The sequence below is a fragment of the Mytilus californianus genome, unplaced genomic scaffold (assembly GCF_021869535.1).
Source record: "Mytilus californianus isolate M0D057914Y unplaced genomic scaffold, xbMytCali1.0.p SCAF_13, whole genome shotgun sequence".
Lineage (NCBI taxonomy): Eukaryota > Metazoa > Mollusca > Bivalvia > Mytilida > Mytilidae > Mytilus > Mytilus californianus.
In genome coordinates this window covers 21007178-21151356 of record NW_026262615.1, presented here as the reverse complement: position 1 = coordinate 21151356, position 144179 = coordinate 21007178, and the positions used below count along the sequence as shown (strand labels likewise).

At 31.8% G+C, this 144179-nt stretch overlaps 1 protein-coding gene across 1 annotated transcript; it reads right to left on the bottom strand.

The window, feature by feature from the left end:
* Positions 1 to 70383: 70383 nt before the first annotated feature.
* Positions 70384 to 129380, bottom strand: LOC127723897 (solute carrier organic anion transporter family member 3A1-like). The gene is made up of 6 exons (XM_052230613.1): positions 129263 to 129380; positions 124490 to 124652; positions 123576 to 123714; positions 72974 to 73131; positions 72441 to 72505; positions 70384 to 71049 (listed from the first exon to the last, which is right to left on the bottom strand). The coding sequence occupies exons 1-6, from the start codon at positions 129378 to 129380 to the stop codon at positions 70691 to 70693; spliced, it is 1002 nt and encodes a 333-aa protein (XP_052086573.1). The 3' UTR covers positions 70384 to 70690.
* Between the last annotated feature and the right edge of the window lie 14799 nt (positions 129381 to 144179).

Sequence of the window (144179 nt, the reverse complement as noted above, 5' to 3'; positions counted from 1 at the left end):
GATCGACGCCCCCCCCTCTATCCCCAAAACCAGAACCATTCAAGGGTCCCTTATCCCTGTCGAACCACACTTTGTAAATAGTAAAACACACTTTCACTTTTAAATGGCCTTAACCTATGTCGGTTTAATTCAAATATGAAAGTCTTATGGTTGTCTTGGACAAAAAAACATATTTCCTCGAAATCGTTTTGATAATTCTGACGACGTCAAAACATAGAACAGTGCAGACCTTGTTCATTCTGTTGAAAAGGATACAGATTTGAGAACTTGATATGATCCTTACTAATATACAATATTAATTAAATTTTGGTAGTTTTATTTAATAATGGTTGTACCTTTCAGTAAAACCAAGTCCAAATAGTGCGTTGACACCAGTTAGCACTAGTTTATCGGAATTCAGTGCCTTACATTTAGGATACGTATCCACGAACGTACCGCTACAATCAATAGTTGAAAGCACCACCGTCTTAACAAAGGGAAGAGTAGCAATGTCGAACACTGAAAATTTAGTAATGGCAACATGTGTAACATCAGGATTATTATCTGACCATACAAGCAAACACTTAGTTAGTGCATCGATTAAAAGCAGTTCAATTTCACCTCCTAAAGCTAATACTATCGATATGATAACGACAGTGCATAGCTCATTTGTCACCAATCAGAACAGAATAGAATTCATGGGAAATAATATTATGCATAATACAACAACCATGAATTCAAATAATTCCAAAATTATCCAGTCTAGTACAGGTATATATGTAATTGTTATGTTCAAGGCATGTCAAGGTTATGTTCAACTACCACTTTACAGTGTCATAAAGTAATTCCAAATATTGACATGAATTTTGCTATTATGTTTACTGCTGTTAGTATCGTGTTCACACTTTGTTCTGACATAATGCTTGCAATTTCGAAATAATTACATTTTAGCATGATTAATGTTCATGCAAATATTTCTGCCTTATATAACAACTAAATACAGATAATGTTTGATTATTATTCTCGTTTAACCCACTTTTCACGGAGCCCTGAGCATTTATTTCCTTTACAATTTGCACTTGTCCGTGCGTGCTTTCAAATGGTCTCTGAATTTTAGTTTTCATTTCGTGATAGAAGAAGAACATTGATGAGTTAGATTTTTGATCCAGTTAAGTGTATATGCACAATTCATTTCATACATGCAGTAATAAAAAGTAAAATAACAAAAATACCGAACTCCAAGGAAAATTCAAAGCGGAAAGTCCCGTATGAAAAGGCAAAATAATACACCCTCTGTTTCATTCCTTTATCCGAATCGTAAACATATGCATGGTTGTCCGTTTTAAAGCTGGTATATTTATTTTCAAACATAATGTTACCTTTCTTTTTGATACGGCTTCTCGGACTTAAAATGTTTTAGAAATTCAGCTCTTTGCAAATATTTAATAACTCCATAGCTTATACATTTGATGGTATAGTCCTTTTACTCTCTGAAAGAGAAAGAGAAGAACAGATTAATCTCAGTTGGTGATAAAAAATGACATTGCATAGTAATATTTCTCATAAATATCATGATTATGTTCCTCATTTTGATGCACATTAGAACAGTTGAAGCTACAAGTTTACTTGAAGATCCTTTACATTGTATTGAAAAAAACAAAAAAACACAATGACGTTGATATAAAGTTACTATAGCATGCGTAGGACAATTTCTACGAGAAAGCTAATGACCTTATTTATACTTAAACAAATATTTGACAGACTGCAAACAATAGCTAAGTCTTGATAGCAGATATTTGTTCTGATTAATTCCTTTATTGTTGCACATAAAGAGTAAAGTTTTCCCGCTGGGTTATATTGTAATCATGTTGAATTATTTGGTCCATACTATTTTCTCCTTGTTTGTCATTTATAAAGCATTCTATTATGTTATGATGCATACTTAGCGATGATTGTGATTTTCGGTTTTGTTTTGTTTGACGAACTGCAGAAAACGAAACATCGTAAAACAAACACACACAGTCCATGACTTAAATAAATCATAATTGAAGGTTCTAGACGAGTAAAAAGCACGAATCACACTCTTTCTGCACTTAAATTGGGTTTATATCGTAAAACAAGAAATGTAGTCAATCATTTCAATTTTGAAATGTCATCTTTGAAAAATTTATTAAAATAAAATTACCTGTTTATAATTACTAACATGAACAAAGCATTATAATTTGCTCTGTTAAAAAAAAAAACAACAGATGATAACCAATTGAGTAGGTTGTCACACTAGATGATTAAACTCTTAAATAAGGTTGAAAATAGCTGTTGCATCATTTGGTAGATGGTAAAATAAAATAGTTTTTTAAACTTTAATACAACAGACGTCCAAAAATAGGGTTAAACACTTTGGCCAGATTTGAACGATAGCACATTTAATATGTTTAAGTTTGTTTAGAAAATCTTGATTATAGGCAGATGAAGATATGACCTGATCATCAATTTTAGTAAGTCAGTCATGACCTAATTGCTTATTTAGATGAATATGTTTTTCATAATAGTATATTAGTGTAATGAAATATTCGCTTGTGTTTAACGATTGCACTACTATTCAATTAATTTCTAATCTGATCGTACATTCAGTGTTTTACTTACCAAAAATATATTCTATGTACAATGACCATAATAATTCCTATTTTTTATTTACCAGATTTACATATCGAAAATTAAAATCCAAAACACCATACAAACGTTCAAATCCAAACGAACCCCCAAAACACAATTCGTATGTAAAAACTGGACAACAATTCAGAGCATAGGGAGGTTTATTCCATTAATCAAAATGATTTTTTGGATTTTATAACAGCAAATTTCAATAGACCAATATTCATGATAGTAACGAAGCACTGGCTACCAGTCTGTTGATACAGTCGGAGACTAAATCTTAACCAAATAGTATCGACCAAATGATAGTTGACAGTAACTGTACCACTCTTACTACAACAAATGCATTTTTTTATAATTGATTGTGTTCAGTGATTCTCTAGGTCAAAATCTTATAACACCCAAAATCAAATACGAACGTTGAAGGACTGATCAATTAAAAAAAGGAACAAACGTATAGACAAACCCAGACCGCGTTAAATTTACAAATTGTTGCATTAATGATATACATTTACTACACTTGTTTGATAGCACAAAACAATAGTAATTTAGTTGATATATGAATAATTGACAAATTTAAGTTGTACCTGAAAAAAACATCAGTAAACAACTGTTTTGGTTTGTCCATTGTCCAACACTTTAGAATTTATTATACTTGATAGTTCTGACTTTTCCTTTTGTTTTCTAAATTTCGTTACACAGGCTTAATTGTTGGTATATCAGTTTCCACTCTTGCTGTTCTGATCATTGCCTCATTCGGAATCTGTCGATTGAGGTATGTTTTATTTTATCACATTGACCTTGGTTTGAATGTATTTATTTCATGAATATAGAAGGAATAAATTCGCGTTCTTTGCATAAATTTTTTATTCACTTTTAAGGAACAGAATAGTCTCGGATATATAGTAACAGTTTATGTAAAAGCGATATTAGACATAATCATATATACTAGTCAACAAAATAAACGATACAAGGCAATGTATTTTCCATATATAATGAAATTGGAAACACTGTACCAAGGTAAAAATTTGCTCAATTGGTCTAATATTTACAGAGTGTTAATTTCTTTTCAAAACCATTGATTTAAGGCAAATACGCGATTTATCTTGTTATTTAAAAAATCGTATTTTCACCCAAAAATTCAAAAATCGATATTAGAACTTAAAACTTTAAACTTAAACATGGTCTGCTTAAAAGTTTAAATGCCTTTGCAGATATTTGAATACTAAATTCTCATCTTCGAAATTAAGTGCCGACTTTTGTCATCATTTTCCTTAAAATAAATTTGACACCTGTGTTCAATAACACGGTATTTTCTCACTTTCCAATTTGGTCAGATTCTTTTATTCATATGCATCTGCTTTGCAAATGAATTTTTTTCATTGGATAATTTAATAGTTTTTCCTATTTATTATATTTTATGATAAATTGGAGTTCAAACTTGTGTATCGTTGCTTTTGTTGACTAGTATATAATCAGTCAGAGGCATTACTTAAACTAGTAACTTTTTAAATTACCTATACAAGTAATTTGAAAACGAGGCTATTTTAAATATTACTAATATAAGTAACTGCTGTAAATATTATTTTTATGAGTGTCCATTCATACAGATATTACTAACTTTAACAAATTTTCAAAGACATCTGATTATTTTTCCCATGAAATATAACAACTAATCCTCCTGAAACACTAATTACCTTTCTGAACAACTTATCTTTCATATCGACGCTTCTGGGTCTAAGATGGGTCTCTTGGAACTCTTAAATCATCATTTTCCTTGAAAATCTTGAGGTAGATAGATATAAATAGATAGCAACTTGTGATTTTATTAAGACTTGAAGCTATTTATAATTTGTAACTCAAAACAATTACATATGTTCCTTTAATAGTTGTAATCACTTCTTCTTTCAAAGATGTTTAATAACTTAAACAAGTAATACTTTTTAAAGTTACATTGTATATTTATACTCCTCTCAAATTTACTGAATTCTTAATTTTATGTGAAATTTTATAAAAACTTCATTTAGTTCATACTTCTATTGAAATTTGAAATAACTCTATTGAGTAATTTAATATGTTTTAAAAACAAAACAATTACCTATATAAGTAATTTAAAAAAACAACGTGGATAAGTAACGCCTCTAACTGTTAATTAACATCTTTTTCTCAATTTCTTATCACTGTCTTTCTATATGTAATCAACCAAAAGTTCTGGAACATTTTGAAATGAGACAAACAGAAACAATGATATGTAGACATCAGTTCGTTGTATGAATATTCCTGCCTTATATTATACTATCCAGAAACGCTGGAGGAATTTTATTTCAATTTGCAGGCTGTGAGATCAGACAATTTCTTTTCCGACTAATATTTTCATTTTTAATTTATTTTTTATACTGATTATTGGATGTACATGTAATTGTCAAAAGAACTGTGTTTGGAAGTTTTTGATAAATAGCAATTTCGTAATGTTTCTTTTTCTTTTGTTGAAATATTTTTTAGACATCAAGGTCCATTTAAAAAAAAGGCAGAAGATTACACTATTCCAATTCCGAAAACAACAGATCCGAACTATCATGACATTGATCTTGGTCTGGAGAAAGAAACACACTTTATTGACAATGATTCAAAACATCATTTTCTTGAAACCAAGGGCGATGATATACAGTTTAAACCGACAGATAATACCCCAAATGGTAAGACGAATATACCTAACAACGCATATGCTGTTGTGGTACAGACCAGGATACGAGATGCTATTAAAACAGAAAAGAACCAGGACAAGGACGAAAATACATTTTCCGGATCACACGAGAGTGATTACAATATACTGAATCAACCGAGAAGATTCAGTGGTAATGAATCAAGCAATATATATGATACTTCCGCAGGAAATATTGATGTCAACGACCAAACTATAATACGACAACACAAGTGTGTGTAAAGGAAAGGGCAACTGAATCTGACTAAGACCATTTGTAAAAACAATCAAAAATGGCTTGGGAATATATTTTGTAATGTACGTCAATGTAAATAAAACATTAAAAAAAAGAAGAAGATATATTTAGAAAATAACGACTATAAACAGTCATGTAAAATGGGTTTTTTTTTGCCTTGCAGTTTGTAAAAAATGTTATTCTCCTATTTCACTTTTGAACATGTTTATGCATCAACTTAAAATCAATTTCATCTTGCAGCAAAGGACTTACTATACGAGGCAAATGTGGTCTTTACCTACTACCTCACGTATTATTTGACAAAGAGTTACGTGGGGAGTAATGCTAACTTGAGTGTTATGAAGTTGTATTATTGAAGAATGTCACACATCTCCTTTGAGTACATTTTGTTTTGGCGATCGAAAATGTTGGCACATTCTTTTTTTTCGCGTGCGGTACATCGACTCTCTGTTTAATTATTGCTACGATGGCTTGTACACATTATATGCCGACAAACAGAAATATTGAAAATACGCTTCCTTTAAAACGGTATCTACATTTTCACATTTTGAGTCCAAATGATCATTAGATTTTTTTGAAGCATATTTTTAAAGTTTTTCTTTTCAAACAAAATAGGTTATTTATAGTTAAAATGTGGAATGCACAGAAATCTGTATCAGAAAAAAATAATATATGGTGAATACTTCAATAAGACAGCAACTGAACGGCACATTAACCAAAAGACATCCATATGTCTACATAGTTTTACCGTCTTCGACAATAGACAGATTTATGTGTCATCTCTAAGTCGTGCCGAGTCTTAAATTATAAGTGAATAAATCATACAGAAACAATAATAAAACTATCGTTAACAACAGATTAACAAAGTTTCTATTAGAGAATATGAAAATTAACTGTGTCAATTCCCACAAATTATGATTTTATTAAGTTACTACTGTATATATGCATGTTATAGTAAAACCAAGTTCTTAAAATTATGATGAAACATCTATCATAGAACCGTTTCAACCCAATTTCATGAGGGTCTAGATGCGGGTCCTTCATTTCCGTAAATCTAGTTATTAGGTCATTTTTTTCTATTCTTTTTATTTTTTGCCTATTTTTGTCTATTCTTTATATTTACGCACCTCCTATTCTCTCTTTTTTATTATTTTGCCATATTTTTCTCCAATTTTTTTTTTTGGTTCATTTAGCACATTATTTTCTATCGTGTAAACCCAATCCGGACCCTCTTCTATGCGTATACAACATGTACCTAATGTACGAATACGCCAAAAAAAAATAATATTTACCCGAAACGGGACTACGGATAAAAAGCAGTGTACCAATGCCTTTTTAGCACGGGGAGTTCGCAATATTCTAAGGTTCCAGTCACTGGTTGCAGGACAAATAAAGAATAATTTCCTTATTTATACGCTGATTAAAAACATTAACAAAATTGGCTTGGCGGGACTGCCTGGCAAACTCAGCTTACCATACTGATTGTTACCGTATGGTATACATAGTATTTATACTTTTATTTATTTTTTATTTTCCAAATGCCCATACTATTGGCATTTCTTCGTCGAATTGATAAATGCCTTTGAAATATTATGACAAACATATCATCAAGATCACAACAGGTTAATATATAAGCAGAAAACAAGTTAAATGCAAAAATAATATAACCACATAGTATATAACTATTCAAAATGAATGTTTTAATGTTTATCTTCACGAGTTTGTACACCTCATTGCGTCTGTTATTTCTAAAAGCAATCTGAAAACGGAATAAACTTAACATGATGAAGACATTTAAATATTGGTATAATTCCCCATGTTTATTTGTTAGTCGAGGTGCATATTGTTAAATTAACAATTAATTTTGCATGTCATTTAGTCATCAAATATTTTTACAATATGCTAATTTCTGAACTAGAACATGTAGAATAAATATGCCAAAAAGATCATGGTGAAAACAGTTCACCACATTTCTTATCATGTATCAATTATAAGATGCATATAATTTATGCGCTCTTTTGATTTTAAACGTACACATGTATATTTACGATTGTCTGAATTCACTCTCAATATGCTAATTTCTGAACTAGAATAAATATGCCAAAAAGATCATGGTGAAAACAGTTAACCACATTTCTTATCATGTATTAATTATAAGATTCATATATGCGCTCTTTTGATTTTAAATTTACACATGGATATTTACGATTGTCTGAATTCACTCTCATGTTTTATTTTTATACGTCGATGAATTTTATTTATTTATTTATTTTTTATTTTTTAAATGTGTTAATCATATTTTTGTTGTTTATTAGTTTCTTTATTTGGATTTGTATGTTTATACGTATGTTGTTTTTTGTTTTTTTTTATGCGGAGGACAATATATATTCAGAGGCCTAGGAGCCGGCGAAGGGAGGAAATTGTCGCTCCAACTTTCTAAAGTGGAAAGAGGAAACCTCACCCCATCTCCACACTCATTGACATTTTTTGTTTTATCGAAAATAAGAATATAGTTATGAAAGAGGACATAAACTATTTTTTAGACTATTAGACCATAGTAAAAAAGAAAAGGTTTTACTTTTTGCTTGTCCCTTTTGTGTGTTCAAATGCTCCATTATTTTTCAGGAATGGAGCATTATTTTCTATTGTTTATTTTCATTCATCCGGACGTTTTTCCCTTTTGATATTTTCATAGACACTTTCATGAAAAGTGTATATCAATGGAAATACTTCTGAAGGAAGTTACGTGATATTGGATATATGAAACTTACTTATACGGCTGATACTGGATTTTTAGGAGGGATCGTCCGGATGGTGTAATGATAACGTAGTAATACAATGAACACCAAGTCTCTAATCATTAACATTTTGTTTTTTAATTTTCGAGTCGTTATTCTATATCATAAAATATATAATCGTATTAACTCAATTTTATCAACATTATCCGCATTATTTTCCGCGGCTAAATTTCTTTCACAGATAGTATCCAACCTGGTAAAACAAATATTATTCCTTGCGTGCCATTTCTCTTCTTTGCATCTACAAAATATTAACTGTGTTAACTCAGATGTTTTTGTTTTGGTAATATTGAACACATTAACATTATTCATTTATTAAAATTAGAGAAAAAATATATCTTGTTAAAGGGGCATAAGCTACGAAATATAAATGTTTTTGTTCAATTATAAATGAAAGTGAAATAGTGAAATAATAATTCGCTTTTAGCATCCAGTTTGGTTCAATGTTGTCAAAATAAGCTAAGAAACATCGCTGATGAATTATTCACTTGAAAGTGAATACTTCTTTATCATTGAATTCGTATTTATGTGACCCTCAATTTAACCCCTTAGCTAGAGATGGGTTACGCATAAACTAGGCGTATTCAGCTAATAAAAGGAAAACAATGTCAACATTGAAAGTAAAACAAGGATAAAAGATTTGGTTGACTGGTTCGATCCACAAAAAATCATTCTTATACAGGTAAAAATGATGATTAACATATTTTTTTTAACATATATATAAAACCAAACAGATCTAGAAAAACCAAATTGCACGTGTTTGCTATCTATTTAAATATATATATGTATATATAAAAGAGGGGCGAAAGATACAAAAGGGACATTCAAACTCATAAGTCGAAAATAAACTAACAACGCATGGCTAAAAAAGAAAAAGACAAACAGACAAACAATAGTACACAAAACACAACATAGACAACTAAAGACTGAGCAACACGAACCCCATCAAAAACTGGGGGTGATATCAGGTGCTCAGGAAGGGTAAGCAGATCCTGTTCTACATGTGGCACCCGTCGTGTTGCTCATGTTAGTACAAACCCGGTAATTAGTCTCATTCGGTAGGTCATATTCTGGAAAAGGGGACGGGATTGTAGTTACGACTTTAGGAACATATCCGCTATCATCTGTGAAACGGATATTCCGTAACTAGTGGTGGCGTCTGTAAAATTTACGAAGGAATGATTTCAACTTCACCACTTGGAACACTTGGTTTAATAACTTCCTTGAGAGCAGCAACCCTCTATCAAGGAGATCATGATAGGAAAGACAAGCCCTGGAGTATCGTATCAACTGGGAGATATATACTCCGTATGCCGGCGCTGCTTGAATGTTGCTACATAAAAATGGAAAGTTCACAATTGGGAAGATGAAATCATCTCTTTTGTCATTAATTTTTGTTTTCAACCGACCCTCATTGTCAATTTCTAGATGTAAGTCAAGATATGTGGCAGACTTAACTGTATCTGTTGTATCCTTTATCTCAAATTCGGTGGGTAGATGTGTTCAACATAGTCACCAAATTTGAATTATTTAGCGAGAGAACACCATCTATGTAGCGGAAAGTAAAGTTAAAGGATACTGCTAACTTCTTTTCTTTCTTCCTAAGAAGTTCCTTTATGAAGTCAGCCTCATATGAATAAAAGAACAAGTCGGCAAGAAGAGGGGCACAGTCGGTTTCCATGGGAATGCCGATTGTTTTTGGAAAAACACGTCCTCCAAACGTAACACATATGTTGTCAATCAAGAAATCAAGCATCTTGATAATGTCAGTTTCAGAGAATTTTTTGTTAGAATCAGAGTGATTTTTACAAAGTAGGATGTATCCTTCCCTGAGACCAGATACTTGTATCTACGTTGGCCATTCTTTTTTATAAAACAAAGCAGGACCAACTCTTTCAATTTGTCTTTTAGTTTGGAATGGGGAATACTTGTGTAAAGTGTAGAAAAGTCAAATGTTTTAATCCTATTGCAAGATGAAAGACTCTTAGATTGTATGTACTCTAAAAGATTTTTTTAGTATCCACATATGATTCACGCCATCTCTTGAATAGGTAGTTTCACAATAACTTTGAAGCTCGGCGTTGATTGCTGATAAAATCGATGTCAATAATTTAGAAAGAGGTTTCGTCGAGCACTTGGAAGACGTCGCAATATACCGTTGTTTGTAAGGACACTTATGTAGTTTAGGTATCCAATACAGTGATGGAAGATCCAGTTCTTCATCTTTGGTTGAAATTCCAAAGGAACATAGAACAGACCTATGATTATCCAGGATTTCCTCTTTAGTAATTGTCGTGGAGGTATATGTTGAGTTTGCAAGTGAATTGTCAATACCTAATTCATTTATCAAGCGGTTTATGTAATATTATTTACACACAAAAACTATGTTGTTTGGGACTTTATATATATGTTTATATCGGGTAATATGACCGTCGGCAGTCTTCAAAGGTCAACTCTATGGTTATGCAGATGGCGTCTAGACTAAAATACAAACGAAATGCTGATACATATTATCCAGTACATGCATCGTAAGTTGTTCATTTTAGACTTTTTTATAATTTGGATATATGCTTTAGTATGATATAAATCAAGTATGAGAATTTGAATTAAATCGATGAACATGAATTTGACAGATAATGCCCCTAAAAGATTTGCTTTAAACCGTTTAAGATATCATCTCCTTGAAATTTAAAATGCTGCATTTTGATTTTGTACAGATAAAACGTTTGTTGCATTTCAATATATACATAAACATACTTTAAAAATAGAAGCGTTAATCGGTGAGTGTAAATGATACAACAATATTAATACTTTTTATCGTTACATGAAAGTTTCTACAATAATATTGTGGTTAGAATGAATAGTTCACGAAACTGAAATGGTAAAAACGGGATATTCGGTATAATTTAAATGTTCGATGTTATAATTTGAATATAGTACTAAAGGATAGACTTTTAAGAAGTGTTGATAAAATTCTAATAATGCTTCTGTTAAATTAAGTGCGTTTTAAATTCAATTTTCGACAGAAATGCGTAATATAATCGTATTCATTCACTGCTTTTGTTATATGTTCAGTGACAAACACAACAGTTATATTGGCAATGGACATGACGAAGTTAATATTGAAATGTTTATATGAAATTTAAAAAAAAATGTTAACCTGACATAAAGAAGAACAAAATATTTGTGTTTTTAGAGTTATTTTTGTCGTCATTTTGCTGTCCTTGGACGTATACTCTACATCTCATGTGTTCATAGTTAGGAAGGTATTTACAATTGGTCCCTGCATGCTGATTGTAAAGTAAATTTATTTTGCAAAAAGGTGTCATACATTTTGTTTATTTGAGCCTAAGCTCACATCGATTCACATAGAAAAAGGCAGAATTTTGATATCATTATGTTAATGACACATTTGTACGATTGATAATGAGCTGCATCAACATTTATTTGATAAACTTGAAAGTCTTCGATTTCTCAGTCAAGTGTGGTAAATAAACGTCTTCTATCATTGCTGAGTTGTTCTTATCAAATGTCGTATGAAAATAGATTGTCGACATGACCTAGAAAAGTCGTATAAACTATCGTCGGATGTTTGAACGTCAACATGAGACTTCACGTGTATAAAGGCATTGTACTTTGTGATTCAATTGTATTAACATAAAATATTTGTTTCTTTAAATTCCTTATTTTCTAAAAATGTCTTGATGTAACTATTGTTTCCATTAGTATCCCCTTCATCTACGATGAAACTTTGTTTTTCAGGCAAGTCGTTTTTACGTTCACGTCTAGTTTCTCCAGTACTCCAATCCGTTTTCTTTCGTGCAATTAAGTAAGCCACGATGTCTATTATTAGAACAATACATCTCAGTATGAGGCTGAAACCATAAGTAGCATATCGGAAGTTCACATTGTTGTACAACGCGCATGATCCCTTTACTCCACACCGTGAGCTCCATATTTTGCAACACATGTCAATTATTTCCCCAAAGATAATAGGTCCTAAGAACCAACCTAAAATATTAATAAATTTGTTCAACAAATTCATTTAAAAAATATATATATAGAAAAACCACGATTATTTTTACAAAAGAAACTAAGTACACATTAAATAAACAATTTAAATGATATTTTAAATGGTACAGGCATTTTCTGAAAAAAACGGTGGGCTAAACCTGGTTTTATAGCTAGCTAAGCCTCCCACGTGTATGACAGTTGTTTATAGCAAATATTAGATGGCTGGATATTGTGTTGTATCTAAGATGTTTATGGCGTTACGAAAATAGTCTTTAAGACATTTTTAACTTTTACCGTTAACATTTGTGTGTGCATGTTGCTTAACTCTGTTTTCAATGAACAGAATGCTGAAGCTTACTATTTCTAGTTGGGTAAAACATGAACTAGTACTTATTAGTTTTAATGAATCTTACTGGTTTTTAGGCAATCTGAAGTTATTTGTTTGATTTGTAATCAAAGTGAAATTGACGAAGATCTGTTGTTTACGTTTATTCGTGTATAGGTTGACCGGCAATTTGCTTCACGGTACCTCAATTTTAGTCGAGACATTACTTTCAAAAATATAAATGTTGGTCTATTTCAAGGCCTAACGTTACGTTTAAGATTTATTACACGAGAAATGCATTTTAACTAAAAAAAGAGTGTTCCCTTTTTCGAAACATTATACATTTTGTGTTGCCTAAATGTAGTACATGTTTTCACCTTTTGAAGATATTTGCTATTATAGCAATTCACAAATTTATCAAGCTAAATTCATGTTTGCTATGGAAAACATTGGCTGTCATTGAGAAAAATTACAAAATTAGAGATACCCAAGAGATACACACTGTCAACAAGGTACAACAAAAATACCGAACTCCAATGCAAATTCTAAAAGGAAAAGTCCATAAAAACTGAGTCAAACGAAATCAATCAGCTGAACCAATGGGAAATATAGTCTCAATATTATCTAAAAGTGTGATTCAGTCATTGATTAGAGAGATGGAGACACAACCAGATAGTTAACGGACATGACCAATCGCATACTCTCGGGCCGGGTGTTTTATCGACTTTATACATTGAAAGGTATGCGAGAATTTTCGAACAGCTTTTTAACAAAAAAATCCTCACTTATTACCTAATAAAGTTGTAATAAATGCTGAGAAAGCTATAGCTATTCCTTTCTGATTTTCTGCAACTGATCTAAAACAAGAAATAGAATATATCAAATTTGTTATTATATAGTTGTATGGTTACCTACATTAAAAAAAAATATAGATAAACGAAATACAACAGCAGTATTACATTTTCAAGGGGAAAACTGCAACCACAGAATGATTTTCAACATTGAATTCTTGCCAGTATTGTTCATTTGTGTATTTTGTGTTTTACAATTTTTTTCTTTTGCTACCCTTATTCGAAAATGCTTTCGAAATCGATATGGTCAAAGTCATTGAGCCTCTACTTAATCTAGGTTTTGATATGTTAAATGAACCGTTTTTTATAATTTTAAAAATGTATCTTTCATGAATAAAGACAAATTAATAAGATATTCAAAACTATTATTAACAACAACAGTATTAATAATAATGATAATAATAATAATGATGATGATGATGATGATGATGATGATGATCTTACCTCAACATGAATATCAAACTTGGCATAATAACCAATGATTCGACCAAACTAAACACACAGGTAACAACAAGATAGGGAACCAACATTTGACAGTCAGATGAACATAAACCAGGTTTACCTGTCGCTGTTGGACCGATACATGTACAATTCGTAAATCCCTTTTAAGAAGAAATATGAATTATTTATATTGCAACTCTGCTATTTTGTGCAGTCAAAATGGATTAATCATTATAAACTTTGGCTCTATACAGTCACTGGCCGTTCAGACCAGTTAGAATCTCGACGGAAGAGTAATGATTTAGACTTGAGCAAAGAATCTATCCTACCTCATTTTTATCTTTCCGTATGTTACGTTTTTGCTTTACATTGTATAATAATAACCTTGATATTCATTTTTAAAAGTTACACGTCGATCCTACTTATTAAATCAATTAATTGTTTTTCTTTATCGGTCTGTATTGAAAGCTCAATTTATTTACAAAATACAGTTAACAATCGTATATTTATGCAGCAAAAAAACGGGCATTCTATATATTGTTTGGGTATTTGGGTGTCGTTAGACATAAATCATGTTGTGAGGTCAACGTCAACATTTTTTGTTATAAATTTATCAAGAATATTGAAGGAGATCATTATATTTAGGACAGCTACGCTATAGTAGACCAACATTAACCGTAGCTTTTTGGATTATGATATTGATAAATTTGATGCTTGCTGTTGTGGTAAAAAGTATTTGATTGTATTTTTTTATTATATTGTTACCAAAGCAAACACTTTCCTTCATTATGTTTTCTTCCATTTGGTCATAGTGTCTTTTTCATTAAATAATTTGTTTTAATTGCATCCTTGTTATCCCCTCTTAGGTCTTGCTTATTCAATAAAACATATACCTGTATTGTAGATATACTTGAACAGCCGGCATGACAAGGTGAAAAGTAGTTATTGTTATCCGAACCGCAAACAGGAAAATAGTCCTCAGAATTGCAGTTGCAATTACTTGTACAGATATCAGATGAATTGCTTAAATTTCTGAAATTGAAAAAGAGATATAAAAGCATTAATATAATTGCTTGTTGGCTGGTTACACTAGACGTCAACATTGAAAACAGACTGGTCGAAGATGACCTAGCTTGTAAATTACTGGTTCTGTATGGTTGTTTTTAAGTTTACATGGATTCAATTGGATAATCTTTGATTAAGTGCATGAATATAATCTATAGATTTTCTACGCTAGACAATAGTATTCCAAGAATGTCCCGCGTCAAACAAAATCAATACACAAATCTCGAGTTGTTTTTATGAGTGATTTATACTGGTTGATATGACTGGTTATAGTGACGTAATAACATAAGCATTGTACCATAGGAACTTTACGGGAAAGTTCACGAATTCGAAAGTCGTCTATTGCGAAATCGCACCATATGATTGACGTTTATCTGCAAATATTTCCAAACGGCTTTTTAAATATATACTTATCATAAAAGACTAACTTATAAATTATTAAGTGTTTCCTGTTTTTACGTCAATTGTTAAAAACATATCCACTGCCGCAGTGGTTATTTTGGTTGCTTTTATACACTTAGCTCGCAGTCATTTTCTTTGTTTCGTTTCAAGGCGAAGTTTTAAAAACACAATTCGAACTAGATAGTTATATTCATGCTCTTGAAGGATGACTATGGTTTTATCCATGCAGTATGAGACATAAAAAAGAACCTATTAAGATCAAAGAATAACCATGTGAATAGAAATTCCAAATGAAAGAAAGCAAACCTGTTATATCCAATTATTTCTGGAGTCGGACAACCCAGAAATATTTGTACCAAGTAGTGTACAATGGTGAATAATGACAGAATGACGATTAATCCGCCGCATCCTACTGGTGAAATCCTCTTTTTAGACGTAATATACCCACCAACAAAAGTTCCAACAGATACTGCAAAGATACGAGTTACACCTGAAATGAACACAGACTCTACAGTTTTTTTGGTCATAATAAAGTCAGAAAGTAGCCATGCTTAGATAATTTATAATTTTGTAGAATACCTTTTCAACACTGTTACTTGTTTTATTTATTTTGATTTCGATTTTGTCATTTTGGGGAATGGTGGCAGATCATTTATATCCTCTATTTAATATGTTCCTTTCTACGCATAGCTATTGTTGCATACCGTACGCTAACTACAAGTTCTTTTATTGTAATTCTTATTACAAAAACTTCGAAAAATATACAAATAATCAACATTGTACATTCTTCACTGTCATTTTTAGTAGACGAGAGTTTTTTTTTCTAAATTTACAGCTCGTATAAACAATTGAAGTAAATATATTTTATCTTTGCCCTTCATTTAGCGTTTCGAGATGCGTACTCACAAGCATTATATACATTCGAAGTCTATGCTTGAAATCTGTTCGTTTTAGTTTTCTATTAAGTGGTGTTACGTCAAAGACATTTCTTTTCATAATATACTTCATGTTAAAACGCTTGGTTTTTTTTTTGGGGGGGGGGGGGGGGGGGAAGGGGGGTTTATTTAAGGAAACATTAAATTCTTTGAGAATGCTACATTCTTGTATTAAAAAATAAAATACTGGCAAATACAAATCCATCTTTCAGATTATTTAGTTTATAATTTCAATTAGAAGCTGTCTCTCATCAGATTGAAGTGAATCATAATACATGCCTAGGAGATTTGAGTTTACTCTTTTTGGTTCAATTTTGCATATACAAGTTTTGAGACAATTTTCATACAATCACATAACCTTCAAACATAGTTTTATAATGATGTTGTAGAAGAATACATTGCTAATTAGTAGATTTTACGATATGACCTGTTGTTCATGTGTAGTTTAAAAGTTTGAATAATATTCATACCTAGTACTAAACTAGACTTCCAAGCAGGCAAAGTGAACTGAGTCTCAATGTATTTTGGTCCAAATGCAACACTGCCACTTACTAGAATAAGGATCAAACATCGACCCACTATGATAAGTACATACAGTTTGTTGCGAAACAGTCCATATATGTTTTTAACAAATTCTGAAATAAGACAAATTAAAATAAACAAATTGAAAACTGAAAAAGGTGCGTCAATGCTTTATGCTGTGTTCTTATTCTTCATAATAATGCCAATAGCTCTGTTTACAAATCAGAGTGAATGTAAACCAATGTTGACAACTGAAAAAGGTGTAAGAAGATCGTACGTTGACCTAAAAGTTGCTTTAAATTCGCATCATTTAAAGTGTGGTGGATATTTACTCATTGGCAATTATACCATATCTTCTTATTTTTTATCAACAAATTGAAATTTGAGAAAAATGCATACGTTCATACGTTATGTTGTGTTATAATAATTCATATTGATGCACAAAGCTTTGCATTATAATTCCAAAGAGAATGAAAAACCTAATTAATCTTGTTTAATATACTGAAACACAACATCTACTTGTTGTAAATAAGTATTCTAAGTTTAACTGCATACTGCGTCAAACAACGTCATTTACAAGAACAACACATAATGTTTATATGACATTATTTCTTTCAGCCTTATTCATGTTAGTGGAGATTGGCGGCATCAATTAAATTTATTGTTCCAACATACGCTGTTGTTTTAAATCTGCAGTATACTCTTTGGAATTTAATCTTCTTCAAGAATAACGAATGTGTACGGCTGATTGTGTCGGTTCTTGCGCAAATATATTTAGTTTTTTTGTTTTTTTTTTAATCATATTTTCTATGAGTTTGAAATAACGGTTCATATTTCCTCTTTTCATACCTTCTATGATTCTTGTTTTTCCTTTTTTCTTCAATACTTTCGTATCCACCTTAGTTGTTTTCGCTTGGAATCTTTTTGGGAAAAACATGACGGGAAGTCCAGCTAAAATACTTCCTACTCCGAATGTTAAGAATCCAATCCACCAGGCACCAATCCATCTTGGATCTCGTGGCGAAATATTCACATCTACAATTATGTACGAAAACCATAAGTTCTAAAATATTATATACTTTATTGTTTTTTAATTGTTTAGTTATAGAATATTTATTACAGTTTACCGTTCACTTAGAAAAACGTTTGGGTTGAGCATGCCTTGTAAAGGTTAATCGAATATAGTGTTGTTTTTTTGCCACATATTGAGCAACAAATAGCAAAATTTGTAGAAGGAACGGTGCAAAGGAATACATCAATATACTGACTTGACAAGTAACGTCTCATTCATCCGTTTTACAATTGCTTCTGAAAAATCATTTCTATATGAGGGTCTGGATTTGGGGACGGGTAGTCCTTGCTTCTTCACCTCTTTATTTTTTAGTTTTCTATGCAATTTCAAGTTTTCTGTATTCTCTATCGATTTTGTCATTTTTTCTATTAATCTCTTTTTGTTAGCTTTTTGTCTATTTTTTGTCTATTCTTTACTTTTTTCTGACCCATTCTACTGTTGTGTAAGCTCATTCCTATCAATTCTGTAAAACACATTCACGCCAGTAAAGTTGGTTTTCGTTAATGTTATTGCATATGACTTGTGTTTCGTCATGTAGAAAATGTCAAGTTGTAATGACAACGAAAGTTAGAAATACGTTTCTCAGTTAGCTTTATAAATGCAGTGTTGATTTTTCGAATTAAGCACAATATAAATGATATCACGTGCTCTCCATTAAAACTTGGCATTCACAGGAACTAAAACAATACAAAAGGAAAGTTTGAAGAGATAATTTTATTTTTTTACTTTTTTTTTATAATAAAATGTGTCCTTTTTGTAGTTTACATGAAGTAGTCACACTTTTTAATAAAGCACAGAAACGAAAAGTGTTTCTACATTTGAAAATGCATGTACCAAGTCAGGAACATGACAGTTGTGGTCCATTCGTTTAATTCGTTTTATCATTTGATTTTGCCATTTGATTAGGGACATTTCGTTTTGAATTTTCCTCGGAGTTCAGTATTTTTGTGATTTTACTTTTTTCAGTAAACACTTTAACAGACCTTATTATCGTCCAATTCTATTATAATGAATTACGATAAATATTAACGAGAAAATTCTTGAGAACTTACGTTTGTAATGCGATACACTTTCTATACAATAGACTTTTAATTCAATGCAATATTCCACAATATTTTGAAAGCAGATAGACAAATACCTTTCACGTAACAACTTGAATCCTCAGTTCTTACTTGACTCATACTTCGATGACTTCTGTTATAAGGCTTTCATAAAAAAATAAAATATTACGTCTAGAAAAAAAAAATTACCTTCTAAAGTTACATAGATTTTGCTGAACAGACCACCGAGTCCAAAACCAAGTGCAGGTCCGAATATAGCTACTGCCGTTACACTACCTGTTACAATAAATTGTCACCAGATGTTTCCAAAAAGAAACATATACAAATGCATAAATATAATAAATTTAACTATCACGTCGAACTTGCTTATTTGTTGTTCTTGCATTAAATTGAAACACTATATCTTTAATCGGACGGAAGAACAAACCTATTTTATTTCTTCTCATGATCGATTCCTTCCGATAATTTCTTTGTTCATTCCAAGGAATTTAGACAGCAGATATTTTAACTCTTAAACTCTTAATTTGTCACTTCAATTACATATACTAAGTCTGGCAGTTAACGGCCGATTTCATTTATGTTAGGAGTCACACCATACACAGATTGACTATGTCAGTTTGTGTTATATGATATGTTAAACTGTTTTAAAATTCACTATTTAAAGACATTATTCTATGTGTCAAAGGTTACAAATTTTTCTTCAAAAGTCAATCACTGTAATCGATGATTATCGATTACCAGGTTCTATGATTTATGACACCGTTTGACCTTTTTTTTTATGCTTGATTCTTTCAACATATATTTACTAAAAGAAAATGAATTGGCTTTGAACTAGCTATCAGTAACTGCAAGTACTCTTAGATCGGCACTTTGCGTTTTTTTGTTTTTATGTAAGTTGCTTTTGTGCTTCTTACCGATCCGATGATTCAAACCATTTCCAACTAATTTTTAAAATTTGTTATTACGTTTAGCCGTAATATCACTGTCTCGGGTTGGGATGAGTGTTGATCGCTCACAAACATGTTTAACCCCGCCACATTCCTTTCTAGTCTCAAGTTCGAAGCCTGTAATTTAGTGGTTGCCGTTAGTTGCTGTTTGTTTGTTGTCATATTTGTTGGTAGTTGTCATATTTGTTTTTTGTTTATTGTGTTTTAAATCCGGGTGCTTGTTTTTTCGTTTGACTTGTTTCACATATTGTGATGCCTTTTATGCAATATATGACTATAAATATATACGGTGTTTGCTTTGCTCATTATTGAAAGCCGTACGGTGACCTATAGATGTTTAAATTCGCTTCATTTTGGACACAGTCGGATAATTGCCTTATTGGCACTCTTACCTTTAGGCAAAGGAGATTGTCTTGTGTATACATTTTTTAAATGTATATCAGACTGTTAAAATGACTATCCAATTGGTTTTTATATTACTAATTTGTAAATTTCTTATAATTCAAATAGTTTTATACTATATGGAATAACTCACCGACATAAACAGCGGTTTGAGTTTTTTTAACATTGTTGTCAATATACGTGGTAATAAAAGCTTGTCTTGGAGACTTGCCTATTCCTTGAAGTATCATTCCAATGGCAATAATTGCCATGGCAACAGGAGTGAAGTCGTTTGCGATACCTACCGACGTACGGATGTCTGAATTTGAACTACAGTTCATATTATAATTTGATTTGGCGAAAGTTGATGACGCTTCACATAGCTGTCCTGACATCATCTTTGATAAAAAATCATCACTTCGACTAACATTCGAAGTTTTCGGCAAAAATGATTTTGAATACACTGGTGAAACAAAATATGGTATTGCACAAATTATTCCGGCAGCACCGAACAATAATGTTGAAAAGGATAGAACACGCGGAGCATGCACTTTTTCTGCGAAGAAGCTGATAAATAGAGTTACTGTCAAGTAACCAATATCATTACAACTCATCAGTAAGCCACTTTGGGTACTCGTGAATCCAAACTGTTTTTCAATCGTTGTAATTTGTGACGCTAAATATACGGATATCGTCGATGTCATTAATGCTGCTATTGAAAAAAACACAGTAAAGATTTTCATAGTCGCACAACATTGTAAACAATCCGGTTTAAACAGACCAATGCCACACTGTATCTCTGAACGCATGACTGATTATAAGCTGTGTGTCTTAATGTTTTGGAATATGGATCCTGAAATACAAAATTACAAGTCAGTTACAAAAATTTTCTTAAATTTCAATCATGTATATGCCTTTTATTACTTCACATAAAAGAGTCAACATTAAACTTTTTACTGCTTCACGTGAAAACAAAATCTAAATATACGCTATTTTGCGTCTCCGCGTAAAACGTTGGTATGAATGCTATTTTGCTGCCTCGCAAAAATAAATCCGATCGATATTAATGCTACTTTACTGTTTCACACAAAACATATTGCTACTTAACCATTTGATGTAAAGGAAAATAAACCATTCCATATGCTACTAAACGAAATATTTAGAAATGTGTTTAACCAATTAAATCAAAGTTTAATTCGATAATTTCGTTTTTTCAGGTCAATCAGCTGATATCTTTATATCACATTCGTTGCTTAAAAGTAGCTACTTTTGCCAAATGCAAAGATTTTTCTTTTAATCGACTGTCATGACTGTGGAAAGGTAATTAACTGCGGATGAACACTTAATTGTTCGTTGTTTAATCTACGGTAGAATGCATTTAATAGATTCTCAGGGTGGTAACATCTAGTGGCATACTGAAAAGTAGAAGACAATCGTAAAAATTAGAAGGGGGATGTATTTCGCTTATTTAATTTATTACGGAGATAACAGTCAAGGGCATGAATAATGTAAAAACAAAACATCTCAAACCAATTTTGTCTTCGAAATTACAAAATTTGTCTAGCGATACCACTTTGTAGTTAAGATATGCAATGCATTCTCAGGACGAAAGATGCGTCATGTCTAGTCGCAATTTCTTTCACGTGGTCAATGATTATGTGTTGATTTTTAATCAAGGTTATAATTGGTAAACTCCGCACAACAACAAAAAAGAAAGAAAACAACTAAAGTTAATTAGCAGCCAAAGTTTTCGATTAGCAATCTATGAATGGAATCTCTTTTGTCGATTATACGCTACGGATTCGTATTAAATATTGAAAATGTAAACAGAGGACGTAGTTTAGTTTACATCAGAATCACCAGAAAATCGACTTTAATGCTCATTCTAGTAAAAAAAAAACAACAGTAGAGTGACGAAAATGTTGGAAAAATAAATGGGAAAGAAGCATCTCCCCTATGAATGTACCAACCTGTTAGAAGTACGATTTGGATCAATGTTAGAGTGCTTGTTATTTATTGAGTCTGCAGTATGTTCTGAATTCTGAAATACATTGCCATAGAGCATCACTTTTATCATTACATTAATTGTAAGTATAAAAAAAAATTCATTCACTTACACATAAACACTTGACTTTTCTCGTTTGAACTGAACTTTTATAGCTTACTACTAGCATACGGTATGGTTTTGCTTTTTATTTAAAACCAGTTCAGTGACTTATAACTGCTTACATCTACTTAAGTTGGTCAATTGGATAGTTGTATCATTGGCAATCATACTACATATCCCATTTCCATAGTAAAATACCATTCTGAATATTATACTGCTCATAAATAAATTCCTAAAGAACAACTATGAATCTTTACAAAACTTTGTTTTCCAAGCATGCATAAAAATACAAAAGTTCTAACTAAAACCAGTATTAAAATGAACGTACATTAAACTCATGGTACTATTCACATGTTAAATTGACTGACCTTGTCTAATCATAAACTTTAAAACCAAATCATATTTTGTTTCACTAGACGGAACTAAACGTGCCTGTATAAAACAAGATAAGGCGAGTACTTTTGTACTATGACAGAAAATTTTGTGACTTAACAATATCATGAAAACTATTATACATCTCATTATGCTTTAAATTGATTCTATACTAAGCAGTGATTTTTATAATAGTATGAAAATGTACTTGACAAGTGAATTACTGTTTTCTTTTATAATAAATGCTAAATAAAATCATTATGAACTTTTGAACACACTTGTGCACGTACACGTGCACTTAAATTCTTATTGAACAAATATTGATTTCGGCCGCAAAGCATTTTGCAATTTCTACAAATACAGAAAATTTATATGTGCAGGAAAGTTATATTACAGATGCAATATTTACCTTGTTTTATGTTGAAGTACAAGGTATTATCTGAAAATGTACACATGCTATCTTACCTGTAAGGATCAAGGTTTTCTTTATTTATTTACATAATATAGTATATTATCTATAATACGAGTGACTGTCTACCCAAAACAATCCTATTGACATCTTACTTGGGGTCGTCAATCTTAACGAGGGTCGTAATGGGGAATCTTTATGACGGATAACGGTAACAAATCTTGCCAAATGACGTTAACGATAAGTTTTGGTCTATGGCGATAACATTTACATTTTCTTTATGACGATAAAAAAATCGACTGATTTTGACGAATCACGTTAATTTCTTTCTAAAAATAACGATAACGGATGATTATTTGAGACCTCTAACGAATCGCAATAAGGATATTTTAAAGTACTGGAATATTTAAATATATTGTATATCAGGTATTTGGTTGCCATTGATGACATTTTATAATATAATTCACAATTTGTCCTACGCGTAATCATTTCGCCATCAAACAATTTAAAAATCTATTACGACCATTTTATTTTTTTTTCAATTTTTTCATTTAACAAGAGATAAGTGAACACAGAGGGGAATCCATGTATGATTTAGTTTCTTTTATTTTGATCATATAATGAAAATTACTTATTTAATGACTAATCCCTAAAAGATTCAATACCAGTAAAATTCCACGTGGCTATTTTTTAGTAAGAGTATGATTCAATTAAAAGGAGCAGTATATGCACTTTCTGTATAGTCTTGCTATGAAAAGTATGTTGCCAAGTCCGGACGTGACATCATGTTTTGAAATCGAGCAATTCCTGAATTGTTCAAAGACAAGTTATTACTTGTTTGACCACAGACTACATGTACATACGACATTTTCATCCTCACGAGCAAATGTTTTTCCTTTGTATGGTTGCAATTTGAGCTTTGACGTATTGTTCATTTTATAGGCGAACCCGTTTATAAGAAGGGTTTAATATTCACAACTAGACTTAACCCGTCACACTCGAATACATGTATCCGTTTACGGGAAACAGTCATAACATATAACCAATCATACATTCGAATTATAAGACATTACTATATAGAGAGTAAAATATTGAGAAAAAATTATGCGATGAAATAAAGCATTTTTGAATTAAACACTATTTTGGAGTTAATTGATTTGCAAAATGTGTAAGCTGGATCAATTTACTGAAAAAAAGAATAAAATCCGCGGAATTTTCTGTTAAATTATGCATAAAATAAGATTTACATGTAATGTATACAGCAATGTGACACCAACCAACCAAAATACGTCTAGATGTCATCATACAGTCTTTGCAATAAACAGATGTTTATAAAAAATACTTTTTGTTTTAATTTATTAACGATCTAACCATAAAGAAAGGGTGTGAAACATTATTGAAATTATGTGTGTAAAATCAAACTTTCAGAATAAAGTCTTACTTCCTCAGCCAACGTGGACTTTTAATTAAGGGTTTCGTCTGTTTAGGCCCCTTTCGGTCATATATCTTCAAACACACTTATATATATATTATTGGTTGTGACTGTTCCTGATGAAGTTATATTCAAACAAGCGATTCAGACACATCAGATGGTTGAATTGTTATTTTTATGTTAAGGACAAAATGAAAAAAAGTAAACGCAATTCGCGAAGTATCGTTGTTTGCCAAACGTCTAACAGATATGTCCTGCTTTAACTATCATGCTATCATTTTATTGAGTGTTGTTTTCTTAACGCTCAGTGGCAAATATTTCATGAATGTTCAGGACGATTTTAAAAGTATTTCTTTCGAGTGTTTTTAAAGTGAGGTTTTCCTTAAAACATATCGATAAAGGTCAAGGTCATCGTTGCCTTGATCTCTGTTTGTATGAAGCTAGATAAGAAAAGCCCGTTGATCGTGTTGTCAACTCGTCCATTGAAAGCTATAAGAGAGAAGTTGCTAACTCTTTTCAGAATCCTAATATAATTTTCTCATATTCGTAGTGTTTGTGCAAGATATATTGAGTATCTAGCAAAATGGTTAAACATTGCAAGAAGAATAACGGTAAACTCGATCCATAGTAAAATGCTTGCAAGCTCGAAATACAACTGAAAGGCGAATAGAGACTCCTTCAAATTATAAAAAAAAATATTACAGTCTTTAAACAAATATATGAGAAAAGTTGGAGGAGCAGAAATAAACGTCGAAATTTGGGTAAAATTATAAATAAACTACATCTGATTCGAAGCAATTATTGAACAAAGAATGCAAAATACAACATAGTTTCATAAAATACAAATAAACTGCCCATTGATGAGTATACACCTTAAATCAATTCTGTTACATTAACAATTTGTAATCTTCCAACTATCACAAGTTTTATTTGCAAATTTCGTTTTCTTTCATGTTTTAAGCGATTGAATCGACCAGTCAATATGATACAAACATATAACTGCAGTCACTCAAGAAGATACGTATGCTGTACTCGGAGATGATATCGTATGATTTTATTTTTTTAGTCTGTCAGCTCCGCTCAGCCCACGAAAATATGATAACATCAGTCCTGTATGAAGTACATCGGTATTTGCGTGATATTTATGCCCCCGTCATGGATGAAGGAGGCATTAAGGTTTACCCTTGTCCATCTGTACGTACGTTCAGAAATTGTACGTTTGCTTGTTTCTACCAAACACAGATGAAGAATGCATTTAGGTTGCGTTATCCTCATCGTTCTTGAGTGATGTACCTTTATAAATGGAAAAATTGTGTTTAATTTGCTGTTTCCGCACTCTAACGTTGGTTTGCCTCAACCAAATGTGATGAAACTTATACACAATGTTTATTAACACCAAACACAGATCAAGTTCAAAGTTGGGTGGCGTCACATGCATGGTTCCTGAGAAGTGTAACCTCATGAATAAAAAAAGCTCTGTTTGCCGTATATTCCTTAGCGTCCCAAGGACGCATTTGTCTGTTATCTTTTAAACACTTTGTCTTAATATTTCAAGTTCATTCAAAATCATATAATTGTAATTAGTTCTTTCATGTGGTATTATTCATATAATTATTTTGCAAACATGTTTTGGTCCCGACGTTTTCGTATTATTTCAGAATGGTACCGGTTTTATAGGATTAAGTGTTTTGTTGAAATTATTTTTATTGTACGTTCTTTTTTCATTTCTAAAATTTCCGAGTTTGAAAATTAAAAGCTACATTAACTTAAATTCCTGCCACAAGTTCATTTGTCTGTCCAAAGTCAGGAAGTTTGTCAAAGGTTGTCTTTAATCATAACTGTACACTTTGTTCTTATGGAGATGACATGTGTCGATGGCAGATTTAGAAAGTTTATAGTTTGTAGATAATGTAGTTATAACATTTCAGATTTAGTGATTTAAGAGCTTGACTTAATGTTATTATACTAAGTCAATTGCTGTTGGTATAAGCCATTTGTTGTCATTTTAATTTAGTTTGATTGTTTGTGTCGTTTTGTTGCTGTCTCACGGAGGAAATCATAAATTTTCTTATTTACTTTAAAGTCAGTGTTATATGTAAAAAAAATAATCTTTTTTTCTTAAAAATAAATAAATAAAAGACCTAGATGGAGGGCGCGAATTGAAAGAAAAATCAAATAAAATGAATAACAGTGAAATATTACCTAAACCTAAACATTAATTATTTGACTTTCATGTAGTTGTAAACTACATTGTTTTGTTGATTATTGACATATTTTGATTTTGTTGTATTCCGAGATTACAAACACTGAACTATTGATTTGGATTAAAATGGTATTATCCAACAGGTGATAAACGCATTTCGTGTTAAAAATTTGCAAAACAATCCATAGTTTCCCGAGAGGGCATTTAAGATAAAACCCAGTGAGAGATTTCACTCGAAACAGATATTGATTAATATATATAGAATAATACCCATTTTGTTAAACAAGGAAGTGTTCTTTTTGGAAAAAAATGGCGTGGAATTGTTGCCTGCCTCTTTTTGTAATTTTTCTTATATCACAGTCACATAGTAAGTATTTAATATTTATACTTATGTATCAAATCGAAAATATAAAATTGCAGTATTGTAGACTATGGTCTGGGGTGAACTCTAAAATAAATGAAATTCTAATTCATTTTTAGTTGCAACTTTAAATTTTAGCTAAACAATATCTTACCCCTCTTATGCTCAGAACTATTATTATTGTGGCGAGAATAGGAATATTTGATTTTTTTAATACGCTGTTCTTTCTTATTTAAATCGATCGGTATATAGAATTTGTAACATGAATGGTAATTTTTCCTTTGATCTTCGGGTGAATTAACTTCGGTTATTTTTAGAGGAGTGCGTTAACTGAATGTTTTGTTTTAGTTTTTGCACTCTCCAGTCCCGCCGTGTGGAAAGAATGGGAGGAACTTGGACCAATGCTCTAACTTCCATCTCAAAAGTTGTTGTTATTTCACTGTCTTGCTCCGCCTCCTTGGCCTAGTAATCTATGAAATCAATGACCATAAAATGTCCTAATAAATGTAAACAAAATGCATACACAACATTATATCAAAAACAAAAAGAGAAAAAAAAGGGGGGGGGGGGGGGTTGAGGGGCATACCCTAACACTAGTCAAACTTGTAAACCTTGCCCTAAATTAAAAATGGTTCCCTGAAACAAATGAATGCTGGAGAAAAGCTACAAAAAGGAATAACATGGTCTATCAACAAAGGGCCTTATTGATAGATTGGTGGAGACTTGTTTTTATCGTGACAATATAAATTTTCCAAAAACAATTGTCACTGGAATTTAAGTCGAAATGAAAGAATAAAACAAAATGTAATAGAAATATGACTATACATTTTTCTACTGTTATTTTGGTTGGATACCTGTTTTTAACGTGTCGGAATTAATGAAAAAAATTATGTCACTGGATGTTTAGGAATTTTCTTTATTTAAGGCCTATCTCCGTGAATTGATCATGCTTCAAATATTTGTTCCTGGATCTTACACGCATTCAACATGCAACCATTGCAATCAATTAACCGATCTCTTCCCAGTACTTGTGAATGGAAGAATACATTCATAACTTCATAATTGGTATTATAAAATGTTTCCTTCTTATCACAACAACAAAACTCCTTTGAAACTACATGTCATTTTCGAGTTGGAGTGCAGATAAACATCATATAAAATTTTGCATCACCCCCCCCCCCCCCTCTCCCTTCTTTCAAGAGTTCTTGGGGAGAAAAAATATTCTATAACACGTAAATGGCAATCGAGCCCCTGAATCCCACGGCAACAATTCATTTGAATGTACCTGTATCTGACACACAAATCCAATTGACATCTGCTGCATGTGTTAATTTTCTGGAAATCAGATATAGTATCACGCCACTATTTGATTGACATATTGAAAAGTACATTAAAGCTTTGTTGGTCAGCATTTAACCTTTGATGTCTGTCATAGCCCATTTATGTTACAAATCATACATAGCCACGCCTTACTCATTAGTGTATTTAATCCACTCAAAGCTACACTTTTCGTGAATTAAATACGTTAATTCGTAAAAGGCGTGCTATATATACAACGTGGCGCGGTGTTCTGTTTAATTCCCTTTAATTAATTTTTTGTCTTTTTTTTTTCTTAATATGAAGGAAACTTCATGTTGGAAAATTGCGACTTAAACATTTTTTTTCAATCAACAATCACACAATAGAAAGTATATGTTAAATGTACTGAATGTTATCTAGTTCTACATATAATAGAAAAAAAAAGATATGGGGTATTCCTCAATGACACAAAATCAGTACATGCACAGCAAAAAAAAAACACAAAAAGCAAAGGAACATCGCTTTCATTGCTGTTCTTCATCTCAAAGTCACAGTGAGGCCTTCAACATTTCGACATTTTTTGTCCCCTCAACTTTCTTTGAGATGAAATGCAGACAATTCGAAAGTACAACTTATCAATAGTTATAGAACATTGTAACAAAAACAACTAAAAAAAATGGGAGAAGCGGAACCAGTGATTCGATATCCAATTTTTGTTTATTAAGAATTCTTTATATTTCTCCATTCTGTTTAAAATTAAATATAAAATAATCCCGGAACTACAAAATGCCTCAAAAATTGAAGAGAATAAGGTAAATATTATAACAAATAAAAATAAAAATTATTACTTAAAAGAGAACTATCAAATGCATAAACAATCCGAAATTTGTTGAATGATACCTGTTTAGGATTTGTTTACAGTCTTTATCTAAAGTGTTTAATCGTAAATCAAATGTTCAAGGGAAAAATACATGCATTACATAAATGCAGACGTAACCACTTTGTTAAATACCGAAAATAAAAAACAAAAGGGACTTTTCGTATTCCTGATATAATCAATGATCGGTAACAAAACAATGCATTATATAACACACAGTGATCGTTAAATGATTCCGCATAGGATTTTCCAAAAAGTCTTTTAGATAACTGATTAAATAAGGAAATGCACATTTCAATTAAAAATATGGCATTGCTAAACTATTTAATTATTTCCAATTTATTATTTACGAACAGTAGGTATTTGTAATAAATATCTAAATAAACTATTGCATTATTATAGATTTTCAGTGTAAGTTATAACTGTACTATTCGAGTAACTTTCATTATATATATGGAATCGGGGACGATTTAGAGCAAGAAGTCTATTGTTAACGACTGCACGTTGCTCGCTAGATGTCTTTTGGTTATTGTTAGGTTGATGTCTGATTAAGGTAATCCCAGCATCTCCTATTATTTTTTTTTAACATAAGGAAATAATGCACGAATGTTTTTTAATCGAATTACCAGTTATTGTTTCCGTATGTGCTATTATTCTTCTGTTAATATTTAAAAAGTCAGTGTATAAAGAGCAAGGGCCATCAATCCCTGTGTTGATCTTAACTTAAGCCGATCACAATGATCATGCCCAAGAATTAAATAAGTATCAAGATTTACTAAACATTAGCAGGCAAAATGTAGCAATACGTCATGTACGTGGAATATGCAAATTTCACTTCATGTGGGGAAATTTCAAAGTAGATTGATTTGCAGATTATCATGCAACTATAAACACCAGTTATCAAAAACAAACCCCATTATGATTTTAAGGGGAAAAGTTTGGAGACGGTTTTGCAAATATTTTGTCAAATGTATGTATAAACTTTTGATCATTTCTGGAGATATCTGTTATCGATACTATTTCAGTATGTGATTGTAAAATATTCTTAGTATACAATATACTATCTAATGCACACTAAAACAATTGAAGAAACATTTTATTTAATGGAACATCCACAGAGGATAATGTAAGTGAGATGAATGAGGAATATTCTTAGTCTGAATCGGAGCACGGTAGGTGGAGTGTCCAGCAGGTTTTTTCGAGTGTGATCACTTTTTTTCGAGTGAATATGATCAAAATGTAAACAAACAGACTTCTTTTCTTACAAGACGTGCTATAGAAGCTTGAGTTTAATGTACAAGGTTATAAAAGGTATAGTCATGTCTTTTTTGACTGTCAATGACGTTAAAATACTAAATTCCTAGGATGTGTTTTTGTTGATTTTAGTCTCTGATGCATGATTTTTTATTATTAACTGTTTTGGCTTTTAACTAGCTGTCAGTAACTGCGAGTACTCTCATATCGTACTTTCTTGTTTATTTGACCTGTTGATACTAATTGTAATGCTTTGTTGTTATTTAATTTTATTCAGGGTTATATCTGGTCTATATACCAGCTTTGATAAGTGTTTGGTATTACTATCAATTTTCACTTCGTACCATGAACATCAAAATTATTTATTTTGTTAAAATATTTCCTTTCTCTAGTGGAACTGTACACGTATACCTAACAGCAAAATTATTTTCATTTACCTGTGTTTAAAGTTATTGCAAATGGCTGATATTTTTGTTCGAGCATATTGTTTTTCTTAGATTGTTTAACATTTCATACCGATATAACATGTTACTTTTATTATTCTTCCCTTAGTTTATTTATTTTGTATTTACATTGTATCATAGGTCAAATATATTTGTTCAGTGTTTGTTCACTGGTGTTAATATGTCCTTTGATAGAGTTAAGCTATTTCAGTTGATATTTTATAGTGTGTCTTTCATTGTTGTGGTGTTACACTATTGTTTCAGAAAAAGGGTGAAGGTTTGGAACCATTAAAACGTTTAAACCCGCTGCATTTGTTTGCACCTGTCCTAAGTCAGGAATCTGATGTTCAGTAGTTGTCGTTTGTTGATATGGTTCATAAGTGTTTCTCATTTCTCGTTTTTTATATAGATTAGACCGTTGGTTTTCCCGTTTGAATGGTTTTACACAAGTAATTTTTGGGGCCCTTTATAGCTTACTGTTCGGTGTGAGCCAAGTCTCCGTGTTGAAGACCGTACTATGACCGATAATGGTTTACACTTATAGATTTTGACTTGGATGGAGAATTGTCTCATTGGCACTTATACCATATCTTCTTATATCTATGTTAGTATTTGATAAAAAAAGATATTATCAATCCGACATTATTTTTCGTTAAATATGTTAAATTTAGCCTTACAATGCTTTTATTCCAAAATACAGAATAAAGCAATTTTTATACACATACCATTGCAAATGTCGAAGGAAATGCATACACGGAATCTATATATCCTTCGATATACAGACACTTTACAAATATTCTTGTTATTGCTTTGAAAACGACATTTTGAGACTAAATCCATTTCTATATGTCCCGTTTTTTTCGAGAGCAGTCCGGGTTTTTTCGAGTGCGTCCGTGTTTTATCGAGTGATTATACAGATTTCCTATAGCTTAAAATGCTATGTGTTAGTGTATCTACGTTTACAAACAATAAAAAAAGGTTCAAATTAAGTACTTTTCAAGGCACAAAACCAATGCATTCATCAGTTTGATAATGGTATACGAACACTTACATTTTATAAATAAGTATCGTTCATTTGTATTTATCGTTGTTTGTCACATCTTATAAATTACATGTGCAGTATATATTCGTGATGTCACCAATCTACTGTTAGCATAGACAATTTGGATTGAGACGTACATACATATAGTGTGTTAAGCTGATTAACTATTCATTTCATTGTTAATTATATATGAAATTTATTTCAAATTTTATTGTCAATGGGAATAAAAATGGAGCGGATTAGGTGTATGTGTTGTTTTTTTTTTTATTAATGGATTTTTTTTTGTGGGGGCGGAGGCAGGCCTCTTTTAGTAGATTATTTTTTTATTACAAAGTATTTTTCTGATTCTTCACTGCTGTCCAGTTTGTTTCTAACTCCTTTCTTTAAAACTCCGGGGTTCACCACAAAAACATATGATTAACTGTAAAAACAAAAGTAGCATTTGTTTGGTTATATACAAGGACATTGTGCTTCTTTGTTGCTCAAAACATGTACAGTATTCAAAAAAAGATGGGTAGTCATATAAAAAACTATTATAATTACGAAAAAGCAGTTAATTGACCTTATCGCTTGTTCTATCACTCGAAAAAATCCGATCTACACTCGAAAAAAGTGGACCGATTCACTCGAAAAACCACGATCCTAGCCGGAAACTATACTTACCGTGCGTTGAAAGAGTATTTATATATATCTATATAGTAATTTAAGATTCAGTATAGCATTGGTAAAATTATTATCAGTTGGAATTTCTGTATGATACAACTTGTCAAATGATTACAAATTGGCTGTGTTCAACTATCTTAAACTGAAACTCCTATCTGAAAAGCACAACTAATCATGTACAATAAGCTGAAGCCCTGTGAAAAGTGTCTGCCTTAGAAGTGTTCATAACAAATACTAAAACAGTATGCATTTTAATCATCTAGCTTAAGTGTTCATAACAAATACTAAAACAGTATGCATTTTAATCATCTAGCTTAAGTACTCTTACAATTGTCTTTATAAGTTTTAAAAGAAACAAATAGATGATTTTTATTCAGCCTCATACAACAACCGGTAAGTATGATTATTAGTTTTCACAGCCTATTGCGTATTTTATGTTGTGAAATTTAAGATTTATTACATTTATTTCCAGTAAAACATACACAATTACATATTCTTAGTGAAATACAATTTTCGGGTTTTGACAGTTACTTTATTGCACGATTTATTTGATATACATGATTGGGGATTGGGTCTTAAATTGACAAATACTTGGTTGCTGTCACATCAAGAACACATCTTGATACTATTGCCATTTAAAATAACTGTTATTGCATATTATATGATATTATCTATATATGCTCTAAATTTATTTGACATATCTGTAAGAACCTTGAACGTGCAAAAAAAAGTTTATAAATCCTTCAACGATTGATGCAATTGTAGTTTCGTTTTATAAAAATTCAATATTTTAAAACATGTACTGTAACATCTCATACCTACCCTTCATCTTTATATTTTTCATGTAAATGATACTTGATTCTCCCAAGGAGATGTTTGTTTAGCATCAAAATTTGTTCTATCAAAGCATGAAAAAGAAAGAAAGTATACATGCAATAAGCAAAAATGCTGAAAAATCCACCCCTCCCTCTTTATCGCTGGACATTTTTCATGAAAGCTTGGGATCTGTATATAATGATAATCTACTTACTCAAATCCCTCACTTTATATATATTATGCATAATGCTTCTTTTTATTTCTTGTGAAAACTATTTATGTGCGAAGTACTATTTAAAGATAAGAAGATTTGGTTATGATTGTTAGTGAGACAACTCTCCACCAACAACCAAAATGACCTACAAAACAAAATCATTAAAGATACCCAGATTAAAATTGTGTACGTCAGACACGCGTTTCGACTACAAAATACTGATTAGTGACGTTCGAATTAAACATGTGAGCTGCGTCGGATAGAAATCGACCTTATACAAATGCACGTATACATGTACATGTATCATACTTTGATTGGTGTTGGAACATTAAAATACGAAATAAAAGATGATCTTGGTCTATTTTGTAGAGTTCTTATATTAGCCTAATTTTCATACAACTACAGATTTTGCATAGAGATTTTTTCAACCCAAAATAGGTTAACAGATATATTGATAATCATTTGCATATGGTCGATTTATATTCGACACAGCTCATGTTAAAAAGGTCAAATAAAGTACGAAGTTGAAGAGCATTGATGACTCAACATTCCGAAAGGTTACAAGTAAGCAGCTATCGTAAAAGCAATGTAAATGGTTTTCTGAAACTGAAAAAAAATCGTCAATTTCCGTAATTTCTGGATGATAATAAAAATATTTTGGATTTTTATAACAAAAAAGTGATCCAACAGAGCAGACATCTATATTATTCTTTTACCATTTTTCATCATTGTTTAGATCCTCACACTGGACAGGAGCTCGCATGCCAATGTTACATTACAATTTAATACGACAGTTTTAATTTGTACAAAATAACGCCCACTAACAAATAAATGTTTCAATATTATGTCTCGAAAACACTGTTTATTCAAAGTTAAGCGAAATACTTACTTTCACTCGTTTCTGATTAACCGAGAAGTCTTAACATTCGAGTTATCATCCTTTGTTCTTTCTACAATATTGGGATCTGTTGAATGGAATGACACACGACCAATTTACGTGCCAAAAAAAATAAAATCGACGCTATTATAAGATTTGTTGTACGGCTATAGGTGTTCCAGATATTAAACTAAAATCTATTTTCCAGGCGGATGAAAGACAAATTCATTCCTCCCAACACATCCAATAAACTATTTTCTAAAAGAAAAACTATGTTGTTTCCTAGCTCCTTTCCTCCAAATTGAGATTATAATAACGGCAGTCTGTTCGACAATCATTTATTGATGATAATAAGTGAAATTCTGGCAAACAAAACAAAGACAATGTGGGCTTTTTCTAATTAAACAATAAAATGATCCTGTTGATTGTATAACTATCAAAGTCGTTGTGTCTTAAGAGACCCTCGTATTTCCTCCACGACCACTTCCCAAACCCACTCTTTGAAAGCACATTTAAAAACACCTGTTCGACCAAGGAACAAGGTCATATTATTATGAACGCTATAATTTCTTTTTCAGCATATATCATTTTTTTTCAAAGCAATGTCAGCTGGATAGCAGCACATAATGAATGTTTAAAACAAGGAGGAAAACTTGCAGAACAAAAAAACATCAATGCATGCACCAATATGGCTGATTTAAACTTTTGGCTGAGAGAACAAAAAGGAGTCACAAAGTGGATTGCGAAAAAGGGTATATGTTATTTTAATCCGGTAATAAACTAATGAAATAAATATATTGATTGATTGGTGATTACTATATCGCGGCGAGACTAATGAAATAAAAAAAATACCGAATCATCAATTACCATGATTACAGATAAAAGGTCTATGTTTCTTATTTTGGCTTCTCATTAGTCATGCGTTCATAAGAATTATACACTCAGCAACGCTCAAACAAAACCACAAATAAAAAACATTGACATTTTAGAGTGACAATTTGTAAGTTTGTTAGTTTGATAAACAATATCACCACAAAAACTGGATACAGCTTTTTAAAATGAAATACTTGAAGTAGAATCATACTTCCACACTGAATTTCTATATTTGAAACAAAATTCAGTAAAAGTTTATTTACCTATGAGATTTATATTCTTGCTGTGAATATTTTCCGTTATGAAATCATTACCGATTTGGAAACTGAGACTTCAATGCAAACATGGGGTTCTCTACTCAACTGTCTACTTTAATTCTTACTTCTATAATGAAACAGATCAACTATTCGGAAGAACATTTATATCATCTTGAACGGGATTTTAGATTGTAGTTGATTAATTGTTGAATTTCAAAGCAATAAGATAGAACGAATAGACTTACATTTAAGAAACGTCTTTAAACGTACTTGTGCTTGATACAGTTAAGGTTAAAACTTAAAATTTACAATCCCTTCACATTTTTAAACGAATTGAACATACTCTCTGCACCCTCCGTCAACTTTATTATATAAACATGATAAACCAGTGCAGAAAAGTTACCATTTTTAGACATTTTAATAAGAATATCAAATGGTCAAATTACTATAGATATATTTCCAGGATGCAAGGAAGACTATATTTGACAAACCGGAAATAGCATTGTGGAGGATAAGGATACACAAACAACAAATGCGGGACCCAAGGACACGGCAAATTTTGTTAAGAGAACATATTGAACGATGCGGAAATACTAAATTAAAAAATTTCCTATTATATTTATGTAAAAAGACACTGAGACATACAAAGAACAAACGGAAAAGTATTTCATATGATATTTAAACCAAAAATAAACAGATGAGAAAACGTTTTCTTTTAAAAAAATCCAGAAACACCCGAACAATAAGGTGGATAAAACATTGTAACAATACGATGACGTACCGTAATGGAAACACTTAAAACGTCTTAAAATGAAAGTTTTAAACAGTTGTGTTTATTCTGATATAAATTTTATCTTCAAATATATAATTATGTGCATTACGGAAAAAAACTCTTTATTTATATATAATCATATATATGTTTTGTTTAGTTCCTAAGCTGCAATTGGTTGCTACTTACAAAGTCATTCTTTATCATTATTTTTGTCACGAGTGAGTTGATCGTCAGAATATCTGTTTCACAGCTTACGGCGGATATGTTAATTCCAATTGTTGTAACCACTATCCCGTCCTCTGTTCATCGATTGTGATATCAACAAATGAACCTTATCACTGAATTTGTACTTCAATGAACAACATGACGGGTTTCACTAGTGTAGCAGGAGTTGATTACCCTTCCGGAGAATGTCCCCTTAGTATTTTTCCATCTTTTTTATACCGTCAGTATGAGGAACATTGTCAGAATATAACATTGTTTCCTTTATATGCTGATTAAGATGGTTAATATTATTTTTGTTGTATTTTGTGCTGTACTACATCATAACTTTTGTTACTCTATAGAGTTTCTGGTTGTTATGTTTTTTAATGATTGTTCTCGAGATTTATGTATGTATGACATGCAAACGTTTAAGAAAAAAATAGAATATGCAATTAGATATGTTGTACTGTTTAACTACTGTTCAAGGTTAGGGGAGGGTTTGGCTCTAGCAAACATGTTTAAACCCGCCACATTGTGTATGAACCTGTCCCAAGTCAAGATGCTGTAATTTAGTGGTTGTGGTTTGTTGCTGTGTATCATATTTGTTTTTCTTTTATTTTTTTTGTACATAAATCTGGCCGTTTGAATTGTTTTACTTTTGTCATATTGGGGCCATTCATAGGTAACTATGTGGTATGGGATTTGCCGCATGGTGACCTATAGTTGATCTGGTCTCTCGCAGAGGCTTCCTCATTAACAATGAAACCATATATTCTTACTTTTAATTTTTTTGATAACGTGATATTTGTATATTATTAGGTTGCTATGGAAGATTTGAAAACCAAAAGGGGGCTGATTCTCTTTTGAAATGTTATCATTCATGTGACTCGACACATTTTGCCTACAAGGTAAGTACTATGAAGGACATTTGAGACAACACGTTTGAATTGCGAATATTCTTACTTAGTTACAAGGCGGTTGTCAACATAGAAAACTGGGTAAAAAACGTCTCTATTCATATATTGATTTTTAAAAATCCCTACCCCTTCATTTATTTCATAGGAAAATCACCACCCATAAATATATTTTCCAGCTATCAGACATACAATCTTGGACATCTTATGAAGACCGTAACCACACGTGACCATTCATTATATAAGATGAAAAGATCAGTAAACAATTTTTACGGACATTTTATTACCGGAGAAGAACATTTATGACTCGTTGACCAATATATTTCTTCCCTCTGTTAGATGACCTTCTTGTTATCGCACGCCATTGATATATTTGAAATTCTAAAACAAGTGACTCACACAAGCGACACGTCTGGGATTATCTGTATATAGGAAAAAACCTCCATTCCGTGCTTATTTATTGGTCGTTAAGTGACTTGGTGATCTGTTGTATATGTTTTTATGAATACTGGAAATGAATACCAAAATTAACTGCAAATAATTTTGTGAATCATTTTCAACGCAACATAGAAATTTTAAGTAAAATATTTTACTTTCAGTGTAAATATTGTTTTTTGATATAAAATCAAGTATCAATTATGTTTATCAGAGACTTGGTTTCATCAGTAAACCATAATGTCTAGTAATTATCAGGTAAAACACTTGTCCCCCATACCATAACGTTAATATTTTTATCATCACCGAATTTGTATCCACCGTGAGTAACTAACCGGTGCCACTAGCAGAGGAGGATCTGCCTACACTTCCGGAATACCTGATATCCGCCTGCCTTTTGTGTTTCTCAAACTTTTGTTTTCTATGTAGTGTTTTGAAAACTTGTTTGGCTGTTTGTTGTCTTTTTCTCTTTGCAATGACCTTGTCAGTTTCTCCCGAATGATGAGGTTTGAATAATGAAAGATAGTAGTCTTTCGTTATAGCATGATCTTTGTTTTACATCGTACTTAAACATATTTTCGACTAAAAAGTTATTAATTGCACAACCTGGAAACGATAAAAGAGTGAGAAAACAATAAATGGACAAAAAAAAAAAGACAAACATGACAAAATACAGTGTACAAACACAATGCAGTTACTAAGAATCTAAAACAGAGTAACAGAACCCCCAAAACAGGTGGTACTTTCAGTTGTTCCTGAAGGATAAGCAGAATTCTTGGTAATAGGAGGTGAACAATTGGTTATACACTGTTATAATTGCATTAGGCGATGTCACAATCGTGGAATGAAGGACGGGATTGTGGGTCCGACAATTGCCCTCTGTAAGGGTTCCAAACGGAAGAAATATTACGACATTGTCTAAAATAATATCGATGTACACATTGTTTCGTTTGGTATGAAATATGCTATGAAAAGTTCATGGAAATAACAGACATAGCTTTTTTTAAACTTGAAATAAGAAAAACAGTGAAAGTAAATTTAGTTATTACTTTGATAATGAAGGACTTGAAAACATAAGTAATTTGTGTTTGTTTATCTAGGAAAATCACTGTTCTTGTATAAAGAAAGAAACACATATTACTCATGCATCTGACGCTGCTTGTACAACAACAGACAACGGTGAATATGCGTATTTATGGCTGTACAATGAAACGGGTAAGTTTCTTTTGTTAAAACTTAAACAAACAAAGCAATGAAAAATGTGAAAAAGTAGAAAAGAGTTTATCCCCAATGAGACAAATCATCCCATTTCATTACACAATGTTAATAATTCAGGTAAATATTTGTCAATGTTACGTATGAATTTTCTAATATTATCATAAAGAAATATTGATTTCCTTAAATCTAGTTGACATCTATCTCTGTGAATAAAATTGCATTCATTCATGTCATTATAAATTTGAAAGTCTATTAGCATTTTAAAGGGAATAGTTCACGTGAAATGTCAGGAATCGTCGTTAAAAGATAAAAATACTGTCATCATATTCTTAATATTTCGATATTGCCAAACAATGCCCTCCCTCCAAAAACAAAAATAATAGACTGAATTCTTCTTCTGATTATCGTCATCATAACTTATCATTTTCGAATATTTTCTTGTGACTTGAATAAAAGGTTTTTTTTTCATTCGAACAGTAACATTTTAAAAGAATTTATAGTTTAATCAAACCATTAAAAATAAATATTTGATATCAATGAAAGGAAATGTAGGAAAATTAAAAAAAAAACTTATCAAAGAAACCAGGCTTATAATTTGTTAAGCTGAACGCGCATTTTGTCTAAAGAAGAATCATCAGCGGTACTCAAAATAATTAGTTGGAGGGTCAAATCAATATTTCGAAATACCTGTAGTAGATTTGGAATATTGTTAATGTTTAAATCGATAGTAAGATCTTTAAAGGTTTGCGAGAGCTAAGTTTTCTGTAATATGTAAAAACTACAAAGTAAAATTATTTTGACATGGAATGAGATCATCAAATTAAGCTTTATTTCAGTCATAACGACATTTCCATTTACCGCAATGCTATATGGTATGAACTGCCGACGGCTCCATATCAGTGTAGTGCGTGCTTTCTGATAACTTATTAGTTTTCGTCGAATTACTGCTATGCAATCAATTGAAATGTTTTGAAAATTGCATACAACTAAGACCGTAAACATGTGGTAAGCATAACAATTATTTTCTCCCCTGTCAAACTTTTATCAGGTTTTATCGTCATATATATGATATCAAGAGTTGTTATCTATCGTCAACGAGTTTTGTTCTAGTTGACTTATTGTTGTCCTAATAAAGAACTTGTTTTAAATCTGAGAATTATGCTTTCTATTTTTATATCAATGGTCTAATATACTCGGCTTAGTAAATAAAACCCATGCTTAAATGTCATATAATTGGGATTTTAAAAGATGTTCAGGAGCATCATATTATTGGGATTTTAAAAGATGTTCAGAAGCACCAGGTCTCAAATTGAGGTAAAAAAGATTTAAATTTTCTTACATGCTTGGAAGCAGTATGCTAATGGAAATTGTATAGAAAATAGGAAAAATTACAATATACTTCTCCTTGAAACACATTTACAGACCAAATAAGATAATTGGAAATATGACTAAGTATTTCATAATAAAGAAATTGTTGATAGTACTGGACAAACCATGTTTAATGCGGTTGATATAAACGTAAAACGTCAAATGACAATTTACAGAAGACAAATAAAAGGCAATGATACTGAACTGTGACCAACAAAAACAGGAAGCATACGAACAGTAAAGTTAATTGATGATCCATGTCACTGATTGGTTATAAACAATAGGTCAATTAGTAATATGTATAACCAAACTGTATAACGAAGATATAAGATATATAATAAAAAATTAAAGTTATGTTCAAATACCAGATAATGTTGTTTCCTTATGGCGTCCACCAAATATTTCGCAGTTTTTCAAGGAAAATTTATTAAAACATAATACACAGTTTTTCATTAGTGTTCATATGCAAAAAAAAACGATATTTAATTTAATTTCTTCAAAGTGTTTCCCTTTGAGTTCAGTGTAAAACAAGCAATCTTTAATAAAGTACGGTTCGTGTTCAATACGGTTACCGTTACAGAATCTGCAAAGTAGTTCATGTTATTGTTCACCAAATCTTCCGTTCTCTAATCTTAGCGGCAGAATCCCACATCTTAACTGTACTAAGCATGATTGCATTGATTTGTTGAGGTTCAGTTTAGCGTATGATTCCTAACTAAAATACAACATACTGATGAGTTCCTAGTGACAAAATGTTCGGCTACATAAAGTTTCTGAAGAAAAAAAGTTTTTTTGAAAATCATAGAACCAGTTATCTAGCATTGCGCACAGCAATAGTTTAAATCCAGTTTAGTCATCGTCGAACACAATAAATTTATTCGAAGGACGAACCATGTCAATGTTATGTCGCTATTGACGAGGAATCCACCCGATATTGCTGTTGATAACTTACAGAAATACGAAGCAGTTAGTTCCTAGTAAATAGCATATATCCCTATTTTTTTTATATTCTCCAAAGCCTAGAAAGACATTCATAAACTGAAGATACATAATCGAACATAGGCACAACTCAGGAATAAAACAGTTTTTTGTTTGTTTTCGTACGATTTAACTCCAAACTACTTAAACTGATGAATGTTAGATATCATTTTTTTCCAATGGTTGATAACTTTTTATTGTATGTTGAAAAATATCCATTGTTCATGAAATCCACTTATATATATATATATATATATATATATTATTTTTTGTTCACATTTTGTTCACATTTCAATTCTATGTTGATCAAATCTGAATTCAATGTCGGTTGGTTTAGTTCTAGTTTTTTTTAAAGTGAACCCATTTCTATTTTGCTTTGTTTATTAAAACTATCCAGCGTTTACACCAGTCCTGAAGTTTATTTTGCATGTGCTTTATGTCCTTCTTACTTTTCCTAAATAATGAAATATTGTCAGCGTAAAGTAATATGGCAAGATGTTTGTCTGTTATTCCAATTCCTAGATTCATATATGTTAACTCTAATAATAAAACGTTAACAAAAATCGAACACATGGTAGTCTATACATTGTCCCCATGTTTTGCAACAGACTCTTTTCATTTTCTGTTCAGTGTCATACACGACTCAGAACACTGATACATGTTTTTCTCCTAATATAGTTAAATACTTTACCATTATTGTCATCTCTTAGCAACTTGAACAACATCATCTCTCTGCATATACAAATCAAACTTTATTTTCAAGTCAATAAACCGATGTATAAGTTCTCTTTATTTCGGACTACACTCTTTAGGTTGAGATTGATGTTTGATCTTTTTTACGAGCAATTCCGTCTGAATTAATTTTGCAAGTCGGCTAAAATGTCATGACTTTCAAAATAACTCATGATCCTTCAACTTTTAAGAGCACAGTATAATATATTTTGTGTCGAGTTTCCGTACACTTAATTAACTCTTTCTTGCATTTGCACACGACATTCCATAGGTATAAAAGCATATCATTCAAGTAGAGTGTATTATGTTAACAGCGTCTTTTTGAACCAATGAAACGTTTTTCGGATTTGTCTTTATCAATATCTGTGATAATTAAACTACATAAATGGTCATATATTTTGTAACTACTTTCTTTAGTTTTCCAACTTTCAATAATACTAGTATTTATTAAACATGTTGCTTGTCGTACATCACATGGCATGCAATCCAACGATTCAGTCTAGTCTGTGTCAGGAGGGGGATTTAATTGCTAACATGTTTCTACCTTGTCTACAAGTCTATAACTCGTCATTTCAAATACACAGGTGATAACTGAATGGTTTGGTAGTTTTACTGTATCCCCAATTTACCTTGTAAAGTTGTAGTATTCCACATTTGATTGTGGTGTTATCACTTTGAAGTTTAAAAAGACATAACTTTGTTTCTGTTAAAAATCAACAGATTCAAGTCCGTTCTGATCAATAATTTTATCCATTACAACTATGTTCGGTATTTTATCTGTTTGGCTTAATTTCTGGTAAGGCGCCAATTTGTCAACCATTAATATGTAATTACATTTTTAATTCATTAATGTTAGTGTGGGTTGGCAAAGAAACTCTTAGAATCGCGTTGACGAGATAACTAATCCGGAGGTTAGTGACAAAAAGATATTTCCGTGGTTGTCCTTTGTTGCTGTATATCATATTTGTCTGTCTTTTGTTTATTTCTTAACATTACTCAAGTCGTTAGTTTTACTGTTTGAATTGATTAACATTTGTCATGGCGGAGCCTGTTATAGCTTACTATGCGATATGGATCTTACTCATTATTGAAGGTCCTACGGTGATCTGTAATTGCTAATTTCTACGATATTTGGTCTCACATGGAAACTTATCAATCTTACCACATCTTTTTATTTTTATAACGATAATAAATTCGTTATCACAAAATATGTTCATTGTTTGATTCCAAGATTTTTTTTGAATCACAAGTCTATTGCTGTAACATTGAAACATTTCAAAATAAACTTTTTAATCTAGATCCATAATGCACCAGAAACTTTTGTTTGGTTTCGATGCATGTCCCTCCTAGTGTAACCAAATCAAGTATAACCTGATACGGAAGTTTCATCCCGTCTTGCTGAATGTTCTTCACTAACTGCAATGATAGACAAATTAATGTAAAATGTTTAATTTGTAATTGACAGTTTCCTTATTACCAAGCCAGCTTTATTTAAATATAAGAATAAGAATGATCATTTTAAAAGTGAGCCGGGCTTTCTTCATTGAGTGCGGACTCATGTGACTATTGTTCTGGTGAAAAACTGGTGCTTATTATTCCGTGATTTTTTACGATCTGAAGCGTCAAATCGCGGAGCGCGACCGCCTGGTAGATTTCGTAAAATCGCGCTCACATTAATTTCTATCAAGTGTTCAATTCTGGACCTCTTATATAGACATTTCTTTATCTTTAGAATTATTTCTTTTGACGATAACAGTTCTCTCCTTCCACCTAGACAACAATCAAGTTGTGGGTGTAACACTTATACTGTCTGAAACGTTTTCTGAACGACATCTGTAGCTGTTTTAATTATGTTTTCTCCTTCAGAAAACGGATAAGCCGCTTGCCTTAATTGTGATATCTGGATTGTCGAGAGAGAGAGAGTTTGGTATAGAATCAGGAAGGACGGATAATGACGGTACACTTTTTGTCGTGTTCTGATGTGGTGCATTGTTTGACGGTATCTAGGCAATTTTGCATAGACTGAAATGTGATCAGTTAAAGACCTATGGCAATTATACTATTTACATCTAAACTCTTAGGGTTATGTGTAACTCTTATGAGGAATTTTCTAAACAATTGTAATCTGTTATATGTCATGAATTTAGGCTATGTAAAAAACCATTCCTGTCAAAGTGAAATGACATGTTCATAGATAAATGACAAAAGCCATCGATAACAGCGATTTAGTTCAGACTGTATTTCGTGATCCGTGTAAGCTTTTAAACTTCTAATTTATATATATCATAAACTGTTCTTGAAAAAAAATGCAAAACTAAAAATGTTCCTATACTTCACTACATTGGGTTTCTTCGTATTTGGCCGATATCAGGTCGTTTCCATTTGAAATACTTTTCAGATGTGTCAAAATTATAAACCGGTGTACCGCAAGAGTCAGTTTTAGGTCATATTATTCTTAATATGTATGAATAATTTGCCTTTTTATAATCCTAATCATAACACTGATTCTTATGCTGATGATATCACTATTTCTGTGATTCGAAAAAACCGAAAAGTATAAAAGGCAGGCATTCGATACTGTATTTGTAATTGGTGCGTGAAACCAAATATGAGTTAATGTGTCAAAAACAAAGACAATGGTATAGGTTCAGAGTGCAATGAACAAATCGATATATATATATATATATATATCAATGGCCAACATACTAATGGAGTCACCTTGAAAGATATAATGAAAATTTACTGGAATCATAATGCGAAACTTTTATTTTTACAATATTTTTAGATATCTCCTTCCACATTCGGATTACTGTTGTTCAGTATAAGAAACTGTAGCGAATCTTTAATTGAGAGTTTACGAAATTTTCAAAAAGTGCTGCAATAAATATTTAAAACGAACACGATATCTGAGAACCATTTTAGTTCTATCAAACATGTTTTAAGAAATCTGGAATTATTCCCGTTGCTCAGAGAATATTAAACCACAAGTCATTCTTAATGCAGTAATCAAAATTATGAATTCGCACCGAAATATGTATGAAATCAAGTACTGTTATGCCTTTACTCCAGTTGACCCTTTCTACCTTTACACGTAACTACTTCTTCGTCTTGACGCTTGAGACGTCTTTACTACACCTTTTTCCCCAATTCTTCGAACATTAAATAATTATAGTTAAAGTGCATCTGCGTTCACAACAATAACTATTGTTTCAGATAAAAAATAAAAAAAATGGAATTCCTTTATAGCTTGTTCGCAAAATTTAAGTTGACAAGAAATACATTCTAAATCTTCAGATGTTATGCCTTTTAAGATTCGAATGTTGTCTGTAGCCTTTGCTAGTAAAGGTGTCATCTAGTATCATCAGGAAGAGTGCAAAAATATGAACGATATTATAAGGTGTGAATAAACTTTTTTTTTCTTTTTTAGAGATCTTAACTAATTCGACAGTTGTGTTTAACTGTTCGTATATTAGATGTACAGACCGTACGACAGTTGATGAACAGGACATAAAATATACTGACGACTGTAAACAACAGCTAAATGGTTTTGCTTGCGTATCTGGACATAAATCTGATAAAGTCAAACCTGGTAATATCATATTATGTGCAATCTTTTTACAACGATAAAAAAGTTATATATAGGATATTAATTCAATTTTTTGTACTGTTAAATTTTCTCTCTCTCTCTCTCTCTCTCTCTCTCTCTCTCTCTCTCTCTCTCTCTCTCTCTCTCTCTCTCATGTCCGAAGATGAGCATTCATATCTATAAACAAATCGTTAAGCTTATATAATACAAACACACTTCGTTCTATTTTTAGAAGAACAAAGCTTGACAATGTCTTTTGCAACAACCATCGAAGGAGCGCTAGAATCTAGCACTATGGCTTTACAGCATATATCGACGAGCCCTCGTGAAAATTCGTATTCAACGAAAATATGGACAGATAGCAGCCTTGCAATACAGTCTAGCATAGGAAGCTCGGATTTTTCACCTACATTAAGTTATCATCATTTTGGCAAATCTATAGTAACACCATCGCTAATATCAATAACAAAAATAACTTATAATATGATATCCACCACTGTAAAAAGCCTAGATGCTACTAATAAAGACGTAACAGAATCTTCCAAAATAAGTTTAATCCAAAGTACAACTAGCAGAAATTCAAAAAGTTCCAGCAGCCAGTATACAGGTATTCTTTTTTTCAGCAACGCTTATGCTCTTTAAAGTGTTATATCAACATATTAACAGCAATGTTACACAAATGACTAAACTGAATGGACATTATGCAATTTATCAATGCAATATATGTTATATTCTTAAAACTCACAATGACATAACAATGACACCATATACACGAAAAGAAGAAAAGAAAACTCAGTAATTGCAAAATATGAATAACGAAGATATGAAGTATCCGTCAATGAAAAAGCAACCACATTAAACGAAACACAAATTTAATTCCCTTAAGCCATAGATGTCTCTGTCGAAGTGATACATTCGTATTGTTGTTTTTTCAGGTTTGATCATAGGCTTGTTAGTTTCCTTGTTTGTTATTGTGGTAATAGTGGCTATATTTGTTTGTCGATTAAGGTTAGAACATTATTCAAATTATTTATAAGGCATCTTTTTTTAAGAAATTTGCAATAGTAAACATCGTCATGAATACAAAAAAAATCATTTACGTTTTTATGTAAGGAGTGTTCAAGTATTTAGAAGAACTTTTCGAGAAACTTTTAAGCTTACAAATAAAAAAGATGATTAATCATCATTAGTTGATCAGCTGCATCGAAACAGCTTCATTATACCATAAATTTTATGTCACAAATGGCAGCCATGTGTTTTAGTTGGCTAATTCAATCACCTTCTTGATTGGTCAATAACTTTTTCGTAGAAAGGAATATTCTGATGTTGGAAACAGTGTTTTTTTTGTAACTTATATGCAAAATCGCCTATTGATAGATAGATAGATTGATAGAGAGAGAGAAAGAGAGAGAGAGAGAGAGAGAGAGAGATTTTAAACACTGTTTGCTTAACTTCAGATTACATATTGTATATGCAAAAATATATAAACTCGTGAAATACCATTCTTACATATGCTTTTTTATATGACCGTTTATGTGTAAACAATTTGATTATACTTTTCAGACACACAAGGCCATTTCGAAAGGAAAATATAGCTAATGATAACAAAATATCGTTGACAAATATTTCAAAATATCAAGACGTTGATCCTAATTCCGAAAAAGGAACAACGTATACAAAAAGAACAACACACGATACTTCTGCAAATAATGGTAATCGTATGCAGTTTAAATCAGAACACGCTTTAAACAATACAAGGAATTTGGAAGACGAAAACGCCGTTGTGGTGAAAAAACACGACGTTGCGTCTGGTATAGAGAACGCAGATCGAAACAACACTAGCGAAAATGCTGATTCGTTGGATGTTCAGGAGAACAAATATGATTTACTAAACCAAGAAATACGGCCTGGTGATATCGAATCTGGGAATATCTACGACACTTCCAGAGGATGTCGTGACGTCTACGATACGACACAACATGTCAATAGTAACAAAAACAAAGACGAATCTGTGTATGACCATACATGAAAGTAATCTCCAAACTTTTGTTAAATCTTCTCATCATGCCTATTAACATCATCAAAATCTTTGTTTTTTTTTTGTGTATGAATTAAAGGCTTGTTTAAAATATGGAAAATCAAATCAAATATCATAGATACGCGTGTGATGTAGTATTGATATGACATAGTTTGAAAGACGTTTTTCATTTCGATATATATATACTAATTTCACCGGGAAAACGCGTTCCTGATTGTAGGATTGATATCTTAATAATCTATTTTACATTAATCAATTAATATACTAAGTTATCTTTTTGCTCTCATCTTTGTTGTAACTGTTTTGCATACGGTTTAGTCAAACATAATTGAAATTCATTCAAATGTTTGAATTAAGCATTAAGATAAGGAAGGGTCTCAATATTCTATTCTTATTTTTTCAGACGACGAGCTTCTAGCGTCCTTTATGGAATAAGGAGGATAAAAAAAGTAGTTTCTGTTATGAATGTTGTATGGCTATACGTCCATTGAAAAGGGTAGTATATCTTCAATTTCTGTAAGTTATGGCTTTAAATATCTCCATGATGTACTCCTTACTTTAGCTTTTTTAATTCACTTGTTTGATGATCAACCTTATTCTGTTTTCAGTGGAAGTAAGAATAAATTTTCTATAATTTCGCATTCAATTTTTCTACTTACGGTTAATCTAGTGAGTCGTCAATTAGATTTCTTACAGGGTGGCGATTTGAGTTTATTTTATCTCCCAGGGGAACACAGTCTTATTGCATATCTGTTTGAAAAATACATTTTTATTTCTCTAATGTAAATTATTGCGCATCATTCTAGTTTTATTGCATTTAGTTGACCGAACAGAAAGATGTCGAATTACAGGCTTTATATAGGAACTTTACATTACCAGTACAAGAAGGCGATATGTCTAAATCGTCTAAGTCAAGTCAGCTCATATCTTGACTTACATCTAGAAATTGACAATGAGGGTCGATTGAGAACAGAACTTTACGACAAAGGAGATGATTTTTGCTTCACAAGTAAGAATTTTTCATTTCTATGAAGCTATATTCAAGCAGCGCCTGCATATGAAGTATATATCTCTTAGCTGATACGGTATTCCAGTGCCTGCGTTTCCTATCATCATTTCCTTGATAGAGGGTTGCTGCTCACAAAGGAAGCTATTAAACCGAGAGTTACAAGAGGTGAAGTTTAAATCATCCCTTCGAAAATTTTACGGACGCCATCACGAGTTGGTTGACCGTTATGGAATATCTGTTTCACAGATGACGACGGATATGTTCCAATCGACGTAACTGCAATCCCGTCCTCCTTTTCCTCGAATGTGACCTACCAAATTAGACTTATTGCCGGGTTTATACTTACATGAAATACACGACGGGTGCCACATATTGAGGAGGATATGCTTACCCCTCTGAAGCAACTGAGATCACCTGCGGTATTTGGTGGGGTTTTTGTAACCCAGTCTTTAGTATTCTATATTATGTTTTGTGTACTGTTGATTTTCTTTTGATTTTTTTTGCCAGGGCGTTGTTAGTTTATTTTTCGACTTATGAGTTTGAATGTCCTTTTGTTATCTTTCGCCTCTCTGTTGTGTCTAATTCATTTCTACTGACCATGTGAAATGACAAAATAATAATGCCATAATATCATGAATATTGAATCAATCTTCCGATCAAGAGGTATATTTATCGAGTTCAGTTTCAAAATAGTGTGCACTTCATTGTACTCTTTCATCAAAATAACAATATTTGTTTTTTTTGGTGATGGCATATCTTAAAATAAGTTCTTGTGCCTCAGCCTTGTAATAAAAAAAGCATTTTGAATTATAAGAATGTGGTTATCAATTGACTGTGAAACATTTGTAGGGATAAACTGTCTCTTTAGTACGGTTAACATCACACTGATGTAGAAACTTCTGATGGAATAATGCAAAAAACTTTCATCTGCCACATTGCTCGATAGAAATAAAACACGCAAAACATACTTATAACCTCCTAGAAAAGTAACAATCATGAACGCTCAAATTCATTTTTTACTGTGAAGAAAGCATAAAAGCAGAAAGTAATGTAAAAGCAAAATTACACTTCTTTTGTCCACCAAGTATATAACTATTCGATATGATGTTGGTCTCTTCATTGCATCTGTTTTTCTAATGACAACCTGGTAACTTAATAAATATAAAGAGCTATTAATAACTGGTATAATTCCAAATGTCAATTTAAATGTTGAACTGTTGCTCCCATTGCTAATGATAAATGAAAGGATGCACCGTCATACTTTAAAAAGTTACAAATGTATGTCTTTTCTATCTTTGGTAACATTGACCCTGGTTTATTAAAAGAAATCAAATGTAAAAAAATATCTTCTCGGATATAACTGTTGCATTAATATAAATGAAAAAAGATCAACAAAAACATCATGTTGTTTTCTACCACGTACTGTATTAATAGCCTGTCAACACTGAGGTTGTGAGTTCGAACCCCGCAAGTGGCAGGTCGTTCGTTTCTGCCAAAGGTCGGTGGTTCTATCCGAGTAATTCGGCTTCCACCGTCATTAAAAGCTGGTCTACACAAAATAGCAAATAATGCTGAATGTGGCGTTAAACGCCAAAAGTCAATCAATCAATAGACTAAACATTTAGTTAATACGTTTTGTTTATTCTAGATTTACAAATAGATATAACATATGATTTATCTATTTTTATATTTTCATAAAACGTTAATTTCTGCAATAAAATTTGAAAATATGCAGAAAAGATCACACATCAGATCTATAATCTATGTTTATGTTTAAAACATAAAGAACAAAATAATTATTTCGTGGGAACCTTAAACATTTCGACACGCTTCCTAGATTGGAGATAGTGGTGTTTTCAGACTTTTAAAAATTCTAATAGAAAAATACTCCAAGGTAAATTAAATAAATGGAAGTTCATAAAAAGTAAAAAAAAACCTCAACGCTCTACTATATTAAACAACGAAAAGACTGTAATACAACTGTCATATTCCTGACTTGGTACAGATTTTTTTCAGAGAAAGTGGTGGATTAAACATGGTGTTACACATAGCAAATAAAACCATTTCCCTGTATGGCGGGTGACTACTATATTTTCTTTGAATTGACAAAAGTAATGTGAGCACCCCCAAAATATGTAATTGCGATCCAGCAACCAAAATTTTGTAAAAAAAAAACACAACGCATGGCAATGTGTGTACAATAGGTACACAAGCGTGAAATGTACCAAACAGGTAAGTTCCTGTTGATTTCATACTTTTGCGTTTTTATAATAAATGTATAATACATTATGATAATCAATAAATGTTCTTAATAAGTAAGTCTAAATACAAAATTAGGTATTCAGATCGTTAGCTTGTTTGTCGGATAACAATTTGGCTCTGCGATCGCACAAGTTAGCACTAACAATAATCCCGTATGTATCCCTACCTTGCCTGTAAAATGCACAAACTATTTGGAATATATCAAAAAGCCTGATCACATACTAAAAAAACAAGATACATCCTTATTGTATTGTTTTTTTTTTCTTTATGTACGTTTGTTTTTAATTGTCTGATATTGTGCACGATCAGATGTTATCCATTAGTACATGTATAGTACACATTGTTTCCATTAAATTGATAAAGGCTATAATAGAATATCTAAGTTGCAATAGGTGTGGTATAGTAAAACAAAATTGTAACAAACTGATTGTTATATCATGTTTATCAGAGATGATAGCTGTACATTTCTTTTAATTAATATAATGTTTTTCAGAGGGGGGATCAAATTAAATGTGGGATACAGAATAGAGTTTCGAAAATGGTCAATATAGTTCCTTGCCAATGTGATGTTTACCATACGCCTTCCAAGAGTGACTCAGTCTGAAGGAATGTACTTATTAATATTACATTCAATGGGCTTAGGTTGAATGTCATATTCATGCAATTATAATCGTTAATTCGAAATATTTGGAATTTGATTTTGAAGGAAAATCACAGTATTTCTTACAAAAGGATATCAATACGTGAAAAAGCAATACTAATGCTAATAATTATAAAGATAGTTTTGTCGTTGTGTTGGCGTCTCACTATTATATACCCCATATTTCATTTTATTCGTAATTATAATAATATTTAAAAGATTTTGTCGCAAACCTTACGTTTTTTAAGACACATTGGGGCAAAACAAATTTCAAATATAATAAATTATCTACGTTTAGTGAAATACTTAATTGTTACCTGAGAATTCATTTAAGATAAAACGAAACGATCAAAATAAGTTGATTGATTTTCCTCTTGAACAATATTGATCGTTATAAACAAAAGATATCGCTTCCGTAAGTAAGTGCATTAATGGAAAGAAAAAATGGAACTAAACAGTTGCCTGCTTCTTCTTATAATTTCACATATAACACAGGGAATTGGTAAGTATTTTATAAACTATTAAATAGAAAATGTGATCTCGATTTGTTCAATATTTTCATTGTAACAGTTATGATGCTAAATGAAATTCAAAGACGTGTAAAATGTATAAACATCATTGAAAGTACAAAACGATGTAAAGAACAAAATTGGAGAAAAGCTCTTAGAGATGGACGATGGTCAATCAAAAATATATAAATATTCGATATATTGATAACTCATGCTGATAGTTGAAAAGTTAATTTGAAGACGGTCAAAGTTGTTTCTAGATTATTTATTGCATTACGATGCTATGTATTAGAACATAGTGGCAGCATTTTTATTAATATAAACATTTCTCTTGACTACCCATGTAGGCGAATTCGACAATTACCAGTTATTACATTTAATTTGATGCAATATGCTTTTGTTCAAAAATACATCTATCACTGGTGCTCAAAACAAGATGTGAAAAAAGGGTAGTATTAACAGACGTAACACATCGAGTCCAAAACAACACAATAAAGATAATTATAAACTTATAAACGTACATCATAAAATTAACTCATTTGGTCTGTAAAACCGGTTGCTACGATAATGTGGATTAATGTAAAAGTTAGAGCGCTGAACAGACTTTCATCAACAATCTAAATGTTTGACAATAAACATACAGATGAATTAATAAGTGATAGCAACATTTAAACGAGATAATTTTCAAGTGAATAAAACAAAATAAAAGGGAATGTTTTTTCATAGACACGATTTATAGCTACTAAAGAATTCATTAGATAATAACACCCCAATCAATAAATTGTTCCTCACAGGATTTTCCAAAACTGCTATTAAGTTTATGATAAAACAGGGAAGTGCACATTTAAAATAATAAATATGGAATTGCTGACATCTCTCCTATTAGTGATTTTTAAATTATCTAATTCAAACGGTAAGTAAGTGTTTCAAATATTTTAATAATCTGATGCATAAGTAATCGTCATTGTTAGTATTCTTCGATAAAAAGAAAGCAACGTGTTAATAAGTACTAAAAGGATCTTCCGGGTATGTCTTTTCTATGGGAAGGCATTGTCTGTTTATATCTATGAAGTGTTCAGGTTACAAACACGTAAAGCGATCAATCCCTGTGTTGATTCTATTTAAACTGATCATGATGACCAAGAACTCGAATTATAGTCCAACAGATAGGTGCAATATATGAAGGAATTATGCACTTCGTGTTAAAAGCACCAAATTTTGCTCAAACATACCTCTATCTATACTCTTAAATCTAAGATATGGAGGCAAGCTGGAAAAATAGTTTACTTCCGGTAAAATCCAATATGGCGGATGCACGTTCTGTATTTCAATTATTTCCATTTTCTTTCAGAAATGTTAATTTAGATTACAAAAAATGATATATTTATTTGATCAGAATCACATCACAAGGGTTTTATTGTTATTTTTAAATATTGAAATAGTATTTGATGAAGTTGAGGCCACTTCCAGTCGCAATTTTGTGTTAAAATACAAGAAAAATGTCGACTTTCCGTTGCACAAAGCGTATTGATACTGGTGCCGGACATATGAGTTATCGGAACATCTCGTGAAATTTTACAATGAATCTGAATAAATGCCGTAAAACCTGCTATTTAAAGTTCAATTCAACAGATATAAAGAGAGCAAAAAAAGACATAGAGAGGATACATATGATATGTCAGAAAAGACAGCCACTCGGAACAGGAAATTCACCTGCACCTGCTTACCATGTAAAATAGCAATAGAAGAATATGTATGTTTCTTTTATAGTTCGAATAAACCAGATGAAAACCTCCACGAAGTTACTACAAGTAATGTTAATATTCGTGTTTGTCAATGTGCACTTAAACTTCAGGACACAGCTTTATAAGCGAAACTCAGTGCCGAGGACCGTGTTACACAAGAAGTGCAAGACTATGTTCGACGACTTTCTAATATATACCGTGGATAAACGTTTCACGTTAGGATTGCCGGTATTGTATAACAGACTGCTCTCGGTATTGCAATGAATAAAATGGGTTTGTGTATCCACCGTCACTGGCGAAAGACGTATTTACCATCACTACCGTAGATATAACATTGACCACAATCCAAGCTAAAGATTCATTTCATGGTACTGGGATATCATTATACCGGCATGTGACAAGTGATGAACAAGGTGAACAACGGATAAACTTACTCCTACAGAAAACACAGTGTACAAAAGTGACTGAAATTTCGCCAGCATCGTTTGCAAGTGGAAGACCTGTTGTCTTGAAGACCAAAGTTCCTGAGATACCGCTGAAGGAAGGACCTTACACTGACTGTACTGAAGATTTACGAGAAGCAGTTCAGGAGGAATTTAGGTTGTTAACATACTTAAAAAATGATAAATAGTTGATAAATAATGAGACAGATACAATAAACAATTGTATACTGGGAACCAAATTATGTTTTATAACCTTTCATAATGAAGCAAAATCACTAGGAAACAATTTGCATTCAGCTACTTTTTGCTAACAATATACCATGACTCAACAATGTATATGCAATCTAATTTGTTCAATATAAGTTTACCGTATATAAAAGTTCCGATTGATTTCGTTGCAGATGTCAGAAAATTGTAGCAGACACACAAGAAGATGAAGTTGATGAATTGTCAGTTGTGTCTTGGGGAACCTTCCCTATGCATATGCGTTTATTAAAGAAAGCTATATAACAAGAACACGACGTGCGCATCAATAGAGAGGCGAAACATACTAAAGGGAGATTCAAACTCATCAGTCGAAAATAAACTGACAACGTCATGGGTAAAACAGAAACAGACCAACACACAAACAATAGTATAAAACACAACATAGAAAACTAAAGACTGAGCAACACGAACCCCACCAAAACTGGGGTAGATCTCATGTGCTTCGGAAGGGACAGCAGATCCTGCTTCACATGTGGCACCCGTCGTGTTGCTTATGTTAGTACAAACCCGGTAAAAAGTCTAATTCGGTAGATCACAAGAGAGCTTGTAGTTGGTTTGTTCTTCTTAAGACTGCTCCCACTGAATTTCTTTAAAAGGAAAACCTGGATGAGACACCAAATTTTGACGAATGTTGTATGCAATTGTCATTGGATAAGCCACATTTTCATTGCTGGTATTTAACAATGAAGTTTGAATTGGATTCATAAGTTTTCATTTGAGCCATCAGAGAAGGGCATTTCAAGCTGTACATAGATACGTTGAGTAAGATCATTCCTTGGTGTTTTGCCCTTGACCATATTCATCATTCCTGGTGGTTACCAGTTCATGTGGCTGACATAACAAACATTGAGTCTAAATGAAAACATTCGTCAAGGATTTAATGTGAGTTGCTTTCGAAGTGCTTAAATCCATTGACAACATCAACAGGAGATGTAACCAATGTAGACACTATAATAGATTGACGGTGTAGCTGTTGGTAATATGTCGAAGCATGCAAGGAACAGGAATAAGAGGCGTGTACATGGGCAAACATGCGTTCCAAGAAACTGGCAGAGCTTCTAACGGGTAGATAAAAACAAAACAGAGCGTTCTCATTTTCTGTCTCATAAACTGAAGGATGAGAACATTTTCGGGAGATAACTATTGCTTCAGATTGACAAAATGTTATGTGTATTTCTACCCATGATAACGTAAGGCCTTGCACCTTGTAATCAAGAAGAAGCGAATACCAGAATTGTGGTACATATTGCAGATGCGGTAAAAGAAGGACATACTAGAGTGATGATTCGAACAGTTGACACGGATGTTGTACTGTGGATTCATTATTATTCGTTGGATACCAATTTTCGTGGATTTCGTGGGTTCAGATGAGCCATGAAATTAGATGTTCAACGAATGCCAAATTTCCTATAGGCTTGTATGCAGACTTCGATAAAACCACGAAATTAAATATCCACGAACATACAAGTTTTCCTTAGTCCACGAAATTTGGTACCCAGGAAAATAAATGAATCCACAGTATTAATTGTTGTGTTTTGCTTTCATTTGACGAATTCAGCTGGAATTTGGGTTGACTTTGGGACTGGAAAATAATTTAGATATAATTCGATTTAATGTACTTGCTAATAATTTGGGACTAGAAAATCATATGCATTGCCTGTCTTCCATGCATTCACCGGATGCAATACTGTGTCATCGTTTGTGGGTAGTGGAAACAAATCAGCATGGAATGCATTGAAGGTTTTTAATGATGTCACCAGAGCATTCACAATTATGAGAGACCAGCAAGGACTGTGAATGTCAAAAAAATTATGCTATTTTTTTAACGATGATTCCTTATTCGGTGTATGGTCGAACAAATATACCAGAGAAAGTATATAAGGCACAAAAACATCAATTCGCTCAAAAAGGCAGGTCCATTGAAGGTATTCCTCTAACAAAATCAGCATTTTCCAACACATCAAACATTAGATTTATTAAATAAAGGCAACAGTAGTATACCGCTGTTCGAAACTCATAAATCGATAGAGATAAAAACAAATCCGGGTTACAAACTAAAACTGAGGGAAACGCATCAAATATAAGAGGAGAACAACGACACAACAAAAACACAACATTAAAATGTAACACACACAGAAACGAACTATAATATAACAATGGCCATTTACCTGACTTGGTACAGGACATTTTACGAAAAAATGGTGGGTTGAACCTGGTTTTGTGGCATGCCAAACCTCCCGCTTTTATGGCAACGTCAAACACAACAACAAAACGACAACATCACATGACAGGACCACAATACAAATACATGGGAGAACATATAGGACAAAGAAACACACGAATAATAGCTATGAAAAGGTACTAGGCTTAAAATTCAATACGCCAGACGTGCGTCTTGTCCACACAAGACCAACCAGTGACGCTCAGATGAAAAAAGTTTGAAAGCCAAAACAAGTACAAAGCTGAAGTGGATGTGTTTGGGGTGAATGTCTCAACTTCAAACCTCAATTGTCTTACAAAAATGCTTTCGGCTTGATATAAGACAAAAGCGATCAACGGCAACTGCTTCGGAGCAATATGTCAGAGGCTTCATCTTCATGCCTAGTGTTAATTCTCTGTGAATGCAAACGGGGATGTCGTTTTCATTGCATGTGTGGACAATATGCCATTCCCTGTGTGCTTGTGGTGGTGATTGTGAATGACACGTCTTTCAATTTGTAAACTTGACAATAGAGCCATAGTAATAACAGTTCTTCGACTCTGTTTTATATTATATAGATATAAGAAGATGTGGTATGAGTGCCAATGAGACAACCCTCCATCCAAGTCACAATTTGTAAAAGAAATCCACTATAGGTCAAAGTACGGCCTTCAACACGGAGCCTTGGCTCACACCGAACAGGAAGCTATAAAGGGTCCCAAAAAAGACTAGTGTAAAACCATTCAAATAGGAAAACCAACGGTCTAATCTATATAAAAAACAAGAAACGAGAAACACTTATGAACCACATCAACAAACGACAACCACTGAACATCAGGTTCCTGACTTAGGACAGGTGCAAACAAATGCAGCGGGTTTAAACGTTTTAATAGACGCCAACCTTCATTCTAACCTGAAACAATAGTGTAACATCACAACAATGAAAGACAATCTATAAAATATCAATTTAAATTGCTTAACTCAATCAAAAGACATATGAACAAAAACAATTGAACATACACTGAACGAATAAATTTGATCTATGACACAATGTAAATACAAAATTAATCATGTTAATAAAACAAGGGGGTTAGATGTAAAACAATATCAGAAAGACAACCATAACCTTGGACAAAATGCCGCCAAATAAAATAACGTACACAGGTAAATAAAATAATTTTTTTTGTAAGGTATAGATGAAGTATGGAAATATTTGTATACAAAATATTGATTATTTTATTAAACATCTGCATTTTGTCCCAAAATTATGTTTTTGGTGATATTTTTGACCGCAAATGACAAAATTCTGAATAAAATATCCCGAGATCTTTACGGAAATAATACTGTATTTTAAACCATGTATACAAAATACTAATAAGGTATATCAAGCAAAGTTTGGCTTCCAATTGTGACAAACAAAAAACATCTTGATTCAGTTATAAAACGCATGTCCGCCATTTTGATGATAAAACAGGAAGTTGGTAAGATTAAGCTTGCCTCCATATCTAATTTTGTTAAGAATGGTTGAAATTCGCTTTGTATCAAATGTCATGCTTTTAACACAAAGTGCACAATTATTCACCTATGAATAACGTTTGCATTAAAGATGTTCCATTATGATAACGGGATGGAAAATTACAAAAATACGTTGAAATGTTTATTTATACTTTTCTGCTTCTAAAGGTCTTTTCTAATTATTACAAAGTTTTTATAGCAGCTACGGTTAATCTGATAATATACAAAAAAAAAGGTTGGAAGACGGTTTTCACAAACATCTGCGAAATGTATACAGAGAGAACACCGGAACCGTTTTTAGCAAAGGAACTTTTTTATCAAAAGCCTCATCCAGCAGGTTCTTCAGAAAAGTTTCATCGTATTCTGATTTCTGCTTTTCTTTCAATCGTTTGCCTATATGATGAAAGCATAAAGAGGATCAAAGTAAAACAAATGTCAAAATTTTAAATAGAAGGGTACCATGGATAACAGGTTTTCAAATCTTCGGTTAACTCTAACCAAATAACTCGCTATTTATTTCTGATGGCACGATCAAACAATTAATAGATTTACAATTTTCCTGCACGTAATGATTCTGGAAAGGGTAAGCTCTTCGTGCGATGTACAATAAAGCTGCTGTGTTGTCATGTATAGTAAAACAAGTCATTTGTAATATCCGGTGGTAGTATGTTAAACAGGTGACTCAATACGAACATACACATGTTTTGTTTTTTTTTTCAACTTACTACATGCTGACTTAGCCAAACAAGCACCAAATCGTATTTTCTTCGTTTAAGCTAAAATAGATATGAATATAGTAATGCATAAGGACGTCTTTCACAAACATAAACTTTGTATAATAAATGGACTTCAACTTGTCACAACATAATGTCGTGGTATTTGCATGAAGATTTTCATCTTAATTTTCATTCTAATGAATATGATAAAGCATATGATTTTGATCTTAACATAAAACCTTTTTTATTTCAATATTATCGGAGCCAGAAGATTAACAGCACACAACAATACCATTAGATAACGAAACATGCCTGATTATCCGATAAACTGTTAGTGATATCCAATATGATCGTTAGTATCATAGCATATGTACTGTTTAGTAAACTCCAAAAACTAACAAATACATAGGTTTGATAAGTGATTCTTTATCTTTATCTAATACGTTTTTTTTTTTCATTTCATAAGAATTTCATTCAATATTTGCGTATTTTTTGTTTGTTCATTTTGTTGTTTTGTTTTATTCAGTATTTACGATTGACCTTAGGTTGATAGTTGCTTGCAGCTGTTCATAAAATTGATATCACATCATCCGAACGTCAAAGTGTTTGACACAAAGATATTGAACGAAGTTGTACCTCTGTTACCACGATTACTGCACACCAAAAAAAAGGTCAACACAGAAAAGGACGGGAAATAAAAGCAGTTAAGTAAAAGATTATATAAGATCTTATCAGAGTAATCACATTAAAACATTTCCAAATACTAACCGACCGAGTACATGAAGATACCACAAAGCAACATCATGAACATGCGCAGTGTCTTTCCGATTATTTTTGTTTTGCTTTTGTCAGAAGTTTTATGTGTCGATTTGTTCTTCCCATTGGTCCTAGCTCTCTATTGTTTCCCCCGAATCCTACAATCATATATATTGAACTTATTCTATTTTTTTTTTTTTTTTACTGACTTGATATTATTTTCAAGATAATCGGTATTGCAATTTGGTCTGTTGTAACATGATTATGTTTTAGCCTTATATATTTTTCATCGGGGGGAGGGGGGTATTGAAGTGTATTAAGTCCTTAAATCCTTAGTTTTTCGAAAAATTCAAAGTTTTTTAACAGAAAATGTATAAACATGACCATATAATATATATTCATGTCAACACCGAAGTGCTGACTACTGGGCTGGTGATACCCTTGGGGAAGAAACGTCCACCAGCAGTGGCATCGACCCATACACCATAGCACCATACAACCTCTACCATTGCACCATATGCCATACACCATTACACCATACACGTATTTTGGGAAGTTTACACCAACCAAGGGCTGTAATAGTTATCAAAGGTAGTACCAGGATTATAATTTAATACGCCGACGCGCGTTTCGTCTACATAAGACTCATCAGTGACGCTCAGATCAAAATAGTTATAGAGCCAAACAAGTACAAAGCTGAAGAGCATTGAGGACCTAAAATTCCAAAAAGTTGTGCCAAATACGGCTAAGGTAATCTATTCCTGGGATAAGAAAGTCCTTAGTGTAAGTTATTCTTTGAAATTGAATGACAAAGATACAAAGTCGTCTTGGATCTAATTTCTTAGTTTTCAAATGCATGAATCGACCTGAGTTTCCCAATATACAACGAATTTGATAGAAATTATATGATGCCATGAAGATCCCACTACGATCTATAAAAAAATAAGATCGCGGAAAAAAAAAGAGATCGTGGTATGGTCGGCTTGAATATTCAATATTTCATAGATTTCACTTCATACCACGATCTTGCTATGATCCTGATAAGATCCTGCAACTATTCAGATACGACAGTAACACGTTCTAGTTACGATCTTGTCACGCTATTTCTACGTCTAATAAGACCTTACCACGACTTACACGATCTCTGTACGCTTTTACCAAGACCTTCCCGATCGCATTACGGTCTCAATACGAGTCCATACGATTAAATCACAACTCCACTACGTTTCCACTAAGTTGCCACTGTGGTCTTCGTCCCTATAAATATTTTGACTTTCCAATTGTATACACCAGTTTCCATGAGAAAACATGCCGCCAAAGGTATCAAAAACACTTATAGGTATCAACAGAATAAGGTCGTGCAATTATCGTGGCTAGGACGTAGTAGTATCGTAGTGAGGTCGTATTGAGGACGACAAGCGCGTAGTAACAGCGTATTATTGTCTTCCTCATCGTATTATAATCGTATCAACATCGTAGTAGAATCGGGATAGTCACATTGAAATCTTAGTAAAGTCACAGCAAAATATTTTTCATTGGTTTGCCCGATCGCACCACGTTTCCAATACGATGATTCTAGGCCCATCCCGATCTTACTACGTCCTTATTTCGGTTCTACGCTTCTACTACGACTAGTTTTTGCCACGACTGCACAACGAATGTTTTGAGCATGTTCAAAGTTGGTCGTAGACCTCCACGATCATGAAGACTTGGCACGTCCTTACTACGACCTTACCATGACCACCACGATCTTACTACGACATGTTATAAGTCATGTCAGAACTGAAGTACTGACTACTGAGCTGATGATATACTCCTAAGATATGTAACGCCATGACACGCATTGTATATTTAAAGTCGTGTCCATTGTATCAAGTAGACTTTCAGTAATGTGACGTGACTTGGGATAGGCACATATGGAATGCGGCGGGATCAACCCTTCCCAAATCTGGGACCGTTGTATAACAATGCAATATAATAAAAAAAAAGTGAAAATTAGTTGGAAAGCTCTCCCTTGACAAAACTGATCGGCACAAACCTCACAATTCAACTAACAAAAAAAAAAAAAAAAAAAGAAGCAAAGCAAAAAGAAAATATTCAAATCAATTTTACTGATTGTTTGGCCCTCAAAACAGTTTTAGTTATTTGACGAACCCTCACCCCACCCCCCCCCCCCCCCACCCCCAAAAAAAAATAAAGCGTTTCTGACTTGTGTGTCTATATTGAGTAAACGTAAGTTTTCAAACTATTTCTTTGAATTACAAATAATTTTTAAAATTTAACACTTTACCCTTACTTCTCCCGGTTCAATCCCTTCTTCCCTTTACCTTAGTTTCCTATCCTGACGCCGTTTCTAACACCCCCGTTCATTCATTTCCTCATTCCTGGCAAACAATCTATGTATATAGTTCAACGTACATTAACTTTTCCATGGCCTTAACTGATGTAGATTTATTTCAAATATGCTGTCGTATTGGTGTCTTGGACAAGAAACATATTTCATTGAAAACATTTTGGATAATTTTGACATCAATACATAGGACAGTGCAAATCTGGTTGAAAAGAGCACAGATTTGAGAACGAACTACCTTGAAACATATAAAAATTAGTCTTCAAATGATAGTTTTTGAATATTACTAAAAAATTAACAAATTGCGATGCAAACTGTGACTTGTCCTTCTAACGAAGAAACTCATATGATTTTATCTCATGTAATAATAATATGTTTTACAAATACAGACTAATAGATAAAGGGATAATATTAATTCCCATAATTGAGAAACAGTACAACAGACCAATATCAACCCCGAAAAACTAGATTTACAAACAAGGATTAACATAAACAAACATTAAATGGTCGAGGTATCCAGACTAATCTGAAAACGGCAATATTCTAAGGTTCCAGTCACTGGTTGCAGGACAAATATGGAATAATTTCCTAATTTGTACACTGATTAAAAACATTAACAAAATTCAAAATGGGAAGGGGCTGCCCGGCAGATCACAAACCCAGATTACCGGAATGATTGTTACTGTATGGTATACATAGTATTTATGTTTTTTTTTTTGTTTTTTTTTTTCCAAATGCTCATACTATAGGCACTCCCTCGTCGAATTGATAAATGCCTTTGAAATATTATGACAAACATATCATCCAGATCACAACAGGTTAATATATAAGCAGAAAATAAGTTAAATGCAAAAATGAATGACTACATAGTATATAACTATTCAAAATGAATGTTTTAATGTTTATCATCACGAGTTCACTTCATTACATCTGTTATTTCTAAAAGCAACCTGAAAACGGAATAAACATGAACATCATGAAGACACGTAAATATTGGTATAATTCCCCATGTGTATTTGTTAATTGCGGTGCGCATTGTTAAATTAACAATAATTTTTCTGTCATTTAGTCATCAATTACTTTTATAATATGCTAATTTCTGAAATAGAATAAATATGCCATAAAGATTACGGTGAAAACAGTTCACCACATTTCTTATCATGTATCAATTATAAGATTCATATATGCGCTCTTTTGATTTTAAATTTACACATGTATTTTTACGATTGTCTGAATTCACTCTCTTGTTTTATTTTCATACGTCGATGAATTTAAAAATTTTTAAATGTGTTAATCATATTTGTTTTGTTTTTTTTGGAGCAAAGGACAATATATATTCAGAGGCCTAGGAGCCGGAGAAGGGAGGAAATTGTCCCTCCAACTTTCTAAAGTGGGAAAGAGGAAACTTCACCCCATCCTCTCACTTATTGACATTTTTTGTTTTATTGAAAATAAGAATATAGTTATGAAAGAGGATATAAATTAACTTTTAGACTATTAGACCATAGTAAAAAAGAAAAAGGTTTTACTTTTTTGCTTGTCGCTTTTAGAAGTTTGCCCCCCCCCCCCCCCCCCCCCCCCGTTTTGTCTTTCCGTGTACTCCTACGTCATTTGTATATATATTTAACAAAATTATGACCAATAATATACCTCGGACACAGCTTTAAGACTGGAGAAGCGCTAGTCTAAACGCAGAATACTTAATTTATTGTTGACTAAATATCTCCATTCATCGTAGAACATACCTGACCTGACTACTCGTGTAGAAAAAGGATACGCAGCGGTTGTTACCTGCCCGTTTTTTTTTGTTACCTTTGTTCTGTTTCCTATAATAAGTACTTATACATGTTAAACTAAGCAATCAAAATACACCTTTGACGTAAATCTTGTGTTCAAATGCTCTATTTTTTTTCAGGAATGGAGAATTATTTTCTATTGGTTATTTTCATTCATCCAGACGTTTTTCCAGTTTGATATTTTTATAGACACTTTCATGAAAAGTGTATATCAATGGAAGTTACGTGGTATTGGATATATGAAACTTACTTATACGGCTGATACTCGATTTTTAGGAGGGATCGTACGGATAATGTAATGATAACGTAATAATACAATGAAAACCAAGTCTCTAATCATTAACATTTTTTTTTAATTTTCGAGTTGTTATTCCATATTATAAAATATATAATCGTATTAACTCAATTTCAACAACTATATCCGCATTATTTTCCGCGGCTAAATTTCTTTCACAGATAGTATCCAACCTGGTAAAACAAATATTATTCCTTGCGTGCCATTTCTCTTCTTTGCATCTACAAAATATGAACTGTGTTAACTCAGTTGTGATTTGGTAATATTGAACACATAAACATTATTCATTTATGAAAATTAGAGAAAAAATATATCTTGTTTAAAGGGGCATAAGCTGCGAAATATAAAAAAAAATAAAATATAACGTTTTTTTGTTCAATTATTAATGAAAGTTAAATAGTGAAATTATAATTCGCCTCTATCAGCCAGTTTGTTTCAATGTTGTCAAAATAAGCTAAGAAACATCGCTGATGAATTAGTCAGTTGCAAAGGAAAAATTCTATATCATTGAATCCGTATTCATGTGACCCTTAATTTAATCCCTTAGCTAGAAATGGATTACGCATAAACTTTGCGTGTTCAGCTATTAAAAGAAAAATATTGTCAACATTGAAAGTGAAACAAGAGTAAAAGATTTGGTTGACTGATTCGATCCACAAAAAATGATTCTTATACAGGTAAAAACGATGATTAACATATTTTTTAACCTATAATATTAAACCAAACAGATCTAGAAAAATCAAATTGCACGTGTTCGCTATCTATTTATATATATAAAAGAGGGGCGAAAGATACTAAAGGGACATTCAAACTCATAAGTCGAAAATAAACTGACAACGCATGGCTAAAAAAGAAAAAGACAAACAGACAAACAACAGTACACAAAACACAACATAGAAAACTAAAGACTGAGTAACACGAACCCCGCCAAAAACTGGGGGTGATCTCAGGTGCTTCGGAAGGGTAAGCAGATCCTGTTTCACGTGTGGCACCCGTCGTATTGCTCATGTAATTACAAACCCGGTAATAAGTCTAATTCAGTAGATCACATTTTGGAAAAGGGGACGGAATTGTAGTTACGACTTTAGGAACATATCCGCTATCATCTGTGAAACGGATATTCCGTAACTAGTGATGGGGTTCATAAAATTGATGAAGGGATGATTTCAACTTCACCACTTGGAACACTTGGTTTAATAGCTTCCTTGTGAGCAGCAACCCTCTATCAAGGAAATCATGATAGGAAATACAAGCCCTGGAGTATCGCATTAACTGGAAGATATATACTCCGTATGCAGGCGCTGCTTGAATGTTGCTACATAAAAATGAAAAGTTCACAATTAGGAAGCTGAAATCATCTCTTTTGTCATAAAGTTGTGTTTTCAACCGACCCTCATTGTCAATTTCTAGATGTATGTCAAGATATGTGGCAGACTTAACTGTATCTGTTGTATCCTTTATCTCAAGTTCATCTGGATAGATGTGTTCAACATAGTCACCAAATTTTGAATTATTTAGTGAGAGAACATCATCTATTTAGCGGAAAGTAAAGTTAAAGGATACTGCTTACTTCTTTTCTTTCTTCCTAAGAAGTATCTGTATGAAGTCAGCCTCATATGAATAAAGAAACAAGTCGGCATGAAGAGGGGCACAGTTGGTTTCCATGGGAATGCCGATTGTTTTTTTTTTGAAAAACACGTCCTCCAAACGTAGCAAATATGTTGTCAATCAAGAAATCATGTTTATATCGGGTAATATGACCGTCGGCAGTCCTCAGATGTCAACTCTATGATTATGTAGATTGCGTCTAGACTAAAATACTCACGAAATGCTGATATGGTAATCTCAGATTCAGAGAATTTTTTGTTAGAATCAGAGTGATTTTTTACAAAGTAGGATTTATCCCTTCCTAAGACCAGATACTTGTATCTACGTTGGCCATTCATTTTTATGAAACAAAGAAGGACCAACTCTTTAAATTTGTCTTTTAGTTTGGAATGGGGAATACTTGTGTAAAGTGTAGAAAAGTAAAAATTAATGTTTAAATACTATTGCAAGATGAAAGAGTCTTAGATTGTATATACTCTAAAAGAATTTTATAGTATCCAAATATGATTCACGCCACCTCTTGAATAAGTAGTTTCACAATAACTTTGAAGCCCGGCTTTGATTGCTGTTAAAATTGATGTTAATAATTCAGAAAGAGGTTTCGTGGGGCACTTGGAAGACCTCGCAATATGCCGTTGTTTGTAAGGACACTTATGAAGTTTAGGTATCCAATACAGTGATCGAAGATCCAGTTTTTCATCTTTGGTTGAAATTCCAAAGGAACACAGAACAGACCTATAATTATCCAGGATTTAGTAAGTGTCGTGGGGGTATATGTTGAGTTTGCAAGTGAATTGTCAATACCTAACTCATTTATAAAGCAGTTTATGTAATGTGATTAACACACACAAACGATGTTGTTTGGGCTTTATATATATGTTTATATCGGGTAATATGAGCGTCGGCAGTCCTCAGATGTCAACTCTATGATTATGTAGATTGCGTCTAGACTAAAATACTCACGAAATGCTGATACATATTATATAGTACATACATCGTAAGTTGTTCGTTTTAGACTTTTTTATAATTTGGATATACGTTTTAGTATGATATAAATCAAGTATGAGAATTTGAATTAAATCGATGATCATGAATTTGACAGCTAATGCCCCTTAAAAGATTTGCTTTTAAACCGTTATAGATATCATCTCCTTGAAATTTAAAATGCTGCATTTTGATTTTGTACAGATAAAACATTTGTTGCATTTCAATAAATACATGAACATACTTCAAAAACAGAAGCGTTAATCGGTGAGTGTAAATGATACAACAGTATTATTACTTTTTATCGTTACATGAAGATTCTACAATAATATTGTGGTTAGAATAAATAGTTCACGAAACTGAAAGGGTCAAGATGGGGTATTCGGTATAATTTAAATTTTCGATGTTATAATTTGAATATAGTACTAAGGGATAAACTTTTTAAGAAGTGTTGATAAAATTTTGATAATGCTTCTGTTAAATTAAGTTCGTTTTAAATTCAATTTTCGACAGAAGTGCATAATATAATCGTATTCATTCACTGTTTTTGTTATATGTTCGGTGACAAACACAACAGTTATATTGGCAATGGACATGACGAAGTTAACATTGAAATGTTTATATGAAATTAAAAAAGTAATTGTTAACCTGACACAAAGAAATACAAAATGGAAGACTCATTTGACCTGGTACAAATGTATAAGTACAATTATCTTATCATGAAGCACTATAAGTGTTCTATATACCAAAAGAAATAATCTTTCTATACCACGTAATTTTTTAGTAAAAAAATCTTTTATCTTAATTGATTTCAACTATATAACAATAGATATTCACTTTTGTTAAAGAATCAGAATCTCCTTACCAAATGGAAAACATATATATGTGGAATGTCTATAAATTAATATTCGATGAATATTTGTTTGTATCATTTTCAAATCATTTCATCTATTCATTCGTAGTAAATGAGATAACATTTGTGTTCGTTGTAATGAACAGAAGGAAAACACGATGGGATATGTTTGAAACACTCTTTTTCTTGTTTAATTTTTTTTCATCTAATAGAATGGTTTGAAATATAGAACAATATTTACACCCCCATTAGTTAAATAACCTAAACTACAGTGTTACATACCTGGACAACTATTCTAGTTGTACCATTTCTTTTTTCTTAGCCGATTCTTCACCCAGTATTTATCAAAATAAACACACACATAATCCATAAACTTACAGACACAAATAAATATCCTTTAAAACCCACAAGAAAACGTGCGGAGCCAATGACTAACAAAATGTTAAACATAAATCTGGATGAACTTCATTCAAGATTTTTTTTATAGTGTGTATGGTACTGCTCACAAATACTCCGTTTAGTGAGTAGATGGTCAGCTTGATCTTAAATTTTGCTTGCGGATGATTGGGTACAATACCGGGAAAATGACATGAAAACCATTACAAAATGAAATACAGTTACTCTAAATATTATACTCTGAAGATTCATTTTCAATACTTAAAGTGTATTTTAAGTAAGCGAAAGTCAAAACAACTGTCCAATACTGGGGAATAATAGGCATCGTCCCTACGGGCCTCCGCTGTATTATTTCGTATGGGCATTTATTTCGACTTTCTCTATAACTAGAAATGTGTTTTAACTAAACCAGGAACAATCAAACCCAAACAAAATTGTAAGCAATTGGTATATAAATGTTGAAATTTTTACTGAGCTATCAAAATAGAAGGGACCCAAAAGAACAGCCAAATATTCCTAAAGTAAACTTTGCCTGAGAGAGTTGGAGAAATGTATGTTATAGTTATATTGACACTACAAATTTGACATGCGCATATCGATAGATAATGTCATTCAATTGATTCTCGAAAACAAAATATTTAAAAAATCCAAAACCTTGTACAAACGTTGAAAGATCTAATAAAAGCAACAAAATGAAAGCCAAACCCGAACAAGGAATTTTGCATGAGGGAGATTCATTCCATAATTTTAAATTTTGGAATACAACTTTTATAACGGCATATTTCACTCAAACAATAATATTTATTAATCATGCAGTACAACAGCAGCGGTATTAAACACACAAAACTCACAAACAATTTAAGTTATATTAAAGTTACATTGACGGTACAAATTTGACATGCGCATGTCAATGAATAATGTCTCTTCAATGATTCTCGAAACCAAAATATTTTAAAAATCCAAAACCTTCTTCAAACGTATGAAAAACTTATACAAGAAATAAAATGAAAGCCAAAACTGGACAAGGAAGCAGACTTTTGCATGAGGAAGATTTATTCCATAATTTCGTATTTTGAATTCAAATTTTATAACGCATATTTCAATCAGACAATAAACTTATCAATCATGCAGTACAACAGCATCGGTATTAAACACACCAAACTCATGAAAAAGTGTAAGATGTTATACTTACATTGACAGTATAAATTTATCATGCGCATGTCAATTAATTATGTCTCTTCAGTGATTCTCGAAACCAAAATATTTAAAAAAAAAGCAAAACCTTGTACAAACGTTGGAAGATCTAATAAAAGAAACAAAACGAAATCCAAACCCTGATAAGGAATCAGACCTCTGCATGTGGGATATTCATTCTATAATTAAAAATTGTAGATACAAATTTTATAACGACATATTTCAATAAAACAATAACCGTTATTAATCATGCAGTTCAAAAGCAGCAGTATTAAATACAGCAAACTCACAAAAAAGTTTAAGGTTTGTAACTTTGATAAGTCCTGCATACTAAGCAGAAGATGCTCATCATGTCGACGCATCAGGTCTCGCTCCTGTTGCAATATTTTGCCAATTTTTTGTTATATTGGTTTGTATATTTATGATGCATAGATTTACATCTGTAAACTTATGTTGGCTCTCAACTATTCACAACCTTTATAGACCAGAGACGATTTAATACTTAAGTTATTTTATAGCAACTGTAGAAAACTGTCTCTATTTGTGTTTTTTAGGGTTATTTTTGTCGTCATTTTGCTGTCCTTTGACGTATACTCTACATCTCATGTGTACATAGTTAGGAAGGTATTTACAATTCTTCCCTGCATGCTGATTGTATAGTAAGTTTACTTAGCAAAAGGTGTGATACATTTTGTTTATTTGAAACTAAGCTCACATCGATCCACAAAGAAAGAGACAGAATTTTGATATCATTATGTTTGTAACGCATTTGTACGATTGATAATGAGCTGCATCACCATTAATTTGGCGAACTTGGAAGTCTTCGATTTCTCAGTCAAGTGTTGTAAATAAACTTCTATCATTGTTTAGTTGGTCTTATCAAATGTCGTATGAATATAGATCGTCGACATGACCTAGAAAAGTCTTATAAAATATCGTCAGATGGTTGAACGTCAACATGAGACTTCACGTGTATAAAGACATTGTACTTTGTGATTTGATTATATCAACATAAAATATTTGTTTCTTTAAATTCCTTATTTTCTAAAAATGTCTTGATGTAACTATTGTTTCCATTAGTATCCCCTTCATCTACGATGAAACTTTGTTTTTCAGGCAAGTCGTTTTTACGTTCACGTCTAGTTTCTCCAGTACTCCAATCCGTTTTCTTTCGTGCAATTAAGTAAGCCACGATGTCTATTATTAGAACAATACATCTCAGTATGAGGCTGAAACCATAAGTAGCATATCGGAAGTTCACATTGTTGTACAACGCGCATGATCCCTTTACTCCACACCGTGAGCTCCATATTTTGCAACACATGTCAATTATTTCCCCAAAGATAATAGGTCCTAAGAACCAACCTAAAATATTAATAAATTTGTTCAACAAATTCATTTAAAAAATATATATATAGATAAACCACGATTATTTTTACAAAAGAAACTAAGTACACATAAACTTAACAATTTAAATGATATTTTTTCATCACACTCGGATGATGTTTTAACAATAGTTTTACCTGTGGTTTGAAAACGCCATGGTTTTTAATTTACGTCAAAGAACAACAAAGCGCAAGATAGTGCATACTTGCATTCAAGACAAATAATTAGGAATATATCCCTTTGGTGTTTGGAACAGTAAAAATGTATACCACAAATATCGAACTCCAAGAGGAAATCCATAAAAACTCACAAACTTAAACGCTATCAATCAACTGAACATGTCAAGTGAAAAACAAATGCCATGTGCCTGACTTGGTACAGGCATTTTCCGAAAAAAACGGTGGACTAAACCTGGTTTTATAGCTAGCCAAGCCTCCCACGTGTATGACAGTTGTTTATAGCAAATATTAGATGGCTGGATATTGTGTTGTATCTAAGATGTTTATGGCGTTACGAAAATAGTCTTTTAGACATTTTTAACTTTTACCGTTAACATTTGTGTGTGCATGTTGCTTAACTCTGTTTTCAATGAAAAAAATGCTGAAGCTTACTATTTCTAGTTGGGTAAAACATGAACTAGTACTAATTAGTTTTAATGAATCTTGCTGGTTTTTAGGCAATCTGAAGTTATTTGTTTGATTTGTAATCAAAGTGAAATTGACGAAGATCTGTTGTTAACGTTTATTCGTGTATAGGTTGACCGGCAATTTGCTTCACGGTACCTCAATTTTAGTCGAGACATTACTTTCAAAAATATAAATGTTGGTCTATTTCAAGGCCTAACGGTAAGTTTAAGATTTATTACACGAGAAATACATTTTAACTAAAAAAAGAGTGTTCCCTTTTTCGAAACATTAGACATTGTGTGTTGCCTAAATGTAGTACATGTTTTCACCATTTGAAGATATTTGCTATTATAGCAATTCACAAATTTATCAAGCTAAATTCATGTTTGCTATGGAAAACATTGGCTGTCATTGAGAAAAATTACAAAATTAGAGATACCCAAGAGATGCACACTATCAACAAGGTATAACAAAAATACCGAACTCCAATGCAAATTCTAAAAGGAAAAGTCCATAAAAACTGAGTCAAACGAAATCAATCAGCTGAACCAATGGGAAATATAGTCTCAATATTATCTAAAAGTATGATTCAGTCATTGATTAGAGAGATGGAGACACAACCAGATAGTTAACGAACATGGCCAATCGCATACTCTCGGGCCGGGCGTTTTATCGACTTTATATATTGAAAGGTATGCGAGAAATTTCGAACAGCTTTTTAACAAAAATATCCTCACTGATTACCTAATAAAGTTGTAATAAATGCTGAGAAAGCTATAGCTATTCCTTTCTGATATTCTTCAACTGATCTAAAACAAGAAATAGAATATAACAAATTTGTTATTATATAGTTGTATGGTTACCTACATTTAAAAAAAATATAGATAAACGAAATACAACAGCAGTATTACATTTTCAAGGGGAGAACTGCAACCACAGAATGATTTTCAACATTGAATTCTTGCCAGTATTGTTCATTTGTGTATTTTGTGTTTTACAATTTTTTTCTTTTGCTACCCTTATTCGAAAATGCTTTCGAATTTGATATGGTCAAAGTCATTGAGCCTCTACTTAATCTAGGTTTTGATCTGTTAAATGAACCGTTTTTTATAATTTTAAAAATGTATCTTTCATGAATAAAGACAAACTGATAAGATATTCAAAACTATTATTAACAACACCAGTATTAATAATAATAATAATAATAATAATAATGATGATGATGATGATGATGATGATGATGATGATGATGATGATGATGATGATGATGATCTTACCTCAACATGAATATCAAACTTGGCATAATAACCAATGATTCGACCAAACTAAACACACAGGTAACAACAAGATAGGGAACCAACATTTGACAGTCAGATGAACATAAACCAGGTTTACCTGTCGCTGTTGGACCGATACATGTACAATTCGTAAATCCCTTTTAAGTAGAAATATAAAATATTTATATTGCAACTCTGCTTTTTTGTGCAATCAAAATGGATTAACAATATGCACTTTTGCTCCATACAGTCACTGGCCGTTCAGACGAGTTAGAATCTCGACGGAAGAGTAATGATTTAGACTTGAGCAAAGAATCCATACTACCTCATTGTTTATCTTTACGTATGTTACGTTTTTGCTTTACATTGTATAATAATAACCTTGATATTCATTTTTAAAAGTTACACGTCGATCGTACTTATTAAATCAATTAATTGTTTTTCTTTATCGGTCTGTATTGAAAGCTCAATCTATTTACAAAATGCAGTTAACAATCGTATATTTATGCAGCAAAACACGAGCATTCTATATATTGTTTGGGTATTTGGGTGTCGTTAGACATAAATCATGTTGTGAGGTCAACGTCAACATTTTTTGTTATTAATTTATCAAGAATATTGAAGGAGATTATTATATTTAGGACAGCCACGCTATAGTAGACCAACATTAACCGTAGCTTTTTTGATTATGATATTGATAAATCTGATGCTTGCAGTTGTGGTAAAAAGTATTTGATTGTATTTTTTTATTATAATGTTACCAAAGCAAACACTATCCTTCATTATGTTTCCTTCCATTTGGTCATAGTGTCTTTTTCATTGAATAATTTGTTTTAATTGCATCCTTGTTATCCCCTCTTAGGTCTTGCTTATTCAATAAAACATATACCTGTATTGTAGATATACTTGAACAGCCGGCATGACAAGGTGAAAAGTAGTTATTGTTATCCGAACCGCAAACAGGAAAATAGTCCTCAGAATTGCAGTTGCAATTACTTGTACAGATATCAGATGAATTGCTTAAATTTCTGAAATTGAAAAAGAGATATAAAAGCATTTATATAATTGCTTGTTTGCTGGTTACACTAGACGTCAACATTGAAAACAGACTGGTCGAAGATGGCCTAGCTTGTAAATTACTGGTTCTGTATGATTGTTTTTAAGTTTACATGGATTCAATTGGATAATCTTGGATTAGGTGCATGAATATAATCTATAGATTTTCTACGCTGGACAATATTATTCCAAGAATTATGTCCCGCGTCAAACAAAATCAATACACAAATCTCGAGTTGTTTTTATGAGTGATTTATACTGGTTGATATGAGGTCAATCGGAGTAAACGACGCCATCAAACAATTGGTTATAGTGACGTAATAACATAAGCATTGTACCATAGGAACTTTACGGGAAAGTTCACGAATTCGAAAGTCGTCTATTGCGAAATCGCACCATATGATTGACGTTTATCTGCAAATATTTCCAAACGGCTTTCTAAATATATACTTATCATAAAAGACTAACTTATAAATTATTAAGTGATTTTCAGTTTTTACGTCAATTGTTTAAAACATATCCACTGCCGCAGTGGTTATTTTGGTTGCTTTTATACACTTAGCTCGCAGTCATTTTCTTTGTTTCGTTTCAAGGCGAAGTTTTAAAAACACAATTCGAACTAGATAGTTATATTCATGCTCTTGAAGGATGACTATGGTTGTATCCATGCAGTATGAGACATGAAAAAGAACCTATTAAGATCAAAGAATAACCGTGTGAATAGAAATTCCAAATGAAAGAAAGCAAACCTGTTATATCCAATTATTTCTGGAGTCGGACAACCCAGAAATATTTGTACCAAGTAGTGTACAATGGTGAATAATGACAGAATGACGATTAATCCGCCGCATCCTAGTGGTGAAATCCTCTTTTTAGACGTAATATACCCACCAACAAAAGTTCCAACAGATACTGCAAAGATACGAGTTACACCTGAAATGAACACAAACTCTACAGTTTTATTTGTCATAATAAATTCAGAAAGTAGCCATGCTTAGATAATTTATAATTTTGTAGAATACCTTTTCAACACTGTAACTTGTTTTATTTATTTTGATTTCGATTTTGTCATTTTGAGGAATGGTGGCAGATCATTTATATCCTCTATTTAATATGTTCCTTTCTACGCATAGCTATTGTTGCATACCGTACGCTAACTCCAAGTTTTTTTTATTGTAATTCTTATTACAAAAACTTCGAAAAAATATACGAATAATCAACATTGTACATTCAGCACTGTAATTTTTAGTAGACGAGAGGTTTTTTTTCTAAATTTACAGCTCGTATAAACAATTGAAGTAAATATATCATTTAACGTTTCGAGATGCGTACTCACAGGCATTATATACATTCGAAGTCTATGCTTGAAATCTGTTCGTTTTAGTTTTCTATTAAGTGGTGTTACGTCAAAGACATTTCTTTTCATAATATACTTCATGATAAAACGCTTGGTTTTTTTGTTTGGGGGGAAGGGGGGGGGGGGAGAAGGGGAGTTAATTTAAGGAAACATTAAAATCTTTGAGAATGCTACTATCTTGTATTAAACAATAAAATACTGGCAAATACAAATCCATCTTTAAGCTTATGTAGTTTATAATTTCAATTAGAAGCTGTCTCTCATCAGATTGAAGTGAATCATAATACATGGCTAGGAGATTTAAGTTTACTCTTTTTGGTTCAATTTTGCATATACAAGTTTTGAGACAATTTTCAAACAATCACACAACCTTCAAACATAGTTTTATAATGATGTTGTAGAAGAATACATTGCTAATTAGTAGATTTTACGATATGACCTGTTATTCATGTGTAGTTTGAATAATATTCATACCTATTACTAAACTAGATTTCCAAGCAGGCAAAGTGAATTGAGTCTCAATGTATTTTGGTCCAAATGCAACACTGCCACTTACTAGAATAAGGATCAAACATCGACCCACTATGATTAGTACATACAGTTTGTTGCGAAACAGTCCATATATGTTTTTAACAAATTCTAAAATAAGACAAATTAAAATAAACAAATTGAAAACTGAAAAAGGTGCGTCAATGCTTTATGCTGTGTTCTTATTCTTCGTAGTAATGCCAATAGCTAAGTTTACAAATAAGAGTGAATGTAAACCAATGTTGACAACTGAAAAAGATGTAAGAAGATCGTACGTTGACCTAAAAGTTGCTTTAAATTCGCATCATTTAAAGTGTGGTGGATATTTACTCATTGGCAATTATACCACATCTTATTTTTTATCAACAAATTGAAATTTGAGAAAAATGCATACGTTCATACGTTATGTTGTGTTATAGTAATTCATATTGATGCACAAAGCTTTGCATTACAATTCCAAAGAGAATAAAGAACCTAATTAATCTTGTTTAATATATTGAAACACAAAATCTACTTGTTGTAAATAAGTATTCTAAGTTTAACTGCATACTGCATCAAAAAACGTCATTTACAAGATCACCACATAATGTTTATATGACATTATTTCTTTCAGCCTTATTTATGTTAGTGCAGATTGGCGGCATCAATTAAATTTATTGTTCCAACATACGCTGTTGTTTTAAATCTGCAGTATACCCTTTGGAATTTAATCTTCTTCAAGAATAACGAATGTGTACGGCTGATTGTGTCGGTTCTTGCGCAAATATATTTAGTTTTTTTGTTTTTTTTTAATCATATTTTCTATGAGTTTGAAATAACGGTTCAAATTTCCTCTTTTCATACCTTCTATGATTCTTGTTTTTCCTTTTTTCCTCAATACTTTCGTATCCACCTTAGTTGTTTTCGCTTGGAATCTTTTTGGGAAAAACATGACGGGAAGTCCAGCTAAAATACTTCCTACTCCGAATGTTAAGAATCCAATCCACCAGGCACCAATCCATCTTGGATCTCGTGGCGAAATATTCACATCTACAATTATGTACGAAAACCATTAGTTCTAAAAAATTATATACTTCATTGTTTTTTAATTGTTTAGTTATAGAATATTTATTGCAGTTTTACCGTTCACTTGGGTTGAGCATGCCTTGTAAAGGTTTATCGAATATAGTGTTGTTCTTTTGCCACATATTCAGCAACAAATAGCAAAATTTGTAGAAAGAACGGTGCAAAGGAATACATCAATTTACTGAATTAACAAGTAACGTCTCATTCATCGGTTTTACAATTGCTTCTGAAAAATCATTTCTATATGAGGGTCTGGATTTGGGGACGGGTGGTCGTTGCTTCTTCACCTCTTTATTCTTTATTTTTTTATATGATTTCAAGTTTTCTGATTCTCTATCGATGATGTCACGTGCTCTACATTAAAACTCCCCATTCACAGGAACTTAAATAATACAAAAGGAAAGTTTGAAGAGATAATTTTATTTTTTAACTTTTTTTTAAAATAAAATGTGTCCTTTTTGTAGTTTACATGAAGAAGTCACACTTTTTAATAAAGCGCAGAAACGAAAAGTGTTTCTACATTTGAAAATGCCTGTACCAAGTCAGGAATATGACAGTTGTTGTCCATTCGTTTGATGTGTTTTATCATTTGATTTTGCCATTTGATTAGACACTTTCCGTTTTGAATTTTCCTTGGAGTTCAGTATCTTTGTGATTTTACTTTTTTCAGTCAACACTTTAACAAACCTTATTATCGTCCAATTCTATAATAATGAATTATGATAAATATTAACGAGAAAATTCTTGAGAAGTTACGTTTGTAATGCGATACACTTTCTATACAATAGACTTTTAATTCAATGCAATATTCCACAATATTTTGCAAACAGAAAGACAAATACCTTTCTCGTTACAAATTGAATCCTCCGTTCTTACTTGACTCATACTTCGATGTAGCTTTTGTGGTGTATTCTGTTATAAGGCTTTCATAAACAAACTTTAAAATATTACGTCTAGAAAAAATAATTACCTTCTAAAGTTACATAAATTTTGCTGAACAGACCACCGAGTCCAAAACCAAGTGCAGGTCCGAATATAGCTACTGCCGTTACACTACCTGTTACAATAAATTGTCACCAGATGTTTCCAAAAAGAAACATATAGACTATACAAATGCATAAATATAATAAATTAAACTATCACGTCGAACTTGCTTATTTGTTGTTCTTGCATTAAATTGAAACACTATTTCTTTAATCGGACGGAAGAACAAACCTATTTTATTTCTTCTGATGATCGATTCCTTCCGATAATTTCTTTGTTCATTCCAAGGAATTTAGACAGCAGATATTTTAAGGTCTTGCAAATGATTAACTCTTAATTTGTCACTTCAAGCACATATACTTAGTCGGGTTATTAACGGCCGATTTCATTTATGTTTGGAGTCACACCATACACAGATTGACTATGTCAGTTTGTGTTATATGATATGTTGAACTGTTTTAAGATTCACTTTTTTAAGACATTATTCTATTTGTGAAAGGTTGCAAATTTTTTTTCAAAAGTCAAACACTGTAATCGATGATTATCGATGACCAGGTTCTATGATTTATGACACCGTTTTACCTTTTTTATGCTTGATTCTTTTAAAATATATTTACTAAAAGAAAATAAATTGACTTTGAACTAGCTATCAGTAACTGCAAGTACTCTTAGATCGGCACTTTGTGTTTTTTGTCTTTATGTAAGTTGCTTTTGTGCTTCGTACCGATCCGATGATTCAAACCATTTCCAACTAATTTTTAAAATTTGTTATTACGTTAAGCCGTAATACCACTTTCTCGGATTGGGATGAGTGTTGATCGGTCACAAACATGTTTAACCCCGCCACATTCTTTTCATGTCTCAAATCAGAAGCCTGTAATTTAGTGGTTGCCGTTGGTTGCTGTTTGTTTGTTGTCATATTTGTTGGTAGTTGTCATATTTGGTTTTTTTTATTGTGTTTTAAAGCCGGGCGCTTGTTTTTTTGTTTGACTTGTTTCACATATTGTGAATAGCTGACTATAAATATATACGGTATTTGCTTTACTCATTATTGAAAGCCGTACGGTGACCTATAGATGTTTAAATTCGCTTCATTTTGGACACAGTCGGATAGTTGCCTTATTAGCACTCTTACCTTCAGGCAAAGGAGATTGTCTTGTGTATACATTTTTTAAATGTATATCAGACTGTTAAAATGACTATCCAATTGGTTTTTATATTACTAATTTGTAAATTTCTTATAATTAAAATAGTTTAATACTATATGGAATAACTCACCGACATAAACAGCTGTTTGAGTTTTTTTAACATTGTTGTCGATATACGTGGTAATAAAAGCTTGTCTTGGAGACTTGCCTATTCCTTGAAGTATCATTCCAAAGGCAATAATTGACATGGCAACAGGAGTGAAGTCGTTTGCGATACCTACCGACGTACGGGTGTCTGAATTTGAACTACAACTTATATTAGAATTCGACTTGGCGAAAGTTAATGACGCTTCACATAGCTGTCCTGATGACATCATCTTTGATAAAAAATCATTACTTCGACTAACATTAGAAGTTTTCGGCAAAAATGATTTTGAATACATTGGTGAAACAAAATATGGTAGTGCACAAATTATTCCGGCAGCACCGAACAATAATGTTGAAAAGGATAAAACACGCGGAGCATGCACTTTTTCAGCGAAGAAGCTGATAAATAGAGTTACTGTCAAGTAACCAATATCATTACAACTCATCAGTAAGCCACTTTGGGTACTCGTGAATCCAAACTGTTTTTCAATCGTTGTAATTTGTGACGCTAAATATACGGATATCGTCGATGTCATTAATGCTGCTATTGAAAAAAACACAGTAAAGATTTTCATAGTTGCACAACATTGTAAACAATCCGGTTTAAACAGACCAATGCCACACTGTATCTCTGAACGCATGACAGATTATAAGCTGTGTGTCTTAATTTTTTGGAATATGGATCCTGAAACATAAAAATTACAAGTCAGTTACGAAAATGTTCTTAAATTTCAATCATCTATATGCCTTTTATTACTTCACATAAAACAGTCAACATTAAACTTTTTACTGCTTCACGTGAAAACAAAATCTTAATATACGCTATTTTGCGTCTCTGCGTAAAACGTTTGTATGAACGCTATTTTGCTGCCTCGCAAAAAATAATCCAGTCGATATTAATGCTACTTTTCTGCTTCACACAAAACACAGTCGAACTTATTGCTACTTAACTGTTTGATGTGAAGGAAAATAAACCATAGGCTACTAAACGAAAAAATTGAGAAATGTGTTTAACCAATTAAATCAAAGTTCAATTCGATAATTTCGTTTTGTTTTAGGTCAATCAGCTGATATCGTTATATCACATTCGTTGCTTAAAAGTGGCTACTTTTGCCAAAAACAAAGATTTTTCTTTTAATCAACTGTCATGACTGTGGAAAGGTTATTAACTTGATTGTTCGTTGTTTAATCTATGGTAGAATGCATTTAAGACATTCTCAGGGTGGTAACATCTAGTGGCATACTGTAAAGTAGAAGACAATCGTAAAAAGTAGAAGAGGGATGTATTTCGCTTATTTTACGATTACAATTAAAGTGAAAAAAAAATATTCCCACGCGTATTTAACTTATTACGGAGATAACAGTCAAGGATATGAATAATGTAAAAACAAAACATCTCGAACCGATTTTGTCTTCTAAATTACAAAATTTGTCTAGCGATACCACTTTGTAGTTAAGATATGCAATTCATTCTCAGGACGAAAGATGCGTCATGTCTAGTCGCAATTTCTTTCACGTGGTCAATGATTATGTGTTGATTGTTAATCAAGGTTATAATTGGTAAACTCCGCAAAACAAAAAAAAAAAGAAAGAAAACAACTATAGTTAATTATCAGCCAAAGTTTTCGATTAGCAATCTATGAATGGAATCTCTTTTGTCGATTATACGCTACGGATTCGTATTAAATATTGAAAATGTAAACAGAGGACGTAGTTTAGTTTACATCAGAATCACCAGAAAATCGACTTTAATGCTCATTCTAGTAAAAAAAAACAACAGTAGAGTGACGAAAATGTTGGAAAAATAAATCGAAAAGAAGCATCTCCCCTATGAATGTACCAACCTGTTAGAAGTACGATTTGGATCAATGTTAGAGTGCTTGTTATTTATTGAGCCTGCAGTATGTTCTGAATTCTGAAATACATTGCCATAGAGCATCACTTTTATCATTACATTAATTGTAAGTATAAAAAAAAAAATTCATTCACTTACACATAAACACTTGACTTTTCTCGTTTGAACTGAACTTTTATAGCTTACTACTAGCATACGGTATGGTTTCGCTTTTTATTTAAAACCAGTTCAGTGACTTATAACTGCTTACATCTACTTAAGTTGGTCAGTTGGATAGTTGTATCATTGGCAATCATACTACATATCTCATTTCCATAGTAAAATACCATTCTGAATATTATACTGCTCATAAATAAATTCCTAAAGAACAACTATGAATCTTTACAAAACTTTGTTTTCCAAGCATGCATAAAAATACAAAAGTTCTAACTAAAACCAGTATTAAAATGAACGTACATTAAACTCATGGTACTATTCACATGTTAAATTGACTGACCTTGTTGTCCTGACGTAATCATAAACTTTAAAACCAAATCATATTTTGTTTCACTAGACGGAACTAAACGTGCCTGTATAAAACAAGATAAGGCGAGTACTTTTGTACTATGACAGAAAATTGTGACTTAACAATATCATGAAAACTATTATACATCTCATTATGCTTTAAATTGATTCTATACTAAGCAGTGATTTTTATAATAGTATGAAAATGTACTTGACAAGTGAATTACTGTTTTCTTTTATAATAAATGCTAAATAAAATCATTATGAACTTTTGAACACACTTGTGCACGTACACGTGCACTTAAATTCTTATTGAACAAATATTGATTTCGGCCGCAAAGCATTTTGCAATTTCTACAAATACAGAAAATTTATATGTGCAGGAAAGTTATATTACAGATGCAATATTTACCTTGTTGTATGTTGAAGTACAAGGTATTATCTGAAACAGTACACATGCTATCTTACCTGTAAGGATCAAGGTTTTCTTTATTTATTTACATAATATAGTATATTATCTATAATACGAGTGACTGTCTACCCAAAACAATCCTATTGACATCTTACTTGGGGTCGTCAATCTTAACGAGGGTCGTAATGTGGAATCTTTATGACGGATAACGGTAACAAATCTTGCCAAATGACGTTAACGATAAGTTTTGGTGTATGGCGATAACATTTACATTTTCTTTATGACGATAAAAAAATCGACTGATTTTGACGAATAACGTTAATTTCTTTCTAAAAATAACGATAACGGATGATTATTTGAGACCTCTGACGAATCGCAATAAGGATATTTCAAAGTACTGGAATATTTAAATATTTTGTATATCAGGTATTTGGTTGCCATTGATGACATTTTATAATATAATTCACAATTTGTCCTACGAGTAATCATTTCGCCATCAAACAATTTAAAAATCTATTACGACCATTTTATTTTTTTTTCAATTTTTTCATTTAACAAGAGATAAGTGAACACAGAGGGGAATCCATGTATGATTTAGTTTCTTTTATTTTGATCATATAATGACAATTACTTATTTAATGACTCATCCCTAAAAGATTCAATACCAGTAAAATTCCACGTGGCTATTTTTTAGTAAGAGTATGATTCAATTAAAAGGAGCAGTATATGCACTTTCTGTATAGTCTTGCTATTAAAAGTACGTTGCCAAGTCCGGACGTGACATCATGTTTTGAAATCGAGCAATTCCTGAATTGTTCAAAGACACGTTATTACTTGTTTGACCACAGACTACATGTACATACGACATTTTCATCCTCACGAGCAAATGTTTTTCCTTTGTATGGTTGCAATTTGAGCTTTGACGTATTGTTCATTTTATAGGCGAACCCGTTTATAAGAAGGGTTTAATATTCACAACTAGACTTAACCCGTCACACTCGAATACATGTATCCGTTTACGGGAAACAGTCATAGCATATAACCAATCATACATTCGAATTATAAGACATTACTATATAGAGAGTAAACTATTGAGAAAAAATTATGCGATGAAATAAAGCATTTTTGAATTAAACACTATTTTGGAGTTAATTGATTTGCAAAATGTGTAAGCTGGATCAATTTACTGAAAAAAAAGAATAAAATCCACGGAATTTTCTGTTAAATTATGCATAAAATAAGATTTACATGTAATGTATACAGCAATGTGACACCAACCAACCAAAATACATCTAGATGTCATCATACAGTCTTTGCAATAAACAGATGTTTATAAAAAATACTTTTTGTTTTAATTTATTAACGATCTAACCATTAAGAAAGGGTGTGAAACATTATTGAAATTATGTGTGTAAAATCAAACTTTCAGAATAAAGTCTTACTTCTTCAGCTAACGTGGCCTTTTAATTAAGGGTTTCGTCTGTTTAGGCCCCTTTCGGTCATATATCTTCAAACACACTTATATATATATTATTGTTTGTGACTGTTCCTGATGAAGTTATATTCAAACAAGCGATTCAGACACATCAGATGGTTGAATTGTTATTTTTATGTTAAGGACAAAATGAAAAAAAGTAAAAGCAATTCGCGAAGTATCGTTGTTTGCCAAACGTTTAACAGATATGTCCTGCTTTAACTATCATGCTATCATTTGATTGAGTGTTGTTTTCTTAACGCTCAGTGGCAAATATTTCATGAATGTTCAGGACGATTTTAAGAGTATTTCTTTCGAGTGTTTTCAAAGTTAGGTTTTCCTTAAAACATATCGATAAAGGTCAAGGTCATCGTTGCCTTGATCTCGGTTTGTATGAAGCTAGATAAGAAAAGTCCGTTGATCGTGTTGTCAACTCGTCCATTGAAAGCTATAAGAGAGAAGTTGCTAACTTTTTTTCAGAATCCTAATATAATTTTCTCATATTCGTAGTGTTTGTGCAAGATATATTGAGTATCTAGCAAAATGGTTAAACATTGCGAGAAGAATAACGGTAAACTCGATCCATAGTAAAATGCTTGCAAGCTCGAAATACAACTGAAAGGCGAATAGAGACTCCTTCAAATTATAAAAAAAAATATTACAGTCTTTAAACAAATATATGAGAAAAGTTGGAGGAGCAGAAATAAACGTCGAAATTTGGGTAAAATTATAAATAAACTATATCTGATTCGAAGCAATTATTGAACAAAGAATGCAAAATACAACATAGTTTCATAAAATACAAATAAACTGCCCATTGATGAGTATAAACCTTAAATCAATTCTGTTACATTAACAATTTGTAATCTTCCAACTATCACAAGTTTTATTTGCAAATTTCGTTTTCTTTCATGTTTTAAGCGATTGAATCGACCAGTCAATATGATACAAACATATAACTGCAGTCACTCAAGAAGATACGTATGCTGTACTCGGAGATGATATCGTATGATTTTATTTTTTTAGTCTGTCAGCTCCGCTCAGCCCACGAAAATATGGTTAACATCCGTCCTGTATGAAGTACATCGGTATTTGCGTAATATTTATGCTCCCGTCATGGATGAAGGAGGCATTAAGGTTTACCCTTGTCCATCTGTACGTACGTCCAGAAATTGTACGGTTGCTTGTTTCTACCAAACACAGATGAAGAATGCATTTAGGTTGCGTTATCCTCATCGTTCTTGAGTGATGTACCTTTATAAATGGAAAAATTGTGTTAAATTTGCTGTTTCCGCACTCTAACGTTGGTTTGCCTCAACCAAATGTGATGAAACTTATACACAATGTTTATTAACACCAAACTCAGATCAAGTTCAAAGTTGGGTGGCGTCACATGCATGGTTCTTGAGAAGTGTAACCTCATGAATAGAAAAAGCTCTGTTTGCCGTATATTCCTTAGCGTCCCAAGGACGCATTTGTCTGTTATCTTTTAAACACTTTGTCTTAATTTTTCAAGTTCATTCAAAATCATATAGTTGTAATTAGTTCTTTCATGTGGTATTATTCATATAATTATTTTGCAAACATGTTTTGGTCCCGACGTTTTCGTATTATTTCAGAATGGTACCGGTTTTATAGGATTAAGTGTTTTGTTGAAATTATTTTTATTGTACGTTTTTTTTTCATTTCTAAAATTTCCGAGTTTGAAAATTAAAAGCTACATTAACTTAAATTCCTGCCACAAGTTCATTTGTCTGTCCAAAGTCAGGAAGTTTGTCAAAGGTTGTCTTTAATCATAACTGTACACTTTGTTCTTATGGAGATGACATGTGTCCATGGCAGATTTAGAAAGTTTATAGTTTGTAGATAATGTAGTTGTAACATTTTAGATTTAGTGATTTAAGAGCTTGACTTAATGTCATTATACTAAGTCAATTGACGTTGGTAAAGGCCATTTGTTGTCCTTTTAATTTAGTTTGATTGTTTGTGTTGTTTTGTTGCTGTCTCACTGAGGAAATCATAAATTTTCTTATTAACTCTGAAGTCAGTGTTATATGTAAAAAAAATAATCTTATTTTTTCAAAAATAAATAAATAAAAGACCTAGTTGGAGGACGCGAGTTTGTAACGAGTCTGATGTATGTACTAATCAGTTCAATGCGATTTAAATCATACAAGTCAATTCAACCATAACATATACATTTTAGGTGACAATGTGCTTTGTCTCTTAAAAACGATATCAAATTGAAAGAAAAATCAAATAAGATTAATAACAATGAAGTATTACCAAAACCTAAACATTAATTAATTTACTTTCATGTAGTTGTAAATTACATTGTTTTGTTGATTATTGACATATTTTGATTCTGTTGTATTCAGAGATTACAAACACTGAACTATTGATTTGGATTAAAATGGTATTATCCAACAGGTGATAAATGCATTTCGTGTTAAAATTTTGCAAAACAATCCATAGTTTCCCGAGTGAGCATTTAAGATAAAACACAGTGAGAGATTTCACTCGAAACAAATATTGATTAATATAGCATAATACCTACTTTGTTAAACAAGGAAGTGTTCTTTTTGGAAAAAAATGGCGTGGAATAGTTGCCTGCCTCTTTTTATATTTTTTCTTATATCACAGTCACAAAGTAAGTATTTAATATTTATATTTATTTATCAAATCGAAAATATGAAATTGCAGTATTGTAGACTACGGTCTGGGGTGAACTCTAAAATCAATGAAATTCTAATTCATTTTAGTTGCAACTTTAAATTTTAACTAAACCACATCTTACACCTCTTATGCTCAGAACCATTATTATTGTGGCGAGAATAGGAATATTTGATTTTTTTAATACGCTGTTCTTTCTTATTTCAATCGATCGGTATATAGAATTTGTAGCATGAATGGTAATTTTTCGTTTGATCATCGAGTGAGTTAACTTCGGTTATTTTTAGAGGAGTGCGTTAACTAAATGATTTTTTAGTTATTGCACTCTCCAGTCCCGCCGTGTGTCTCTTGTCATAGGAAAAGAAAAGATGGGGAGGAGCTTAGACAAATGCTCCAACTTCCATCTCAAAAGTTGTTGTTATTTCACTGTCTAGCTCCGCCTCCTTGGCCTAGTAAACTATGAAATCAATGACCATAAAATGTCTTAATAAATGTAAACAAAATGCATACACAACATGATATCAAAAACAAAACGAGAAAAAAAGGGGGGGGGTGAGGGGCATACCCTAACACTAGCCAAACTTGTAAACCTTACCCTAAATTAAAGATGGTTCCCTGTACATTGTACTTGAAACAAATGAATGCTCGAGAAAAGCTACAAAAAGGAATAACGTGGTCTATCAACGAAGGACCATATTGATAGATTGGTGGATACTTGTTTTATCGTGACAATATAAATATTCCAAAAAAATTGTCACTGGAATTTTAGTCGTTTAATTTCCTCCACTCAATGAAAAAATAAAACAAAATGTAATAGAAATATGACTATAAAATTTCCTACTGTTGTTTGTGTTGGATACCTGTTTTTAACGTGTCGAAATTAATGAAAAAATATATGTCACTGGATGTTTAGGAACTTTCGTTATTCTATAAAGGCCTATTTCCGTGAATTGATCATGCTTCAAATATTTGTCCCTGGATCTTACACGCATTCAACATGCAACCATTGCAATCAATTAACCGATCTTTTTCCAGTTCTTGTGAATGGAAGAATAGTATTAGTTACCTTCATAACTTCATAATTGGTATTATAAAATGTTTCCTTCTTATCACAACGACGAAACTCCTTTGAAACTACATGTCATTTTCGAGTTGGAGTTCAGATAAACATCATATAAAATTTTGCATCATCCCCCCCCTTTTTTTCTTGTGGAGGAAATATATTCTAGAACACGTAAATGGCTATCAAGCCCCTGAATCCCACGGCAACAATTCATTCAAATGTACCTGTATCTGACACACAAATCCAACTGAAATCTGCTGCATGTGTTAATTTTCTGGAATTCAGATAAAGTATCACGCCACTATTTGATTGACATATTGAAAAGTACAGTAAAGCTTTATTGGTCAGCATTTAACCTTTGATGTGTGTCATAGCCCATTAATGTTACAAATCATGCATAGCCACGCCTTACTCATTAACGTATTAAATCCACTCAAAGCTACACTTTTCGTGAATTAAATACGTTAATTCGTAAAAGGCGTGCTAAATATATAACGTGGCGCGGTGTTCTGTTTAATTTCCTTTAATCCATTTTTTGTCTTTTTTTTTCTTAATATGAATGAAACTTCATGTTGGAAAATTTCGACTTAAACCTTTTCTTGCAATCAACAATCACACAATAGAAAATATATGTTAAATGTACTGAATGTTATCTAGTTCTACATATAATAGAAAAAAAAGTTATGGGATATTCCTCAATGACACAAAATCAGCGCATGCACGGCAAAAAAAAAAACCAACACAAAAAGCAAAGAAACAGCGCTTTCATTGCTGTTTTTCATCTCAAAGTCACAGTGAGGCCTTCAACATTTCGACATTTTTTGTCCCCTCAACTTTGTTTGAGATGAAATGCAGACAATTCGAAAGTACAACATATCAATAGTTATGGAACAATGTAACAAAAACAACTAAAAAATTGGGAGAAGCGGAACCAGTGATTCGATATCCATTTGTTGTTCATTAAGAATTCTTTATATTTCTCCATTCGGTTTAAAATTAATTATAAAAAAATTCCAGAAGTACAAAATGCCTTAAAAATTGAAGAGAATAAGGTAAATGTTATAACAAATAAAAATAAAAATTATTACTTATAAGAGAACTATCAAATGCATAAACAATCCGAAATTTGTCGAATGATACCTGTTTAGGATTTGTTTACAGTCTTTATTTAAAGTGTTTGATCGTAAATCAAATGTTCAAGGGAAAAATACACAAATTACATAAATGAAGACGTAACCACTTTGTTTTAAATACCGAAAATAAAAAACAAAAGGGACTTTTCGTATTCCTCATATAATCAATGATTGGTAAGCAAACAATGGATTATATAACACAAAGTTATCATTAAACGATTCCGCACAGGACTTTCCAAAAAGTCTTTTTAGATAACTGATTAAATGCACATTTAAATTAAAAATTAGGCATTGCTCAACTGTTTAATGATTTCCAATTTATTATTTACGAACAATAGGTATTTGTAATAAATATCTAAATAAACTATTGCATTATTATAGATTTTCAGTGTAAGTTATTTCTGTACTGTTCGAGTTACTTTCATTATATATATGGAATCGGGGACGATTTAGAGCAGGAGTCTATTGTTAAAGACTGCACGTTGCTCGCTAGATGTCTTTTGGTTATTGTTAGGTAGATGTCTGATTGACGTAATCCCAGCATCTCCTATTATTTTTATTTAACATAAGGAAATAATGCACGAATGTTTTCAATCGAATTACCGGTTATTGTTTTCCGTATGTGCTGTTACTCTTCTGTTAATATTTAAAAAGTCAGTGTATAAAGAGCAAGGGCCATCAATCCCTGTGTTGATCTTAACTTAAACCGATCACAATGATCAAGCCCAAGAATTAAATAAGTATCAAGATTTACTAAACATTAGCAGGCAAAATGTAGCGATACGTGGAATATGCAAATTTCACTTCATGTGGGAAAATTTCAAAGTAGATTGATTTGCAGATTATTATGCAACTATAAACACCAGTTATCAAAAACAAACCCCATTATGATTTTAAGGGGAAAAGTTTGGAGACGGTTTTGCAAATACTTTGTCAAATTTATGTATAAACTTTTGATCATTTCTGGTGATATATGTTATCGATACTATTTCAGTATGTGATTGTAAAATATTCTTAGTATAAAATATACTATCTAATGCACACTTAAACAATCGAAGAAACATTTTGTATACTGATAATGGAACATCCACAGAGGATAATGTAAGTGTGATGAATGAGGAATATTCTTAATCTGAACCGGAGCACGGTAGGTATAGTGTCCACCAGGGTTTTTTTTCGAGTGTGACCACTTTTTTTTCGAGTGAATATGATCAAAAATGTAAACAAACAGACTTCTTTTCTGACAAGACGTGATAAGAAGCTTGAGTTTAATATACAAGATTATAAAAGGTATGTTAGTATTTGAGATAAAAAGATATTATCAATCCGTTATTATTTTTCGTTAAATATGTTAAATTTTTTTGTTAGCCTTACGATGCTTTTATTCCAAAATACAGAAAAAAGCAATTTTTAACACATACAAATGCAAATGTCGAAGGAAATGCATACACGGAATCTATATATCCTTCGACATACAGACACTTTACAAATATTCTTGTTATTGCATTGAACACGACATTTTGAGACTAAATTCATTTCTATATGTCCCGTTTTTTTCGAGAGCAGTCCGGGTTTTTTCGAGTGCGTCCGTGTTTTACCGAGTGATTATACAAATTTCCTTAAGCTTAAAATGTTATGTGTCAGTGTATCTACGTTTAAAAACAACAAAAAAGGTTTAAATTAAGTACTTTTCAAGGCACAAAACCAATGCATTTATCAGTTTGATAATGGTGTACTAACACTTACATTTTATAAATAAGTATTGTTCATTTGTATATATCGTTGTTTGTCACATCTTATAAATTACATGTACAGTATATATTCGTGATGTCAACAATCTAATGTAAGCATAGACAATTTGGATTGAGACGTACATACATATAGTGTGTTAAGCTGATGAACTATTCATTTCATTGTTAATTATATACGAAAATTATTTCAAATTTTATTGTCAATGGGAATAAAAATAGGGCGGATTAAGTGTGTGTGTGTTTTTGTTTATTAATGGATTTTTTTTTGTGCGGGCGGCGGCAGGCCTCTTTTAATAGAATATTTCTTTATTACAAAGCATTTTTCAGATTCTTCACTGCTGTCCAGTTGTTTTCTAACTCCTTTTTTTAAAAACTGCGGGGTTCACCACAAAAAATATTATTAACTGTAAAAACAAAAGAAGCATAAGAAAGTTGAAAAGATTATGAGTCCCCTGCACTATGTTCTAAAGACCGTTTTATAAAGGATCCAGTAATTTCTAATTTAACACTCGAAAAAACCTGGACAATATTAAACACTGATTTGTTTGGTTAAATACAAGGAAATTGTGCTTCTTTGTTGCTCAAAACATGTATAGTATTCAAAATAAGATGGGTAGTCATATAAAAACTATTATAATTACGAAATAGCAGTTAATTGACCTTATCGCATGTTCTATCACTCGAAAAAACCCGATCTACACTCGAAAAAAGTGGACCTATTCACTCGAAAAACCACGATCCTAACTGGAAACTATACTTACCGTGCGTTGAAAGGGTATTTATATATATATATATATATAGTAATTTAAGATTCAGTATAGCATTGGCAAAATTATTATCAGTTGAAATTTCTGTATTATACAACTTGTCAAATGATTACAAATTGGCTGTGTTCAACTATCTTAAACTGAAACTCCTATCTGAAAAGCACAACTAATCATGTACAATAAACTGAAGCCCCCCGAAAAGTGTCTGCCTTGAAAGAAGTGTTCATAACAAATACTAAAGTAGCATGCATTTTAATCATCTGGCTTAAGTACTCTTACAATTGTCTTTATAAGTTTTAAAAGAACTGAATAGATGATTATTATTCAGCCTCATACAACAACCGGTAAGGTATGAATATTAGTTTTCGCCCATTGCGTATTTTTGTTGTGAAATGTAAGATTTATTACATTTATTTTCAGTAAAACATACACAATTACATATTCTTAGTGAAATTCAATTTTCGGGTTTTGACAGTTACTTTATTGCACGATTTATTTGATATACATGATTGGGGATTGGGTTTAAAGTTGACAGATACTTGGTTGCTGTCACATCAAGAACACATCTTGATACTATTGGCATTTAAAATACATGTTATTGCATATTATATGATATTATCTATATGTGCTCTAAAGTTATTTGACATTTCTGTAGGAACGTTGAACGTGCAAAAAAAAAAGTTTATAAAGCCTTCAACGATTAAGGCAATTGTAGTTTCATTTCATAAAAATTTTCAAACAATATTTTAAAACATGTACTGTAACATCACATACCTACCCTTCATCTTTATATTTTTCATGTAAATGATACTTGATTCTCCCAAGGAGCTGTTTAGCATCAAAATGTGTTCTATCAAAGCATGAAAAAGAAAGAAAGTATACATGCAATAAGCAAAAATGCTGAAACATCCACCCCCTCCCTCTTTATTGCTGGACATTTTTCATGAAAGCTTGGGATCTGTATATAATGATAATCTACTTACTCAAATCCCTCACTTTATATATTTTATGCATAATGCTTCTTTTTATTTCTTGTGAAAGCTATTTATGTGCGAAGTACTATTTAAAGATAAGAAGATTTGGTTATGATTGCTAGTGAGACAACTCTCCACCAACAACCAAAATGACCTACAAAACAAAATCATTAAACATACCCAGATTAAAATTGTGAACGTCAGACACGCGTTTCGTCTACAAAATACTTATTAGTGACGTCCGAATTAAACATGACTTTTGTTAAAAAGGCCAAATAAAGTACGAAGTTGAAGAGCATTGGTGACTCAACATTCCGAAAGGTTACAAGTAAGCAGCTACTGTTATCGTATAAGCAATGTAAATGGTTTTCTGAAGCTGAAAAAAAAAATCGTCAATTTCCGTAATTTCTGGATGATTACAAAAATATTTTGGAATGTTTCAACAAAAAGTGATCCAACAGAGCAGACATCTATATTATTCTTTTACCCTTTTTCATCATGGTTCAGATCCTCACACTGGACAGGAGTTCGCATGCCAATGTTACATTACAATTTGATACGACAGTTTTAATTTTTACAAAATAACTCCCACTAACATATAAATGTTTCAATATTATGTCTCGAAAACACTGTTTATTCAAAATTAAGCGAAATACTTACTTTCACTCGTTTCTGATTAACCCAGAAGTGTTAACATTTGAGTTATCATCCTTTGTTCATTCTTCAATTTTGGGATCTGTTGAATGGAATGACACACGACCAATTTACGTGCCAAGAAAAATAAAATCGACTCTATTGTCAGATTTTTTGTACGGCTATAGGTGTTGCAGATATTAAACTAAAATCTATTTTCCAGGCAGATGAAAGACAAATTCATTCCTCCCAACACATCCAATAAACTATTTTCTACAAGAAAAAATATGTTGTTTCCGAGGTCCTTTCCTCCAAATTGAGATTATATTGACGGCAGTCTGTTCGACAATCATTTATTGATGATAATAAGTGAAATTCTGGCAAAAAAAACCAAAGACAATGTGGGATTTTCCTAATTAAACAATGAAATGATCCTGTTGATGGTATAACTATCAAAGTCTTTGTGTCTTAAGAGACCCTTGTATTTCCTTCACGACTACTTCCCCAACCCACTCTTCGAAGGCACATTTTAAACACCTGTTCGACAAAGGAACAAGGTCATATTATTATGAACGCTATAATTTCTTTTTCAGCAGATATCAGTTTTTTTCAAAGCAATGTCAGCTGGATAGCAGCACATAATGAATGTTTAAAACAAGGAGGAAAACTTGCAGAACTAAACAACATCAATGCATGCACCAATATGACTGATTTAAACTTTTGGCTCAGAGAACAAAAAGGAGTCACAAAGTGGATTGCGAAAAAGGGTATATGTTATTTTAATCCGGTAATAAACTAATGAAATAAATATATTGATTGATTGGTGATTACTATATTGCGGCAAGACTAATGAAATAAAAAAAACAAATACCGAATCATCAATTACCATGATTACAAATAAAAGGTATCTGTTTCTTATTTTTTGGCTTTTCATTAGTCATGCGTTCAAAAGAATTATACACTCAGCAACGCCTAAACCAAACCACAAATAAAAAACATTAACATTTTAGAGTGACAATTTGTAAGTTTGTTAGTTTGATAAACAATATTACCACAAAAACTGGATACAGCTTTTTAAAATGAAATACTTGAAGTAGAATCATACTTCCACACTGAATTTCTATATTTGAAACAAAATTCAGTAAAAGTTTATTTACCTATGAAATTTATATTCCTGCTGTGAATATTTTTCGTTATGAAATCATTACCGATTTGGAAACCGAGACTTCAACTACTTCTCTACTCTACTGTCTACTTTAATTCTTACTTCTATAATGAGACAGAACAACTACTCTGAATAACATTTAAATCATCTTAAACGGGATCTTAGATTGTAGTTGATTAATTGTTGAATTTCAAAGCAATAAGAAAGAACGAATAGACTTACATTTAAAAAATGTCTTTAAACGTACTTGTGCTTGATACAGTTAAGGTTAAAACTTAAAATTTAATTGAACATACTCTCTGCACCCTCCGTCAACTTTATTATATAAACATGATAAATCAGTGCAGAAAAGTTACCATTTTTAGACATTTTAATTAGAATATCAAATGGTCAAATTACTACAGATATATGTCCAGGATGCAAGGAAGACTATATTTGACAAACCGGAAATAGCATTGTGGAGGATAAGGATCCACAAACAACAAATGCGGGACCCAAGCACACGGCAAATTTTGTTAAGAGAACATATTATAGGATGCAAAAATACTAAATTCAAAAATTTCCTATTATATTTATGTAAAAAGACACTGAGACATGCAATGAGAAAACTGTTTCTTTTAAAAAATCCAGAAACACCCGAACAATAAGGTGGATAAAACATTGTAACAATACGATGACGTAACGTCTTGGAAACACTTGAAACGTCTTAATGAGAAAGCTTTTAACAGTTGTGTTTATTCTGATATTAATTTTATCTTCAAATATATAATTATGTGCATTACGGGAAAAAAACTCTTTATTTATATATAATCATATATATTTTTTGTTTAGTTCCTTACCTGCAATTGGTTGCTACTTACAAAGTCATTCCTTATCATTATTTTTGTCACGAGTGAGTTGACCGTCGGAATATCTGTTTCACAGCTTACGGCGGATATGTTAATTCCAATTGTTGTAACCACTATCCCGTCCTCTGTTCATCGATTGTGATATCAACAAATGAACCTTATCACTGAATTCGTACTTCAATGAACAACATGACTGGTTTCACTGGTGTAGCAGGAGTTGATTCCCCTTCCGGAGAATGTCCCCTTAGTATTTTTTCATCTTTTTTATACCGTCAGTATGAGGAACATTGTCAGAATATAACATTGTTTCCTTTTTATGCTGATTATGATGGTTAATATTATTTTTGTTGTATTTTGTGCTGTACTACATCATAACTTTTGTTACTCTATAGAGTTTCTGGTTGTTATGTTTTTTAATGATTGTTCTCGAGATTTATGTATGTATGACATGCAAACGTTTAGTTTTCTCTTTGAAAATTATCTAAGAAAAAAATAGAATATGCAATTAGATATGTTGTACTGTTTAACTACTGTTCAAGGTTAGGAGAGGGTTTGGCTCTAGCAAACATGTTTAAACCCGCCACATTGTGTATGAACCTGTCCCAAGTCAAGATGCTGTAATTTAGTGGTTGTGGTTTGTTGCTGTGTATCATATTTGTTTTTCTTTTATTTTTTTTGTACATAAATCTGGCCGTTTGAATTGTTTTACTTTTGTCATATTGGGGCCATTCATAGGTTACTATGTGGTATTGGATTTGCCGCATGGTGACCTATAGTTGATCTGGTCTCACGCAGAGGCTTCCTCATTAACAATGAAACCATATATTCTTAATTTTAATTTTTTTGATAACGTGATATTTGTATATTATTAGGTTGCTATGGAAGATTTGAAAACCGAAAGGGGGCTGATTCTCTTTTGAAATGTTATCATTCATGTGACTCGACACATTTTGCCTACAAGGTAAGTACTATGAAGGACATTTGAGACAACACGTTTGAATTGCGAATATTCTTATTTAGTTACAAGGCGGTTGTCAACATAGAAAATTGGGTAAAAAACGTCTCTATTCATATATTGATTTTTCAAAATCCCTACTCCTTCATTTATTTCATAGGAAAATTACCACCCATAAATATATTTTCCAGCTATCAGACATACAATCTTGGACATCTTATGAAGACCGTAACCACACGTGACCATTCATTATATAAGATGAAAAGATCAGTAAACAATTTTTACGGACATTTTATTACCGGAGAGGAACATTTATGACTCGTTGACCAATATATTTCTTCCCACTGTTAGATGACCTTCTTGTTATCGCACGCCATTGATATATTTGAAATTCTAAAACAAGTGACTCACACAAGCGACACGTCTGGGATTATCTGTATATAGGAAAAAAACTCCATTCCGTGCTTATCTATTGGTCGTTTAGTGACTTGGTGATCTGTTGTATATTTTTTTTATGAATACTGGAAATGAATACCAAAATTAACTGCAAATAATTTTGTGAATCATTTTCAACGCAACATAGAAATTTTAAGTAAAATATTTTACTTTCAGTGTAAATATTGTTTTTTTATATAAAATCAAGTATCAATTATGTTTATCAGAGACTTGGTTTCATCAGTAAACCATAATGTCTAGTAATTATCAGGTAAAACACTTGTGCCCCATACCATAACGTTAATATTTTTATCATCACCGAATTTGTATCCACCGTGAGTAACTAACCGGTGCCACTAGCAGAGGAGGATATGCCTACACTTCCGGAATACCTGATATCCGCCTGCCTTTTGTGTTTCTCAAACTTTTGTTTTCTATGTAGTGTTTTGAGAACTTGTTTGGCTGTTTGTTGTCTTTTTCTCTTTGCAATGACCTTGTCAGTTTCTCCCGAATGATGAGTTTTGAATAATGAAAGATAGTAGTCTTTCGTTATAGCATGATCTTTGTTTTACATCGTACTTAAACATATTTTCGACTAAAAAGTTATTAATTGCACAACCTGGAAACGATAAAAGAATGAGAAAACAATAAATGGACAAAAAAAAAAAGACAAACATGACAAAAAACAGTGTACAAACACAATGCAGTTACTAAGAATCTAAAACAGAGTAACAGAACCCCCAAAACAGGTGGTACTTTCAATTGTTCCTGAAGGATAAGCAGAATTCTTGGTAATAGGAGGTGAACAATTGGTTATACACTGTTATAATTGCATTAGGCGATGTCACAATCGTGGAATGAAGGACGGGATTGTGGGTCCGACAATTGCCCTCTGTAAGGGTTCCAAACGGAAGAAATATTACGACATTGTCTAAAAAATATCGATGTACACATTGTTACGTTTGGTATGAAATATGCTATGAAAAGTTCATGGAAATAACAGACATAGCTTTTTTTAAGCTTGAAATAAGAAAAACATTGAAAGTAAATTTAGTTATTACTTTGATAATGAAGGACTTGAAAACATAAGTAATTTGTGTTTGTTTATCTAGGAAAATCACTGTTCTTGTATAAAGAAAGATACACATATTACTCATGCATCTGACGCTGCTTGTACAACAACAGACAACGGTGAATATGCGTATTTATGGCTGTACAATGAAACGGGTAAGTTTCTTTTATTAAAACTTAAACAAACAAAGCAATGAAAAATGTGAAAAAGTAGAAAAGAGTTTATCCCCAATGAGACAAATCATCCCATTTCATTACACAATGTTAATAATTCAGGTAAATATTTGTCAATGTTACGTATGAATTTTCTAATATTATCATAAAGAAATATTGATTTCCTTAAATCTAGTTGACATCTATTTCTGTGAATAAAATTGCATTCATTCATGTCATTATAAATTTGAAAGTCTATTAGCATTTTAAAGGGAATAGTTCACGTGAAATGTCAGGAATCGTCGTTAAAAGATAAAAATACTGTCATCATATTCTTAATATTTCGATATTGCCAAACAATGCCCTCCCTCCAAAAACAAAAATAATAGACTGAATTCTTCTTCTGATTATCATCATCATAACTTATCATTTTCGAATATTTTCTTGTGACTTGAATAATAGGTTTTTTTTTTCATTCGAACAGTAACATTTTAAAAGAATTTATAGTTTAATCAAACCATTAAAAATAAATATTTGATATCAATGAAGGGAAATGTAGGAAAATTAAAAAAAAAACTTCTCAAAGAAACCAGGCTTATAATTTGTTAAGCTGAACGCGCATTTTGTCTAAAGAAGAATCATCAGCGGTACTCAAAATAATTAGTTGGAGGGCCAAATCAATATTTCGAAATACCTGTAGTAGATTTGGAATATTGTTAATGTTTAAATCGATAGTAAGATCTTTAAAGGTTTGCGAGAGCTAAGTTTTCTGTAATATGTAAAAACTACAAGGTAAAATTATTTTGACATGGAATGAGATCATCAAATTAAGCTTTATTTCAGTCATAACGACATTTCCATTTACCGCAATGCTACATGGTATGAACTGCCGACGGCTCCATATCAGTGTAATGCGTGCTTTCTGATTACTTATTAGTTTTCGTCGAATTACTGCTATGCAATCAATTGAAATGTTTTGAAAATTGCATACAACTAAAACCGTAAACATGTGGTAAGCATAACAATTACTTTTTCCCCTGTCAAACTTTTATCAGATTTATCGTCATATATATGATATCAAGAGTTGTTATCTATCGTCAACGAGTTTTGTTCTTGTTGACTTATTGTTGTCCTAATAAAGAACTTTTTTTAAATCTGAGAATTATGCTTTCTATTTTTATATCAATGGTCTAATATACTCGGCTTAGTAAATAAAACCCATGCTTAAATGTCATATAATTGGGATTTTAAAAGATGTTCAGGAGCATCATATTATTGGGATTTTAAAACATGTTCAGAAGCACCAGGTCTCAAATTGAGGTAAAAAAGATTTAAATTTTCTTACATGCTTGGAAGCAGTATGCTAATGGAAATTGTATAGAAAATAGGGAAAATTACAATATACTTCTCCTTGAAACACATTTATAGACCAAATAAGATAATTGGAAATATGACTAAGTCTTTCATAATAAAGAAATTGTTGATAGTACTTGACAAACCATGTTTAATGCGGTTGATATAAACGTAAAACGTCAAATGACAATTTACAGAAGACAAATAAAAGGCAATGATACTGAACTGTGACCAACAAAAACAGGAAGCAAAAGAACAGTTAAGTTAATTGATGATCCATGTCACTTATTGGTTATAAACAATAGGTCAATTAGTACTATGTATAACCAAACTGTATAACGAAGATATAAGATATATAATAAAAAATTAAAGTAATGTTCAAATACCAGATAATGTTGTTTCCTTATGGCGTCCACCAAATATTTCGCAGTTTTTCAAGGAAAATTTATTAAAACATAATACACAGTTTTTCATTAGTGTTCATATGCAAAAAAAAAAACGATATTTAATTTAATTTCTTCAAAGTGTTTCCCTTTGAGTTCAGTGTAAAACAAGCAATCTTTAATAAAGTACGGTTCGTGTTCAAAACGGTTACCGTTACAGAATCTGCAAAGTAGTTCATGTTATTGTTCACCAAACCTTCCGGTCTCTAATCTTAGCGGCAGAATCCCACATCTTAATTGTACTAAGCATGATTGCATTGATTTGTTGAGGTTCAGTTTAGCGTATGATTCCTAACTAAAATACAACATACTGATGAGTTCCTAGTGACAAAATGTTCGGCTACATAAAGTTTCTGAAGAAAAAAAGTTTTTTGAAAATCATGGAATCAGTTATCTAGCATTGCGCACAGCAATAGTTTAAATCCTGTTTAGTCATCGTCGAACACAATAAATTTATTCGAAGGACGAACCATGTCAATGTTATGTCGCTATTGACGAGGAATCCACCCGATATTGCTGTTGATAATTTACAGAAAAACGAAGCAGTTAGTTCCTAGTAAATAGCATATATCCCTATTTTTTTATATTCTCCAAAGCCTAGAAAGACATTCATAAACTGCAGATACATAATCGAACATAGGCACAACTCAGGAATAAAACAGTTTTTTTTTTGTTTTCGTACGATTTAACTCCACACTACTTAAACTGATGAATGTTAGATATCATTTTTTTCCAATGGTTGATAACTTTTCATTGTATGTTGAAAAATATCCATTGTTCATGAAATCCACTTCTATATATATATATATATATATTTATATATATTATTTTTTGTTCACATTTTGTTCACATTTCAATTCTATGTTGATAAGATCTGAATTCAATGTCGGTTGGTTTAGTTCTAGTTTTTTTTAAAGTGAACCCATTTCTATTTTGCTTTGTTTATTAAAACTATCCAGCGTTTACACCAGTCCTGAAGTTTATCTTGCATGTGCTTTATGTCCTTCTTACTTTTCCCAAATAATGAAATATTGTCAGCGTAAAGTAATATGGCAAGATGTTTGTCTGTTATTCCAATTCCTAGATTCATATATGTTAACTCTAATAATAAAACGTTAACAAAAGTCGAACACATGGTAGTCTATACATTGTCCCCATGTTTTGCAATAGACTCTTTTCATTTCTGTTCAGTGTCATACACGACTCAGAACACTGATACATGTTTTTCTCCTAATATAGTTAAATACTTTACCATTATTGTCATCTCTTAGCAACTTGAACAACATCATCTCTCTGCATATACAAATCAAACTCTATTTTCAAGTCAATAAACCGATGTATAAGTTCTCTTTATTTCGGACTGCACTATTTAGGTTGAGATTGATGTTTGATCTTTTTTACGAGCAATTCCGTCTGAATTCATTTTGCAAGTCGGCTAAAATGTCATGACTTTCAAAATAACTCATGATACTTCAACTTTTAAGAGCACAGTATAATTTTTTTTTTTGTGTCGAGTTTCCGTACACTTGATTAACTCTTTCTTGCATTTGCACACGACATTCCATAGGTATAAAAGCATATCATTCAAGTAGAGTGTATTATGTTCACAGCGTCCTTTTGAACCAATGAAACGTTTTTCGGATTTGTCTTTATCAATATCTGTGATAATTAAACTACATAAATGGTCATATATTTTGTAACTACTTTCTTTAGTTTTCCAACTTTCAATAATACTAGTATTTATTAAACATGTTGCTTGTCGTACATCACATGGCATGCAATCCAACGTGATTCAGTCTAGTCTGTGTCGGGAGGGGGGATTTGATTGCTAACATGTTTCTACCTTGTCTACAAGTCTATAACTCGTCATTTCAAATACACAGGTGATAACTAAATGGTTTGGTAGTTTTACTGTATCCCCAATTTACCTTGTAAAGTTGTAGTATTACACATTTGATTGTGGTGTTATCACTTTGAAGTTTAAAAAGACATAACTTTGTTTCTGTTAAAGATCAACAGATTCAAGTCATTGCTGATCAATAATTTTATCCATTACAGCTATGTTCGGTATTTTATCTGTTTGGCTTAATTTCTGGTAAGGCGCCAATTTGTCAACCATTAATATGTAATTACATTTTTAATTCATTAATGTTAGTGTGGGTTGGCAAAGAAACTCTTAGAATCGCGTTGACGAGATAACTAATCAGGAGGTTAGTGGCAATAAGATATTTCCGTGGTTGACCTTGTTGGTGTATATCATATTTGTCTGTCTTTTGTTTATTTCTTAACATTACTAAAGTCGTTAGTTTTACTGTTTGAATTGATTAACATTTGTCATGGCGGAGCCTGTTATAGCTTACTATGCGATATGGATCTTACTCATTATTGAAGGTCCTTCGGTGATCTGTAATTGCTAATTTCTACGATATTTGGTCTCACATGGAAACTTATCAATCTTACCACATCTTTTTATTTTTATAACGATAATAAATTCGTTATCACAAAATATGTTCATTGCTTGATTCCAAGAATTCTTTTGAATCACAAGTCTATTGCTGTAACATTGAAACATTTCAAAATAAACTTTTTAATCTAGATCCATAATGCACCAGAAACTTTTGTTTGGTTTCGATGCATGTCCCTCCTAGTGTAACCAAATCAAGTATAACCTGATACGGAAGTTTCATCCCGTCTTGCTGAATGATAGACAAATTAATGTAAAATGTTTAATTTGTAATTTACAGTTTCCTTATTACCAAGCCAGCTTTATTTTAATATAAGAATAAGAATGATCATTTTAAAAGTGAGCCGGGCTTTCTTCATTGAGTGCGGACTCATGTGACTATTGTTCTGGTGAAAAACTGGTGCTTATTATTCCGTGATTTTACACGATCTGAAGCGTCAAATCGCGGAGCGCGACCGCCTGGTAGATTTCGTAAAATCGCGCTCACATTAATTTCTATTAAGTGTTCAATTCTGGACCTCTTATATAGACATTTCTTTATCTTTAGAATTATTTCTTTTGACGATAACAGTTCTTTCCTTCCACCTAGACAACAATCAAGTTGTGGGTGTAACACTTATACTGTCTGAAACGTTTTCTGAACGACATCTGTAGCTGCTTTGATTATGTTTTCTCCTTCAGAAAACGGATAAGCCGCTTGCCTTAATTGTGATATCTGGATTGTCGAGAGAGAGAGAGTTTGGTATAGAATCAAGAAGGATGGATAACGACGGTACACTTTTTGTCGTGTTCTGATGTGGTGCATTGTTTGACGGTATCTAGGCAATTTTGCATAGACTGAAATGTGATCAGTTAAAGACCTATGACAATTATAATATTTACATCTAAACTCTTAGGGGTATGTGTAACTCTTATGAGGAATTTTCTAAACAATTGTAATCTGTTATATGTCATGAATTTAGGCTATGTAAAAAACCATTCCTGTCAAAGTGAAATGACATGTTCATAGATAAATGACAAAAGCCATCGATAACAGCGATTTAGTTCAGACTGTATTTCGTGATCCGTGTAAGCTTTTAAACTTCTAATTTATATATATCATAAACTGTTCTTGAAAAAAAATGCAAAACTAAAAATGTTCCTATACTTCACTACATCGGGTTTCTTCGTATTTGGCCGATATCAGGTCGTTTCCATTTGAAATACTTTTCAGATGTGTCAAAATTATAAACCGGTGTACCGCAAGAGTCAGTTTTAGGTCATATTATTCTTAATATGTGTGAATAATTTGCCTTTTTATAATCCTAATCATAACACTGATTCTTTTGCTGATGATATCACTATTTCTGTGATTCGAAAAAAACCGAAAAGTATAAAAGGCATGCATTCGATACTGTATTTGTAATTGGTGCGTGAAACCAAATATGAGTTAATGTGTCAAAAACAAAGACAATGGTATAGGTTCAGAGTGCAATGAACAAAACGATATATATATATATATCAATGGCCAACATACTAATGGAGTCACCTTGAAAGATATAATGAAAATTTACTGGAATCATAATGCGAAACTTTTATTTTTACAATATTTTTAGATATCTCCTTCCACATTCGGATTACTGTTGTTCAGTATAAGAAACTGTAGCGAATCTTTAATTGAGAGTTTACGAAATTTGCAAAAAGTGCTGCAATAAATATTTAAAACGAACACGATATCTGAGAACCATTTTAGTTCTATCAAACATTGCCTTAATTGTGATATCTGGATTGTCGAGAGAGAGAGAGTTTGGTATAGAATCAAGAAGGATGGATAACGACGGTACACTTTTTGTCGTGTTCTGATGTGGTGCATTGTTTGACGGTATCTAGGCAATTTTGCATAGACTGAAATGTGATCAGTTAAAGACCTATGACAATTATACTATTTACATCTAAACTCTTAGGGGTATGTGTAACTCTTATGAGGAATTTTCTAAACAATTGTAATCTGTTATATGTCATGAATTTAGGCTATGTAAAAAAACATTCCTGTCAAAGTGAAATGACATGAACAAAACGATATATATATATATATATTAATGGCCAACATACTAATGGAGTCACCTTGAAAGATATAATGAAAATTTACTGGAATCATAATGCGAAACTTTTATTTTTACAATATTTTTAGATATCTCCTTCCACATTCGGATTACTGTTGTTCAGTATAAGAAACTGTAGCGAATCTTTAATTGAGAGTTTACGAAATTTTCAAAAAGTGCTGCAATAAATATTTAAAACGAACACGATATCTGAGAACCATTTTAGTTCTATCAAACATGTTTTAAGAAATCTGGAATTATTCCCGTTGCTCAGAGAATATTAAACCACAAGTCATTCCTAATGCAGTAATCAAAAATATGAATTTGCACTGAAATATGTATGAAATCAAGTACTGTTAAGCCTTTACTCCAGTTGACCCTTTCTACCTTTACACGTAACTACTTCTTCGTCTTGACGCTTGAGACGTCTTAACTACACCTTTTTCCCCAATTCTTCGAACATTAAATAATTATAGTTAAAGTGCATCTGAGTTCACAACAATAACTATTGTTTCAGAAAAAAAATAAAAAAAATGGAATTCCTTTATAGCTTGTTCGCAAAATATAAGTTGACAAGAAATACATTCTAAATCTTCAGAAGTTATGCCTTTTAAGATTCAAATGTTGTCTGTAGCCTTTGCTAGTAAAGGTGTCATCTAGTGTCATCAGGAAAAGTGCAAAAATATGAACGATATTATAAGGTGTGAATAAACTTTTTTTTTCTTTTTTAGAGATCTTAACTAATTCGACAGTTGTGTTTAACTGTTCGTATATTAGATGTACAGATCGTACGACAGTTGATGAACAGGACATAAAATATACTGACGACTGTAAACAACAGCTAAATGGTTTTGCTTGCGTATCTGAACATAAATCTGATCAAGTCAAACCTGGTAATATCATATTATGTGCAATCTTTTTACAACGATAAAAAAGTTATATATAGGATATTAATTCAATTTTTTGTACTGTTAAGTTTTCTCTCTCTCTCTCTCTCTCTCTCTCTCTCTCTCTCTCTCATATCCCAAGATGAGCATTCATATCTATAAACAAATCGTTAAGCTTATATAATACAAACACACTTCGTTCTATTTTTAGAAGAACAAAGCTTGACAATGTCTTTTGCAACAACCATCGAAGGAGCGCTAGAATCTAGCACTATGGCTTTACAGCATATATCGACGAGCCCTCGTGAAAATTCGTATTCAACTAAAATATGGACAGATAGCAGCCTTGCAATACAGTCTAGCATAGGAAGCTCGGATTTTTCACCTACATTAAGTTATCATCATTTTGGCAAATCTATAGTAACACCATCGCTAATATCAATAACAAAAATATCTTATAATATGATATCCACCACTGTAAAAAGCCTAGATGCGACTAATAAAGACGTAACAGAATCTTCCAAAATAAGTTTAATCCAAAGTACAACTAGCAGAAATTCAAAAAGTTCCAGCAGCCAGTATACAGGTATTCCTTTTTTCAGCAACGCTTATGCTCTTTAAATTGTTATATCAACATATTAACAGCAAGGTTACACAAATGACTAAACTGAATGGACATTATGCAATTTATCAATGCAATATATGTTATATTCTTAAAACTCACAATGACATAACAATGACCCATATAGATAAAGGCAACAGTAGTATACCGCTGTTCGAAACTCATAAATCGATAGAGATAAAAACAAATCCGGGTTACAAACTAAAACTGAGGGAAACGCATCAAATATAAGAGGAGAACAACGACACAACAAAAACACAACATTAAAATGTAACACACACAGAAACGAACTATAATATAACAATGGCCATTTTCCTGACTTGGTACAGGACATATACACGACAAGAAGAAAAGAATACTCAGTAATTGCAAAATATGAATAACGGAGATATGGAGTATCCGTCAATGAAAGAGCAACCACATTAAACGAAACACAAATTTAATTACCCTAAGCCATAGATGTCTCTGTCGAAGTGATACATTCGTATTGTTGTTTTTTCAGGTTTGATCATAGGCTTGTTAGTTTCCTTGTTTGTTATTGTGGTAATAGTGGCTATATGTGTTTGTCGATTAAGGTTAGAACATTATTCAAATTATTTATAAGGCATTTTTTTTTTAGAAATTTGCAATAGTTAACATCGTCATGGTTACAAAAAAAACATTTACGTGTTTATGTAACGAGTGTTCAAGTATTTAGAAGAACTTTGAGAGAAACTTTTAAGCATACAAATAAAAAAGATGATTAATTATCATCAGTTGATCAGCAACATCGAAACAGTTTCATTTTACCATAAATTTCATGTCACAAAGGTCAATAAGGAGAACACTACTTTTTCGAAGAAAGGAATATTCTGATGTTGGAAACAGTGTTTTTTTTTTTGTAACTTATATGCAAAATCGCCTATTGATAGATTGATAGACAGAGAGAGAGAGAGAGAGAGAGAGAGAGAGAGAGAGATTTTAAACACTGTTTGCTTAACTTCAGATGACATATTGTATATGCATAAATATATAAACTCGTGAAATACCTTTCTTACATATGCTTTGTTATATGACCGTTTATGTGTAAACAATTTGATTATACTTTTCAGACACACAAGGCCATTTCGAAAGGAAAATATAGCTAATGATAACAAAATATCGTTGAAAAGTATTTCAAAATATCAAGACGTTGATCCTAATTCCGAAAAAGGAACAACGTATACAAAAAGAACAACACACGATACTTCTGCAAATAATGGTAATCGTATGCAGTTTAAATCAGAACACGCTTTAAACAATACAAGGAATTCGGAAGACGAAAACTCCGTTGTGGTGAAAAAACACAACGTTGCATCTGGTAAGGAGAACGCAGATCGAAACGACACTAGCGAAAATGCTGAATCGTTGGATGTCAAGGAGAACAATTATGATTTACTACACCAAGAAATACGGCCTAGTGATATCGAATCTGGGAATATCTACGACACTTCCCGAGGATGTCGTGACGTCTACGATACGACACAACATGTCAATAGTAACAAAAACAAAGACGAATCTGTGTATGACCATACATGAAAGTGACCTCCAAACTTTTGTTAAATCTTCTCATCATGCCTATTAACATCATCAAAATCTTTGTTTTTGTTTTGTGTATGAATTAAAGGCTTGTTTAAAATATGGAAAAACAAATCATAGATCATAGATACGCGTGTGCTGTAGTATTGACATGACATACTTTGAAAGACGTTTTTCATTTCGATATATATATATTAATTTCACACTTTTATGATGCTAAGTACATATAGAAAAATAAAAGTATTTTTAATTTGGTTGTCGTAATGATTTTGATAATCCTTCAACCAAACTAATTGATTCGTCTTCTTTTTACAAACTGCCTGGTAAATATGTTTAATACGCTGATTTCAGACAAAAATATTGAACAATTATTTCTCATATTCACAAAAAACACTGTGTCATGTAAGAATCAAAATCCCGGAAAACGCGTTCCTGATTGTAGGACTGATATCTTAATAATCTATTTTACATTAATCAATAAATATACTAAGTTATCTTGTTGCTTTCATCATTTTTGTAACTGTTTCGCATACGGTTTAGTCAAACATAATTGAAATTCATTCTTATGTTTGAATTGAGCATTAAGATAAGGAAGGGTCTCAACATTCTATTCTTATCTTTTCAGACGACGAGCTTCTAGCGTCCTTTATAGAAAAGGGAGAATAAAAAAATAGTTTCTGTTATGAATGTTTTATGGCTAAACGTCCATTGAAAAGGGTATTACATCTTGAATTTCTGTTAGTTATGGCTTTAAATATCTCCATGATGTACTCCTTACTTGAGTTTTTTAATTCACTTATTTGATGATCAACCTTATTCTGTTTTCAGTGGAAGTAAGATTAAATTTTCTATAATTTCGCGTACAATTTTTCTCCTTACGGTTAGTCTAGTGAGTCGTCAATTAGATTTCTTACAGGGTGGCGATTTGAGTTTATTTTATCTCTCAGAGGAACACAGTCTTATTGCATATCTGTTTGAAAATACATTTTTATTTCTAATGTCAATTATTGCTCATCATTCTAATTTTATTGCATTTAGTGGACCGAACAGAAAGATGTCGTATTACAGGCTTTATATAGGGGCTTTACATTACCAGTACAAGAAGGCGATATGTCTAAATCGTCTAAGTCAAGTCAGCTCATATCTTCACTTACATCTAGAAATTGACAATGAGGGTCGATTGAAAACAGAACTTTACGACAAAGGAGATGATTTTTGCTTCACAATTAAGAATTTTTCATTTCTATGAAGCTATATTCTAGCAGCGCCTGCATATGGAGTATATATCTCTTAGCTGATAAGGTATTCCAGTGCCTGCGTTTCCTATCATCATTTCCTTGATATAGGGTTGCTGCTCACAAGGATGCTATCAAGCCGAGAGTTACAAGAGGTGAAGTTGAAATCATCCATTCGAAAATTTTACGGACGCCATCCCGAGTTGGTTGCCCGTTATGGAATATCTGTTTCATAGATGACGACGGATATGTTCCAATCGACGTAACTGCAATCCCGTCTTCCTTTTCCCAAAATGTGACCTACCAAATTTGACTTATTGCCGGGTTTATACTTTCATGAAATACACGACGGGTGCCACATATTGAACAGGATATGCTTACCCCTCTGAAGCATCTGAGATCACCTGCAGTTTTTGGTGGGTTTTTTGTTACCCAGTCTTTAGTATTCTATATTATGTATTGTGTAGTGTTGATTTTATTTTGGTCTTTTTTGCCAGGGCGTTGTTAGTTGATTTTTCGACTTATGAGTTTGAATGTCCTTTTGGTATCTTTCGCCTTTCTTTTGTGTCTAATTCACTTCTACTGACACATGTGAAATGACAAAATAATAATGCCATAATATCATGAATATTGAATCAATCTTCCGATCAAGAGGTATATTTATCGAGTTCAGTTACAAAATAGTGTGCACTTCATTGTACTCTTCATCAAAATAACAATATTTGTTTTTTTGGTGATGGCATAACCTAAAATAAGTTCTTGTGCTTCAGCCTTGTAATAAAAAAAAGCATTGTGAATTATAAGAATGTGGTTATCAATTGACTGTAAAACATTTGTAGGGATAAACTGTCTCTTTAGTACGTAACATCACACTGATGTAGAAACTTCTGATGGAATAATGCAAAAAACTTTCATTGGCCACATTGCTCGATAGAAATAAAACACGCAAGACATACTTATAACCTCCTAGAAAAGTAACAATCATGAACGCTCAAATTCATTTTTTACTGTGAAGAAAGCATAAAAGCAGAAAATAATGTAAAAGCAGAATTACACTTCTTGTGTCCACCAAGTATATAACTATTCGATATGAATGTTATAATGTTGGTCTCTTCATTGCATCTGTTTTTCTAATGACAACTTGGTAACTTAATAAATATAAAGAGCTATTAATAACTGGTATAATTCCAAATGTCTATTTAAATGTTGAACTGTTGCTCCCACTGCTAATGATAGATGAAAGGATGCACCGTAATACTCAAAAAAGTTAAAAATGTATGTCTTTTCTATCTGTGGTAATATTGACCCTGGTTTATTAAAAGAAATCAAATGTAAAAAAATATCTTCTCGGATATAACTGTTGCATTAATATAAATGAAAAAAGATCAACAAAAACATCATGTTCTTTTCTACCACGTACTGAATTCGTTGTTTCTATTTAGTTATATTCGTTAATTATACATGTACATTTGGTATTAGGAAGCCATAATTCATCTACTGTATTAATAGCCTGTCAACACTGAGGTTACGAGTTCGAACCCTGCAAGTGGCAGGTCGTTCGTTTCTGCCAAAGGTCGCTGTTTCTATCCGAGCAATTCAGCTTCTATCGTCATTAAAAGCTGGCCTACACAAAATAGCAAATAGTGCTGAATGTGGCGTTTAACGCCAAAAGTCAATCACTTAATAGATTAAACATTTAGTTAATACGTTTTGTTTATTCTAGATTTACAAATAGATATAACATATGATTTATCTATTTTTATATTTTCATAAAACGTTAATTTCTGCAATAAAACTTGAAAATATGCAGAAAAGATCACACATCAGATCTATAATCTATGTTTATGTTTAAAACATAAAAAACAAAATAATTATTACGTGGGAACCTTAAACATTTCGACACGCTTCCTAGATTAGAGATAGTGGTGTTTTCCGACTTCAAAAAATTCTAATAAGAAAAATACTCCAAGGTAAACTAAATAAACGGAAGTTCATAAAAATTAAAAAAAAACTCAACGCTCTACTATATCAAACAACGAAAAGACTGTAATACAACTGTCATATTCCTGACTTGGTACAGATTTTTTCTGAGAAACTGGTGGAGTTTACATGGTGTTACACATAGCTAATAAAATCATATCCCTGTATGGCAGGTGACTACTATATTTTCTTTGAATTGACAAAAGTAATGTGAGCACCCCCAAAATATGTAATTGCGATCCAGCAACCAAAATTTTGTAAAAAAAAACAACACAACGCATGGCGATGTGTTTACAATAGGCACACAAGCGTGAAATGTACCAAACAGGTAAGTTCCTGTTGATTTGATACTTTTGCGTTTTTATAATATATGTATAATACATTATGCTAATCAATACATGTTCTTAATAAGTACACAATATCGCACAAGTTAGCACTAACAATAATCCCGTATGTATCCCTACCTTGCCTGTAAAATGCACAAACTATTTGGAATATATCAAAAATCCTGATCACATACTAAAAAAACCTAGATACATCCTTATTGTATTGTTTTCTCTTTATGTAAGTTTTTTTTAATTGTCTGGATATCGTGCACGATCAGATGTTATCCATTAGTACATGTATAGTACACATTGTTTCCATTAAATTGATTAAGGCTATAATAGAATATCTAAGTTGCAATAGGTCTGGTATAGTAAAACAAAATTGTCATAAACTGATTGTTACATCATGTTTATCAGAGATGATAGCTGTACATTTCTATTAATTAATATAATGTTTTTCAGAGGGAGGATCAAATTAAATGTGGGATACAGAATAGAGTTTCGAAAATGGTCAATATAGTTCCTTGCCAATGTGATGTTTACCATACGCCTTCCGAGAGTGACTCAGTCTGAAGGAATGTACTTATCAATATTACATTCAATGGGCTTAGATTGAATGTCATATTCATGCAATTATAATCGTTAATTCGAAATATTTGGAATTTGATTTTTGATCGTTTTGTCGTTGTGTTGGCGTCTCACTATTATATACCCCATATTTCATTTTATTCGTAATTATAATAATATTCAAAAGATTTTTTCACAAACCTTACGTTTTTTTAAGACACATTGGGGCAAAACAAATTTCAAAATATGATAAATTATCTACGTTTATTGAAATACTTAATTGTTACCTGAGAATTCATTTAAGATAAAACAAAACGATCAAAATAAGTTGGTTGATTTTCCTCTTGAACAATATTGATCGTTATAAACAAAAGATTTCGCTTCCGTAAGTAAGTGCATTGATGGAAAGAAAAAATGGAACTAAATGGTTGCCTGCTTCTTCTTATATTTTCACATATAACACAGGGAATTGGTAAGTATTTTATAAATTATTAAATAGAAAATGTGATCTCGATTTGTTCAATATTTTCATTGTAACAGTTATGATGCTAAATGAAATTCAAAAACGTGTAAACATCATTGAAAGTACAAAACGATGCAAAGAACAAAATTGGAGAAAAGCTCTTAGAGATGGACGATGGTCAATCAAAAATATATAAATATTCGATATATTGATAACTCATGCTGATAGTTGAAAAGTTAATTTGAAGACGGTCAAATTTGTTTCTAGATTATTTATTAAATTACGATGCTATGTATTAGAACATAGTAGCAGCATTTTTATTAATATAAACATTTCTCTTGACTACCCATGTGGGCGAATCCGAAAATTACCATTTACCATATTTCATTTGATGCAATATGCTTTGGTTCAAAAATACATCTATCACTGGTGCACAGAAAAACAAGATGTGAAAAAACGGGTAGTATTAAAAGACTTAACACATCGGGTCCAAAATAACACAATAAAGATAATTATAAACTTATAAACGTACATTATAAAATTAACTCATTTGGTCTGTAAAACCGGTTGCTACGATAATGTGGATTAACATGATTAATGTAAAAGTTAGAGCGCTGAGCAGACTTTCATCAACAATCTAAATGTTTAACAATAAACATACAGATGAATTAATAAGTGATAGCAACATTTAAACGAGATAATTTTCAAGTGAATAAAACAAAATAAAAGGGAATGTTTTTCCTTAGACACGATTTATAGCTACTAAGGAATTCATTAGATAATAACACCCCATCAATAAATTGTTCCTCACAGGATTTTCCAAAACTGCTATTAAGTTTTTGATTAAACAGGGAAGTGCACATTTAAAATAATAAATATGGAATTGCTGACATCTCTTCTATTAGTAATTTTTAAATTATCTAATTCAAACGGTAAGTAAGTGTAACAAATATTTTAATAATCTGATGCATAAGTAATCGTCATTATTAGTATTCTTCGATAAAAAGAAAGCAACGTGTTAATAAGTACTAAAAGGATCTTCCGGGTATGTCTTTTCTATGGGAAGGCATATACTGTTTATATCTATGAAGTGTTCAAGTAACAAACACGTAAAGCGATCAATCCCTGTGTTGATTTTATTTAAACTGATCATGATGACCAAGAACTCGAATTATAGTCCAGCAGATAGGTGCAATATATGAAGGAATAATGCACTTCGTGTTAAAAGCACCAAATTTTGCTCAAACATACCTCTTTCTATACTCTTAAATCTAAGATATATAGGCAAGCTGGAAAAATAGTTTACTTCCGGTAAAATCTAATATGGCGGATGCACGTTCTGTATTTCAATTATTTCCATTTTCTTTCAGAAATGTTAATTTAGATTACAAAAAATGATATATTTATTTGATCAGAATCACATCACAAGGGTTTTATTGTTATTTTTAAATATTGAAATAGTATTTGGTGAAGTTGAGGCCACTTCCAGTCGCAATTTTGTGTTAAAATACAAGAAAAATGTCGACTTTCTGTTGTTGCACAAAGCGTATTGATACTGGTGCCGGACATATGAGTTATCGGAACATCTCGTGAAATTCTACAATGAATCTGAATAAATGCCGTAAGACCTGCTATTTAAAGTTCAATTCAACAGATATTAAGATATAACAAAAAACACATAGAGAGGATACATATGATATGTCAGAAAAGACAGCCACTCGGAACAGGAAATTCACCTGCACCGGCTTACCATGTAAAATAGCAATAGAAGAATATGTATGTTTCTTTTATAGTTCGAATAAACCAGATGAAAACCTCCACGAAGTTACTACAAGTAATGTTAATATTCGTGTTTGTCAATGTGCACTTAAACTTCAGGACACAGCTTTATAAACGAAACTCAGTGCCGGGGACCGTGTTACACAAGAAGCGCAAGACCATGTTCGACGACTTTCTATTATATACCGTGGATAAACGTTTCCCGTTAGGATTGCCGGTATTGTATGATAGAGTGCTCTCGGTATTGCAATGAATAAAATGGGTTTGTGTATCCACCGTCACTGGAGAAAGACGTATTTACCATCACTACCGTAGATATAACATTGACCACAATCCAAGCTAAAGATTCATTTCATGGTACTGGGATATCATTATACCGGCATGTGACAAGTGATGAACAAGGTGAACAACGGATAAACTTACTCGTACAGAAAACACAGTGTACAAAAGTGACTGAAATTTTGCCAGCATCGTTTGCAAGTGGAAGACCTGTTGTCTTGAAGACCAAAGTTCCTGAGATACCGCTGAAGGAAGGACCTTACACTGACTGTACTGAAGATTTACGAGAAGCAGTTCAGGAGGAATTTAGGTTGTTAACATACTTAAAAAATGATAAATAGTTGATAAATAATGAGACAGATACAATAAACAATTGTATACTGGGAACCAAATTATGTTTTATAACCTTTCATAATGAAGCAAAATCACTAGGAAACAATTTGCATTCAGCTACTTTTTGCTAACAATATACCATGACTCAACAATGTATATGCAAACTTATTTGTTCAATATAAGTTTACCGTATATAAAAGTTCCGATTGGTTTCGTTGCAGATGTCAGAAAATTGTAGCAGACACACAAGAAGATGAAGTTGATGAATTGTCAGTTGTGTCTTGGGGAACCTTCCCTATGCATATGCGTTTATTAAAGAAAGCTATATAACAAGAACACGACGTGCGCATCAATAGAGAGGCGAAACATACTAAAGGGAGATTCAAACTAATAAGTCGAAAATAAACTGACAACGCCATGGCTAAAACAGAAAAGGACCAACACACAAACAATAGTATAAAACACAACATAGAAAACTAAAGACTGAGCAACACGAACCCCATCAAACCTGGGGTAGATCTCATGTGCTTCGGAAGGGTCAGCAGATCCTGCTTCACATGTGGCACCCGTCGTGTTGCTTATGTTAGTACAAACCCGGTAAAAAGTATAATTCGGTAGATCACAAGTGAGAGCTTGTAGTTTGTTTGTTCTTCTTAAGACTGCTCCCACTGAATTTCTTTAAAAGGAAAACCTGGATGAGACACCAAGTTTTGGCGAATGTTGTATGCAATTGTCATTGGATAAGCCACATTTTCATTGCTGGTATTAAACAATGAAGTTTGAATTGGATTCATAAGTTTTCATTCGAGCCATCAGAGAAGGACATTTCAAGCTGTACATAGATACGTTGAGTAAGATCATTCCTTGGTGTTTTGCCCTTGACCATATTCATCATTCCTGGTGGTTACCAGTTCATGTGGCTGACATAACAAACATTGAGTCTGAATGAAAACATTCGTCAAGGATTTAATGAGAGTTGCTTTCGAAGTGCTTAAATCCATTGACAACATCAACAGGAGATGTAACCAATGTAGACGCTATAATAGATTGACGGTGTAGCTGTTGATAATATGTCGAAGCATGCAAGGAACAGGAATAAGGAGACGTGTACATGGGCAAACATGCGTTCCTAGAAAACTGGCAGAGCTTCTAACTGGTAGATAATAACAAAACAGAGCGTTCTTATTTTCTGTCTCATAAGCTGAAGGATGAGAACATTTTCGGGGAGATAACTATTGCTTCAGATTGACAAAATGTTATGTGTATTTGTACCCATGATAACGTAAGGCCTTGCACATTAAAATCAAGAAGAAGCGAATACCAGAATTGTGGTACATATTGCAGATGTGGTAAAAGAAGGACATACTAGAGTGATGATTCGAACAGTTGACACGAATGTTGTATTAATTGTTGTGTCTTGCTTTCATTTGACGAATGCAGCTGGAATTTGGGTTGATTTTGGGACTGGAAAAAAATTTAGATATATTTCGATTTCATGTACTTGCTAATAATTTGGGACTAGAAAAATCATATGCATTGCCTGTCTTCCATGCATTCACCGTATGCAATACTGTGTCATCGTTTGCGGGTAGTAGAAAAAATCAGCATGGAATGCATTGAAGGCTTTTAATGATGTTACCAGAGCATTCACAATTATGAGAGACCAGCAAGGACTGTGAATGTCAAAAAAATTATGCTTTTTTTTTAACGATTGTTTGTTATCCGGTGTATGGTCGAACAAATATATAAGAGAAAGTATATGAGGCACGAAAACATCAATTCGCTCAAAAAGGCAGGTCCATTGAAGGTATTCCTCTAACAAAATCAACATTTTCCAACACATCAAACATTGTATTTATTAAAAAAAGGCAACAGTAGTATACCGCTGTTCGAAACTCATAAATCGATAGAGATAAAAACAAATCCGGGTTACAAACTAAAACTGAGGGAAACGCATCAAATATAAGAGGAGAACAACGACACAACAAAAACACAACATTAAAATGTTACACACACACAGAAACGAACTATAATATAACAATGGCCATTTTCCTGACTTGGTACAGGACATTTTAAGAAAAAAATGGTGGGTTAAACCTTGTTTTGTGGCATACCGAACCTCCCGTTTTTATTGCAAAGTCAAACACAACACCAAAACGACAACATCACATGACAGGACCACAATACAAATAGATGGGAGAAAGAAACACACGAATAATAGCTAACAAAAGGTACTAGGCTTAAAATTCAATACGCCAGACGTGCGTCTCGTCCACACAAGACCAACCAGTGACGCTCAGATGAAAAAAGTTTGAAAGCCAAAACAAGTACAAAGCTGAAGTGGATGTGTTTGGAGTGAATGTCTCAACTTCAAACCTCAATTGTCTAACAAAAAAGGCTTTCGGCTTGATATAAGACAAAAGCGATCAACGGCAACTGCTTTGGAGCAATATGTCAGAGGCTTCATCTTCATGCCTAGTGTTAATTCTCTGTGGATGCAAACGAGGATATCGTTATCATTGCACGTGTGGACAATATGCCCTACAATGCACTTCCCTGTGTGCTTGTGGTGGTGATTGTGAATGACACGTCTTTCAATTTGTAAACTTGACAATAGAGCCATAGTAATAACAGTTCTTCGACTCTGTTTTATATTATATAGATATAAGAAGATGTGGTATGAGTGCCAATGAGACAAACCTCCATCCAAATCACAATTTGTAAAAGTAATCCACTATAGGTCAAAGTACGGCCTTCAACACGGAGCCTTGGCTCACACCGAACAGCAAGCTATAAAGGGTCCAAAAAAGACTAGTGTAAAACCATTCAAATAGGAAAACCAACGGTCTAATCTATATAAAAAACGAGAAACGAGAAACACTTATGAACCACATTAACAAACGACAACCACTGAACATCAGGTTCCTGACTTAGGACAGGTGCAAACAAAAGCAGCGGGTTTAAACGTTTTAATAGACGCCAACCTTCATTCTAACCTGAAACAATAGTGTAACATCACAACAATGAAAGACAATCTATAAAATATCAATTTGAATTGCTTAACTCAATCAAAAGACATATGAACAAAAACAAGTGAACATACACTGAACGAATAAATTTGATCTATGACACAATGTAAATACAAAATTAATAAAACAGGGGGGTTAGATGTAAAACAATATCAGAAAGACAACCATAACCTTGGACAAAATGCCGCCAAATAAAATAACGTACACAGGTAAATAAAAATATTTTTTTTGTAAGGTATACATGGAGTATTCAGAATTTTGTCATTTGCGGTCAAAAATATCACCAAAAACATAATTTTGGGACAAAATGCAGATGTTTAATAAAATAATCAATATTTTGTATACAAATATTTCCATACTCAAAAACAGAAGCGTTAATCGGTGAGTGTAAATGATACAACAATATTAATTACTTTTTATCGTTACAAGAAAGTTTCTACAAAAATATTGTGGTCAGAATAAATAGTTCACGAAACTGAAATTGTCAAAATGGGGTATTCGGTATAATTTAAATGTTCGATGTTATAATTTGAATATAGTACTAAGGGATAAACTTTTTAAGAAGTGTTAATAAAATTTTGATAATGCTTCTGTTAAATTAAGTGCGTTTTAAATTCAATTTTCGACAGAAATGCGTAATATAATCGTATTTATTCACTGTTATATGTTCAGTGACAAACACAACAGTTATATTGGCAATGAACATGACGAAGTTAACATTGAAATGTTTATATGAAATTAAAAAAGTAATTGTTAACCTGACATAAAGAAATACAAAATGGAATCTAGAAATGTTTGTTAACATCAGGATTAAAAAAAAATATCATTGTTTCTCCTCTGATTATACCATGTATACGGAAGAATACAAATATTTTCAGTTTACATTGTGTGGTATTTAAGATTCCTTTGACCTGGTACAAACGTATGAGTACAATAAATTTATCATGAAGTCTATAAGTGTTCTATATCCCAAAAGAAATAATCTTTCTATACCACGTAATTTTTTAGTAAAAAAAATCTTTTATCATAATTGATTTCAACTATTTCTCTAATTCTTCGTCAATTTATCCCTTTCTGCACCCATTGTATAAAAAAAATTTAATCAACGTGTGGTTCGTTTGATCTCAGTTCTTCATTGGTTAAAATCCGATTATGACGTCGAATTTTTTTGCTTTCCTCTGAATTTCCTATTTCCACCATGCCTGATGACGTCACATAGAAAGAACACATCTTTTTGCAGATCATTCAAAAAGAAGGAATAAGTTTGCCTGCATATTGTTTGAAAATCATTAGAGAAACAGATTCCACCACCAAATCTCGTGTAATACGATATTTATCCACTCTCGACAGTTAAATTTTAAATATTTAAAACGCTCGGCGAGCCTCGCGTTTTAAATTTGAAAATTTAACTGTCTCGAGTGAATAAATATCGTATCACACTCGATGCAGTGGTAGAATCTATATATAACAATAAATATACGCTTTTGTTAAAGAATCAGAATCTGCCTACCAAAGGGAAAACATATATATGTGGGATGTCTATAAATAAATAGTCGATGAAAATTTGTTTGTATCATTTTTAAATCATTTTATCTATTGATTCGTAGTAAATGAGATAACATTTGTATTCGTTGTAATGAACAGAAGGAAAAAATGATGGGATATGTTTGAAACACTCTTTTTCTTGTTTAATTTTTTTTCATCTAATAGAATGGTTTGAAATATATAGAACAATATTTACACCCTTATTAGTTAAATAACCTAAACTACAGTGTTACATACCTGGGCAACTATTCTAGTTGTACCATTTCTTTTTTCTAAGCCGATTCTTCACCCAGTATTTATCAAAATAAAAACACACATAATCCATAAACTTACAGACACAAATAAATATCCTTTAAAACCCACAAGAAAACGTGGGGAGCCAATGACTAACAAAATGTTAAACATAAATCTGGATGAACTTCATTCAAGATTTTTTTTATAGTGTGTATGGTACTGCTCACAAATACTCCGTTTAGTGAGTAGATGGTCAGCTTGATCTTAAATTTTGCTTGCGGATGATTGGGTACAATACCGGGAAAATGACATGAAAACCATTACAAAATGAAATACAATTACTCTAAATATTATACTCTGAAGATTCATTTTAAATACTTAAAGTGTATTTTAAGTAAGCGAAAGTCAAAACAACTGTCCAATACTGGGGAATAATAGGCATCGTCCCTACGGGCCTCCGCTGTATTATTTCGTATGGGCATTTATTTGGACTTTCTCTATAACTAGAAATGTGTTTAAACTAAACCAGGAACAATCAAACACAAACAAAATTATAAGCAATTGGTATATAAATGTTGGAATTTTTACTGAGCTATCAAAATAGAAGGGACCCAAAAGAACAGCCAAATATTCCTAAAGTGAACTTTGCCTGAGAGAGTTGGAGAAATGTATGTTATAGTTATATTGACACTACAAATTTGACATGCGCATATCGATAGATAATATCATTCAATTGATTCTCGAAACCAAAATATTTAAAAAATCCAAAACCTTGTACAAACGTTGAAAGATCTAATAAAAGCAACAAAATGAAAGCCAAACCCGAACAAGGAATTTTGCATGAGGGAGATTCATTCCATAATTTTAAATTTTGGAATACAAATTTTATAACGGCATATTTCACTCAAACAATAATATTTATTAATCATGCAGTACAACAGCAGCGGTATTAAACACACAAAACTCACAAACAATTTAAGTTATATTAAAGTTACATTGACGGTACAAATTTGACATGCGCATGTCAATAAATAATTTCTCTTCAATGATTCTCGAAACCAAAATATTTTAAAAATCCAAAACCTTCTTCAGACGTATGAAAAACTTATACAAGAAACAAAATGAAAGCCAAAACTGGACAAGGAAGCAGACTTTTGCACGAGGAAGATTTATTCCATAATTTCGTATTTTGAATTCAAATTTTATAGCGCATATTTCAATCAGACAATAACCTTATCAATCATGCAGTACAACAGCATCGGTATTAAACACACCAAATTCATGAAAAAGTGTACGATGTTATACTTACATTGACAGTATAAATTTGACATGCGCATGTCAATAAATTATGTCTCTTCAATGATTCTCGAAACCAAAATATTTAAAAAAAAGCAAAACCTTGTACAAACGTTGGAAGATCTAATAAAAGAAACAAAACGAAATCCAAACCCTGATAAGGAATCAGACCTCTGCATGTGGGATATTCATTCTATAATTAAAAATTAAAGATACAAATTTTATAACGACATATTTCAATAAAACAATAACCGTTATTAATCATGCAGTTCAAAAGCAGCGGTATTAAATACAGCAAACTCACAAAAAACTTTAAGGTTTGTAACTTTGATAAGTCATGCATACTTAGCAGAAGATGCTCATCATGTCGACGCATCAGGTCTCGCTCCTGTTGCAATATTTTGCCAATTTTTTGTTATGTTGGTTTGTATATTTATGATGCATAGATTTACATCTGTAAACTTATGTTGGCTCTCAACTATTCACAACCTTTATAGACTAGAGACGATTTAATACTTAAGTTATTTTATAGCAACTGTAGAAAACTGTCTCTATTTGTGTTTTTTAAAGTTATTTTTGTCGTCATTTTGCTGTTCTTTGACGTATACTCTACATCTCATGTGTACATAGTTAGGAAGGTATTTACAATTCTTCCCTGCATGCTGATTGTATAGTAAGTTTATTTAGCAAAAGGTGTCATACATTTTGTTTATTTGAAACTAAGCTCACTTCGATCCACAAAGAAAGAGACAGAATTTTGATATCATTATGTTTGTGACGCATTTGTACGATTGATAATGAGCTGCATCAACATTTATTTGGCGAACTTGGAAGTCTTCGATTTCTCAGTCAAGTGTTGTAAATAAACTTCTATCATTGTTTAGTTGGTCTTATCAAATGTCGTATGAATATAGATCGTCGACATGACCTATAAAAGTCTTATAAAATATCGTCAGATGGTTGACTGTCAACATGAGACTTCACGTGTATAAAGACATTGTACTTTGTGATTTGATTATATTAACATAAAATATTTGTTTCTTTAAATTCCTTATTTTCTAAAAATGTCTTGATGTAACTATTGTTTCCATTAGTATCCCCTTCATCTACGATGAAACTTTGTTTTTCAGGCAAGTCGTTTTTACGTTCACGTCTAGTTTCTCCAGTACTCCAATCCGTTTTCTTTCGTGCAATTAAGTAAGCCACGATGTCTATTATTAGAACAATACATCTCAGTATGAGGCTGAAACCATAAGTAGCATATCGGAAGTTCACATTGTTGTACAACGCGCATGATCCCTTTACTCCACACCGTGAGCTCCATATTTTGCAACACATGTCAATTATTTCCCCAAAGATAATAGGTCCTAAGAACCAACCTAAAATGTTAATAAATTTGTTCAACAAATTCATTTAAAAAATATATATATAGAAAAACCACGATTAGTTTTACAAAAGAAACTAAGTACACATTAAATAAACAATTTAAATGATATTTTAAATGGTACAGGCATTTTCTGAAAAAAAACGGTGGGCTAAACCTGGTTTTATAGCTAGCCAAGCCTCCCACGTGTATGACAGTTGTTTATAGCAAATATTAGATGGCTGGATATTGTGTTGTATCTGAGATGTTTATGACGTTACGAAAATAGTCTTTAAGACATTTTTAACTTTTACCGTTAACATTTGTGTGTGCATGTTGCTTAACTCTGTTTTCAATGAACAGAATGCTGAAGCTTACTATTTCTAGTTGGGTAAAACATGAACTAGTACTTATTAGTTTTAATGAATCCTACTGGTTTTTAGGCAATCTGAAGTTATTTGTTTGATTTGTAATCAAAGTGAAATTGACGAAGATCTGTTGTTTACGTTTATTCGTGTATAGGTTGACCGGCAATTTGCTTCACGGTACCTCAATTTTAGTCGAGACATTACTTTCAAAAATATAAATGTTGGTCTATTTCAAGGCCTAACGTTACGTTTAAGATTTATTACACGAGAAATGCATTTTAACTAAAAAAAGAGTGTTCCCTTTTTCGAAACATTATACATTTTGTGTTGCCTAAATGTAGTACATGTTTTCACCTTTTGAAGATATTTGCTATTATAGCAATTCACAAATTTATCAAGCTAAATTCATGTTTGCTATGGAAAACATTGGCTGTCATTGAGAAAAATTACAAAATTAGAGATACCCAAGAGATACACACTGTCAACAAGGTACAACAAAAATACCGAACTCCAATGCAAATTCTAAAAGGAAAAGTCCATAAAAACTGAGTCAAACGAAATCAATCAGCTGAACCAATGGGAAATATAGTCTCAATATTATCTGAAAGTGTGATTCAGTCATTGATTAGAGAGATGGAGACACAACCAGATAGTTAACGGACATGACCAATCGCATACTCTCGGGCCGGGTGTTTTATCGACTTTATACATTGAAAGGTATGCGAGAATTTTCGAACAGCTTTTTAACAAAAAAATCCTCACTTATTACCTAATAAAGTTGTAATAAATGCTGAGAAAGCTATAGCTATTCCTTTCTGATTTTCTTCAACTGATCTAAAACAAGAAATATAATATATCAAATTTGTTATTATATAGTTGTATGGTTACCTACATTAAAAAACAATATAGATAAACGAAATACAACAGCAGTATTACATTTTCAAGGGGAAAACTGCAACCACAGAATGATTTTCAACATTGAATTCTTGCCAGTATTGTTCATTTGTGTATTTTGTGTTTTACAATTTTTTTCTTTTGCTACCCTTATTCGAAAATGCTTTCGAAATCGATATGGTCAAAGTCATTGAGCCTCTACTTAATCTAGGTTTTGATCTGTTAAATGAACTGTTTTTTATAATTTTAAAAATGTATCTTTCATGAATAAAGACAAATTGATAAGATATTCAAAACTATTATTAACAACACCATTATTATTATTAATTATTATTAATAATTACTATTAATAATTATTATTATTAATAATAATAATAATAAGAAGAATAATAATAATAATAATAATAAGAATAATAATAATAATAATAATGATGATGATGATGATGATGATGATGATCTTACCTCAACATGAATATCAAACTTGGTATAATAACCAATGATTCGACCAAACTAAACACACAGGTAACAACAAGATAGGGAACCAACATTTGACAGTCAGATGAACATAAACCAGGTTTACCTGTCGCTGTTGGACCTATACATGTACAATTCGTAAATCCCTTTTAAGTAGAAATATAAATTATTTATATTGCAACATCTGCTATTTTTTGCAGTCAAAATGGATTAACAATATGCACTTTTGCTCCATACAGTCACTGGCCGTTCAGACGAGTTAGAATCTCGACGGAAGAGTAATGATTTAGACTTGAGCAAAGAATATATACTACCTCATTGTTTATCTTTCCGTATGTTACGTTTTTGCTTTACATTGTATAATAATAACCTTGATATTCATTTTTAAAAGTTACACGTCGATCCTACTTATTAAATCAATTAATTGTTTTTCTTTATCGGTCTGTATTGAAAGCTCAATTTATTTACAAAATACAGTTAACAATCGTATATTTATGCAGCAAAAACACGGGCATTATATATATTGTTTGGATATTTGGGTGTCGTTAGACATAAATCATGTTGTGAGGTCAACGTCAACATTTTTTTTTATTAATTTATCAAGAATGTTGAAGGAAATCATTATATTTAGGAGAGCTACGCTATAGTAGACCAACATTAACCGTAGCTTTTTGGATTATGATATTGATAAATTTGATGCTTGCTGTTGTGGTAAAAAGTATTTGATTGTATTTTTTTATTATATTGTTACCAAAGCAAACACTTTCCTTCATTATGTTTTCTTCCATTTGGTCATAGTGTCTTTTTCATTGAATAATTTGTTTTAATTGCATCCTTGTTATCCCCTCTTAGGTCTTGCTTATTCAATAAAACATATACCTGTATTGTAGATATACTTGAACAGCCGGCATGACAAGGTGAAAAGTAGTTATTGTTATCCGAACCGCAAACAGGAAAATAGTCCTCAGAATTGCAGTTGCAATTACTTGTACAGATATCAGATGAATTGCTTAAATTTCTGAAATTGAAAAAGAGATATAAAAGCATTAATATAATTGCTTGTTGGCTTGTTACACTAGACGTCAACATTGAAAACAGACTGGTCGAAGATGACCTAGCTTGTAAATTACTGGTTCTGTATGGTTGTTTTTAAGTTTACATGGATTCAATTGGATAATCTTTGATTAAGTGCATGAATATAATCTATAGATTTTCTACGCTGGACAATATTATTCCAAGAATGTCCCGCGTCAAACAAAATCAATACACAAATCTCGATTTTTTTTTATGAGTGATTTATACTGGTTGATATGAGGTCAATCGGCGTAAACGACGCCATCAAACAATTGGTTATAGTGACGTAATAACATAAGCATTGTACCATAGGAACTTTACGGGAAAGTTCACGAATTCGAAAGTCGTCTATTGCGAAATCGCACCATATAAATTGACGTTTATCTGCAAATATTTCCAAACGGCTTTTTAAATATATACTTATCATAAAAGACTAACTTATAAATTATTAAGTGATTTCCTGTGTTTACGTCAATTGTTAAAATCATATCCACTGCCGCAGTGGTTATTTTGGTTGCTTTTATACACTTAGCTCGCAGTCATTTTCTTTGTTTCGTTTCAAGGCGAAGTTTTAAAAACACAATTCGAACTAGATAGTTATATTCATGCTCTTGAAGGATGGTTATGGTTGTATCCATGCAGTATGAGACATAAAAAAGAACCTATTAAGATCAAAGAATAACCATGTGAATAGAAATTCCAAATGAAAGAAAGCAAACCTGTTATATCCAATTATTTCTGGAGTCGGACAACCCAGAAATATTTGTACCAAGTAGTGTACAATGGTGAATATTGACAGAATGACGATTAATCCGCCGCATCCTACTGGTGAAATCCTCTTTTTAGACGTAATATACCCACCAACAAAAGTTCCAACAGATACTGCAAAGATACGAGTTACACCTGAAATGAACACAAACTCTACAGTTTTATTGGTCATGATAAAGTCAGAAAGTAGCCATGCTTAGATAATTTATAATTTTGTAGAATACCTTTTCTACACTGTTACTTGTTTTATTTATTTTGATTTCGATTTTGTCATTTTGAGGAATGGTGGCAGATCATTTATATCCTCTATTTAATATGTTCCTTTCTACGCATAGCTATTGTTGCATACCGTACGCTAACTACAAGTTTTTTTATTGTAATTCTTATTACAAAAACTTCGAAAAATATACGAATAATCAACATTGTACATTCTTCACTGTCATTTTTAGTAGACGAGAGTTTTTTTTTCTAAATTTACAGCTCGTATAAACAATTGAAGTAAATATATTTTATCTTTGCCCTTCATTTAGCGTTTCGAGATGCGTACTCACAAGCATTATATACATTCGAAGTATATGCTTGAAATCTGTTCGTTTTAGTTTTCTATTAGGTGGTGTTACGTCAAAGACATTTCTTTTCATAATATACTTCATGTTAAAACGCTTGGTTTTTTTTTTTGGGGGGGGGGGGGGGAGGAGGAGGGGGGTTTATTTAAGGAAACATTAAATTCTTTGAGAATGCTACTATCTTGTATTAAACAATAAAATACTGGCAAATACAAATCCATCTTTCAGATTATTTAGTTTATAATTTCAATTAGAAGCTGTCTCTCATCAGATTGAAGTGAATCATAATACATGCCTAGGAGATTTGAGTTTACTCTTTTTGGTTCAATTTTGAATATACAAGTTTTGAGACAATTTTCATACAATCACACAACCTTCAAACATAGTTTTATAATGATGTTGTAGAAGAATACATTGCTAATTAGTAGATTTTACGATATGACCTGTTGTTCATGTGTAGTTTAAAAGTTTGAATAATATTCATACCTATTACTAAACTAGACTTCCAAGCAGGCAAAGTGAATTGAGTCTCAATGTATTTTGGTCCAAATGCAACACTGCCACTTACTAGAATAAGGATCAAACATCGACCCACTATGATAAGTACATACAGTTTGTTGCGAAACAGTCCATATATGTTTTTAACAAATTCTGAAATAAGACAAATTAAAATAAACAAATTGAAAACTGAAAAAGGTGCGTCAATGCTTTATGCTGTGTTCTTATTCTTCAGAATAATGCCAATAGCTCTGTTTACAAATCAGAGTGAATGTAAACCAATGTTGACAACTGAAAAAGGTGTAAGAAGATCGTACGTTGACCTAAAAGTTGCTTTAAATTCGCATCATTTAAAGTGTGGTGGATATTTACTCATTGGCAATTATACCACATCTTCTTATTTTTTATCAACAAATTGAAATTTGAGAAAAATGCATACGTTCATACGTTATGTTGTGTTATAATAATTCATATTGATGCACAAAGCTTTGCATTACAATTCCAAAGATAATGAAAACCTAATTAATCTTGTTTAATATACTGAAACACAACATCTACTTGTTGTAAATAAGTATTCTAAGTTTAACTGCATACTGCGTCAAAAAACGTCATTTACAAGAACAACACATAATGTTTATATGACATTATTTCTTTCAGCCTTATTCATGTTAGTGGAGATTGGCGGCATCAATTAAATTTATTGTTCCAACATACGCTGTTGTTTTAAATCTGCAGTATACTCTTTGGAATTTAATCTTCTTCAAGAATAACGAATGTGTACGGCTGATTGTGTCGGTTCTTGCGCAAATATATTTAGTTTTTTTGTTTTTTTTTTAATCATATTTTCTATGAGTTTGAAATAACGGTTCATATTTCCTCTTTTCATACCTTCTATGATTCTTGTTTTTCCTTTTTTCTTCAATACTTTCGTATCCACCTTAGTTGTTTTCGCTCGGAATCTTTTTGGGAAAAACATGAAGGGAAGTCCAGCTAAAATACTTCCTACTCCGAATGTTAAGAATCCAATCCACCAGGCACCAATCCATCTTGGATCTCGTGGCGAAATATTCACATCTACAATTATGTACGAAAACCATAAGTTCTAAAATATTATATACTTTATTGTTTTTTAATTGTTTAGTTATAGAATATTTATTACAGTTTACCGTTCACTTAAAAAAACGCTTGGGTTGAGCATGCCTTGTAAAGGTTAATCGAATATAGTGTTGTTTTTTTGCCACATATTGAGCAACAAATAGCAAAATTTGTAGAAGGAACGGTGCAAAGGAATACATCAATATACTGAATTGACAAGTAACGTCTCATTCATCCGTTTTACAATTGCTTCTGAAAAATCATTCCTATATGAGGGTCTGGATTTGGGGACGGGTAGTCCTTGCTTCTTCACCTCTTTATTTTTTAATTTTCTATGCAATTTCAAGTTTTCTGTATTCTCTATCGATTTTGTAATTTTTTCTATTAATCTCTTTTTGTTAGCTTTTTGTCTATTTTTTGTCTATTCTTTACTTTTTCTGACCCATTCTACTGTTGTGTAAGCTCATTCCTATCAATTCTGTAAAACACATTCACGCCAGTAAAGTTGGTTTTCGTTAATGTTATTGCATATGGCTTGTGTTTCGTCATGTAGAAAATGTCAAGTTGTAATGACAACGAAAGTTAGAAATACGTTTCTCAGTTAGCTTTATAAATGCAGTGTTGATTTTTCGAATTAAGCACAATATAAATGATATCACGTGCTCTCCATTAAACTTCGCATTCACAGGAACTAAAACAATACAAAAGGAAAGTTTGAAGAGATAATTTTATTTTTTAACTTTTTTTTATAATAAAATGTGTCCTTTTTGTAGTTTACATGAAGTAGTCACACTTTTTAATAAAGCGCAGAAACGAAAAGTGTTTCTACATTTGAAAATGCATGTACCAAGTCAGGAACATGACAGTTGTTGTCCATTCGTTTGATTCGTTTTATCATTTGATTTTGCCATTTGATTAGGGACATTTCGTTTTGAATTTTCCTCGGAGTTCAGTATTTTTGTGATTTTACTTTTTTCAGTAAACACTTTAACAGACCTTATTATCGTCCAATTCTATTATAATGAATTACGATACATATTAACGAGAAAATTCTTGAGAACTTACGTTTGTAATGCGATACACTTTCTATACAATAGACTTTTAATTCAATGCAATATTCCACAATATTTTGCAAGCAGATAGACAAATACCTTTCACGTTACAACTTGAATCCTCAGTTCTTACTTGACTCATACTTCGATGACGTCTGTTATAAGGCTTTCATAAAAAAAAAAAAAAATATTACGTCTAGAAAAAAAAATTACCTTCTAAAGTTACATAGATTTTGCTGAACAGACCACCGAGTCCAAAACCAAGTGCAGGTCCGAATATAGCTACTGCCGTTACACTACCTGTTACAATAAATTGTCACCAGATGTTTCCAAAAAGAATCATATAGACTATACAAATGCATAAATATAATAAATTAAACTATCACGTCGAACTTGCTTATTTGTTGTTCTTGCATTAAATCGAAACACTATATCTTTAATCGGACGGAAGAACAAACCTATTTTATTTCTTCTCATGATCGATTCCTTCCGATAATTTCTTTGTTCATTCCAAGGAATTTAGACAGCAGATATTTTAACTCTTAAACTCTTAATTTGTCACTTCAATTACATATACTAAGTCTGGCAATTAACGGCCGATTTCATTTATGTTAGGAGTCACACCATACACAGATTGACTATGTCAGTTTGTGTTATATGATATGTTAAACTGTTTTAAAATTCACTATTTTAAGACATTATTCTATGTGTCAAAGGTTACAAATTTTTCTTCAAAAGTCAATCACTGTAATCGATGATTATCGATTACCAGGTTCTATGATTTATGACACCGTTTGACCTTTTTTTTTATGCATGATTCTTTCAACATATATTTACTAAAAGAAAATGAATTGGCTTTGAACTAGCTATCAGTAACTGCAAGTACTCTTAGATCGGCACTTTACGTTTTTTTGTTTTTATGTAAGTTGCTTTTGTGCTTCTTACCGATCCGATGGTTCAAACCATTTCCAACTAATTTTTAAAATTTGTTATTACGTTTAGCCGTAATATCACTGTCTCGGGTTGGGATGAGTGTTGATCGCTCACAAACATGTTTAACCCCGCCACATTCTTTTCATGTCTCAAGTCAGAAGCCTGTAATTTAGTGGTTGCCGTTAGTTGCTGTTTGTTTGTTGTCATATTTGTTGGTAGTTGTCATATTTGTTTTTTGTTTATTGTGTTTTAAATCCGGGTGCTTGTTTTTTCGTTTGATTTGTTTCACATATTGTGATGCCTTTTATGCAATATATGACTATAAATATATACGGTGTTTGCTTTGCTCATTATTGAAAGCCGTACGGTGACCTATAGATGTTTAAATTCGCTTCATTTTGGACACAGTCGGATAATTGCCTTATTGGCACTCTTACCTTTAGGCAAAGGAGATTGACTTGTGTATACATTTTTTAAATGTATATCAGACTGTTAAAATGACTATCCAATTGGTTTTTATATTACTAATTTGTAAATTTCTTATAATTCAAATAGTTTAATACTATATGGAATAACTCACCGACATAAACAGCTGTTTGAGTTTTTTTAACATTGTTGTCAATATACGTGGTAATAAAAGCTTGTCTTGGAGACTTGCCTATTCCTTGAAGTATCATTCCAATGGCAATAATTGCCATGGCAACAGGAGTGAAGTCGTTTGCGATACCTACCGACGTACGGATGTCTGAATTTGAACTACAGTTCATATTAGAATTTGATTTGGCGAAAGTTGATGACGCTTCACATAGCTGTCCTGACATCATCTTTGATAAAAAATCATCACTTTGACTAACATTCGAAGTTTTCGGCAAAAATGATTTTGAATACACTGGTGAAACAAAATATGGTATTGCACAAATTATTCCGGCAGCACCGAACAATAATGTTGAAAAGGATAGAACACGCGGAGCATGCACTTTTTCTGCGAAGAAGCTGATAAATAGAGTTACTGTCAAGTAACCAATATCATTACAACTCATCAGTAAGCCACTTTGGGTACTCGTGAATCCAAACTGTTTTTCAATCGTTGTAATTTGTGACGCTAAATATATGGATATCGTCGATGTCATTAATGCTGCTATTGAAAAAAACACAGTAAAGATTTTCATAGTCGCACAACATTGTAAACAATCCGGTTTAAACAGACCAATGCCACACTGTATCTCTGAACGCATGACTGATTATAAGCTGTGTGTCTTAATGTTTTGGAATATGGATCCTGAAACATAAAATTACAAGTCAGTTACAAAAATTTTCTTAAATTTCAATCATGTATATGCCTTTCATTACTTCACATAAAAGAGTCAACATTAAACTTTTTACTGCTTCACGTGAAAACAAAATCTAAATATACGCTATTTTGCGTCTCCGCGTAAAACGTTGGTATGAATGCTATTTTGCTGCCTCGCAAAAATAAATCCGATCGATATTAATGCTACTTTACTGTTTCACACAAAACATATTGCTACTTAACCATTTGATGTAAAGGAAAATACTCCATTCCATATGCTATTAAACGAACTATTTAGAAATGTGTTTAACCAATTAAATCAAAGTTTAATTCGATAATTTCGTTTTTTCAGGTCAATCAGCTGATATCTTTATATCACATTCGTTGCTTAAAAGTAGCTACTTTTGCCAAAAGCAAAGATTTTTCTTTTAATCGACTGTCATGACTGTGGAAAGGTAATTAACTGCGGATGAACACTTAATTGTTCGTTGTTTAATCTACGGTAGAATGCATCTAATACATTCTCAGGGTGGTAACATCTAGTGGCATACTGTAAAGTAGAAGACAATCGTAAAAATTAGAAGGGGGATGTATTTCGCTTATTTTACGATTACAATTAAAGTGCAAAAAAATATTCCCACGCGTATTTAATTTATTACGGAGATAACAGTCAAGGGCATGAATAATGTAAAAACAAAACATCTCAAACCAATTTTGTCTAGCGATACCACTTTGTAGTTAAGATATGCAATGCATTCTCAGGACGAAAGATGCGTCATGTCTAGTCGCAATTTTTTTCACGTGGTCAATGATTATGTGTTGATTGTTAATCAAGGTTATAATTGGTAAACGCCGCACAAAAAAAAAAAAGAAAAAAAACAACTAAAGTTAATTAGAGCCAAAGTTTTCGATTAGCAATCTATGAATGGAATCTGTTTTGTCGATTATACGCTACGGATTCGTATTAAATATTGAAAATGTAAACAGATGACGTAGTTTAGTTTACATCAGAATCACCAGAAAATTGACTTTAATGCTCATTCTAGTAAAAAAAAACAACAGTAGAGTGACGAAAATGTTGGAAAAATAAATGGGAAAGAAGCATCTCCCCTATGAATGTACCAACCTGTTAGAAGTACGATTTGGATCAATGTTGGAGTGCTTGTTATTTATTGAGTCTGCAGTATGTTCTGACTTCTGAAATACATTGCCATAGAGCATCACTTATATCATTACATTAATTGTAAGTATTAAAACAAATTTCATTCATTTACACATAAACACTTGACTTTTCTCGTTTGAACTGAACTTTTATAGCTTACTACTAGCATACGGTATGGTTTTACTTTTTATTTAAAACCAGTTCAGTGACGTATAACTGCTTACATCTACTTAAGTTGGTCAGTTGGATAGTTGTATCATTGGCAATCATACTACATATCCCATTTCCATAGTAAAATACCATTCTGAATATTATACTGCTCATAAATAAATTCTTAAAGAACAACTATGAATCTTTACAAAACTTTGTTTTCCAAACATGCATAAAAATACAAAAGTTCCAACTAAAACCAGTATTGAAATGAACGTACATTAAACGCATAGTACTATTCACATGTTAGATTGACTGACCTTGTTGTCCTGACGTAATCATAAACTTTAAAACCAAATCATATTCTGTTTCACTAGACGGAACTAAACGTGCCTGTATAAAACAAGATAAGGCGAGTACTTTGTTACTATGACAGAAAATTGTGCCTTTATTATACATCTCATTATGCTTTAAATTGATTCTATACTAAGCAGTGATTTTTTATAATAGTATGAAAATGTACTTGGTAAGTGAATTAATGTTTTCTTTTATAATAAATGCTACTAGTAAATAAAATCATTATGAACTTTTGAACACACTTGTGCACGTGCACGTGCACTTAAATTCTTATTGAACAAATATTCATTTCGGCGCAATGCATTTTGCAATTTTTACAAATACAGAAAATTTATATGTGCAGGAAAGTTATATTACAGATGAAATATTTACCTTGTTGTATGTTGAAGTACAAGGTATTATCTGAAACAGTACACATGTTATCTTACCTGTAAGGATCAAGGTTTTCTTTATTTATTCACATAATATAGTATATTATCTATAATACGAGTGACTGTCTACCAAAACAATCCTGTTGACATCTTACTTGGGGTCGTCAATCTTAACGAGGGTCGTAATGTAGAATCTTTATGACGGATAACGGTAACAAATCTTTCCAAATGACGTTAACGATAAGTTTTTGTGTATGGCAATAACATTTACATTTTTTTTATGACAATAAAAAAATCGACTGATTTTGACGAATCACGTTAATTTCTTTTTAAAAATAACGGTAACGGATGATTATTTGAGATCTCTGACGAATCGCAATAAGGATATTTTAAAGTACTTGAATATTTAAATATATTGTATATCAGGAATTTGGTTGCAATTGATGACATTTTATAATATAATTCACAATTTGTCTTACGAGTAATCATTTCGCCATCAAACAATTTAAAAATCTATTACGACCACTTTATTTCTTTTTCAATTTTTTCATTTAACTAGAGATAAGTGAACACAGAGGGGAATCAATGTTTGATTTAGTTTCTTTTATTTTTATCTTATAATGACATTTACTTATTTAATGACTAAACACAAAAAGATTCAATACCAGTAAAATTCCACGTGGCTCATTTTTAGTAAGAGTATGATTCAATTAAAAGGGGCAGTATATGCACTTTCTGTATAGCCCTGCTCTGAAAAGGACGCTGCCAAGTCCGGACGTGACATCATGTTTTGAAATCGAGCAATTCCTGAATTGTTCAAATACACGTTATTACTTGTTTGACCACAGACTACATGTACATACAACATTTTCATCCTCACGAGCACATGTCTTTCCTTTGTATGGTTGCAATTTTAGCTTAGACGTATTGTTCATTTTATAGGCGAACCCGTTTATAAGAAGGGTTTAATATTCACAACTAGACTTAACCCGTCACACTTGAATACATGTATCCCTTTACGGGAAACAGTTATACCATATAACCAATCATACCTTCGAATTATAAGACATTATTGTATAGAGAGTAAAATATTGAGAAAAAATTGCGATGAAATAAATCATTATTGGATGAAACACTATTCTGGGGTTAATTGATTTGCAAAATGCGAAAGCTGGATCAATTTACTGAAAAAAAGAATAATATCCGCGGAATTTTCTGTTAAATTATGCATAAAATAAGATTTACATGTAATGTATACAGCAATGTGACATCAACCAACTAAAATACATCTAGATGTCATCATACAGTCTTCGCAATAAACAGATGTTTATAAAACAAAATACTTTTTGTTTTAATTTATTAACGATCTAACCATAAAGAAAGGGTGTGAAACATTATTGAAAATCTGTGTGTAAAATCAAACTTTCAGATTAAAATCTTACTTCCTCAGCCAACGTGGACCTTTAATTAAGGGTCTCGTCTGTTTAGGCCCCTTTCGGTCATATATATTCAAACATACTTATATATATATTATTGTTTGTGACCGTTATTTTTATGTTAAGGACAAATGAAATAAAGTAAAAGCAATTCGCGAAGTATCGTTGTTTGCCAAACGTTTAACAGATATGTCCTGTTTTAACTATCATGCTATCATTTGATTGAGTGTTGTTTGCGTTACGCTCAGTCGATTTTAACAGTAATACGTTCGAGTATTTTCAAAGTTAGTTTTTCCTAAAAACATATCGATCGTTGTCTTGATCTCTGTATGTATGAAGCTAGACAAGAAAAAAGTCCGTTGATCGTGTAGTCAACTCCTTAATCGAAAGCTATTTGAGAGAAGTTGCTAATATTTTTACAGAATCTTAATGTAATTTTCTCATATTCGTAGTGTTTGTGCAAGATATATTGAATATCTAGCAAAATGGTTAAACATTAAGAGAAGAATAACGGTAAACTCGATCCATAGTAAAATGTTTGCATGCTCGAAATACAACCGAAAAGCGAATAGAGACTCCTTCAAAATAAAAAAAAATATTACAGTCTTTAAAAAAATATATGAGAAAATTAAGAGGAGCAGAAATAAACGTCGAAATTTGGGTAAAATTATAAATTAACTACATCTGATTCGAAGTAATTATTGAACAAAGAATGCAAAATACAACATAGATTCATAAAATACAAATAAACTGTCCATTGATGAGTATAAACCTTAAATCAATTATGTTACATTAACAACTTGTAATCTTCCAACTATAACAAGTTTTATATGCAAATTTTGTTTTCTATTATGTTTTAAGCGATTGAATCGACCAGTTAATATGATAAAAAACATATAACTGCAGTCACTCAAGAAGATACGTATGGTGTACTCGGAGATGATATCGTATGATTTTATTTTTAACTCGGTCAGCTCCGCTCAGCCCACGAAAATATGGTTAACATCCGTCCGGTATGAAGTACATCGGTATTTGCGTGATATTTATTCCCCCCGTCATGGATGAAGGAGGCGTTAAGGTTTACCCTTGACAATCTGTACGTACGTCCAAATATTTGTACGGTTGCTTGTTTCTACCAAACACATATGAAGAATGCATTTAGGTGGCGTTAACCTCATCGTTCTTGAGTGATGTACCTTTTTAAATGGAAAAATTGTGTTTAATTTGCTGTTTCCGCACTCTTACTTTAGTTTGCTTCAACCAAATGTAATGAAACTTATACACAATGCTTATTAACACCAAACACAGATCAAGTTCAAAGTTGGGTGGCGTCACATTCATGGTTCTTGAGAGGTGTACCTTTATAAATAGAAAAAGCTCAATTTGCCGTATATTCCTAAGCGTCCCATGGAGGCATTTGTATGTTATCTTTTAAACACTTTTAAACACTTTCTTAATATTTTAAGTTCATTCAAAATCATATCATTGTAATTAGTTCTTTCATGTGGTATTATTCATATAATTATTTTGCAAATATGTTTTGGTCCCTACGTGTTCGTATTATTTCAGAATGGTACCGGTTTTATAGGCTTAAGTGTTTTGTTGAAATTATTGTAATTGTATGTTCTTTTTTCATTTCTAAAATTTCCGAGTTTGAAAATTAAAAGCTACAATAATTTGAATTCCTACCACAAGTTCATTTGTCTGTCCAAAGTCAGGAAGTTTGTCAAAGGTTGTCTTTAATCATAACTGTACACTTTGTTCTTATGGAGATGACATGTGTTGATGGTAGATTTAGAAAGTTTATAGTTTGTAGATAACGTAGTTATAACATTTCAGATTTAGTGATTTAAGAGCTTGACTTAATGTTATTATACTAAGTCAATTGCTGTTGGTATAAGCCACTTGTTGTCATTTTAATTTAGTTTGATTGTTTGTGTCGTTTTGTTGCTGTCTCACTGAGGAAATCATAAATTTTCTTATTTACTTTAAAGTCAGTGTTATATGTAAAAAAGTTAATCTTTTTTTCTTAAAAAAAAATAAATAAAAGACCTAGTTGGAGGGCGCGAATTTGTAACGAGTTTGATGTATGTACTTATCAGTTCAATGTGATTAAAATCATAAAAGTCAATTCAATCATAACAGATACATTTTACGTGACATTGTGCTTTAATTTGTCTCTCAAAAACTATATCAAATTGAAAGAAAAATCAAATAAAATGAATAACAGTGATATATTACCTAAACCTAAACATTAATTATTTGACTTTCATGTAGTTGTAAATTACATTGTTTTGTTGATTATTGACATATTTTGATTTTCTTGTATTCCGAGATTACAAACACTGAACTATTGATTTGGATTAAAATGGTATTATCCAACAGGTGATAAATGCATTTCGTGTTAAAATTTTGCAAAACAATCCATAGTTTCCCGAGTGAGCATTTAAGATAAAACACAGTGAGAGATTTCATTCGAAACCAATATTGATTAATATAGAATAATACCTATTTTGTTAAACAAGGAAGTGTTCTTTTTGGAAAAAAATGGCATGGAATTGTTACCTGCCTCATTTTATAATGTTTCTTATATCTCAGTCACATAGTAAGTATTTAATATTTATATTTATGTATCAAATCGAAAATATAAAATTGCAGTATTGTAGACTATGGTCTGGGGTGAACTCTAAAATTAATGAAATTCTAATTCATTTTTAGTTGCAACTTTAAATTTTAGCTAAACAATATCTTACCCCTCTTATGCTCAGAAGTATTATTATTGTGGCGAGAATAGGAATATTTGATTTTTTTAATACGCTGTTCTTTCTTATTTAAATCGATCGGTATATAGAATTTGTAACATGAATGGTAATTTTTCCTCAGATCTTCGGGTGAGTTAACTTCGGTTATTTTTAGAGGAGTGCGTTAACTGAATGCTTTGTTTTAGTTTTTGCACTCTCCAGTCCCGCCGTGTGGAAAGAATGGGAGGAACTTGGACCAATGCTCTAACTTCCATCTCAAAAGTTGTTGTTATTTCACTGTCTTGCTCCGCCTCCTTGGCCTAGTAAACTATGAAATCAATGACCATAAAATGTCCTAATAAATGTAAACAAAATGCATACACAACATTATATCAAAAACAAAAAGAGAAAAAAAGGGGGGTTGAGGGGCATACCCTAACACTAGTCAAACTTGTAAACCTAATCCTAAATTAAAAATGGTTCCCTGAAACAAATGAATGCTGGAAAAAGCTACAAAAAGGAATAACGTGGTCTATCAACGAAGGGCCATATTGATAGATTGGTGGAGACTTGTTTTTATCGTGACAATATAAATATTAAAAAAAAAATTGTCACTGGAATTTAAGTCGAAATGAAAGAATAAAACTAAATGTAATAGAAATATGACTATAAATTTTCCTACTGTTATTTTGGTTGGATACTTGTTTTTAACGTGTCGAAATTAATGAAAAAATATATGTCACTGGATGTTTAGGAATTTCTTCATTCTATAAAGGCCTATCTCCGTGAATTGATCATGCTTCAAATATTTGTTCCTGGATCTTACACGCATTCAACATGCAACCGTTGCAATCAATTAACCGATCTCTTCCCAGTTCTTGTGAATGGAAGAATAGTGTTAATTACCTTCATAACTTCATAATTGGTATTACAAAATGTTACCTTCTTATCACAACAACAAAACGCCTTTGAAACTACATGTCATTTTCGAGTTGGAGTCCAGATAAACATCATATAAAATTTTGCATCACCTCCCCCCCCCCCCCCCCCACCCCTCTCCCTTTTTTCAAGAGTTCTTGGGGAGAAATTTTCTATAACACGTAAATGGCTATCGAGCCCCTGAATCCCACGGCAACAATTCATTTAAATGTACCTGTATCTGACACACTAATCCAACTGACATCTACTGCATGTGTTAATTTTCTGGAAATCAGATATAGTATCACGCCACTATTTGATTGACATATTGAAAAGTACAGTAAAGCTTTATTGGTCAGCATTTAACCTTTGATGTCTGTCATAGCCCATTTATGTTACAAATCATACATAGCCACGCCCTACTCATTAACGTATTTAATCCATTCAAAGCTACACTTTTCGTAAATTGAATACGTTAATTCGTAAAAGGCGTGCTATATATATAACGTGGCGCGGTGTTCTGTTTAATTCCCTTTAATTAATTTGTTGTCTTTTTTTTTCTTAATATGAAGGAAACTTCATGTTGGAAAATTGCGACTTAAACATTTTTTTTGCAATCAACAATCACACAATAGAAAGTATATGTTAAATGTACTGAATGTTATCTAGTTCTACATATAATAGAAAAAAAAATATGGGGTATTCCTCAATGACACAAAATCAGTACATGCACAGCAAAAAAAAAACACAAAAAGCAAAGAAACAGCGCTTTCATTGCTGTTCTTCATCTCAAAGTCACAGTGAGGCCTTCAACATATCGACATTTTTTGTCCCCTCAACTGTCTTTGAGATTAAATGCAGACAATTCGAAAGTACAACATATCAATAGTTATAGAACAATGTAACAAAAACAACTAAAAAAATTGGGAGAAGCGGAACCAGTGATTCGATATCCAATTTTTGTTTATTAAGAATTCTTTATATTTCTCCATTCTGTTTAAAATTAAATATAAAATAATCCCGGAACTACAAAATGCCTTAAAAATTGAAGAGAATAAGATAAATATTATAACAAATAAAATTAAAAATTATTACTTAAAAGAGAACTATCAAATGCATAAACAATCCGAAATTTGTTGAATGATACCTGTTGAGGATTTGTTTACAGTCGTTATCTAAAGTGTTTAATCGTAAATCAAATGTTCAAGAGAAAAATACATACATTACATAAATGCAGACGTAACCAGTTTGTTAAATACCGAAAATAAAAAACAAAAGGAACTTTTCGTATTCCTGATATAATCAATGATTGGTAACTAAACAATGCATTATATAACACACAGTGATCGTTAAATGATTCCGCATAGGATTTTCCAAAAAGTCTTTTAGATAACTGATTAAATAAGGAAATGCACATTTCAATTAAAAATATGGCATTGCTAAACTATTTAATGATTTCCAATTTATTATTTACGAACAGTAGGTATTTGTAATAAATATCTAAATAAACTATTGCATTATTATAGATTTTCAGTGTAAGTTATTTCTGTACTATTCGAGTAACTTTCATTATATAAATGGAATCGGGGACGATTTAGAGCAAGAAGTCTATTGTTAACGACTGCACGTTGCTCGCTAGATGTCTTTTGGTTATTGTTAGGTAGATGTCTGATTAACGTAATCCCAGCATCTCCTATTATTTTTTGTTAACATAAGGAAATAATGCACGAATGTTTTTTAATCGAATTACCAGTTATTGTTTCCGTATGTGCTATAATTATTCTGTTAATATTTAAAAAGTCAGTGTATAAAGAGCAAGGCCCATCAATCCCTGTGTTGATCTTAACTTAAGCCGATCACAATGATCATGCCCAAGAATTAAATAAGTATCAAGATTTACTAAACATTAGCAGGCAAAATGTAGCAATACGTCATGTACGTAGAATATGCAAATTTCACTTCATGTGGGGAAATTTCAAAGTAGATTGATTTGCAGATTATCATGCAACTATAAACACCAGTTATCAAAAACAAACCCCATTATGATTTTAAGGGGAAAAGTTTGGAGACGGTGTTGCAAATATTTTGTCAAATGTATGTATAAACTTTTGATCATTTCTGGTGATATCTGTTTTCGATACTATTTCAGTATGTGATTGTAAAATATTCTTAGTATAAAATATACTATCTAATGCACACTTAAACAATTGAAGAAACATTTTGTTTAATGAAACATCCACAGAGGATAATGTAAGTGTGATGAATGAGGAATATTCTTAGTCTGAATCGGAGCACGGTAGGTATAGTGTCCAGCAGGTTTTTTCGAGTGTGATCACTTTTTTTCGAGTGAATATGATCAAAATGTAAACAAACAGACTTCTTTTCTGACAAGACGTGCTATAGAAGCTTGGGTTTAATGTACAAGGTTATAAAAGGTATAGTCATGTCTTTTTTGACTGTCAATGACGTTAAAATACCAAATTCCTAGGATGTGTTTTAGTTGATTTTAGTCTCTGATGCATGATTTTTTATTATTAACTGTTTTGGCTTTTAACTAGCTGTCAGTAACTGCGAGTACTCTCATATCGTACTTTCTTGTTTATTTGACCTGTTGATACTAATTGTAATGCTTTGTTGTTATTTAATTTTATTCAGGGTTATATCTGGTCTATATACCAGCTTTGATAAGTGTTTGGTATTACTATCAATTTTCACTTCGTACCATGAACATCAAAATTATTTATTTTGTTAAAATATTTCCTTTCTCTAATGGAACTGTACACGTATACCTAACAACAAAATTATTTTCATTTACCTGTGTTTAAAGTTATTGCAAATGGCTGATATTTTTGTTCGAGCATATTGTTTTTCTTAGATTGTTTAACATTTCATACCGATATAACATGTTACTTTTATTATTCTTCCCTTAGTTTATTTATTTTGTATTTACATTGTATCATAGGTCAAATATATTTGTTCAGTGTTTGTTCACTGGTGTTAATATGTCCTTTGATAGAGTTAAGCTATTTCAATTGATATTTTATAGTGTGTCTTTCATTGTTGTGGTGTTACACTATTGTTTCAGAAAAAGGGTGAAGGTTTGGAACCATTAAAACGTTTAAACCTGCTGCATTTGTTTGCACCTGTCCTAAGTCAGGAATCTGATGTTCAGTAGTTGTCGTTTGTTGATATGGTTCATAACTGTTTCTCGTTTCTCGTTTTTTATATAGATTAGATCGTTGGTTTTCCCGTTTGAATGGTTTTACACAAGTAATTTTTGGGGCCCTTTATAGCTTACTGTTCGGTGTGAGCCAAGTCTCCGTGTTGAAGACCGTACTATGACCGATAATGGTTTACACTTATAGATTTTGACTTGGATGGAGAATTGTCTCATTGGCACTCATCTTCTTATATCTATGTTAGTATTTGAGATAAAAAGATATTATCAATCCGACATTATTTTTCGTTAAATATGTTAAATTTAGCCTTACAATGCTTTTATTCCAAAATACAGAATAAAGCAATTTTTATACACATACCAATGCAAATGTCGAAGGAAATGCATACACGGAATCTATATATCCTTCGATATACAGACACTTTACAAATATTCTTGTTATTGCATTGAAAACGACATTTTGAGACTAAATCCATTTCTATATGTCCCGTTTTTTTCGAGAGCAGTCCGGGTTTTTTCGAGTGCGTCCGTGTTTTATCGAGTGATTATACAAATTTCCTATAGCTTAAAATGTTATGTGTCAGTGTATCTACGTTTAAAAACAATAAAAAAAAAAGGTTCAAATTAAGTATTTTTCAAGGCACAAAACCAATGCATTCATCAGTTTGATAATGGTGTACGAACATTTACATTTTATAAATAAGTATCGTTCATTTGTATTTATCGTTGTTTGTCACATCTTATAAATTACATGTGCAGTATATATTCGTGATGTCAACAATCTACTGTTAGCATAGACAATTTGGGTTGAGACGTACATACATATAGTGTGTTAAGCTGATTAACTATTCATTTCATTGTTAATTATGTATTAAATTTATTTCAAATTTTATTGTCAATGGGAATAAAAATGGAGCGGATTAGGTGTGTGTGTTGTTCTTTTTTTATTAATGGATTTTTTTTTGTGGGGGCGGAAGCAGGCCTCTTTTAGTAGATTATTTTTTTATTACAAAGTATTTTTCTGATTCTTCACTGCTGTCCAGTTTGTTTCTAACTCCTTTCTTTAAAACTCCGGGGTTCACCACAAAAAATATTATTAACTGTAAAAACAAAAGTAGCATAAGAAAGTTGAAAAGATTATGAGTCCCCTGCACTATGTTCTAACGACCGTTTTATAAAGGATCCAGTAATTTCTTATTTAACACTCGAAAAAACCCGGACAATATTAAACACTGATGTGTTTGGTTATATACAAGGACATTGTGCTTCTTTGTTGCTCAAAACATGTACAGTATTCAAAAAAAGATGGGTAGTCATATAAAAAAACTATTATAATTACGAAAAAGCAGTTAATTGACCTTATCGCATGTTCTATCACTCGAAAAAATCCGATCTACACTCGAAAAAAGTGGACCGATTCACTCGAAAAACCACGATCCTAGCCGGAAACTATACTTACCGTGCGTTGAAAGGGTATTTATATATATATATATATATAGCAATTTAAGATTCAGTATAGCATTGGTAAAATTATTATCAGTTGGAATTTCTGTATGATACAACTTGTCAAATGATTACAAATTGGCTGTGTTCAACTATCTTAAACTGAAACTCCTATCTGAAAAGCACAACTAATCATGTACAATAAGCTGAAGCCCTGTGAAAAGTGTCTGCCTTAGAAGTGTTCATAACAAATACTAAAGCAGTATGCATTTTAATCATCTAGCTTAAGTACTCTTACAATTGTCTTTATGAGTTTTAAAAGAAACAAATAGATGATTATTATTCAGCCTCATACAACAACCGGTAAGGTATGATTATTAGTTTTCACAGCCCATTGCGTATTTTATGTTGTGAAATTTAAGATTTATTACATTTATTTCCAGTAAAACATACACAATTACATATTCTTAGTGAAATACAATTTTCGGGTTTTGACAGTTACTTTATTGCACGATTTATTTGATATACATGATTGGGGATTGGGTTTTAAATTGACAAATACTTGGTTGCTGTCACATCAAGAACACATCTTGATACTATTGCCATTTAAAATAACTGTTATTGCATATTATATGATATTATCTATATATGCTCTAAATTTATTCGACATATCTGTAAGAACCTTGAACGTGCAAAAAAAAAGTTTATAAAGCCTTTAACGATTGATGCAATTGTAGTTTCGTTTCATAAAAATTCAATATTTTAAAACATGTACTGTAACATCTCATACCTACCCTTCATCTTTATATTTTTCATGTAAATGATACTTGATTCTCCCAAGGAGCTGTTTGTTTAGCATCAAAATTTGTTCTATCAAAGCATGAAAAAGAAAGAAAGTATACATGCAATAAGCAAAAATACTGAAAAATCCACCCCTCCCTCTTTATCGCTGGACATTTTTCATGAAAGCTTGGGATCTGTATATAATGATAATCTTCTTACTCAAATCCCTCACTTTATATATATTATGCATAATGCTTCTTTTTATTTCTTGTGAAAACTATTTATGTGCGAAGTACTATTTAAAGATAAGAAGATTTGGTTATGATTGTTAGTGAGACAACTCTCCACCAACAACCAAAATGACTTACAAAACAAAATCATTAAAGATACCCAGATTAAAATTGTGTACGTCAGACACGCGTTTCGACTACAAAATACTGATTAGTGACGTTCGAATTAAACATGTGAGCTGCGTCGGATAGAAATCGACCTTATACAAATGCACGTATACATGTACATGTATCATACTTTGATTGGTGTTGGAACATTAAAATACGAAATAAAAGATGATTTTTGGTCTATTTTGTAGAGTTCTTATATTAGCCTAATTTTCATACAACTACAGATTTTGCATAGAGATTTTTTCAACCAAAAATAAGTTAACAGATGCATTGATAATCATTTGCATAAGGTCGATTTATATCCGACACAGCTCATGTTAAAAAGCTCAAATAAAGTACGAAGTTGAAGAGCATTGATGACTCAACATTCCGAAAGGTTACAAGTAAGCAGCTATCGTAAAAGCAATGTAAATGGTTTTCTGAAACTGAAAAAAAATCGTCAATTTCCGTAATTTCTGGATGATAATAAAAATATTTTGGAATATTATAACAAAGAAGTGATCCAACAGAGCAGACATCTATATTATTCTTTTACCATTTTTCATCATTGTTTAGATCCTCACACTGGACAGGAGCTCGCATGCCAATGTTACATTACAATTTAATACGACAGTTTTAATTTGTACAAAATAACGCCCACTAACAAATAAATGTTTCAATATTATGTCTCGAAAACACTGTTTATTCAAAGTTAAGCGAAATACTTACTTTCACTCGTTTCTGATTAACCGAGAAGTCTTAACATTCGAGTTATCATCCTTTGTTCTTTCTACAATATTGGGATCTGTTGAATGGAATGACACACGACCAATTTACGTGCCAAAAAAAAATAAAATCGACGCTATTATACGATTTGTTGTACGGCTATAGGTGTTCAAGATATTAAACTAAAATCTATTTTCCAGGCGGATAAAAGACAAATTCATTCCTCCCAACACATCCAATAAACTATTTTCTACAAGAAAAACTATGTTGTTTCCTAGCTCCTTTCCTCCAAATTGAGTGTATAATAACGGCAGTCTGTTCGACAATCATTTATTGATGATAATAAGTGAAACTCTGGCAAACAAAACAAAGACAATGTGGGCTTTTTCTAATTAAACAAAAAAATGATCCTGTTGATTGTATAACTATCAAAGTCGTTGTGTCTCAAGAGACCCTCGTATTTCCTCCACGACCACTTCCCAAACCCACTCTTTGAAAGCACATTTAAAAACACCTGTTCGACCAAGGAACAAGGTCATATTATTATGAACGCTATAATTT

Bases quoted from the DNA above. Each gene is read 5' to 3' on its own strand.
- LOC127723897 (XM_052230613.1), bottom strand. From the start codon at position 129,380: ATGGCAATTATTGCCATTGGAATGATACTTCAAGGAATAGGCAAGTCT. The intron at 124,653-129,262 runs GTGAGTTATTCC...GTATCTTTGCAG, and splicing joins TCAAACAGCTGTTTATGTCG to TATCTGTTGGAACTTTTGTT. The intron at 73,132-123,575 runs GTATATGTTTTA...TCTACTTAAAAG, and splicing joins CAAGTATATCTACAATACAG to GGATTTACGAATTGTACATG.